At 38.9% G+C, this 144179-nt stretch overlaps 4 protein-coding genes across 4 annotated transcripts in view; 3 read left to right on the forward strand and 1 right to left on the reverse strand.

Annotated features, from left to right (window-relative positions):
* The first annotated feature begins 567 nt into the window (after window positions 1-567).
* LOC136674824 (unconventional myosin-XVIIIb-like) lies at window positions 568-72127 on the forward strand. The gene is made up of 43 exons (XM_066651080.1): window positions 568-712; window positions 3815-3955; window positions 5746-6174; window positions 6807-6867; window positions 10647-10759; window positions 10844-11011; window positions 12838-13045; window positions 18360-18502; window positions 19445-19545; window positions 21556-21619; window positions 22293-22437; window positions 22587-22757; window positions 22981-23071; window positions 24579-24771; window positions 25216-25296; window positions 25653-25773; window positions 26567-26714; window positions 27677-27860; window positions 28216-28366; window positions 28931-29040; window positions 29261-29326; window positions 29417-29545; window positions 30629-30772; window positions 31800-31889; window positions 33008-33127; window positions 34593-34698; window positions 35558-35682; window positions 37650-37804; window positions 37967-38090; window positions 43706-43906; window positions 45169-45279; window positions 48014-48118; window positions 50883-51044; window positions 54137-54250; window positions 54356-54472; window positions 54722-54805; window positions 54971-55108; window positions 57190-57375; window positions 61151-61284; window positions 62661-62702; window positions 70618-70788; window positions 70956-71891; window positions 71991-72127. Exons 1-42 carry the CDS (start codon window positions 668-670, stop codon window positions 71875-71877), a joined length of 6414 nt encoding a protein of 2137 aa, XP_066507177.1. The 5' UTR covers window positions 568-667; the 3' UTR covers window positions 71878-71891; window positions 71991-72127.
* Window positions 72128-74881: 2754 nt separating this feature from the next.
* On the reverse strand, window positions 74882-76739 carry npm2b (nucleophosmin/nucleoplasmin, 2b). The gene is made up of 9 exons (XM_066651533.1): window positions 76658-76739; window positions 76510-76576; window positions 76340-76422; window positions 75851-75970; window positions 75680-75773; window positions 75468-75586; window positions 75347-75381; window positions 75234-75270; window positions 74882-75155 (listed from the first exon to the last, which is right to left on the reverse strand). The coding sequence occupies exons 2-9, from the start codon at window positions 76544-76546 to the stop codon at window positions 75114-75116; spliced, it is 567 nt and encodes a 188-aa protein (XP_066507630.1). The 5' UTR covers window positions 76547-76576; window positions 76658-76739; the 3' UTR covers window positions 74882-75113.
* An 11980-nt stretch (window positions 76740-88719) lies between these two features.
* On the forward strand, window positions 88720-140509 carry LOC136674634 (seizure 6-like protein). Its single transcript, XM_066650733.1, has 17 exons — window positions 88720-88936; window positions 115586-116053; window positions 122778-122917; window positions 124451-124646; window positions 125004-125189; window positions 125563-125734; window positions 125865-126034; window positions 126763-126957; window positions 128720-128858; window positions 129024-129220; window positions 133107-133301; window positions 135070-135261; window positions 135484-135678; window positions 136429-136464; window positions 136700-136814; window positions 137858-137963; window positions 138980-140509. The coding sequence occupies exons 1-17, from the start codon at window positions 88864-88866 to the stop codon at window positions 139007-139009; spliced, it is 2805 nt and encodes a 934-aa protein (XP_066506830.1). The 5' UTR covers window positions 88720-88863; the 3' UTR covers window positions 139010-140509.
* Window positions 140510-140583: 74 nt separating this feature from the next.
* The window catches only part of tpst2 (tyrosylprotein sulfotransferase 2), a 7541-nt gene continuing 3945 nt past the window's right edge, over window positions 140584-144179 (forward strand). The window contains exons 1-3 of the mRNA XM_066650734.1: window positions 140584-140791; window positions 142501-143053; window positions 143460-143777. Of these exons, the coding sequence (XP_066506831.1) occupies window positions 142557-143053; window positions 143460-143777 (815 nt within the window). The 5' untranslated portion in view covers window positions 140584-140791; window positions 142501-142556. The remainder of the gene's footprint in view (window positions 140792-142500; window positions 143054-143459; window positions 143778-144179) is intronic.

Raw genomic sequence — 144179 nt, forward strand, 5'->3', positions numbered from 1 at the left:
AGAATCTCTGATAGAGTTTTATAACATGAAGCTTATTAATTGGAGATAATAAAAGCACTCTTTAAAAATTCCTACACATATATTTAAAACGAAATCTTGATTCTTGTTCATGGCTACTATTATTATTATTCTGTTAGCTCACATTCTGTTATTATTTTGAGCTTGAATGAATCTGTTCAGCCTGTACAGTGAAATGAGAAGTTGAACATTTTTACCTTAGCAGTCTTTGTACTCAATGGTAAATGGAGAAATATAAGTGTTGTGTTTGAGCCAGAATTGTCTAAGAATATGTGGAGAGTGACAAATTAATTTGAAACATTCTAAATGTCAATAAAATGTCTGTTTCAAAATGTGAATCACAGCTTTTGGAGACAATAACCGTTCTTTCAAATGATTCCAATATACAACTGATGAGTTTGATTATAACAATTTTATTTTCTTACATTTGTTCTATTTGCTGTTCTTCACTGCTGTTCCCTCTATCTGTTTGTGTGTGGGGGTGTTTGTGTGTGTGTGCATCTGTCTATTTTATTCTCTCTCCAATGGCAGGTCCATAGTGTCACTGTTTGCATTTTGTTACTCCTCTTCATTGTGGCACCAATCCAGCACACCTTGCCGACCTGTGTGTGTTTGTGTGCGGCCCTGCACCTCCGCCACCTTGACCACTATGGCGCTGTCTTCACGCTTAAAACTATGGGAACAAAAGGAAAGTGCTGGGCTGCTGCATGCTGCGTTGAGATTTTGCATGATGTCTGGAATATAAGTTTAACCTCTGTGAAAACATGAATAGAAACCACAGATTTTCTTCAAATTAGTGTTGTTACAACAACAGGTTTTCTGTGTTCCTGAAGACAGTTTCAAAATAGAGAAAGATTTTTAGTTATTTAAATTAAGAATGAGTAATATTGCTAAATTAGTATCCTTGAGGAAGACTTCAATAGCAGAAAGGGCTATTGTTTTTTTTTTATTACAACTTACATCACCAGCAGTGTTGTTTTTAGTTTTTATTAGCTCATGAACTGTCATTAGATGAGCCAGACCAATAAGAAGCAACAAAACAGAAACCATGACACCACATCCATAACTAATTTACAGAAACTATTCACAATGTAACCATTAGTTGCCGTCACCTCTATGGAATTTCAAGCACCTCTATATGATTCTAATAGCATGTTAGTGCTAAGCTAAACACCTGAAAATTGTGTTTACTGGTGATTTTGTAGCCCGTCTAGATTTAACATGTACTACCAAAGCAAATCCATTTTCTCTTTGAAGCTTGTAATAAACATATTAATGGACAATTTCTCTTGAATGTTGCAGCTTTACAATGCTTCCTTCAGTAAAAATCCCTGACACTGCTGCTTTCCATTTCTAACGTCTGACTAAACGCACTTGACAAAATACCATACATATTCTCACTCAGACACGTTCATAGGAGGTCCAGAAGGTCTAGACTGATGTTTATTTCTCTCAAAACAAGGCCCCGTCCTTTGCAAAACTATATGTATCTGCTTGATCATTCAGTCATTCGTTAATTATGTTGGAAAACCTTGTAAAATCCAAACTGAAAAGAGAACTCACATGAGTTACACATCCTGATTGAAATATTGATATTTTTTTCTTTCAAACTAAGCGTATGAAAAACTAGAAGACTTAGAGGAAAAAAAAAAATCTGTTCAAAAACAAAGTAACAAAACGAGAAAGGATGGCTGATATCAAGTACTAATTATTATGCTGTTACTATGCTTAACTGGCATAATTCGTCATGATAACTATAAAATATCCTCATTTTGTACTTAGTTTAAATCATTTATAAAATAAATAGATGAATATATAAGCTTTTATTTTAGAAGGACTATCAAGAACAAATACTTAAATAAAAGCATAATTAAAAATATTGAAAGAATATATGTTACCACAGATACATTCAGGAGTTACAACCTTGAAGTACACAGTTATAATCTATAAATGAACATATGAAATTTTGTATCAGTAGTTGCAAAACTACAAAATTATACCCTGCTTCTTAGGCTGGTGTTCATTTAGACATAGTCCTAATGTTGTCTATATCTCTATATACTTTGTTAACCGCATTTCACTTTGTTCTTCAATGGTTAAGACACCCACAGTACCATCAGAGTTATTTTCTGGATGGTGGATCATTCTCAGCGCTGCAGTGACACTGATGTCGTACTGTTATGCTAGTGTGTGTTGAGCTGGCACGAATGGATCAGACACAGCAGTGCTGCTGGAGTTTTTAAACACCATCCAACATTAATTAACATTAACCATCCAGACCTAACTAATGTTCTTGTAGCTGGAATGCCACTTCCAACCCTCATAGAAATGTTGGAAGAAGCGTAGAGGGAATAGAGGGCAAACAACCTATTCGCATCCTTAACTTCAAATAGATATTCAAACTACAGTTGTCCAGAGACATATTTATATCTCTGAATTTATGTCTGCATGATCACCTAATAATAAATAATGCATGGGATATCTATAAATGGCATTAATAATTCATGTCAGGTTGTAAAAGAGGCTATTATTTAGAACGGCTCAATTCAAGCTGTTAAAAGGAGTTTCAGTCGATATACACTGCTTGTTATGTTTTTTTTTATATACAAATAAGTTTTAAACATTTTTTTGTGCCATGTATAATTGTAATTCAAACATTCTCATGCTTTCTTTTGGTCATTTTATGGTAACTGTTGTGTGTATTACAAATGACAGATGCTTATTCATTCAACAAAATCTAACCTAAAATTTTCAGTAGTTTAAAAATGGCAAGTGTGAGAAGAATTTATTGGTCACTGCATTCATTATGAGTTCCATCTGTGGAAAAAGTATGTGTTTTGGACGATTTAAAGATGGTGATTTTGATGCTAGCAATCTTGAACATAGCACATTTACATTTAATTTGCGTTTTTTATTTTTAATAAAATGTCAAATGTAATTTTTAATACTACTCAACAGTTGCTATAAAATGCCCCAAGAGCATGAGAATGTTTGAATTTTGAATTACAATTTTACACAGATCAACCAGAACAGTATGACCACCTCCTTGTTTCTACACTCACTGCCCACTGTCTCAGCTCCACTATTTCTGTGGCGGTCTGTGGTGGTCCTGTGGGGGTCCTGACTATTGAAGAACAGGGTGGTAAGCCAGAGCAACAGACGGAGTACAGTCTATAATTATAGAACTGCAAAGTTTTCCTGTGGACAGTGGAGCTCAGAGAATGAACAGTAAGTGTAGAAACAAGGAGTTGGTAATAATGGAATGGTTGATCGGTGCACATTACACAACAGCGCTTTAAATTTGTACAACTAATTCTTCTGTGTAGCTGTTTGTAATTTCAGCACGTTTGCCCTGTGACATTTCTAAAAGGTTCTCAATTCTCTAGGTAATTTCTAGGTCAAGCCACAACAGCTAGATTGCACTGGCTCCTGTTCATGAGACAAACTTAGAGACCAATCTATTTTAAACCCTTTATCAGGCCTGCTGCCCTCCCTTCCCCGAAGGACATTCAATCACCTCTAATATTTAAACGATGACACATTATCAGAGGCCTTATATTATTTGACATGGCATTAATAGAACACAAAGGACCCCCAGTATCGTGTCATATGGTTACCAGTAGAGCACAGAATGGTTATTAGAAGCATGCGTAGTAATCCAGCACTGTTTTACATTCTGTGGCATGTTCAAGACCCACAGGGCCTTGTTTTCCTGCCCGTGATTGTCAATCAAGAGGGTTGTTTTGTGTATGACTTTCCTTTAACTGGAGCTCCTTTTGTTCCCGACCTCGTGCAGATCAAGGAGGAGAAGAAGCCAGCAGCTGTCACCCAGCCTCCCCCTCCCCCATCTGGGGTACCTGGAGGATTCCTAAAGCAGCTGGTGAGAGAGACCGAGAAGGAGACGCGTGAGAAAGAGCCTGAGCTCAAGGAAGAGAAAGTGGTGAGAAGCCCTGAAGAATATGACACAGTTTCATGATGGTGACACAATGTCATTTCAGTCAGGCACAAAGAAAGACATCTCATTACCTGCATTCTTTAGTTTTCAGGCATTAATCCTCCAATGGTTTTTGATAAGCAAATATTTTACAAATTCAAAAATATCAGAGGTCTTTCTTTACATTCGTTGTTCATTCATTGATGAACTCCACTGACAATACAGGTGCACTTTGTGTTTTAGGCCCCTTTTAACCATTTTTAGGGGTTTAAAATCTCTGGTCCACTCCTACCACCACAACACACACTAACACATTACCACCACATCAGTGTCACTGAAGTGCTGAGAATGATCCACCACCCAAATCATACCTGCTTTGTGGAGATCCTTTGTAAAGCCTCAGTATTTGATTACCTCGTGTGTTGTTAGGAGTGGTTGTCAGGGTCTGAATTATACAATGACAATTGTAAGGTCTTTCAATAATTACACAGTCTTGCTTGTTTACTGTAATGTCTGCAGTACATTAATGATAAATCCATTACACAAGCTAATGTGTCACATACCACACCACAACCTTAGTTGTCCCCAACAATATATTATAGAACAAAATCACACAATGCAATTGGTTACTACCAACAAAAATAATATAGGCCTGCTCTGACTAACGTTAAAGGCATAGACCACCCAATAATAAAAATCTGTTAGCAGTTTTCTTGCCCTGAAAATCAAATTCATATTATACAGAATCTCTTCCACAGGAAGCATGTGTTACTTAATTCTGAATAAATGCAAATAATGTCACTAAAAGTCACTGTGGGTTATTGAAAATTGATTGTAATATTTAACATTATACGTAAGAAGGGTATATACATATTTCAACTGACTGCTTTTACCCTCTACCACTGTGTGGGGGCAGAAAACCAGGGCAAACAATTGGTAGATGTAGTAAGTTTTAGCGGACACAAATGTGGATGTATAGCATTCTATCATGTAACTATGGATAGGAAAATATGATGTGCGTGAAAGTTTTTCCAAAATACCTGCATCCCTCAACCCACAAAAATCAACATCTTTATGTAAGTGGTAAATGCAGAAGTGCCATTGATCAATAATATAAAATAGATTTGTCTTAAATCATTGTGTAGAAATGTGATTGAAGAACGAGGCTTTGACGTTTGCTAAGCGTGGCATGGTCCACTTATGTGGGCTTGTGTAGGAAACATTCCAATGGCAGGTGGAAGAATGTCTTCCATGGTCTATCAGCAAATTGAAGTTCTGTTAAAAGCAACTAACATCTCCACTTATCCCACTGACACTCACATTCAGCTTGAAAGCCCCACCCCAAGAGTGGACAGGGCTGTTTAGGTAGATTTGGTATTTTTGCTTCTGGTATTCCCCTACAATTTCAAAGTGTAATACACTTTTACAGCACTATCCTGAAATCAAGGGGGAGGAAGGGGTGGTTTAATACCTTCCTACAAAGGTTACATAGTGCAGTTTCTGTTCTGCTGAACCAAGAGTATTCTGAAGTGGTTATTTTAAGGTAAAAATACTATCTAGAGTTCCTTTAATTCACCAAATAGAGACAGTGTTGGGAATATGTTTCATGTTTTCTAATGTTTAAAAAAGCACCACATAAATAGTAAAAGTTATCATTCGAAGGTTCTTTAAATCTGCTACTGAGCTAAAATATCACTATTTTTGCCTTTTGGAACATCAAGAGATTTACAAATCAACCTGTTTCCGAGTGTTTTGTTGTATCTGATGTTCTACTTTGTCCTGCCCCACCACAGCAACCAAGTAAACTGAGTGAAAAACTAGTACAACAGTTCCTGCTTCCAGACCAGACTCCCCCCATCCTGGAGGCAGAGATGGCTCTCCGAGCGGAGCAGTTGGTCAACGGGGAACGTGGCCGCCATGCATCAATGACCGAGATAAAAACCTCCTCCCCGAGGATGATTCTCACACCAGACACAAAAGGCCAGAAAGGTGACTCCCAAGACAGCAGTCTGAAGGTCAGCGGTCAGAAACAGGAGCCGCCCTCAGACACAGAGAGTGACTCCAACCTGGCCAATTCTCCAGAGGCACCTGCTGAGAAAGAGAAGCCAGAAGAGCAGTTGAGGACTCCACAGGAGGTTAAAGTAGTCAAGGAAAATGTAAGGCAAGAGCCAGAAGGACAGCTCACTGATAAGACAGTAACAGAAGAACAAAAAGAGCCTGTGGTAAGTTGTGTTGAGATCACAGACGTTGCCTGTGTTCAGTCTCAGAGTAAATTACTACCATAAACCACTCTCATAAACTACACTTTCAGAAAAAAAGGTACTTGAAAGGTACATTATTGTCCAGAAGGAGAGGGAATATTTGTAAGATTTCATTATAGAACTGTGTACAATTAAAGGATATTATATAAGTCCTGAAAATGAAATGAGGTGTATGAAATCAACACAATTTTAAAATCATAATAGAATAAGGTGCATGAATTATGTTCCCTAATTAAATGTACAGAATGTGTACCCTTGAGGGTACAACCACAGTGACAGTTTTTCTGACTATGGTCCGGGAGAACCCATTGTATGTAACCCAGTGCAAGTAAGTTATTTTAAGCAATTAAGTATAAGTGGGTTTGAACACAAATGTAGAGGCAGGGGTTCTTAAGAAGCAGGGTTCCCTGTGTGTATATTGCGAGACCATATAAATCTCTTGGACTCGCATGATTAGCATGATTAGCACACTGAGGCCAAACTACTCAAGCCTTGAGGTTATACTGTACGACTACTTTCCTTTTGGCAGATCAAGTATCTAATGTAATATCTTTTTTCTCCTTCTCTTAACCTTTCTCATATACACTCTATAGAGAGATGTCTGGTATGAAGCTGGAACTGTGTGGTACACTCATAAAAACGGCTACACCTTAGGTAAGTCCATATTGATTTAGCACGTTTTGGGAATCATGTAAGCTTAAAAGTATTAGGTGTAAAAATAAGTTTTAAAGCCTTGTTTTGTGTAATGTACAATTGTAATTCATAATTCAATTGTATTTCAAACATTCTTATGCTCTTTTATCACTCTTTTATAACAGTTGGAAAGTTTACAAATGAAAATTGCCATTTTATATAAAAAAAAGATTGTTTGAAAAAATGGCAAGCAAGAAATATTTTTGTTTATCACTGCATTCATTATGAGTTACTTCAAGGAAAAATTGCTGTAAATGCATGTGCATTGATTTATTCTTTTTACGGGATGATATTGTATTAAAAATACTTAAGAGTTTTGGTTTAGACATTTTAAAGCCAGTTATTTCTATGTTAGCTTTGTGACCGTTCATTCATTAATTCATTATCTGTAAGTGCTTATCCAGTTCAGGGTCGCGGTGGGTCCAGAGCCTACCTGGAATCATTGGGCGCAAGGGGGGAATACACCCTGGAGGGGGCGCCAGTCCTTCACAGGGCAACACAGACACACACACATTCACTCACACACTCACACCTATGGACACTTTTGAGTCACCAATTCACCTACCAATGTGTGTTTTTTGACTGTGGGAGGAAACCGGAGCACCCGGAGGAAAGTTGTCATGTTTAATTCTAGGCAACAGTTAATATAAAATTACAGTATAGTGGGCAATTTTATTTTTATCTTTATAATTTTATAATAATACGTTATACAAAAAAAAATTGTACAGCTAATTTCTGGATTGCAGTTGACTTGAACCAGCCAAAAATAGCAGCCTTAAAAGTTCTGGAACAAAGAAGAGAGAAAGTTTTTTAGCCACCACATACTGCAGCCAGGATGTACAGTACTGTGCATAAAAAGATCAACTTAAATGTATTTAATTTTCATTAGGAATGAGTTAATGCTCATACATTCATTTCTGTAACCTCTTCATAATTTTCAGGGTCCTTTCCCTGAGTCCTTGGGCATAAGCACAACCAATGCACATAATACAATAAACTTGTATTATATTAAACTTTGTATTATATTTGAATACAATAAAATAAAACAACATTATAAAATTGTTAAGAATAAAAAAGTCTGCATGGGTTTCCTCCAGGGTGTGTTTCTGCCTTGCACCCAATGATTCCGGGTAGGCTCCAGACCCACCGCGACCCTGAACTGGATAAGCGGTTACAGACAATGAATGAATAAGTAGAAAAATGTTATATGCACATATTTACAATACAAACGTAGAAGATGTAATTCAAGTGTACAATCAGTGTTAAATATTAGGCAGTATTTGATTGTATTTACGTATTTAGTATGTATAAGAATATAATGTAAGTATATTGTTTGTGAACCTGGAATTCACATGAATTATCCTATGCAATACCCGGCTATATTGTTAACATGAATGCAATGGCACTAACTGTAGAAAGTCACTTTTTTGTAAGTGGCAGCTGATATATGGATATATTATTTTTCTTAGTAAATATATGAGTATGGATGGACCTAATACATTTTCCTGATGGTAAGAGTAAAGTCAGGCAGTGACCAGGGTGGGATGTCTCAGTCATAATGCTGGGGGTCCACTGACAGTGGTTGGTGTACATTTCCTTCAGTGTTGATGGTTTGGGGACCAGGAGAAGTTCAGGAATTCCTTGGAAAACATCAGGGAATTTTAATCTGGCCAAACTCTCCACATTCACATTATTTATTTGGAGGGTCTAAAGCTATTTTTGGATTGATTTCCTGAAGTCTATGATTGTTACTGGGTCTTCTGTATGTTAAGTGTTAGATTGTTATGTGCACACCATCTGGTCAGGTTCAGATGTTAATTTTTGTAGGCCAAGGATAGTGGTGTCATCTGCAAATTTGATAGTGCTCTTTGTGTTGTGAGAGGTTGCATAATAATGACTGAATACTTCATTCATTCATTGTCTGTAACCACATATCCAGTTCAGGGTCACCAGTGACACAGGGTCACGTTGGGGCTGAAGCCTACCCAGAATCATTGGGTGCAAGGTTGGAATAGACCCTGGATGGGATAAGCAAACAGTGAATGCAGTAACGGTCCAAGTAAAGTGTTTAAAGGAGGTGTAAATACTCAAACTGACATGCTGGTGTCTGTGTGTTCAAAATTCTGTCGCAGACGGGGGTGCTAAAGCCATGAGTAAGAGTTCTGGTGACCAGATTAGTAGGAAATGTATTAAATGCAGAGCTAAATTCCACAAACAACATTTGGCATGTGTGTTCTCCTTCACAAAATGGGTAATAGCTGTATGAATGGCTAAAGAGATGGCATCACTGTAATGTAACTGGTCCAAGTCAGGTGGAGTGCTGATCTTGATTTACTCTAATACCAGGCTCTCAAAGTATTTTGAAATGATTAGAATGAGGGCAAAATGGTGGTCATTGAGGGACATAATTGTGGGTGGGTAATTTTGCAATGGTACAGTTATAGTGGCTTTTCCAAATTATTCCAGTGACACTAAGATCCGGACTCTGAGTTGGCCAGTAGCTTACAAATCAGAAACATAACTAAAGAAATACAGCCTAAATCTGATTGAAAGTGTAAAAATAATCATGTGCATTCTAAAGCAGCCATAGCATCTGCACGACAGAATATGTAATTCCACTGAAGCGAAGTAAGTTTGGAATTGCCAACAACCTGAATGATAGACCTCCAAGGAAAAGCTTTTGTTTCTGCTGGAAGTGGCGTTGGTTAGGCAAACAGAGGCCATTTTCTCTGTGGTCTGTGTGTATCCCAGTGCTGAAGTGCAGTAATGGGAAGTCTAATGAACAAATGGAATCGACCTTTGAATGAAATGTCCAAGGTTGCTTGGAAAACATTAAAGCTCCCTGGACATTTCTTCCTCAAGTAGTAGTTGTATTAGAAGAAGAAGAAGAGTCACTTTATTGATCCCCTTAAGGAAATTGCTTCTCTGCATTTAACTTTACTGTGGTAGTGAACACAAAAACACTAGTGAACAATTCTTCACACATACTAGGGCCAGGGAACACACATGTAACACAAGCAGTGGGCTGCCAATCACTTTGGTGCCCAGGGAGCAGTTCTGAGGTTCAGATACTTGCTTAAGGGCATTTCAGCTATGGATGATTTTTTTCCTGATGGTTATAAGCACTGAATCAATCTCCCCCATGTCTTAGCTAAATCTACCACTGTGGCAATTTCTGGCCTCCTAATTACTACCTCCTTCCATTTAGAACATGATATTTGTCACATTTTAGACATTTAATGCATGTATTTAGCAATAAAAATGGTAATTAAAAAAAATAAGGAGAATGTATTAACTTAAGCTTAGGGAACACCACGTAAGATTTTGTATTTTTGCTCCTCTGCACCCCCTACAGTGTCAGAGTGTAATTCACTTTTACAGCACTATCCTAAAAAGCAAGAAGGTGGGAATGGGGGCGGGGGTCCTACCCTCCTCCAAAAGTTACATAGTGCAGTTTCTGCTGTGCTGATTCAACAATACTAACAACAGAAGACCTGTTCTTCTTATTTCAGCTTACAAATTCTTATTGTACATAAATATGTATTGTTCCTTTAATTATTCCCTTTAGTCTTAACTAAGCAGCTGCTGTGTGGTAAGTGTACTGGTGTGGATGCTGCAAATTGATGGATTGATAATAATGTTTTAAAGAATGCAAAATGCTTTAAGTGTCTAGAAAAGTAATATGTAAGTGTAAATGTCATACATTCATTTATTCATTCGTTTAATATCCTACCACTCAGCCACTCAGCTAAAGCCAGATGAAGGCACCCCAGAGCTCCCTGATGGGACAGTTAGGGTACGACTGCACTCAGATGGCTCTGTCCATGACGTCACACAGTTTGAGATTGAAAAGGTGAGCGTGTTCAACAATTCAGCATAGTTAACCTGCTCTACACCCTCCAAATTGTTAATGCTGATATCTGCTGTCTGTCTCCAGTTGAACCCCTCAGAGTTAGACATGTGTGAGGATTTGGGCGAGATGGTGAGTGTAAACGAGTCAAGTGTCCTGCACACCCTGACGACACGAGCCAAAGCCCACCTGCCCTTCACACATGCTGGACCCAACTTACTGGCCCTCTGGCCTCCATTACCACAGCATGGCAAGGTATGATATTTGTACCCAGAGTGGATTCATTTTACTTGATACATGTGACTAGATGTTCTTACTTAAGACTGTGATATGATGCAATATGATTATTAATCTGATTATTAAAAACAATTATAATAATTAACACATGTAGATAGTAAAGTTAATTAGATTGCAATGGACAATTATTGGATAGACTGTAACCATGGAAACATGAATGACTATTTAATTTAATCATTGTTGTTACTGGTTTTATTCTTTTTATTAATCTCTGAATACTATCATAAGACCATATTTTCAAAATATATATTTCTTTAAATTTTGTTATGAATAATTTCTTCCACCAACAAACAACTGCATAAAATTATAGTTCAGATTTATTCAGTCTTTATTGCTAGTCTAAGCCAGTGGTCACCCTTCTTCGTCCCGGAGAGTAACTGTATATGTTTTAACATTTGTGGACACTCACTCAGCATTTATTTTAAATACATGACATTAATAGGCAGTTAGACAACCTCTAACGTCCTACAGAACCAACCTCTACCCTCATGGGAGTGCTGTATATTAGATGTCATAATATTGCTAAGACAGGTTGATGGCATTCAGCCGCAATAACATTAGTGAGGTCAAATACTGATGTTGGATGTTTAGTTTTGAACCACAAACATGAATACAGTTCAAACTATCCAGAGAATGCAGTCCTAGTCCTGGACAGCCTAATGCTGGGGGTTGGGTTTATACCCCTCTAGCCCGTTGCTGACCCAACATCCAAGTGGAGCTGCTCTAAAGTGTTATATTTTATTTCATACTTTTCTGTGGAGGTTATATAAGATGTACAAATTTATTTTTAAAAATAATTTAAAACATTTTTGTGCAACATATAATTACAATCCATAGTTCAAACACTCTCTTGTATTTTTGTCATTTTATAGTAACTGTTGCATAGTAGTAGCATCACACATCTCCAGGGACCTGGAGGTTGTGGGTTCAAGTCCCGCTCCAGGTGACTGTCTGTAAGGAGTGTTATGTGTTTTCCCTGTTTCCACGTGGGTTGCCTCCTGGTGCTCCGGTTTCCTCCCTCGGTCCAAAAAAAACACGTTAGTAGCTGGATTGGCGACTCGAAAAGTGTCCATAGGTGTGTGTGTGTGTGTGTGTCGCCCTGTGAAGGATGGGCGCCCACTCCAGGGTGTGTTCCCGCCTTGCGCCCAGTGATACCAGGTAGGCTCTGGATCAACCACAACCTTGAACTGGATAAGCATTTACAGACAATGAATGAATGAATGAATGTTGCTTAGTATTAAAAACTACTTTTATTAAAAAAAAAAAAAAAAACCTAATAATGTTAGGTTCACGATCGCTAACATCAAAATCACCATCATTAAATTGTCTAAACCAAAACTCACATGTATTTTTGGATTCAATATTATCTAATATAGAATATTAGAACAGAACAGATCGATGCACATGCTTTTGCAAAACTTTGTCCTTGATGGATCAAATGCAGTGACAAAGAAACAGCTTTCAACTGTTTCTAAATATCTAAATATCTAACTAACTAAATATCTGTGTCCACAATATGTCTAAATTAATGTAGCTGAACTCACTCAAAATAAGCAGTGACATCAAAAGTCTTGTATTAACTATAATCTGCCTCACCTGCAGGTTTGAACTAAGCTCTGCAAGAAAGTACATCTCCAAAAAAAGGCAAAGCCAAGGCAACATTGTGCAAATCTAGAAATTCTATTGATGCTTTCAACACATTGGATACATTTCTTTAACTAAAACTAGCCACTGATGTCTACTTCAGGTTACACGTGTCTTCCTCTCCTCTCTCTTTTTATCAGGGACTGCGGAATCGTCGCTGGGACACCTGGGAGGCTCCTGCCCCTCTGCAGGCACTGGTGCGGAGAGTTTATCTGACTATGGTGGCCCAGAGGAAAGACCAGAGTGTGGTGGCTGTGGGTCGCAGTGGCTCGGGGAAGACAGCGTCCTGCCAGGCCTTTGCCCAGGAACTTCTGAAACAAGCTGGCACAGCAGGAGAGAGCCTCACCTGTGAGTTTATACTTCCAGCATCTGACCCTCCTATAGCTATCCTTCCTAAATAAATTATGCTTAATTATCACTGGATTAGGAACATCTACCTTGTGTCTACACTCACTGTCCATTTTCTCATCTCTGCTGATCATACAGGATCGCTTTGTAGGCCCGCAATTACAGACAGTAGTCTACCTGTTTCTCTGCATACTTTCTTATCCCCATTTTACCCTGCTATTCAATGGTCAGGACCTTCACAATTCCACCACAAAGCAGGTGTGATTTGGGTTCAATCTCAGCGCTGCAGTGACACTGACATGGTGGTGGTATGTTAGTGTGTGTTGCACTGGTACGAGTGGGTCAGATACAGAAGTGCCGCAGGAGTTTTTAAACACTGTGTCCACTCAGTGTGCACTCTGTTAGACACCTACCTTATTGGTCCACCTTGTACATGTAACGTCAGAGACAGTAGCTCATCTGTTGTTGCACAGTTGGTCGTCATCTAGACTTTCATCGGTGGACACAGGACACCACCCACAGGGCGCTGCTGGCTGGATATTTTTGGTTGGTGGACTATTCTCACTCCAATTATACCTGTTCTGTGGAGGTCATAGTCATTGAAGAGCATGGTGAAATGGGGATAATAAAGTATGTAGAGAAACAGGTGGACTACAGTCTGTAATTGTAGAACTGCACAGTGCTTCTGTACGGTCAGAGGAGCTGATAAAAAATGGGCAATGAATGCAGATAGGTGTTCCTAATCCAATCAGTGTATATTTAATTGGGCACCATAGGTAAACGCTGATGCGGTTTAAGGAATGTTGAATGAACGTGGAATACAGATAAAAAGCAATTATATTATAAACTCAAGTCTACATCTGAACAGTTCGCACTCTGATATATATATATATATATATATATATATATTTATATATATTATTACCTCATATCTCACACCAAACAGATCAGATTACACCAGAAGCTCTTAGCATGTTTAGGGCTGATGTGTTACTTAAAACAATTTCTTCAGAGCGTTTTTCACAGCTTTAAACTATAGACTACATTAATTCTGTGGCATCAACCCAGCTCTGATTCTTATGGTTTCTTTTATAAAATAATTCAGTGCAGTAAAATAACTGTAGTTTTTATGGTTTTTGAAATGTGTTCATTGCACAGCTCTTAAAATATAAATCTCCCAGTCAAGCGTGCATTTAAAAGATGTTAATGAAGATGAATTTTTCAGTAGTTTCTAAATGAGTCTTGCACTGCAGCATTTTTTATCAGTTACAGAATGTCTTGTTGATAAAAGCATTCGTCTGTAAATATGACGGTTGGAAGGGTGGCACATTAGGTGGTAATTTATGTAGTGATGTGAAGATTTTCTTATTTGTTTGTCCAGCCCTAATAAAGCACATCATTGGATATGGAAGGAATCTTGTGTGAGCGAAAGGAAATTAGATGCCCTGGAGAAGCAGCATGTGAGCTTAAGATCACCGTGCTCAATAATAGGCTAGATGAGTATAAGCCAGGAAGGGTTGAGGAGCAGGGGAGCTGCATTATGTAGCCTGATTCAGCTTCATCCAACACATTTGGACTGGTATTTGTGATCCAGAACTAATCTTTCAGTATCATTATCCGACCTCACTAATGCTGAGTGCAGTCAGTTAGATCACAGCAGTATTCCAACATCTGCTCTAAAGTTTTCATAGAAGAATAGAAGCTGCAGCAATGTGAACAGATTTCTATTAATACACTTACTTTCAGAAGGGCAGGTGTCCACAAACATTATTGTTTATATAATATTTACATTCATTCATTAATTGAATTTACATTCATTCATTCTAAAACCGCTTATCCAATTCAGGATTGTGATGGGTCCGGAGCCTACCCGGAATCACTGGGCGCAAGGCGGGAACACACCCTGGAGGGGACGCCACTCCTTCAGAGGACAACGCACACACACACACACACACACATTCACTTACACACTTACACCTATGGACACTTTTGAGTCGCCAATCCACCTACCAACATGTGTTTCTGGACCATGGGAGGAAACCGGAGCACCCGGAGGGAACCCTCGCAGACACAGGGAGAACAAACCAAACTCCTCACAGTCCCAGAGCGGGACTCAAACCCACTACCTGCTGTGCCACCGTGCCACCTATAATATTTACAGTAGGATGTTATTTATTTATTTATTTTTGGGTCAAGCACACAAGTAAATGTAGTTAAATACACAGTCCAGTCATAGTATTATGACCACCTCCTTGTTGTCCATTCTCTCAGCTCCACTGACCATACCGTAGTAATTGTATTTCTACAATTACAACCTAAAGTCCATCTGTTTCTCTGCATACTTTACTCTCCCCATTTCACCCTTCTCCCCAATGATCACTACCCATCACAGGACCAAAAGAGAGCAGGTATGATTTTCATTCTGGATTATTCTCAGAGCTGCATTGACCCTGACGTGGTGTTGTTGCATTGGTATGAGTCGATTAGACACAGCAGTTGCTGCTCTTAGTGTCACTGCTGGATTGAGAATAGTCTACAAACCATAAATATCCAGCCAACAGCATCCTTTGTCTAGTCCTGATGAAGGACTATAGAACGACCAACAGAAACTGTGCAGTGATGAGGTAGGTGTGTCTGACAAAGTGGACAGTGAGTGGACACTGTTTAAAAACTCAAGCAGCACTGCTGTGTCTGATCCAGTGCAAGATCAATGTGACAATTGGAGCACAAGGTGAAATGGGGATAAAGTATGCAGAGAAACAGGTGAACTACCTGCAATTCTAGAAATACACATTGGTATGTTGAGTTGAGAGTGTACAGGAGGACTGTGCATTTTGACAAAGAACATATGCTACAGCTTTAGCCAGAGTGACCTATGAATTTGCTCAAGTTAAAAATAAATTTAAAGCCAATTTAAGATGATGGATAAGTAAACACCTGTGACGGATTTAGAACTTACAGTCAGCAATGCATGGTCATGAATACATGAATACAAAAATAATGTTTACAGCCAGCTTGCTTGCTCATTAGGCCAGTTTCAAGAAGGGTTCCTATTAGCTTAAAAAGTGCTGATGATACAGACAATAGTAATGAGCGTCTTTTAATGGTAGTGTAAAGCACTGAAGTAAGAAGTTTTCTTTTTAACTGAAAATGGAAATTAGTTTTCCGAGCTGCCATAATGGCCTGGCTGTGTAACGCTTGCCCTGTGGGCTGTGTTAGCGTGCTGTTATAATGTAGTAATTACAGCAACAGCTCCTTTCTTTCACAGTATGACATGTTTTGCTCGGCTGAACACAAGCCGCCAGCACAGTTCTCACCATGAATCCTGTCTTTCTGGATATGTTTGTGGCCATGTTTTTAGATTTTTGTGAGTGTAAATTGGAATATTTTGGTGCTGAGTGGATATTGGATGGTCCTCATGCAGCAAGATATTTTGTTTGATAAATCATAACAGTTATTCTGTTATCAAGGTTAAGTTTTGCGTTAATTTAAATTTAGATATAAACAGCTGCAAAATGAAAAATCTCTAAGAATTTTGTGGGTTTTTATTTGTTTGTTTTTCTGAATGCAGTGGCTGAAAGTACAAAAGTATCAAAGTATCTAAACACATTCACAGAGAAAGTGTATGTATGAGTTTAACATAAATAAATTTGTAGTATGGAGCTAAAATACACGAGTTAAATAAAATGTATGTAAATTGATTTAGGTATATAAATGTACTAGATTAGATTTTTACTTTAAAATTACAGATTTAAAATCATTCTGGTGCTTCACCAACCAATAATATGGAGAATAGAGCCTTTTGTCGGATCTACACTGGGCTAAACACTGCAGAAACTGTTACTTTAGGAGGATGTTAGGAAGCCTCTTTTCCCTCACCCCTTGATTTCAGGACAGTGCTGTAAAATTGAATTACACTCTGCAACTGTGTATGTGTGTGTGTTTGTATGTTGGGGTAGTTGGGTGTTGGGACATTACCAAAAATAACAAACATTACTTAGTGTTTGTGTAAGTGTTCTAACAGATAAAATTATGCAAATGCATTATTTTTATCTTTTATTTTCGTCTGTATTTTTCATTGTTTTTGGGTGATTGTCTCTGAGGAGTTTGGTGCGTTTGGTCCGCGTGGGTTTTCTCAGAGTGCTCCGGTTTCCTCCCATGGTCCAAAAACACACGTTGCTAGGTGGATTGGCGACTCAAAAAAGTGTCCGTAGGTGTGAGTGTGTGAGTGAATCTGTGAGTGTGTGTGTTGCCCTGTGAAGGATTGGCGCCCCCTCTAGGATGTATTCCCGCGTTGAGCCCAATGATTCCAGGTAGGTTCTGGACCCACCGTGACCCTGAACTGGATAAGGGTTACAGATAATGAATGAATTTTTCTTTGGTAATTGCAAGCCTTATATATGTAAAATGTGCCAAATATTTTCAGAAAGAAAATGCAAGGATTCAAAAATGTTTTCATTTTTTCTGATTGAATTAAAAAGTATAATTTACAAAAAATATTCGATTTCAATAATAAAATACAGACTTTCAAAATAAGGCTTATTTATAGTAACAGAACTGTGGTATTTACTTAAATATATTAAATATATTTAAGTTTTCACTTTATACCTCCCATGTGTACAGAACTAGCTTGTTAACCTAATTGTTCTGTTTATAACCCAAATACTTGGGGAAAAAAAAAAACGTAATTGTAATTTTTTTAATATGTATGCCTTTGAAGAAGGTTCTTAGAACATACTGAAATGCTGGAAGAGTGCTATAATTTCCTTGTCATTTAAATGGGGCAACTATCAGTCATAAATTAGTGGTATTGTATAAAAGCGTCATAGCAGTTAGCAGCTACACTGGGGCAGAGACCTGAAAAGCGAAGGAAGAATACCAATACCAACATAATAACACTATGTCTACTCATAGCCTCGGATATAGGTATGTCAGAAAGTATAGTGCAAAATATAACTTGATTCATTTCATTGTTTCATTTGATATCACCATTTTGCTGTGTGTTTTCAAGGCGTAGTCAGCCATTTTAACAGCAGAAAGTTGCAAATGTATATATACCTGAAAGTGATTATTTAGGTTAAGTAAATGTTACATACAAAAATGAAGAAATAAAGTGCACTGTTTCATTGAGATATTGATGTTATGTCCCATAGAGGCTTTGCCAAAGGGGTGCCATGTTTTAAAAGATATTATGCAGTGTCTAAAGGTGGTTTAATTAGAAACAGTAAGTTACTCTGTTGGCTAAAATCTTAATAAATAAAATACTAAAACAGTGATATGTTTTGTGTGTGTGTGTGTGTGTATGTGACCTAAGTGGATCGATTGCAGGCTGTATTCACTGTGTTGCGCTCTTTTGGCTGCGTGAGCTCTCCACAAAGTGAAGCCTCTACCCGTTTTGCGATGGTGCTTTCTTTGGATTTCAACCATAAAGGCCTAGCAGCAGCCGGACATCTTCAGGTACATCCTTATTAAAAGCATTTTTAATATTAAAATATAAATATCTATATAAATATTATATATATCTATATAAATATCTAAATCTATAAGTATTTTAAATATGTTTAAAATATCTACGTATTAAATATGTGTTAACTATATCAATATATTGAATATTGCATTTTGGAAAATACTGTTGAGCTTGCTGGATGTAGGGAGAGGCGCCAATGTCCAAAAATATATACTGTATATTGTGCTACATTATGATTTGGATTAACCTAAATAAATATAGAGTGGCAACATGATTGCACAGCATTTTTTTAACCCAGTTTACAAGTGCCTGCAGAGAGGTTACTCAAAGCACATATTAAAAAATTAAATACTTTCTTACATTTTTTAACCTTCCTCCTATGTTAGCTTTCTGTTACCATCTTTTGTGTTAATGGATGTATCTCTTATGTAACTGACTTGGCCTTACATGTCTGGACATGTCTGTTTTCCTTGTTTTGTGAAACAGGCAAAGATAGAAGCCCCTAACTGAAGCTCGAGTGGTTTTAGGAGGAGCCAGCTGTAGGCTGTTGGTGTATAGTGTGTTTATGATTCCAGATTTGGCACTTATTTTTGTTTTCTGATTTAAAATTATTCCTGGGTCGAAATTCACCCTAACAACAGAAAAGCCATAATTTTAACAAGAGTATTTTATAATTAGAAAAAAATATATAATTTTTTTTAAATAGACAATGTCAAAAATCTTGATGCAATAAACACATTTATGGAGTACTTGTGTGCGTTCAAAACCTAAAAATGGGTGGGTCAAGACCCTAACACAAGAGGAAGGTTAATATAAACATTGCAAAAGCCAGTATCACATAATGGTTATCAAACAACACATTGTGCAGTCCTGTTTCTTTCTCTCTACCTTTCATCCTCTGATGCTGAAGCTGATGTTTCTTTGTGTGGTAGACTATGTTGCTGGAGAGATGGCATGTGTGCCGCAAGCCAGAGGGAGAGAGCAACTTCTTGGTCTTTTCTCAAATGCTGGCAGGCCTCAATTTGGAGATGAGGTCAGATACTGTTGAACTTTATGAGCTGATTTATTGCACATGTACAAACCAGGGGGTCATTCTTCTTGGAATTATTTCAAGCAAAGTACACTTCCTAATAATTTTTTTTGGTGAAAGCACCATTTTGCTGTTTGTGGCAAGAAATAAAGGACTATAAAGGACTCTTTTTAAACAGCCCGTACAGAATCCTTTTTCCTGTGTAACATTTCAAGTGAACAGAGCTGTTTCTTCTGGTTGTGTGAGACACAAGACCTGCAGCCAGAGATTTTCAGAAGTTCAAAGACATAACATTTTTCAAATCTGTCAGACAATTAAACATAACAAATGACCACAGGCTAATGATTACTGTCACTTATACCAGTAATTAAATAATGTTCAGATTATTTGAAAGATTATTCAAGCAAAGAAAAATAAAATAACATCAAATCAGTTATATTTATAAAAAGACTTAAAGGAACACTATTTTTACCTTAAAATTATAGCATCAAAAGCATTGTGATTCTTCACTGACCTGTAATAGGGATCAGTGAATAAAGTTTCTGTCGGCAGCTCAGCACTGTGGAGACTGCACTATGTAACATTTGAAGGAGGGTAGGAAACCCCCCGAAATATACCAAACCTTACCTAATATACCTTTAAAATAGGAAAACTTTTGTGTGATAAAGCTCAGCATATTTTATGTATTTCTTTGATTTGACATTAATTCCACCCACTTGTTATTGTAATTAGTTTGTATTTTGCCAGTGTTCAGTGTATATATACTGTTCTCTTTTGTTCGCTGCCTGACATTGCTCTTCACTTGATGTTATTTGTCATTTTCCAGGCTGTAATTCCGTCATTGGTTTTCCAGCTTTGTTTTTTTCCTGTTTGGTTTTATTTTGCTTTTTTACATTTATATCTACTTCAGCTTCTATTTTTTTGTTCAGCTACAGTAAACACACACACACACACACACACACACACACACACACACACATTATATCTCCAATGGTTAGCACACATGCAATATTTTAAAGAATCCATAAAGCAGCGTTAATCCAATGAATCTTAACTAAATATTGCTTACTTAAGTTACTATTAAAACATTACTGAAGTTGAATTTTTGGTTTGTGGTGACAGAAATTACGAATAAACATTTTCTAAGATAAGCTTGAATAAGTGCATATGTTATAGTAGAATGCATATGTGAAAAAACGGGTAAAGCTGCTTTGGAGGAGACCACCTGCCTATATTTAAACACTATGGTGTAAATATTTGATGTCTGTGCCCATCGGGTTGTTTCCTGGTAGGACAGAGCAGCAGGAGAAATTTAACTATGCTTTATCATCCTAGTAATTGCAGTTCTGATTAATCAGAAAGAAACATATACCATTGATGATATTTTTATTGAAGTAAATCAAGCTGTCATAAGAAATGTATTTAGTATAGAGGCCTTAAGGATTTGCTGGTGTTTTCATTAAAGTGGCGCAGGCTCTTTAATTACTGTAATTTGGGTTCTACTTTTGCAAAAATGGAAAGTTTCTCACATATTTTTGTTCCTTTGGCACTCTTGAGTAACAGCCTATTTATCGGGGAATCTGTGACAAGGTAATGAGCATTCTTTGTGTACTAGTTTTAGTGTATCAGCGGTGATGTACAAGATATACACGTAAAGGAGGTCACAATGGCCAAGGCAGCAGCAATGGCTGTACCAGGTACTGAAAACAGACTCTGTTTATTTATATACAGTTTAGAGATCTATTCCTCCCTAGCGTGAAATGCACATTATGTTTGTCTTATAGTTAACACGACACACAGACAAACTTATTTGCCGGAGATCATTCTGTCCTTATTTTGTTGAGTGTTTGTTTGGGGGCTGGATGTCTTGAAGGTCGGATGCTGACTTGGCAGTGTGCCTGCACTTCTGAGAACTTTGATTTGAAACTAAATCCCCAGACAGTTTATTGGACAGATAAGTCTGCTGTCATTGCCATTTTTAACTTGTGTCTTTGTCCTGTTTGTTCATACTAGGACGGAGCTACAACTGCACCAGCTGCAGGAGAGCAACTCATTTGGCATCACTTGTCCTGTGAAGGTAAAATGAGAAGAACATTTTCAAAGACATATTTAAAAGACAAAATAATACATACTTTATCACAGTAATGTAGTCCCCAAAAACAGCTAGTGGTGTAACTTCTGGCACTGAAACAAGGGCAAAGGCATTGGGGCCCATAATGATGACTGCTATAGTGAAGTGTGTAACACATCTAGCAGATTTGGGTTCAGTTCCTACAAGAACACTTCCCTATGTGAAAAAGAGTCTTTGGGCTTCAGTATCCTACCTGTGTAATATGGCTGAAGTCATTTTGGACCAAAGCATCTGCCAGATGCCAGATAAATGTAAATATAATGAAGGGGATGAAGAATCTTGTGTAATGTGTTTTACTTTCTGATTAAGATGTCAATCAGAATTAGTTAGCGTTAGTTGTTATTTTATTTTGAAATTGGGGGAAAATACTTTTATATATGAAGCCTTCCTGGAACTGGCTCACAATTCATTCACACACGTTTACTGAGTTACTCACTCACTCACTTAGATATTCACTCACTCACTCACTCACTCACTCACTCACTCACTCAATCATTCACATTTTTAAAGATGCTCCACAAGGGGTGTTTTTGAGTGATTTGGATCAAATACACTGATGTTTTTTTAAAGGAAGTGTTGATTTTATCCTCATTTAGCTCTCATTTGATTATGTTCACAGGTAGATGAGAAACAGAGGGCTACAGTGGATTTTGGAAGACTCTTGGTGGCCATGAACACTCTTGGGTTCCTAGCTGATGAGCAGCGGGCTATTTGGCATGTTCTGGCTGGAATATATCATCTGGGTGTAGCGGGTGTGTGCAAAGGTGTGTATAAATTACTAAATTTACTCGTGTTTGCGCGTTTTTTTAATATATACATATGTCTTTTTTTAATTATCATGGTCATCTACATATAAGACTTTTTATTTTATTTTACTTATTTTATTCTGTCTTCATCTGGTGTGCTGCTCCAGTTGGGCGAAAACAGTTCATGAGTTTTGACAGTGCACAGACTGCCAGTGCTGTTTTGGGCTGTGAAGGAGAGGAGCTCAACACAGCCGTCTTCAAACATCACCTGCGGCAGTTACTACAGAGAGCCACTGGTGGCGCTAGAGAGCGTCACATGGCTGAGGAACAAGTGGAAGGTAAGCCACTGGCCAGATTTGCATGAGTCATTTTACTATTTTCATAACTTATAATTTTCAAAATATGTGTTCAATGTTATTTATTGTAATAATTAATCTGAATTGTAATCATAAATAATAATTAACATTAATTGCACACGTGCAATATGTAGACAGACTTTCTTCGGTGTAGCCATGATATTCTCATTAAATGTCTTATTTAAATTGTAAATGTATGTTTTAGGCCCTAAACTGAGTGCAACCCAGTGTGTAGAGGGCATGGCTGCTGGACTTTATGAAGATCTGTTCACTGCTATTGTATCTCTAATTAACAGGTAGACATATACACATATAAATATTTTTTTTTTGTAAAATCAATACATAGTTTTATTTAAATCCTCTCAGAGATATTAACATTTTTCCTTGTAATTGCTTTAAAGAGAATCTGTCAGTGAATTAGCCTAGTACAGAAAGTCTCTTGATTACAAATTGTTGATGATTCCTCTAGGACTTCCAATAGAGTGACAATCCGATTACAGCTGTGGAGAGACTAGGGATACAATTTAGTCTGAATAGCACAGTGTGGTTTGTGAGAGGGGCATTGCAACTACCGTGAGCAAACATATTTGAGGAATATAAATATGCTATGGCAGGTTGTGAAATAATGATGTTATAAATGGATATAAATGGAAGAAAGTAAAATTTAGCCAAGAGAGCATTGGAGCTGTTGTATTGTTTTTCTTCTATCTGAATTGTGTCATTTCTCCTTGCATTTGGACTTATAGAGATCACACATTTAAGAGAACTTACCTCATCTGATAAGCTCAGTCTGTTAGATAAGCACAGCTGTTAACTTTACGACCAGGGACCAGGAACTCAGATGATGTTTATGGCCTAGGTTGTTTACGACAGTGATGTGTTACGACAGTTCCTGGTGCTTTCAGATCCTGTTTAGTTAATGATCCATCCATGTGTAAGGTTGTAAAATGGGGTATAAAGATGTGTGCCTCTTACAGACCATCAGATCAGTCTGAGGTTCAACCAGAGCGCTCAATAAACAGCATTATTATCCAGACTGGTCTCCTCCCTTCACTTTGAAACCATCAGACGACATGTTTACAACAGAGCACAGGGATGTGGTAGGGCAGGTGCAAAGTAGGAGAGTCAGGTGATTTATGGAAACATTTCAGAAATCCACGTTCTGAAAGAGAAATATTACTGATTGTATTCGAAAGCAGGAACCGCAAGTATGGTGTGCAACAGCAGCCTCTCAAAGAAAACAGGGACAGTGGGAGAGTATAGAAAGGATTTGGCATGGGTTATGGCCACATATATAGAGAGTTACATGGATGCCCATATTTTCCTGACATAGGCAGCCCACCTGGGTCCTACTAATAGCCCATGCCCATTTTAAACATAGTGGGGCCCTTGTTCAACACACATGGGCCCAATTGTTTGTGCTGGCTTGGTTAGTTTTATTCCTAACCAATGGGAGAACATACTTGGTGGTATCTACCTTTAGATACCATGGAAAGATTTACCCTTTCATTTAAAATTACAATATCATTTTTCATTTTCATTTTCTGTTTCATTTTCAATTTTCCTCAGAAATTTCTTCTGTATGTCTTCTGTATGTGGTATCTGACACTGTGTAACATACTGTTATCTGTAAGACTGAGCAAAGCTCACATAACTATAACCTTTAAGAATGTCTGTCCTTCCCTCCATACTTATAGGTACCCATATATGAAAAATTAATCTAAAAGATCATGAGCTTTAAGTGTTTCTTCTAAGACCTGTTGGGGTGTCTGAAGCTTAGATTTTCTTGGTATGTCTCTGCAGAGCTCTGAGATCTCAGCAACTAACGCTTGGCTCAGTAATTGTTGTGGACACTCCAGGACTGCGTAACCCCAGACACAGAGGAGAGGACAGAGCAGCTGGCTTCTCTGAACTCTGCCACAACTACCTTCAGGAGAGACTGCTGGAGCACTGTTTCACACACAGCTTCACCAACACCCTCAACAGATACACACGGGTACAAAGACCCTGCACAGTACAAACACTGCCTACCTTGCCGAAAGTCTGTCAGGTTTTCTTAGATCTGAACATTCAGTCTTCTGCAAATACGTCCTTTACAATACAAAACATGATGGTACAATGGCAATGCATGTAGTGTTGCTGCCAGACAGCTTCAGCATCTCGGGGTCATCTCAGTGTGTGTGTGTGTGGGTGTTTTGGCCTATAATGAAATTCTATTCTTTTTTTGTATTTAATATCTGTTTTCATTCTATTTTATTGGATAATATTTCTTAAAATACTGTTAAACTACTTCCTGTCTGTGAAGGGCTTCCAAAATGAAAAGCGCTTTAATTTATTTATGATATTTTTTGTTGGTTATTATTATTTTTATTATTATTATTATTATTGTATTGAGGGCTGATTGGAAAGGATCATTTATGCTCTTGCTCTCTGTCTATAGGAGCATGTGTCTGTGAATTTTGAGGCACCGGAGAGCAGCCCTAGAGAAGTAGTGAATGCTATAGACCAACCTGGACTTCAGGTAACCCTTTAACTCCTTCATTTCCAGTGTCCTGTACTATTTAAGGCTACACTAATAGTTCTCAGTCCTGGTCCTGGTGGGCTAATGCCTTGCAGGTCATAGTTTATCCTTGCTCCATAACACCCACATAACATCCAACTTTGAAAGGAGATATTAATTAGCTCATTAGTTGAATCAGGTGTGTTAGGAGCAGAGGAATCTCTAAAATGTGCAAGGAAGTGGCCCATCAGGACCAGGATTGAGAAGCACTGAGCTAATTAAAGGTTTTATTATTTTTAAGAATCATTGAAAGAAATGTGTGTGTGTGTGTGTGTGTGTGTGTGTGTGTGTGTGTGTGTGTGTTGGTCTGTTTTCAGGTGCGAGGCTCAGAAGGTGACCCTCGAGGGCTGCTCTGGGTATTAGATGAAGAAATGGTCACTCCCAGTTCCACAGAGAACACTGTTTTGGAGAGAATATGTCAATATTTTAATGATACAGGTATTTTAGAGCAAACAGAAGAGGGTACTGATCTTTACCGTAAAATGTAAGGAATCATAAGGTGTCAATACCATGAACTCATCTCATATTTACCCTAAACTCTCATATTATTTGTTTCAAAATTAGACCCATTAATTTGTTGCCGTCTCATGAAAACATTAACTTTTTCCTGCCATTAAATGGACAATGAACACAGAGCAATAACATGGAAATGGCATCCGTTGTATGTAAGGGTGGCACTCTAGCGCAGCAGATAGTGTTACTGTGATACAGCTCCAGGGGCCCTGGGTTGTGGGTTCAAACTCTGCCTTGGGTCACTGTCTGTGAGGAGTTTGGTATGTTCTCTCTGGGTCAGCATAGGTTTCCTCTAGGTTCACCAGTGTCTTCCCACAGTCCAATAACACATGCTTGTAGGTGGACTGGTTATTTGTTAAAAGTATCCATAGCTGTGAGTGTGTGAGTGAATGTGTGGTGCCTTGTGATAGACTGGCCAGAAAAATGGGGCAGCAACAATACAATAGATAGTAAAATAGACACCAGAGTTGGGTGATTTTTCCTTCTCTCGTCGAGTTGCAATTTAACTGTTTTTAAAATAATGGGAGAATATTTAAGTATAAATTTAATATATAACATAATGCATATAACATAATGCATATAACATAATGCGAAAATGGAATGACACGGAATGTATATAAAACAGTACTACAGGAAATATATAAATAGTTATGAATTATACAAAAACAACTTTTAGTACACTGCCAATACGACATTGCAGTATTTTCTCTACTTTTAGTGCGTCAGTGTGAACAGCCACTGCAGTGTGAGATTGCTCATCTAATGGGCTCCGACCCAGTCCGTTATGACCTGTCTGGCTGGTTTGGTCTGGTCCAAAACAACCCCTCTGCCCTCAACGCTATCTCCATACTGCAGAACTCCTCCATGTAAGCCAGAAGCATAACTCTGTCCTGTCACAAAACCATGTGGATGATTGGATGATGTATATCTTTTACTCCTGCTGTGTCTGTCCGTTTTTCTCTCTCTTTTGCTTTGACTAGTTGAGTTTTATAAATGCAATTGAGTAAATATTAAGTTCAACTCCTTGTTTCCTTGTTTTCACACTCACTGTCCATTATCTCAGTTCCACTGACCATACAGGAGCACTTTGTATTTCTGCAAGAGTAGTCCATCTCTTTCTGTGCATACATTGTTATCCTCCTTTTACCTTGTGTTTCAATGGTCAGGAGCCCAGGGCCCCCAGAGAGCAGGTGTGAATTGGGTGATGGCTCATTCTCAGTGACACTGATATGGTTGTGGTAGGTTAGTGTGTGTGGCACTGGTAAGAGTATTTTTAAATTTTTTTTCTTTTTGTAGTTTTTATTTTATTTATTTATTTTTTTACTTTCATGACTCATTTCTTTATGTATGTGTGGTTGGTTCAGATACAGCAGTACTTCTGGAGTTTATCTAGTTTGTGTTGGTTGTCCTCTTTTCTGTCATCAGTGGACACAGGATGCTGTTGCCTGTATGTTTTTTGTTGAACTTTTCTCAGTCCAACCGTGGCACTGAGGGCTTTAAAAACTCCAGCAGCACTGCTGTGTCTGACCCACTCATACCTGCAAAACACACAGAAAACACACCATCACCACATCAGTGTCACTGCAGTGCTGAGAATGATCCATCACCCAAATCATACCTGCTCTCTGCTGATCCTGTGGGGGTTCTGACCATTGAAGAACAGGGTGAAATGGAAATAATACAACGGTGGACTACAGTCTGTAAGGCTTCTGTATTGTCAGTAGAGCTGAAAGAATGGATAGTGAGTGTAGAGGTTTATAATGTTTTGCTTACAAACACTTACAACTCTCTCTCTCTCTATCTCTCTCGCTCTCTCTCTCACTTTTAGTGGTGTGGTAAAGGCTCTGTTTGCTCCACGAGCCTCAGTCCCCCCTCTGTGTCAGGGTCTGGGGGGTGTGGAGGGGGGCTCTCAGCGCTCTCTGGAGCGGAGTGGCACAGTGAGGAAGACCCTCAGCGGAGGAATGGCTGCTCTCAGGAGACACTCTCACTGCATTGGTGTTAAACTGCAGGCTGTGAGGACCACTCTGTGACATTCCCACCTTTACACCAAATGACATCTCTATTTAGCTCATCGCCAATGCAGCAGAGAAAATGGCCATCTGTTGTTTATCCGTTTTAGAGGCTACATTATTCTCTCTCTCTCCCGCTCTCGTCCACTGGGTCACTTTCTCGTTTTCTCTTTCTTTATCTCTGCTCCCTCTGTTTCTTACTCTTTCACTCTGCCACATTGTCTTGCTATCTCAATTATTTCTCTCACTCTTCTGTTACTCATGCCCTCTGTCTCTATCTTTCTTTTCTCATTCTCTCTTTTCTACCCTTTCTCCCCTCATTGTCTCTTTCTCTGTGCTCCCCCTCTTTTCTCTGTAGGATGCTCTGGTGAATCTGATTCGTCGAGCTCAGCCTATTTTCCTGCAGTGTCTTAGTTTGAAAGCAGATGGCAGTGGCTTTGATGTTCCTGCGCTGCGCATCCAGCTGCACTGTACCCACCTGCTGCCCGCTCTGCAGCTGTACCGTACAGGTCTCACTCTCTCATACACACACACACACACACACACAGACATACACTATATTATATATAATGGAAGGAACAGGAACACCCAGAGGAAACATGGGGAGAGCACACCATCTTTTCATAATTTCAATCAATATGTTCAGAGTTTCATTCCATATTTTCATATATACACAGATCAACCATAACATTATGACCACCTTATTTCTACACTCACTGTCTGTTCTCTGAGGACCATAGAGGGGCGCTTGTAGTATTTTAATTTAAGTGTACAGTCTATTTGTTGCTCTGTATACTTTATTCTCCCCCTTCCACCCTGTTCTTCAATGGCCAGGACCACCACACAGCAGGTATGATTTGGGTGGTGGATTATTCTCAGCGCTGCACTGACACTTATGTCCTTCACATTATGTGAAATTATTGACATTTTATACTGAATTCTGCTGAAATTTATATTAATTTTCTTAGAGAAAATGACATAAGTGGACCATATATGGACTAACTAGAGTAGTAATTTGTCGAAATGTGATGTTTATTTCTGGCTACCGTTCTCTGTTTTCATGTCTTTCCTAGGCTACCCGGAGCAAATGGCTCTGAGCGATTTCCGCTGCCGGTACCAGGCATTGTCTCCTTCTGTGATGAAGCGCTACGGCTCCGTATTTATCACCCCAGATGAGAGAAAGGTCCTGACTGAAAGCTCACACGCGCACACACAGTCACACACACATCAACCTTCCATCTGTCAGTGGCATTTAATGAAATGTCGAAAAAGAGATGTTACTTAAGTTGCTGATGTCAACCTGTGTTCTGAAACAAGTTATTGATTTGCCCTTATTGATGTGAAAGTTACCAGCACAAAAGAGCACTCAGTTCAATAGGCCTCTGATTATCTCTTGCTTTCAGGCAGTGGAGGAATTATTGATTGAACTGGATTTGGACAAGAAGAGCATTGTTTTGGGTGCCAGCAGGGTGAGAATCCACATTAACACAAAAGGACATTGACAGCGTGAGTTTGACCATACGTTGATGTGAGTGGTCATATTTGTATGTTTGGGTTAGGTGTTTATGAAACGTGGTGTTTTGAAATCCTTGGACATGCAGAGGGACGGACTGGTCAGTGGTTGGCTGGTGCACATTCAAGCTGCGTGCTTGGGACACTTGGCCCGTCAGACGTATCGCCGCATGAAGGTGAAGCCCACATCCACAAATAATGCTGCAATGTATGCTATGACAGTATAAGAATTGCATAGGTTTGTGTTTAGAATAAAGCAACCAAGCTTAATACCCCTTATGCTGTATGATATGTTTTAATTCTTTAGGTCCAGAGTAAATGATTGTCTAAGTGATTGTATAATTGATTCTTTATATAAATTAATAATACAAATTAAAGGAATACTATGTAATATTGTACCTTAAAATTCGAGGTTTCATATTCTTTGTGAGGCTCCACTGTCCTGTAATATGGAGAATATAGTTTCTGTCATTGCTACTCTAGGCTCAGCACTGCAGAAATTGTACTATGTAGCTTCTGGAGGAGGGTAGGAAATCACCACTTTTCCTCCCCCTTTATTTTAGCACAGTGCTGTAAAAATGAAAGACACCTTGCAGCTCTAGGTGAAGACCCAGAAGCAAAAATACCTAATCTTACAGCGTTCCTTTGAATCAGACACACACACCCAAACACACACACACACACTGGGATCAGTGGCAAATAAATACAAAGGAAGCTGCAATTTTCAAAAAAAACCCTTTAGCAAATGGCCTACATTGCATTTACCATGCATTTTCTTACCAATGTCATATGTTTTGATGCATCAAAGCATTCACATGATTTAGTAAGTATTATTTTACTTAAAATAAGGCTGGTCAGGTGTTGTGAAGATGTTGTGAAAGGTTAACCAACGTGTTTTTGTATTCGGTAGGGTCTATCACAATTGCAGGATGCAGCAGTGTAATTACAATAAAATACTTAGCTCATGGTGATTTAAGACTGATTATTACTTTTGCATAACATGAATTAAAAAAAATACTGATTTATAGCAACTGTTTCCTGAATAGGGCTGTGCCCTTGATTAGGCCACTTCATGCCAGCTCTCTTAGCCCACTAGGCCAGTGCTTGAGGTTGTCAATATGTAACTCTCATTTATAATACTTATTTGTCATGATAAGGCAAAAGGCACAGTTAGGAATGTTGATTTAAGATAGGTCTACATGTGCTCTGTGCTTGCTATATTTGGCCTGAATAGCTGTGTGTGACTGTTCTGAGAACAGGTGCAGCAGATGGCTGTGAACTGTATTCAGAGAAACCTGCGTGCTCTGAACGCAGTGGCTGGCTGGAACTGGTGGAAGCTGCTGTGTAAAGTGCGTCCCCTACTGGACATCAACAGGGACAACCACAGGCTCCGGGCCAAAGAGGTACTCTGGTGTTTCCAGATTGTTTATTTGTTCAACCATTTATTAAAATGATAATCCATAATAGGTTTTTATTGAAAGGTGAAATTGAAACACATCCATGGGTCTTACGGGTCTTGAAGCCTGGGCCTTGGCATGGCTGATCTTTTGTACTCAGAATGTCAGCAGCTACTTCATTTGATTTGTAAATTTGCTTCCTATTTTTTATGTACTTTTTTCCACTTTTAACCGCTACACATGCTTGCAGATCCATAGAGTTCTGATATCTGCTGTTCACGATGGGCCGATATAAATATAAATATATATATATATATATATATATATATATATATATATATATATATATATATATATATATATATATATTTGTTTTATAATATTAATTTTGCATTAATTATTGCATTAATATTATTTTTTTGTAAGTTCATGTTCATTTAGTATATACATACCACTTTAAGACTATGTTTATAAATGGTTCAAGTATGTTTATTCATTTTTATTAATTATGTTGTTAATACATTACTAGTCACGAATAATCCCTTATAACACATAGATAGAAAGGGCAACAGTGACCTGTTGTTGCCAAATAGAGAACCCTTATCCATCTACACTGTTAAACCTCAGATCTTACCAGATGCTTACCTCACTTTGTCTTCTCCATCAGTTGACACCCTGACAGCCTCAGCATATATTAGTTAATAAATTTAACCACTGAATGAATTAATCACCAAACAGAGTGTCTTTTTATACATTAATGATAATGTGGTGCACCTATTTTCACTCAGTTATCTGACACTTTCAGTATTCAACAAAATAGGTCACTGTCACACGTCCTATCTTCCTATTTCTAGTCCACACTTCCTCCTCCTGTGTTACAAATGATTATTAATGACTTTCATGGTATTTACAACCTAATTAATTACCATGTAATGAATAGGTATTTAAACCATTTATAAACCTTTATAAATTTGGTCAAAATTAAAGTGATACAGGCATATAACCTTTAATAAGAGAGTGAATATGCTTTCAGGATGAGATCACTGCCCTCAGGAGAAGACTGGAGAAGTCTGAGAAAGAGCGGAATGAACTAAGGCAGAGTGTGGACAACCTGGAGACGAAGGTGCTTATCATATATATATATATATATATATATATATATATGATTGTAAGCTCCCCAGACAAAAATGTAGTCACCTTGCGTGTTTAAAGTGGTAGTAATTTCAGGCTCTTGTAAATGGTGTTACACAAGGATGATTGGCTACAAACACCTGTGGCGTATGTGAGATTGAGAAAAGGTGGTACGGTGCAGTGAATGTCTCATTCAGTGTGTGGAAAATGGGTCAAAATGCAGATGTTAATGATTGCCAAATAGGAGTCATTTTCTGTTTGAAGGAAATTCTTATCAGACTTGTGGCTAAAAGACAAAACTGACAGACAGGAACTGCCATTTTGTTTCATTTCACAATGAAAATCACTTTGCTTCCAGGCAAGAATTCCTTCTTGAAGTCAGTGCATATCCTTCACTACCAATTTCGCTATGTGATAATCTGCAGAAATTGTTCCTTTGGTTGAGGTAACATTAAATGTGAATAACAATGCCTTTTGCTCATCATCTTTCCAAGAAACATATAATTTATATCCCTATATTCCAAAATTCTCGCATTTACAGGGCTGCAAATGTGACTGATTGGATGATGACCATTCAGGGGCATTCACACATCTTGACTGGCCTGCAAAATCCTTGCTTTTTTAAATGCCAGGGAAGCCATCCATGAAATACGGCAAAACTGCACAATTCTTAGAGGCAAGATGAACATTGGCTGAACATTGATGCTGTCCATGCCAAATTGAATCAACCATTATTCATGCTCTTGGAGGTATTAAACCCAGTAGTCACAGGTGACAGTTTTTTTGCCCAGTGAGCTTATTTGTCTATGTTTGTGGCAGTGTCATTGTGCCAAAACCTCCTGACCTTTAATTGACAAATCTGCATCATCTATCTGACCTCCTTCCTGTGCTGGACCTCTGTGTGTGACATGACTGATGAAATCCACTTAGATGAATCTCATCAAAAAAAGCCGCATTAACATAAGCTCAGATAAACTCATAACACTTTAATCCTGCTTATATCAGTGGAGATGATGAATGAACAGTGCTCATGTTGAGACAGTGATGAATTGCAGTAATGGCAAGGCTAATGCATTGTGTGTGTGTATGTGTGTGTCTGTCTGTCTACAGGTAACGGCTGTGGTGTCTGAGTTGAGTGATGAGAGATTTCGTGGGGAGGCTATGAGCCAGGCTTTAGACACAGAGAGAACTGAGAGACTTCGCCTCACCAAGGAAAACAAGGAGCTACAGGTGCCCCCATCTAAACACGTATTCTATTAACGTATTCTATCTAGCTACTTTATGTTGTTTTTATCAACATCTTCAGGCTCCTTAAAATAAACAGGCCTGTAAACCAACATGGCTGTCATAAACAAAAGCTAGCTGGAACCATTTAGTATATATCTTATTTGCATAATGTGGTCTGCACCTTTCGGCTGTTATTTTAAATAGAAAGCCAATGGAAAAAATTATGCTTGTCCCTTCAAATTTCCGTGCATTGTTTTATATTGCAACACTATGCAAATGTAATAATGTATATTTATATTTAATGAATTATGTCATGAATTTCAAGAAGTAGTGACAAAGGCATCGAAAAGAGACAATTTGTCCTTCCAAAACAAGACAATTATGATTACACTTATAATGGTTTATAAATGGTTTGAAATCAGATTTTGTACATGATTAATAACCATTTTTAAAAGATAGAAAAGGTGACAGTGACATATATATTTATGTCACCTTTTCTATCTTTTAAAAATGGTTATTAATCGTGTAAAAAATCTGAACTCACTGAAAATCTCATGGTATAGAATAAGCTTTATGTGAATGTAGTTATTTTATAGGTTAAGGTGCAACACATAAAAAAAGACTACTGGTTAAATGGTTAATTCATTAAATGCTTAAATGTATTAACTGATATTGATGAAGCCAACAGGCATAATTCTGAGTGATGGAGAAGACAAAAATAAAGTCAGTATCTGGCAAGATCTGAGGTTTAACAGTGTAGATGAACGTGGGTTCATTATTTGTCAAATAACTGGTCATTGTTGCCCTTTCTTTCTATCTATGTGTTGTAACAGATTATTAGGGATTTGTAATGTATAATCTCAGAAATAAAAGATACGGTGCAGGTTCAGTATTGTTCCTAACGGTACAAACAGTGTACATTTACCATTAAAGGTGCAGTTGCGTTCCATAAAGGTCCATTACATTCTCTTCACCAAAAGGAGAGGGGTATTTTTGTAAAATTTCATTATAGAACTGTGTGAAATAAAATAACATAATAGAGTTTAAATGGGGAGATGATGGAGATGAAATGGGGTGTGTGAAATCAACACAATGTAAAAATCTACAAATACTACACAATATGGTACAACTATATATCCTAACTAAAAGTACTGAACATTAACCCTTGAGAGTACCACCACAGTGACAATGTTTCTGACAGTGTTAATTAATAAATATATATTATATCATGTATAAACCTTTATAAGTGTAGTCTTATTTTAAAGTGGTAACCATTAGTTTAATCATTAAACAGTCAAAAATGTGGTATGATTTATATTCAACTTCAATGAAATGTTTAAATGGTCCATTCATTAATGTAATGTCAAACTCTTTGATTAGATTTGAATAGATGTTTCAACAAGTTTTGCTCCATGAGGTACATAGCCATACGATGACTGTAATCAAGCTTTTGTGGTATTGGACACAGGTGCGGTTGGATCAGAGTAAGGTCAGTCTAGAAGCCCTAGAAAAGCAGCTGGAAGAAGAGAAGCAGAGAGCAAAGAGCAAAGAGGCTTTGGGTGGAGTGGCCACAGGTAAAATTAGTTTGCATTAGTGTGACCAAATATAATAACTCCAGCTTTTGTCAGTTATGTCTTATTAGCTTTATCTTGTGAAAACTGAGCTTTCAAAGAAAACCATGAACATAACTGATATATTTGACTCTGAGTGCACATTACTGTTTACATTAACATGGAAACATGCCCAACGATAAGCCATATATATGAATTATATTCTAAAAAATTAGTTTAGTTGTATTTAGGTACTTCATACACGTGCATGTTGTTTACCCTGGTCCTTAATAAATGTCGTATCTGATAAAGGAACAGATTAATGACCATCAGAGATCTGACTATGTTTCTTGTCAAGAATTTAATGGAGGCCAGTGTTAAGTGGAAATGGGGTCAATTGATTGCTTTTGTAATTTGTGTACAGCTACAGAGTTAATGCGAAGTTACACCACTTAAACAGTGTTGTATTTTCTCAGACAGTGAACTGAATTGCATTTTTGGCACCTTTCTCTTTGCAAAATTGCCATTAAAACAAAAGTGTTAATTGCTTTTCAAGAAATGTGAATATTATATTTAAAATAAAAAATTGAGTAAATTAAAACTTTCAAGAAACTCTTATTAACAAAAGAAAGTTCTGGTGTTTTCAGAAAAAATGGACTTTCCATCCCAAGCCCAAACCTGATTGTCGCTGAGATTTTTTTTATAATATATATATAATCTTATGTTATGAGTGCTTTTAAATATATCTTGTCTTCCTTGTACTTGGAAGGTCATTTTGGCTGTAAATTTAAAAACAGGTAAAGGCCTCTGATTTCTTGCACAGGGCCACACGCTAAACCAAATAAAAGTGTATTGTTGTTTATCTCTAATCATGTGTGTTCAGAAAGTGAACTGCAACTGCAGCTGGAGTGTGCACAGACTGAGGTAGAGTTTCTGCGCAGACGTCTGCGTCAGACCGAGGAGAGGCTGGAGGCTGAGAAAGAGGCACGAGAACTTTTAGACACCAAGGTATAAAGAGCCCACACTCTTATTCTTTATACAATACAATACTGCTACTCCTTAACCATATCAGCCACATCTGGGAGTTTACTGAGTGCAACAAGGATAAAACAAGAACTCGTATCTTATTTCTTCATTTAACATAGTTTGAAATGATCTTTGTCAGGATTTCATGATGAGTGAACGACTCAAAATGAAGATAGAATTATATACATTTACTAGGTTTGGATTATCCACTGCTTGGAAATACTTAACTTTTCATTAATTTACAATTGGGCAGCATGGTGGCGCATCAGGTAGTGTCGCAGTCACACAGCTCTAGGGACCTGGAGGTTGTGGGTTCGTTTCCCGCTCCGGGTGACTGTCTGTGGGGAGTTAGTGCGTTCTCCCCGTGTCCGCGTGGGTTTCCTCTGGGTGCTCTGGTTTCCTCCCACAGCCCAAAAACACACGTTGGTAGGTGGATTGGCGACTCAAAATTATCCGTAGGTGTGAATGTGTGTGTCTGTGTTGCCCTGTGAAGGACTGGCGCCCCCTCCAGGGTGTATTCCCGCCTTGCGCCCAATGAGTCAGCCATCTGTATTGTTCTATCCAAATAAGGTAAGGCCAGTTTATCTGTTTGAAGTTTTCCACTTTATTTAAACACAGGTGGCAGAAGTAAAAAGTAAAAGTAAAAACACTCTCCAGGATTTTATGTCAAATTCCTGGCTTCTTTGTTCATTTCAAATCAGCCTCAAAGGTTTCACAGCAGTAAAAACAAAATTCTGGGAATGTTTTTTTTACATTCTGACCCTGAATTTTCAAGGTGGCATTTACATTGTCCGAAACAGTAGCAATGAAACAAAGAAAGAAATGAGTTACCTTATCTTTGTACATTTGCATACATCAGAATTAAAGCATATTAATTCATTATTTTTTATAGCTACCATTAATATATATATATATGTGTGTGTGTGTGTGTGTGTGTGTGTGTGTTTCATAATGGTAGCTATACAAAAGAATTAAATAACATGCTTTAAATTCACATTTGATGCATGCAAATGTACAAAAAAAGGGCTGTGCAGAAATCTTAGGCACCTATAATAATTATATATATATATATATATATATATATATATATATATATATATATATATATATATATATATTTAAACGAATGCCTTCTTCGTAAGCGTGGTGCTTGTATAAAATTATATATAATCACAGTAAATACAAATAAAACAAATAAGAAATATACAATCATTTTTTCTATAAAGTAGTAGGTATGAGTGAGTTTGAAGAACAATGTTTTGTTCAGATTCTCCTTGATTGTTTGCAAATCTCTGATCTGATTGATCTTTTAGCAAATGCTTTTTTCTGGATAGTAACAGTTTGGAACACTTTATATCACTTGGCAGTTTGCATAGCAAATTGTCTGGTTTAGAGTGTCTGCTAAATGAATAAATGCAAATGTAATTAACACTCTTCTGTCTGCCGCATATAGTCACAGGATTTGGAAAACATTAAAATGCTTTGAACAGGGAAGCTCTTCAGTCAGGATTTGGAAATGCTGATAAAATCAGTGAGGTCATGTGTCACCAGCAGTTTTTCCTGTGTGATATCAGCCTTATCAGTCAAATCTAAGCATGACTTGCCCTTTAATATATTCACCATACTACCTCAAGAACCTTAACTGTGGGATGTATTTGTTGTCAGTTCTACTCTATTCAATAGGGTAATTTATTTTATTCTAGAAAATAATTATTAATATCCTACTAGAAAACTGGCATCTGCTGAAACATATGCAAAATACCTTCAGTTATTCAATTGTAAAGAATTTGGTCTGCCATCATTCTTGAATGTTATTTAGGAATATTACAACACCTTTGCATTTGTATAATCTCCCATCTTTATTTGCTGCTACCTGTGGGTGGCGCCATAACACTGTACTGCCCTTTGCTACTTTTCTTTTTGCGCATGTTACTCTTAACTTACTGCAGGTCCTTGAGCTGCAGGCCCAGCTTGAGCAGTCCAAGCGCACTGTGGCAGAGCTGAAGCGTCGTTGCAGGCGTGTAACCTCTGACCTGCAGGATGCCCGTGTGGTGACCGACAGCCTGCAGGCCCGTGCTCATGATTTGGAGAGGAAGCAGAGGAGGTCTGTCGCTTCTCCTTTACTGAAATGTCACATTAGCATAGAGGTGATTACCATTCATTATGACACTCCTCTAATATACATACGTCCCTTTCTCCTTCCCTTGTGTGTGGTTTTGTGTGTGTGTGTGTGTTTGTGTTTATGCATGTATGCGTGTTTGTGTAGATTTGACAGCGAGCTGACCCGTGCTTTAGAGGAGGCAGAAAGTGAGAGAGAGCAGAAGGACAAGGCCATCCAAGAGAACATAGCTCTGGGGGGCGAGGTTTTCTGTCTACGCCGAGATCTGAAGGTGACAGCTCAGGGTCACACCTCAGCCATATGTGATAACTCCTGTGTACTTCCTGTGTCCTTTGTTTACAAAATGCACCCAGAAGCACAAATGTTTGTTTCGGCATTCAAGATTTCAGCATTACAATGAGAGGAAGTGTGTTATTTTGAATAGCATCATGGCTGTTACTGGTACAAGTGAAAGGGCAGTTTCTGACCCAGACATTTTGAAGGGCAAGCATTTCACTGAAAATGAAAAGGGACATTTTGAAATTAGTTTTTTTATTATTATTTTCTTCCAGAATATGGTAAAATGCTGCTGCCTAAAAAATATTTTTGTCACTCTAAGAGGACAAAAACATTCTTAACTTAAAGGATTTTTATATTTTTATATTTAATACTAACAGCAAGTGTTTATTATTTGTACTGTACCCCCCTTCCCCAGATGCAAAGGGTTGCCAGGTTAAGGAAACCTGAATTTATATGAATGAACACAAGATTAATTTAAGAACTTTGGACCTTCATAGCTAATAAGGATATGCCATAATCAACTTACTTACACAGAAACATATACACCATTTCATTAAATACATCTATCTATGCCAGTGAAAGGCAAAAAGTGAGCAAGTCACTACTGTTTTTTTTAACAAGTTTCATGTTTGCCTTTCCATTTCAACATTAAATGTTTTATTAGATGAGGCTTACTGATGTTTTCCTTCCAGCAAAAAGACATTTTAGGAGGCAGATGTAGGAAGATTTAGTTCCACATTAAATGAGTCATTTTACTAGGCTAATATTGGCGTTATTCACCTGCTTCTTGAAATTTTAAAACACACAAATCAGAGTTTACAAATTTAATCCATATGTGTCTGCACAATTTAATTTTTCTCATATTACTTGCTTACCTGTTCAGGAGCAAATTAGCCAACCCACCCTCTGCCTTGTAGTCTTGCTGGGTTCTAAATTGTCTCTGTCTTCCAAATACATCAGCAATTTTAATTCACGATTTACACATGGTCATGGTAATTTGTTAAGTCCAGTAGTATCTAATATTATTTTTGTTTGCTTGCTTGCTTCCATGGCTGCAGGATGTCTACTACTGTGTGTCCTGGCAACACGAAGTGTGTAAACAGTACTGGGGATTGGGCAGAGGGCGGGTTCACAGGCCAAAACATAAACACAAACAGTGTTTGTTGGCTGTAGCAATGTTGTCAGAGATGCCAGTGCTTCAGATTAGCATGTTTCCTTAATCTCTGATGACACATCCTGGTCATTTTATGATTTAGTACAGTAAATATATTACATATTGCTCCTTTAATGCAAGATAATTTCAAGACTATCTGTTTTCCAATGGTTTTGCAGGGAAAAGTAACCCTTCAAATATATGTTTTTAATTAACAAAAACTACCGAAAAATTTGTCCCAAAAACAAGTGACATGTCAAAGCTGCCACTTTTGATTCTTAGCCAGCAGTAGTCAGTAAAGTCATACAGGGGTTATGTAGGTAAAACATGTCATAATACAAGCAGACTCAAATTATGCTTCTGCATTGAACCTACACTGTAGGCAATGCATAGACTGTGGGTCAGTATTCAGAAAGACATTGTTTAAGTTGAACCAAAGAAGTGCAGAAACATGAACTCCACACTACAGAGAAAGCTGACAGCAGCAAATTCATGGTGGCAGATTTTTCTCATGGTTTGGGCATCATGGATGAATAAAAATGTTGAACATAGGACAAATATTGACATCTTAAAAAAAAAAAGCAGGAATATGCAGGAAAACGTGCCGGTTTTATATTTATTCCTTTACTAGCAATTAATGTAAACTGCTCTGTCACAAACAGCAACCTACTAAATTAGTGCACTGAAGATTATAATACTAGTACTTCTACAGCACTACATTGTGTACTACATAGTTTGGAGGAAGATGTTTGAGATTTAGCCCTAGTACTGCAGTGTTATTGCAGACCGACGCAGACCCCTACCAATTAGCCCTACCCCTCCATTTTGCCTAGGGTTAGGGGTGTCTCAGTTCTTGTTGGGAAGAGCGATAGGGCTTAGGGTGTACGCTATATACCACTTCAAATTGAGATTTTTCTTGTGAATCACTAGCAAGATGGTGGCGCCTGTGACCAACAATTCCACAAATGTCAATATTTTCATTGTAAACATTGTATTTTTTAGTTTAATGTAGTTTCAATCCATTATGTCTGTTGACTTTGTAACAATCATAAAACATCACTGGTAGTTTGCAGATGTCTCTGAATTTCCATTTCCACTTTAAATTACATTATACTGCTGCAGCATTTAAGGTGGAACTGGAAGTTTCTAACAAAAAAAACAAAATAAACAGCTGAATTCAGCTTCATATCACAGAGAGTTAGGAGTTGGTGAAAAATAAGTTTGTGGAATGCTTTTGAAGACATGATGCCCTAAATTTAACTACATTAAAGCCCGGAAACTCTGATATTGTTGCTGACTGGCAGCAGAGCACTGCTGTAGAGCTGCTCTTTTTGTGTTCTGATGATGTATAAGGCTCTGAAAGTTTTGTTTTGGAGGGGAAAATTTTAAACAATACACTCTGTAACTCAGTTCCAAGGGGCAAGATAAAAATAGAAAATGAGGGGTAGGAGTAAAAAGAAGAAATGGGATTCACCATTGGTCCAAAACCAGATTTAAGGCACAAAGATGGACAACTGGCGGTATAGTGGCACAAAAGGTAGTGTCACTGTCACTCTGGGGTCCTGGGTTTTTGGTTTCGAGCCCCACTCCCCATTTCCATGTGGGTTTCCTCCAGGTGCTTCGGTTTTTCCTCCCACGGTCCAAAAACACATGTTGATAGGTGGATTGCCTCTCCATAGGTGTGAGTGAATGTGTTAGTGTGTGTTGCCCTGTGAAGGACTGGCGCCCCCTCCAGGGTGTGTTCCCACTTTGCTCCCAGTTACTCCAGGTAGGCTCTGGACCCACTGCAACCCTGAACTGGATAAGGGTTACAGACAATGAATAAATGAATTACTGAATTTGGACAGCAGTGTCCTAAGATTAAGAGGCTTTGGACCAAACGACTTGGGACCAAAAGGTCACCAAAAAAAAAAAAAAAAAAAAAAAAGTGAAGGGACAGCAATAAGTGAGTCACCGACCCTCCAACTGTTGCCTGTGTGGTGGCTGTGTGTGTTCACTACCCTTAATCACGAGTGTGTGTTCACCTCTGTGGATGGGTTAAAGGCAGAATCAAAATTACATTTTACTACTGTGCAATGAGTATAAAAGCACATTTCCCATTTCATGTTTCTCATTTCTTTTTAAATTTGGTTTGCCCTGCAGTGTGACCAAAGCCATAGATTTCTAGGTCATTCATCATTGGATTTCTCTAGGTTACAGTGGGTACGCAGACAATCTCAGTCAATTTCAGTGGTTCCTAACACTGGAGTACACCGGCCCAGCATATTTTTGGGTCTTCCATGCTCTAACACACTCATTTTATTCATCTAAAAGTGAAGGCTTCCACGGAATAAATGAGACATTGCTAGCGTTGATTTACAAAGCTGTTCCTCATCTGAGTCTTAGTAGGCTGTACAAATATATCATGGCTTACCAATATATAGTAAGCAGTGACTGTTCAATATCTTACATTTAAAATATAGCTTTTATGTTAACAGTGCATGACATTTTTCAAATTGTTTTGCTCTGCATATGAAACCTTGCACGTGACTGAATATGTGGGTATAAGGATATAATAGTTCCTACCATATTTTACTGTAGGTATGATGTTCTTTTTCTGAAATGCAGTATTACTTTCACACCAGATGTAATGGGACACACGCCATCCAAAAAGTTCTGCTTTTGTCTCGTCAGTCCACAGAGTATTCCCTAAAGTCTTGGGGATCATCAAGACGTTTTTGAGCAAAATTGAGATGAGTCTTGATGTTCTTTTTGCTCAGCAGTGGTTTTTGTCTTGGCACTCTGCCATGCAGGCCATTTTTGCCCAGTCTCTTTCTTACGATGGAGTCATGGACGCTGACCTTAACTGAGGCAAGTGAGGCCTGCAGTTCTTTGGATCTTGTTGTGGGGTCTTTTGTGACTTAGATGAGTCGTTGCTGTGCTCTTGGGGTAATTTTGGTCGGCCGGCCAGCCACTCCCGGGAAGGTTCACCACTGTTCCAAGTTTTCGCCATTTGTAGATAATGGCTCTCACTGTGGTTCGCTGGAGTTCCAAAATTTTAGAAATGGCTTTTATAAGCTTTTCCAGACTGACAGATCTCAATTAATTTATTTCTCATTTGTTCCTGAATTTCTTTTTATCTTGGCATGATGTCTAGCTTTTGAGGATCTTTTGGTCCACTTCACTTTGTCAGGCAGGTCCTATTTAAGTGATTTCTTGATTGAGAACAGGTGTGGCTGTGATCAGGCCTGGGTGTGGCTAGAGAAATTGAACTCAGGTATGATAAACAACAGTTAAGTTATGTTTTAATTGGGGGGGGGCAAACACTTTTTCACATAGGGCCATGTAGGTTTGGATTTTTTTTCTCCTTTAATAACAAAAGCATTTATTTAAAAATTGCATTTTGTGTTTACTTGTGTTATCTTTGACTAATATTTAAATTTGTTTGATGATCTGAAACATTTAAGAGTGACAAGAAATAAGAAACACTTTTTCACGCCACTGTACATATATATTTTTTAATAAATTGTGCAATACCGAAATTGAATCAATAATCATAACCCAAAACTTATTTTCGCACACACATTGAAGCATGTGCGTAAGTTCACATTTAAAAGAAGTTGCTTTTTTGTCTCTTTTGTTTCTTGTCTCTTTTCATGGGTGTAATTCATGTTTACGGTACTGTCATAAAAACAAGTCTCACAAACACCTCTCTCTCTTTCTCTCTCTCTCTCTCTCTCTCTCTCTCTCTCTCTCCTCTCACAGAAACACACACACACACACACACACACACAGACCTTCTGAGCTGAGGAATATTCAGATCGGTCATGAATGGCTCTTGGGTCTTCAACTGATAAACAAACTACCTCAGTTTTGACTGAACATTCACAGAAAACACTGTGATGTGGGGTCTAGTACAAGGCCCAGGAGGTGTGCTAAAGGCAGTATTCTCTGTATTATAGGAAAGATGAGCCTCTCATTTTTAAGCTGTCATTTTTAGGTATAAATACTACATAGTGTTCCTTTAATTTTCCTTGCACTAGACCCAACATCCCCCTCCGCTGGGGCCATTTAAAGTGGAAAGGAAATTTTGAATAAGAAGCTGGCTCTAAGTAGACCAAATGCAAATGGAAATTACATTCATCTCAAATAGATCTCAACTCCCTATATACTGCATTACATTGGCCATAACACCATAAGTCACAGCATGTTTGACAGAAAGGAATCTATATTCAGTCAAACTGTCTGTATGACATTTGGTGCACTGTTTATTTGTAGAGGCTACAGCATGACCTCTGATGTGCACTATATTTGGAGACATGTTGAATCCTTTTTGTTCCAGCCAAAGGTTCTGATATTTTGTGTTAGTAGAAAACAAAAAAGAAGCAAGAAAATGTGGTTAGAGGGCTTATGAAATTAGCAATTTAGCATTAGCATAGTGTGAAGCATGAACTTGTGTGTGTTTGTGCATACAGGAATGTCAAGCAGAGGTACTTCACTTGCAGCAACAGAAGGATGAGCTATGTGCTCAGATTCGGGACCTCAGTGTTCCCTTGAACCTCAGCTCTGACTCTATCCCTGAGCTGAAGAAGCAACTGCGCGAACTGGAGAGCAGGGAGAAGGAACGGACCGAGGAGACTGTTAAAATGACTACAAGAATCCAGCAGCAGGAGCAGGTACAACTGCTAAATTTAAGCATAGAACAGGAGCCACTGTTGGGTGAACTGATCTGACAAAAGATTTACGCCTAAATACTTAATAAACTATGTATATTCAGTTATAAATGACATTATTTAAGGCTCAAGTAATGTTATATAACCGTATATAAACTAATGGTGGCGCTACTGCGAGGATAACTGCAGGAAAAGAAATTTGCGTGAACAGACAAATATTAATAATAATATAATAATTATAATAATGAAAATGGTGCATGTGTAATCAAAACATTTGCATAAATAATGCTTCTGGTTGGAAATTTGTCAAGTGGCCAGGCAATTATTCAAATTATTTCTAAATTTGTGAAAGACTAGCCTATTTAAAACCACCTCTCTTGTTATAATATACCATTATCATTTCAAATTTCTGTTGTCTAATAAAAACTAGGTCACGTAGGAAAAATTGGAAAATCTTACAACCCTTGACCAACCCTTTGTATTAATACTTTGATGTTGCAAGAAACAGAAATGGGGTATAATTTTACACAAAAAATTTGAAGACATTTTATCAGTTTAAGTCATTTAACTGATACTATGTTTGTGTTGAGAATTATATATGTATATACTTGTGTATGATGTTAATTTATTGTTTGCTTGTTGAAAGAAAAATGATACATTTTTGAACATTTGCCATATTTTATTTTTTGTATTTTTTTTTAAATTTCAACACAAAACAAATGAATTTGAATGTGCAGGCTTGAATTTTGAAAATTTTATTAACTACACAACTAACTACACTGTGGTTGTATCATTCCATAATTACATTTAAAATCTAATACAAAATGAAATATTTGATTTTTCTATAACTTTATTGACTTCTAATTATCCTCAGCGGTTCAGAGAGTTAGAAATATACTTGACATCTTCTTCTTTCTTGAAAGTAATGGGAATTTCTCCCAAATCGGCCTTTATGATGAAGAATGGCTGACTGCATTAATAAGACACTCTGGAATATTTCAAGCAAGCTCTATAGCATCCAGCAGTGCGAGTCTGATAACAAATCTAAAAACAGCAACAATAAATAGAGCTTTATGCTGTGCTTTGACACTTAATTGCGTTACTAAGCTAAAAAGCTTTAGAGATGGGAGTAAGCCGGCAGCCATGATGAGCTGCCTGCTGGGGTTTATGAGGTCGCTCCCTTCAGCAGACACAAACAGGATGACTCAGTGCTCCACTCTCTCTCTCTTTTTCTCTTACTTTTTCTCTCTGTCTGTTTCCCCAAGATGCATCTGCGCTTTGAGATGGAGATGGAGAGAATGAAGCAGATCCATCTGAAGGAGCTTGAGGACAAGGATGAGGAGCTGGAGGATGTTCAGAAGTCTTCACAGAGACGGGTGAGCAGTTAGGGAGGAGAGAGTTGGACATAAGAATTAAGTGTAGGGGAAAAGAGTTAACATACATTGTCCTGTGTAGCGCAGCAGGTAGTGTTGCAGTCACACAGCTCCAGGGTCCTGGAGGTTGTGGGTTCGAGTCCCGCTCCGGGTGACTGTCTGTGAAGAGTTGGTGTGTTCTCCCTGGGTCCGCGTGGGTTTCCTCCGGGTGCTCCGGTTTCTGCCCACAGTCCAAAAACACACGTTAGCAGGTGGATTGGCGACTCAAAAAGCATAGGTGTGTGTGTATTCCTGCCTTGCGCCCAATGATTCCAGGTCGGCTCTGGACCCACCGTGACCCTGAACTGGATAAGCGATTACAGATAATGAATGAATGTCCTGTGTAAGATATTGGGCATTTCATTCCCAGTCAAAATGGCCATTAACGTTAAGAACTAAAAACAATATAACATTTTCCGTTATTTAGTTTGTCCAACATTAGGGTTAGGGTTAGCTTTTATTACAGTTTAAATTCTTCTCAGCAGGCTTGCTATAACATTTTTTAAGAAATCAAGCGAGACATTGGTGGTGACCGAAATGGCTCCCTTAAACAGCAGTATTGTGCTGTTTAGTGAGGCACTATTTAATTATATATGCAGTGTTTAGAAACACAAGTGAATTTGGATAATTTAACTGTCTGATGGTTAGTAATAAACAAACTTGCAACGCATCCTGGTCCACATTCAGCTCAAGCAGTGGTAGTAATGATGTTTATTTTAAATTATTTGTGCACTGCCTTCACAATCATGCTTAAATTACACTTTAGGATTCACCCACTCATAGAAAAATGGTGACACATTCAATAGTGCCAAAACATGAATAGGGAGTCATTAACCATATAAAGCCAAACATATCAATATGATATGATACTTTAGATACTTTAGAGGTGGCTCTTTCATTATCTAATGAAGAGAAATACCAAAACAAGCTTCCATCCTTTTGGGGCGAGTGTTCTGAATTCTCTACTGAACTGTGACTGAAGTGGAAGCATTTCCATACATTTAGCAAAAAATTACAAAATTGTTGCTATCATCATGAAAACACAGGAGAAAATCTCAAGGCTACTTTTTTGCCGAACTGAATCTCCAGGTATGATTTGTATGATGTTACTTGTAGTAAAACTAAGCATTTTTATTCCATTGTATTCCTGTGTATTCTACCTGTCACATGCTCATTAATAATGATAAATATTCAGAAAATTCAATCTGTTCTTTACAGCAGCAAAAAACACATTTAGACAATTTTTCAAAGTATTTTTATGAAACAAAAATGTATTTTTAGCTTTCCAAAAGCCTTTGTGTGCAATGTGTGGGCTCAGTTGTGAGACAGATTCAGAAGAAGAATAAGATGATGATAAAGGTGAATGTGGGAGGTCTGTTGAATGACCTCATACCTCAAGCCAAGGTTCAGACTGTAACAGAAACAACTGTAGTTCTTCTAAATATGGAAACACGGTTGTGCAGATCAACAAAAAAGAGGCTTTGTGGTTTTGGTGTTTTATTACCACCAGTATATGAAATGTAAAAAGGTCAGAATGAACAACAGAGTACTCAGAGGTCAAGGACCTCTGGATCAATGTTTCTCATCGGTTTAATGTTGTTTTCCTGAAAAGTTCTGAAGAACAGAGGCAATCACTTGATATTGATTGTTTAATTTAAATTGATGAAAATTAAGAAAAAATGGTAAAAAAAAAAAAAAAGTCTGAAGAACTGTTATAATTGATGCAGATGCAAATGAAAGACCAATTAAAGAAAAGAAATACTGGTAAATGCCTATATATGATGCATTCGTCCATAGGTGTGAGTGAATGTGTGAGCATGTGTGTGTGTGTTGCCCTGTGAAGGACTGGCGCCCCCTGCAGGGTGTATTCCTGCCTTGCACCCAATGATTCTGGGTAGGCTCCGGTCCCACCGCAACCCTGAACTGGATAAGTGGTTATAGATAATGAATGAATGATGCATTCACTAATTATATGATCCAGAATGTATAAATGAACAACATTTAGATTTTTAGTTAAAGAGCCACATATTGTGTGATTTATTTTAATGTGTAGTTTTATTGTATTATTATTTTGTATGTCAGGCTTTAAAGGGTTAAAGCCATTCTTTTCATGCGTTCTTCCATCTCAAATTCAGTTTTTAGGGTTTCCCACAATCCAACATATCCCACTTTATAAATTAGGCTCCTCAGTCCAACAAAACCGCACACCATATTTTGGAGGTTGATGTCCAGGTTGGGTTCAAGTACAAATATTTTCAATTTTCTAGTTATTTTATTCTGTCAGAAATGGTTTTGTAAAAGCTAAACATCCATTTTCAGCCTTTTTGTTGTTTTTAGGATTATGAAGTATGCAAGAACTAAAACAGCGCTACTCTGCACAAAATAAACTGTGTAAATTTACATTCTGATATGATTTGACACCATAATTAATTTTGGTGGCTTTTTCATCATTTATTGTTACATTTTTCTTGCTTTTTCATTTGCTAACACTGAATATGGAATAATTTAATGGTTGTTTTGGCTTGAAATGGCAATATAATTTTATCCAATGCTGAGGGACCAGCCATTAAAAAAGCCCATTGATTAATAATAAAAAAAATAAACATAAATATCAGAAGCACATATTTTTGTTAACTGCACAATGTGCCTGACCTCATGTCTTATAGAGCTATAAAAGCAAGTGTGTGTTTGTGTTCAGCTCAGGCAGTTGGAAATGCAGCTGGAACAAGAATATGAAGAAAAGCAGATGGTGGTGCATGAGAAGCATGACTTGGAGGGATTGATTGCTACACTGTGTGAACAGGTAATGCAGCATAGATACACACACACACACACACAGGGGCATTGCACCAATGCCTGGACCCTTAGCTAATGCAATCTCTCTTGGCCCTATTCCCATCTATTTAAAACGTTTGAAAATAATTACAGCAGCTTTGTCTGAAAATGATTTCTCAGCTTATTTATTTTGACAATATTTAATTTAACTTGACACTAATTGCTTAGAAATGTAAATTTGGAGACTAGAGGGAAATTCTTAGTCCAGGCCCCTTGAAAGTTCCCACAATCCAGCTAAGCTTTATGTGGGATGTCAGTGGCACATATATTAACACACACACACACACACACACACACACACACACACACACACACAGACACACCATCTTTGCCATCCACCTAGGCTTAGCAAGCCTTAGTTATTAAAAACCAGACAAGGGTCATTTACTTTAAACTGCTGTGCAATCAAACACAGAGTTATGGCCAGTGTGGTGCTTATCTGTGTGTTAACCTGTCATTGCTCTGCTCCCTCCCATAACTGAGCCAGTTATAGATTGTGGCTGACCAGACCCTTCCCTTAAGCTTGTTTCTGCACCAATCACAATGCAATGCAAATCTTTATTACTCTGTTATTTTCCTCCGGCCGACCACAGTCCATTACTCCCCTGCCACTTTATTGCCCTGCATTTTATCATTGCCAGTCTGTCCAATGTATTCTGGAAACATTATCTAGGGACTTGCTCTCTCATCTAAGATTGAAATAAAGTGCACAGGCCCCAGTGAGCAAAATATTAAAGTTTGCACTGTGGAAGAATGCCCATGAAGTCTAAAATATTTAACTATGGATTCATACCAGTTGTCAATGCTTATTTAAAATTGTCCCCAATTTTTTTTAAAGAGGAAAAAAATGGCACATTTAATCCTCCACGGGCACTTCAAATCATGCCACACCATGATCAGAGCAGCATCCAGTCGTGCACACCAGGATTCACTGACCTTCATGTGTTTTTAAAGGATGTAGATAATGGAAAGTGACATGGCTGGCCTTCCTCTGGCCGGTCCACTTGAAGGTGAAGCGTCTGTGTGTGACAGAGAGGGCACTGCTATAGATTTGTGTCCCAGAACAAATGTACGCTGCAACGAAAGCAGACAGTCAGCTTTCGATAAAGCATGTAATACAAAGCAAAACCAATCCAGAACCCAAAACCAATTCCTCACAAATCAGTTCATTCCTGGAGCTGTGACAGCTCGCCAGGCATTGAGGATTCATGCTGTTTAGTACAGGCAGGGCAATGTTTATGATATCTCATGTCCTTGTATCTATTACTATTAGTTGCCCAAGGCTGTGTTTTCTAAGGCCTGGGAGAGTGTCATTTTTCTGTACTGCTCTGATGAGCCTTCAAAGAGGGAATGAAGTGACATTAAGACTCTCTGATAGTATATCAGACTGATAAGTAGACCATGAAGCCCAGACCAGGCTTGGATGATAAACAATATTATCATTACAGGGTTAACAGTTTTGAGCATATGTTTTTGACTTTATCATTTAATTTCTATTGCAAGTTTAACAGACGAAGACGAAGATATTTCTTTTAATTAAGTTAATGATGAAATATGCTAGGCAGCATGTTGGTGCAGCAGGTAGTGTCACAGTCACACAGCTCCAGGGACCTGCTCTGGGTCACTGTCTGTGAGGAATTTGGTGTGTTTTCCCTATGTCCGCGTGGGTTTCCTCCATGTGCTCCGGTTTCCTCCATGTGCTCCGGTTTCCTCCCATGGACCAAAAACACACATTGGCAGGTGGATTGGTGACTCAAAACGTGTCTGTAGGTGTGAGTGAATGTGTGAGTGTCTGTCGCCGTGTGAAGGACTGGCTCCCGCTCCAGGGTGTGGTCCCACCTTGCACTCGGTGATTCTGGGTAGGCTCCTGACCCATCGCGACCCTGAATTGGATAAGCGGTTACAGACAATGAATGAATGAATGAAATATGCTTGTTTACTTGTTTTTGCTAGGTCTCAAACTAATTGTTGCTGTACTGTAGCCTAAAGTTTAAGATACATTAGAATTTATAATAGTCACCCATTATCCATAGGTGTAAAATAATGTTAAGTCCTAATTTTTCAAAGGTTATTAATAATATTGGCCACTTTGGCTTAACAGATATGAATATTTGGTGACCAATACACATAGCAAAAATTTCCGGGTAGCACTCCATACGTTTTAGTTCATTATTAATAATAATGAATGTTTACACTAGTGGTACTTAATAAATTGAATGGACCTTAAGTGCAAATATTTACTTACCAACAAACAAATACACACACAATCAATTAGTCAAATTTTTTCCAATTATTCTCGATTTCACATATCACAGACTCCCTTTAATACTACCAGCTTTGGGAGGGCGGGAATCTGTCTAAATATCATGTGGTCTCTTTTCGGTTCTTGCAGTCCAATCACAGAATGTGTAAAACATTTTCCATGACAACAGTAAAAAATGTATAAAGGCTTAACTCTAACAATACACAATTTTTTTCTAGGGACATTTTAGTCCCAGAGGTAGATGCAATAATATAGTAACCCACAAAGGCATGATCTTGAATGTCCAGGGGAAAGGTGCACATCTAACTTTTTAAAGTAGAAAAATAATAATCCATAAAAATAAAGTAAAATAAAATTCCAGGAGTTGGTTCCAGGAACAGTTGGTGAGTGTACCAAACCTGTTAAAATAAAACTGGTAACTTATTTATGTTCATTTTTTCTCTCTCTCTCTTTCTACATGGTGTCTCAGGTGGGCCACAGAGACTTTGACGTGGAAAAGCGACTCCGGCGAGACCTGAAGCGTACTCATGCGTTACTCAGCGATGCGCAGCTGCTGCTGTCCACTGTCGAACAGCCAGGGCAAGGCCAGGCTCAGGGCAGCAAAGAGCAGCTGGAGAAACTGCACTGCCAGGTAGCCTCCAGTCAGCCTTCTCTGCACCACCAGCATCACTGATGGAGCTACCACTGCTCTCTATAGTACAGTCTCACAGCACTAATGTGTAGAGCCTCTGGTCAGTCAGAAAATAACATAGCTGCGCGGGTTTGGCGAGCTCTGTGTTTTTACATTCATGCCATGTGAAGATAACTGCCCTGTGGCCATCTCTGACAGCACATTAGACAAATTCAAAAGTCTCTAAAATCATTTTTCTGTCAGATTGTGTTTGTGCTGGTGTGAATGTTCAAATTCTCTATTCGAAAACTACATATGCAACAGTAACACAGTGGCAGTGCTAGAACCTGAATGGAACTGCTGCAGGAATGAAGAATTGAAGGAGCCAAATTAGCAGCGCCAGTTTATCTTAATTATATTAATTAACCTACGCAATTTAAAGGGATTTTGGCAGCAAGGCATGTCTATTTATTAACATATTTCTATGTATAACTATATTTCCATCACAAATAAGCATGAATCTTTTATTTATTATTCCATGTTTTGGGGCTTACAGCAGAGCTAAGAATGAATAGTGGCATTAGGATGGCTTATACGGTTAAATACTGTTTTGTTATATATAATTTATTGTGATTTTCCCCTTTATACAGCATTAAAATTGTTTCAATAGAAACCACTAATGAATATTAATAAAAACGCTGCAATGTGCAGATATGTTACAGGCACTACTAGATTCTACTAGAATAATCAAAGCAGTGTGACTGTAAGCATCAAAATGATATATCAAACATTGCTTTAGAGGAGATTTCAAAATATTGACACACACTGTTTCTCTGCATATTTTCCTTTCCCCATTTCACCCTGCTCTTCAATGGTCAGCCCCGTTATTATTTAAAATTCAATTTATGTAATATGTGTTATTTACTGTTTGATTTATGTGACATGGACCACATTCCTTGTTTCTAGCCACTCATGACCCAGAGACAACGCCAGAAGTGTCTTACATGGGCCAAGGAAAAAAAGTCTAGACTGTTGCTCAGTGTCCAAAGTCTTGTTTTCAGATGAAAATAAATTTTGCATTTCATTTGGAAATCAAAGTCCCAGAGTCTGGAGGAAGTGTGGAGAGGCACACAGTCCAAGCTGCTTGAGTCTAGTGTAAAGTTTCCACAATCAGCGATGCTTTGGGGAGTCATGTCATCTGCTGGTGTTGGTCCACTGTGTTATATCAAGGACTTGGCACCTGTCCACACTGCCAAAAGTACTAATACCTGGTTTAATAACCACAGTATCACTGTGCTTGATTGACCAGCAAACTCGCCTGACCCAAACTCCATAGAGAATCTATGGGATATTGTGAAGAGGAAGATGAGAGACACCAGACCCAACAATGCAGACAAGCTAAAGGCCACTATCAAAGAATCCTGGGCTTCCATAACACCCCAGCAGTGCCGCAGGCTGATTGTCTCCTTGAAGCAGTAATTCAAGCATTCGTACTTTTCAGTAGGCCAACATTTCTGTATTAATTTTTATTTTTAAAATTGTTCTTATAATATTAAAAAAAACCCAATTCCAATGAAGTTGGGACGTTGTGTAAAACATAAATAAAACAGAATACGATGATTTGCAAATCCTTTTCAACCTATATTCAATTGAATACACTACAAAGACAAGATATTTAATGTTCAAATGGATAAACTTTGTTGTTTTTTACAAATATTCACTCATTTTGAATTTGAGGCCTGCAACATGTTCCAAAAGGGTTGGGACAGGGGCATGTTTACCACTGTGTTACATCACCTTTCCTTTTAACAACACTCAATAAGCGTTTGAGAACTGAGGACACTAATTGTTGAAGCTTTGTTGGTGGAATACTTTCCCATTCTTGCTTGATGTACTTCAAATGTCCGGAGTCTCTGTTGTTGTATTTTGCGCTTCATAATGGGCCAGACATTTTCAATGGGAGACAGGTCTGGACTGTATTCTAATTTTATGAGATAATGACTTTTGGGGTTTCAAATAAATTAACTTTATAATGACATATATGTACATGGTGTATTGTGATATAGCCTAAAATATTCTAATATTATTTTATAGCACATTGCCAGCCCAAGCATAAATACATAAATTCATCCACAGTGAAACTCTCTCAAGCCAGGGTGATATGTAATGGCACAGTTAGTGGCACAATTAGTGTGGCATGACAGCATCAACACTAGACTTGCTGCATGCATGGGCAATAAAAACTCTGGCCAAGGTTAACTCTAGTAATAACTCTAGGCATAGTGAGGTTTAATTGCTCCATGGGTCTTGCATTGTAGTGAAGATAATCACTGTGAATCTTGCAAAATCTTCACAAATCTTGCATTGTAGTGTGTAGGTTATACAACAATCAGCCATAACATTATGACCACCTCCTTGTCTCTACACTCACTCAATTCTCATAGCTCCACTGACCACACAGGAGCACTTAAGTTCTACAATTACAAACTGTAGTCTATCTGTTGCTCTGCATACTTGGTTTGCCCCCTTTCTCTCTGTAACACTAAGGGGTTAAAAAACTCCAGCAGCACTGCTGCGTCTGATCCACTCTTATCAGTGAAACACACACTAACTGAACTACAGTTGGTAATTTCAGAACTACAAAGTGCTCCTGTGTCATCAGTGGAGCTGAGCGAATTGACAGTGAGTGTAGAAACAAGGTGGTCATAATGTTATGGTTGATCAGTGTATCTCAGTTGCAGCTACTCCAGACCATCTCACAATGTTATATAAGTTTTCTTGTTTTTCTTTTATTTTGTATTTACATTATAGAAGCTGTGTTTGCAAAGCTGAACAAGTATATCGACAACGTGTTTAGTTTCATGTATCAGAAATTGCTCATTTGAAAAGGTGTGTGCAGAATTTCTGACATATAGTGCATAAGGCATAGTAAATGGTGGGCTGAATTATTGGAGATAATCAAAAGTACCCAAATTTCTAGTAGTCTGTAGATCACAAATGAGTACTAGAGGCTCACATTTGCCACACTGTTATCACTGATGCTGTTACTGCTGTTGTTGTAGAGTTGTTTTTGATTCTATGAACATGTGTGTGTGTATGTGTGTGTGCACTAGCTGGAGGACAGTGAGGCACGGCGCCTGGAGGCTGAGAGCATTCAGAAGACTCTGACCATGGAGCTGGAGAATGCTCAAATGGAGCTGGAGAGCATCTGCAAAAACAAAAGCCTGGTAAGGTGTCAGTATGCCACTTATATCCAGGGACTGCAACAACACAGAGAAAGAAAGCCCAGAAAAGGTGTTGCCTTTCACTTACATCTTTCTCTCATCTCTCAGGTGGATGAGCAGTTGGCTCATCTGCAGTATGAGAAGACTGATCTGCTGAAGAGGCTGGAGGAGGACCAGGAGGACCTCAATGAACTCATGAAGAAACACAAAGCCCTTATTGCTCAGGTGAATGCCTAAAAACTTACAAACAAACTAAACTTAAGCCACGTACAAACAACAGTCATTATTTTTCCTCAAACATCCTATTCCACCTTAAAAGACTTTGAGCCTCTGTTCGAAAACAAACCAGAGAGAATGCATAATGCACATGCAGTGTATTTCATACCGGGGGTTATTCTGAAGCTGTGTATCTGAAGATCCAACAGCTTATGTAGGGTTTTAGTATTATTTATTTATTTATTTATTTATTTGCAGTCGTCCAGTGACATTACTCAGATTCGGGAGCTGCAGAGTGAGCTGGAAGAAGTGAAGAAGGAACGACATAGCCTTCAAGAACAGGTGGGGAGATCAGATGAATGTGAGACGTGAGTGCACTGAGATACTGAACAGCTTCAGCATTACAGTAAAAGTAAACATCATTAGATATACACCTGTGTGTCCAGGATACTAATGTATTCTTGGGAATCTAGATGTTGATGCCTCCCTCTGCTTGGCTCTCTTCAGCTGCAGACAAGTACAGCACGTGTACAGTTCTTGGAGTCGTCCACGGTGGCGCGCAGCATTGTGAGCAAGCAGGAGGCACGTGTCTGTGACCTGGAAAACAAGCTGGAGTTCCAGAGAGGACAGGTCAAGAGGTTTGAGGTTAGTTTGGACATGAGTAAAAACCCCTCTCTCACTTTGCTTTAGATATATTTACACCAAGTGTGACTCATTAGACCCTGAGATATATCTACACTTTGTAGATTTACTATATCTCACTTGCTGTGAGATGTGTGTAGTATCCTCTACCATACACTGAACAATCACTGGATTAGGAACACCTACCTTGTATACTCACTGTCCTTTTTATCAGCTCCACTGACCATACCGGAGCACCTAGTAGTTCTACAATTAGAGCTAGTGGACGTACCACACAAACTATAGAGAAACAGATGAGCTACTGTCTCTGATTTTACATCTACGAGGTGGACCAACGAGGGAACTTGACAGCAGACATGGGGACTCGAGTTTTAGACTCAGACTTGAGTCGCGCCTAAGTTGCTCAAACTGACTTCAAACTCAACTTGAGACTCGTCTTCAAATGACTCAGACTCGACATGGACTCGAGATTTGGGACTCGTGAACAATCTTTGTGTAATATAATTAAGGGCTTGAGCACAAAGTGATTCAAACCCTATTTTCAGTTTATTATTTATTATTATCATTTTTCTTTTTCTGCCTTAAAACGCATCGCACAGCCCAAACTGTAAGGCCTAAAGACTTGGTCAATAGGTAGTAGTCGGTCTCGCTACTCAGGCACAAAATATCAGCCCGATTGGCCTCAAGGGGGCGCTACAGCGAAGGAAGAAGCTTTCATTAAAAGATTTTCCACCCCTTGTGTCATAGAGACGAAAATTTGCGCATGCGCACAGCCACAGATATCAGCGCTGACCACTGCGGCGAGTTCACCCGCTGTAGCTGAGCCTTTTGTGGTTAAATTTGGTTATGAAATATACTTCTTTATTAATAATTATTGTTTCAGTTTTACTGGATTTTATTTATAGTAGTACATGGACTAAGCCTGTAGGCTGCTTATTTGTTTGTAATTATCTGATTAATTCAGCAGACTACTGTTTATTTTACTGTGCTGTCTGCAGAAAAGCACAACCCACCTAATTAAAGGTACTATATTCTTATACTTGCTTGTACTTTTTATTAAAAATAAACAACAAATAATGTCCACTCGCAGTGGCGTAGCCCAAACTAGTGAAACTCAATACTTGAGACTCGGACTTGAAAAAATGACTCGTGAACATCTCTGGTTGACAGTGAATGGATACAGTGTTTAAAAACTTGAACGGGACTGCTGTGTCTGATCCATTCACTCCAGTGGAACACACACTAACACACCACTACCTCGTCAGTGTCACCGCAGTGCTGAGAATGATCTGCCACCCACTGCTGAATCACTGCTCTTTTTTGGGGTTCTGATGATGTATCATGCTCTTGAAGGGTCATCCTGTTTTGCAAGGGAAGATTTTAAACACTATTCCCTGTAACTCGGTTCCAAGGATGATACTTGGAAACAAGGGGTAGCCGTGAAAATAAGAAATGGGCTTCATATATAAAATTAGACCAGCAACATAAACCTTGCACAAGGGGGTGTTTGTGCACATATTCATTTTATGTTTATGTGCCTGTTCAAATTCAGGTTAGGCTGGCCATAAGTAGGTAGGTCATAGATAAACACACAAGCTTATCTAGAATGAAGTCTCAGGACCCATCATTTCAGGGTGAAACCCCTAGAGAAAAACAAAAACACTACAAAAAGCAATCTAAGATTAAATAAATACATTGAGTTCCTTGAAATCACTGATGATTTTTAGGTTGTTTAATGCAAGTTATGGATCAGGGAAAATACTATTTGGAAACAGTAACAGTTCACAGTCACTGCGTCAAAACAGAATTTTAACGCAGTACTTACTGAGTTTTCCTGAAAGACCTGTTTAGCTGAAGATTAAGCAGGGGGGTCTTAATCAACGAGGCTGTAGATGTCTAGGCTAAAATTTCCTTTGCTTTTCTTAGATTTAAAGGCTTTGTTTTTTTTCTTTTTTTGTCGTGAGGTAAATCAGGCTTGTGCTGTAGAAATACACCACAGTTGGGGTTGGGTAACACACACACATCATGTTCACAGCAGATTATTTTCATCCTGATGCACTGGCTGTGTGTTTTTGTGTATGTAGGTCTTGGTTCTGCGTCTGAGGGATAGCGTGGTAAGGCTAGGTGAAGAGCTGGAGCAGTCGGCTCAGGCTGAAGCCAGAGAGAGGGAGAATGCCCGCTATTACCAGCAGAGACTCGCAGACATGAAGCTGGAGATGGAGGATCTGAGTCTCAGACAGCAGGAGAACAGCCGTCGTCGTATAGAGCTGGTAACCAACCCACAAGCACAAATACATTGTCATGATAACAGATAAAAATGAGCTATTAACAAGTGTTCTAAATATTTACATGTTAACACACGGAATTAAATGCATCACAAACACAAACACGGAGCTTCTGTTTCGTCTTCTACCTCACTTAATCCCTCCTGGTTTGAGCCACAAGCTGCTATGTATGTGTTAATTTTCTCTTTTAAAGCTTCTGTGTCTGATGCTAAAGACAAATTTTTACTCAGCAAATTAAGAGATTCTAATTCAAAAATGACAAAGCTACACCGAAATATTATAATATATATATATACATTTTTATAGACTGACAGCCCTAATATTATCATAATGTTATATACCAGAAACATAGACATGCATTTATTTGACCGTGTACAACATACAACAAAATGTGTCTTTGTCATTCATTTAACCAATCTGTCGTAGTAAACACACACACACACACTATGTAAGTGTACTATGCAAACACACACCTAGAGCACAGCCATCCCAGCCCCAGAGAAGCACTTGGGGGGCTTAGGTCCTTTGCTCAAGGGCACCTCAACTGTGGACTGGGGGAGGAGACAGCATTGTTCCTTCACTTAAAGTCCCAAGCCCACTTTTCTAAAACAGTAGTCCATAGCTGCCCTCAAAAACAATTTGGAGGAAAATTTGATTGCTCAAATGATGCTCTTTAATGGTTCAGGAGAATAAAATGCCTGAGGGGAAATAGCAATAGACCAAAAGGTAACTTTTGTGGCAAAGGTGTGTGAGGTTCATCCGTGTGTTATTTGACTGAAATCTCTACTAAAACTTAAGATAAATCATGTGTGCTGTTCCTGGGGTTTTTGCTCAGGAGAAATATCTGAGCAGCAGGAGACAGAAGCTAAAAGTATTCTTTGTATTTCCATGGGAGAAACTCTAGGAGAAACTACAGAGATACATAGGGTATCTTTGATTTTGGGAAAATGGCATTTTCTATGGGTATAACACAAAAAATAAAACAATACACCGATTATTGAAATTGAGTGATATTTTTTTCTGATAGACTGATATTTTCCTGTCTTGCAGCCAGTGATTGAAGCTAGATTCCAGACCCTTCATGACCCTGACCTGGATAAAAATATTACAGTTTCAGTAACATACGTGAAGGTCACACATTCAACAAAATCTCAAACAAGAAGCATCACTGTGCATGAAGGAATATATATATATATATATACACATTTATAACTGCAATATAAAACTAAAAAATGTGTTCCGTATTTCAAAGAGAACAAACTTCTGTGCATTCAAGACAAATTAGAAACTTGATTCACATACAGGAAACATTTTTTTTTCAATTTAAAATAAATAATTAACTAATTTATTCATTCGTTCGTTCATTCATTATTTCTTTCGTTCATTTCTGTAACTATTCATCCAGTTCAGGTTTGCAGTGGCCATGGTGCCTACCTGGAATCACTATGTGCAAGGCAGGAACACACAATGAAAGAAGTGGCAGTTCTTCACAGGGCTTCAGACACTCATACATTTTGACACTTTGAATTAAGAATAAAATTAACAACGTGTGTTTGGACTGTGGGGGGAAACTCATGTAGACACAGAGAAGCACAGCACTCCTCAAAGACAGTCAAAGCAGGGTTTTAAACCACAGCATTTATTTATATAAATAGAAATTTAGAGTTCTAAATCTTTTATCACACTGAAGAAAACAAAGGTTTCATTATATTTTTCAACACACACACACACACAGATTTGTGCTTCAATGCTCAGCTGCTCTGTTATACCGCAGTGCTTCACTATAGAACACCAGGACCGCAAAGGATTGCAATTGTCAAAGGGCATGAAATGTTTAAGTGGAAATAGCTGTCTACTGGAAATGGAGGCGACAATTGAATGAATCCAAATGTAATGTCTATAGTGCTATCCATAAACGTTAGCCTGAGAAATCAAATATGACTTTGTTTAGGAAGTCAAATTTTTAATTTTAATTTGCTTTATATTTCTGTGATTATTCACCTAATTTTGGGTGAACATAAAGTTGATGCTAATGACCTTAATAAAAAAATAAAACACTTTTATATTTTTTTTATAAAATTCTGAGGAAAATTCTCACCATTTGCTAGCTTTAGAGTCTATTTGTGTGCTAAAAATGGATCTAATGGATTTCCAAAGCCCCAGTGTCAGTAAAAAATAAAAACAACCTGCCTCAGTCCGGTATGCTAGGCAGCCTTACTCACTTTGACTTAACTATACAATATATACTTTGCAATTAATTGTATTTTTTAAAATAAATTATGATTATAATACAGTATAATTATGAAATATATTCATTAATATATATTTACAAACAAGGGACAGCACATTGGAGCAATGGATAGTGTTGTTGTCACACAGCCGCATGGTCCTGGTGTTGTGGGTTTTAATCCTACTTTGGGCGACTGTCTTTGAGGAATGGGTGTGTTCTCCTTGTATCTGAGTGGGTTTCCTCCAGGTTGCTGCCCTCCTATGTACATGCAAAGATTGAACATTTTGTGAGAGCTCCTTAAAACATTTAGAGCCTTGCCTGCTTGAAAAGGGGTGCTTTGAATCTAGGCTAAACAAGAAAGTCAGACAAATAAAAAGTCTTTAGTTTTTTTCCTCTTTAAAAATAACTGAAAAAAATAAGTTTTTGCATTGTGATTTGCACTGCAGCTCTGGATGTAAGACTTTCACTCATTGGTGTGTTCAAATGCTTCCTTTACTTTGAACTGTCAGGCACTAGTGCCCTTAAGACAAATGTATGCATATCCTCATGTCACTTGGTACACTTCACCTTACCTGGCATACTTGAGAGTGGGGCATATTATTGCAGGGAAGAAAATATTGAAAGCCCTGAGATAAACTGTAAATATTCATAATTTAACATGAGGAAGGAGGCTCTCAGACACCTGCCTGCGTGTAATATAATTTGACCTCAGTGCCTACAGTGGAAGGAGATTCAATATTACGAATATTAGCTACACAAGTATTGATGCTTACTGCATGCATAAACAGCAGGACGCATTTCTTCCAAGTGCTAACATACTGAGACTGTTTTTACATACGTGCACATACACAGAGACACACACACACACGTTCTGAAGCACTCCAGGTTATTGGTTGTGAAAGTGGGGGCACTGGAGATGCGGTTGTCATGGAGATGAGAGGAGTGGAATGGGATTTGTTGTATCAATAACCTTGAGGAGACAATAGGAATTAATCATAGGCAGACAGTGGCTGGCCAATACAGGAGAACCAGGCCTGGAGATTGAACAAAGAAAATGGCAAGATGAATTATTAAATCAATCATTGCCTGCTCTCTTCCTGTGTAATTACAGTGATCAAGAATAGCCATGAGCGAGGCTTAGTTAATGAACTAATACACAAGCTATTTATATGTTAAACTGAAACATAATAATATTTTCATACCATTAAGTGACAGAACAGAAAACCAGGGTAATCTTGATAATGAAAAGACGATTTAACCTTGTCATGACTTAATGTCGAGCTAAAAAAAGTACTAATGCCAAAATATTTATTGCAGATTTCTCTGATATCTGTCAAGTCTGCTAAAATGCTTTGCTCTTAAACAGAATATCATTAAATTGTCATGCATTTGTCTTTCATTTAAAAAAAAACAAAAAAATCTTTCAGTATTTGTTTTATTTTTCTTTGCTTGAGCCCTGGCTCACTTCGTATTTGTGTATGGGATGTCACTTGCTGTCTGGAGATTTGATCTGTTCTTATCCTTGCCCAGGAAATGCAAGTGGAGGAGCTTAGTGCAGTGAGACAGACTCTACAAGCTGATCTGGAGACATCAATCCGACGTATTGCTGATCTACAGGCTGCCCTGGAGGAGGTGGATTCCAGTGATGAAAGTGACACTGAAAGGTATGACCTTTCTAAAAAGTAGCAGCAGGAAAATGCATTGAAAGAACTGAGCTGATGTATGTTTTTTTTTTGTCTTTTATTATTAGAAAATGCTAATTAATTAAAGAGAATAGGGAAGTATGTTTTTTTTTCCACAGTCAACCCCAGCCACATCCTTTAGCTTGAAAAACACAGGCTCAGGTTGGACTGTTTCTTCGCCTGAGGTCTGAAGTTTTTACTTGGTTGAACCAAAGCCATTTTCAGTTGTTCCAATTCCACTTCACTTGTGAAGAAATTTTCCACCCTCTAAATATCTAGGCACAGTTGTCACAGTGGTTTTGTAACAGCAAATCCTCAGTCCTCCTTTTAGCATTAGTGAGAACCTCTGCAGTCCCAAGCAGTTGCAGAATTCTTATGAGCTCCTGTGCAATAGAAATGAACATCACCACCACAGAACAAAATAACAATGAAAGGAAAATTATTTTCTTCCCTTAGTTTCAAATAAAAGAGTTTTTCATTATAAACTACTTTGAAAAGTGTGCCTTTCGATCCACAATCTGTATGACCTATCCATACAAACCAAGCTGCAAACCAAGCTATTCTAATTTTACTAGTTTGCATTTTCACTTATTGAAGACTGCTATTTGAATATACATAAAACATAGCAGCCACACAGATGACTCAGGTCATCTCATATCATCACTGTCTGAGCAAAACTTACCCTTTTCCAAAATGGCCACTTATTGTCTATTCCATGGGTTGTACGCTACTTTTTGCAATGGATTGTGGGGTTATTGAGTGCACTGAAAAATGTCCGCCATGTTTTTGAACACTACTACAAAATGGTGGAAGCTAAATATTATATATTATTATATAATATTTATATATTATATAATAATATATTGTGAATAGTGTACATTTTCAAAAATTTTAAGACATTTTGTGGGATTTTTTGTGCATTCATCATGAAATGGCAGCATATTCATACAACAAAAAATAAAGCTGAAGGATGCAGGCTATTAAAAAAAGAATGGCAATGTGATTAGCTTGTTTAAAAAGCCATTGCTGTATGATATTACAGGATAACCACTGAATTATGTTGTAGATTCTCTTGAGCGGTGGGTATGAAACTGAATACGTAACAGTGTAAGGGGTCTAATAAAAACTTTTTATTATTAAATATTGGACTTCTTACAATGTGGGGTACAGTGCAACTTCCCTGCATTCCTGATAATTATTGGTTTCACACACTTTTGATTTCTTCTTTTGGTAACAACAATATGAAAGTTCTCTTCTTTTACCATACTTCTCTTCAGAGTTCCCTGACTCTCACAGTCCCCCCAAACCCCCCCCCCCCCCCTCGCCTTGCTCACTGTCTCTTGTTTCTTGTTACACAGTGTACAGACGGCTGTGGAGTCCTTCACTAGAAAGAGAGATATGTAAGCACTTCTGCCCTTGCCCTCTCTGCTGCCCTCCTGTCAACCTGCTCTGCTTTTTCTGTGTGTCTGTGTGTGTGTATGCATCCCCCCCTTCAGTGTTCTGTGTGTGGCAATGATGGTGTGAATGTGGGCTCAGATATACCAGCTCTGGTTGCGTAACATAGATTAACTTCACCTGAAAGTCAGTGCTCGGCTGAAAGTGCACTATATCCGACAGCAGCATACAGGCTGTCTCCACGGATATGAGTGTGCAGTGTTCGTAAGGAAGACTTAATGAGGGGAAACTTTTTTTTACTGCCACTTGACAGAATGACAGTAAGGGGTGTCACTATACGCATGTTATCATTTGGAAATTTCAATACATGTGGTGGGATGATATGAGTTATGAACTAAATATCATTATAACACAGTCAGTTTTAGATAAATTAGCTTTGGATGATCAAATATACAAGCTGTATTGCTAATAAGGGTGGGCGATATTGTCCTAAAATAATATCATGATATTTCAGGGTATATTTGCGATAATGATATTCTGGTGATATGAGAAATTTCTTAAATATACTTTATATTTAATTTTTTTTTTATCTCAAGAAAACACTATTGCATTTTTAACAAAACAAATGTGAAAGTTTTATTTTAGAATAATGGAATAGATTCAAGCATTAAGTAGAATAAAATTTTAAAAAATCATATTGCATATGTAACACATATATCTACCACACAACTAACGTGCAGAAAATTTAGTGCACACATATAAACAGCTAACAATTCTACGACCAATATTTCTAAGTCTAGAGATATACCTGCTGTTAACTGTGTGTTCGCATACGCATGATTGCTGCCTCATTTATCCTGCGTCTGTTTGGTGTGTTGGTTTTACATGTCTTCAGAAAATAAATGCTAAGTGCAAGTGACCAACAGCATGACAATGGCAGAAAGTTTTGAAGAAGCGTCAGAGTCAAGTCCGTAATTTCCCCTATCTTTCTCTGATCTGCCCTCTAGTGGAACCCTCCAGTTACAAACGTAGCACATAGGCAAGTATGTGAACAGTTATGTTCATGACACAGCCAATTGTCTACATTAAATTATGGCCAAAGAGAAAGTATATCTCTAGCCTTAAAGCTTCACAGTAAAAAAAAAAGAACAAATAAAAAAACAGATGCTCTGCTGAGTCATTGTAGTCTGTCTGCTTGGGTTAGAGCTCATTGACTCTTGGCATTCTTGACTTTCCTTGTACTCAACTGGGTTGTTCTGCTTGATGTGGTGAAACAGATTAGTTGTTTTCTGCCTTTTGTTGTTACAGGTTTCTTGCATATCTTACATATTGGTGCTTCTGATATTTTGTAACAAAACCACATCCACAAGACTTGAGTCACACCCTTGTTTGGAACACACTCCTCTGCCTCAGAGCAACTTTCTGCCATATTGTTGATGCGCTTAAATGACTCATATTCTTCATTAACTGCATGATGTCATTACATAACCAAGTCAGAAGTTTGTCATTATCAGGATATGGATATTTTTATCTTTTAAAAAATATCAGTAATATCACGAATGAAGCAGAGAGAGCAAGTCTTAGCTGGAACATTTGTCTGTGCATTTGTGTTAAACCAATTTTGTCTTAATACCTTACTTTAATACCTTAAAATTGCAAGCTTGTCTATTAGCAGTGAGAGGAGAACAGCAATTTAGTATCAAACTAATTACCGAATACGAATGAAAGAAACTTCATAGGGATATTTAAGGCTGTCCTTGGTCGTAGAGAATCCTGAGCTTGGTTGTAGAGAATGTGGCATGTTTTCCAAAGCACTAGAGTGTTAAGATGAACAAATTAGCATATACTCAGGGCTGCCAACTCTCCCGCTTGGCCATGAGACCCAGCCAAACTTTGGCATTTTGTCCTGTGAATATTGAAATTCTATCCAACATTAAGCTCATTGCTGAATCCCAGTATCTGAAAATTGAGCAATTTGCTGATTGGTTGGTATCAGGCAGTTGTAATTTCTGATTGGAGAGAGGTTCTGCTCATTGTACATTGCTGAAATGTCTTACCCATAACTCTACTAAGTTAAAACATTGATTAATGTTTTATTTCATTTTTGGATCAACAAACATTTCTTTAGTGATTACAGTCTCCATTTATTACAAAAAATATGTAAGCCTCTGTATATTCCATGAACAATTGTGAGTGGTATTACTGAAACTTGGAAGTGTTTACAACAATATAGCAACAAAATGGAGGAACATGTAATGCCACAATGCAAAGTCACTTAGTGCTGAGGCACACAGTGAGTAAAAGTCACGAATGCTCTGCTAACTCAATAACTGCAGAGTTCCAAACCTGCTGTTATCGCTGCAAAAGGAGGACCTGCGAATTTAGAAGGGGATGTCATAAAAGCTCCTCTAAGTGTAATGTGTAGCTATATTTCTCAACATTTTTGTCTATATAGTGTACATTAGGGATGGGCAGTATCCTCATTTTTCAAACCTTCATACCCTCTCAAAAATATTAATACAGTATATTGTATAGGGAGACCAGATCATCTGAGATGGTGAAAAGGGGGGAGGGGGGGAGGTTGATGAGCTCTTGCCCCTCGCTGCCGTTGTATGCTTAGCTGAACCGATGTGTGCTTTTAGGTCCTTTACACCTTTATTTGCTACACAAAACATGGGAATTTCTTTTTTAATTCATCCGAGAACTTACATTTACGTTTCGGCATAGCTGCTCGAGATGAGGGTAGATACATGAGCTTTGCCTGAGGTAAACAAGGACTACTGACGTGCAGACTGACCAATTAAATGTTTACAGAGAAGGTTATCGACCAATAACGGTAGCTCTACAGTCAGACCGTCCAATCAGAAGATTTTATGTTACTTTACCACGCCCCCTTCTCACTCAAGCGAACCAATCGGAGTAGGGGAGGGCAGGACTTTGTGAACGAAACGCTTCTCAAAATTCTATGTAAGCTCTAGAAAAACAAAATCCCAGACGTTTGTGAAATTCCAAGTCTAAAAAAGAGGACATGTCCGGGTAAAAGAGGACGTCTGGTCACCCTAATATTGTATTAATATGGGGTCGGAGTGGGGGGTACACTGTTGTGCTGCGTAGGCCTCATATCTGTGAGTGTGGGTCAAGTGAAATGTTTTTGACGCTCATTTCGAAAAGTTTCAGCTCAGCACAGCCTGACAGTGCACACAGATACATATGCTGATAAAAAAAAAACAGTTTCAGAGAGAGCATATTTCAGCGACTGCTGTTGGAAGAACAGAAAATAAGCTAAATAAGACAGGCTCTACACCAGAGACGATTGCTCTAAAATAAGTGATCAAATATATACTGTTGTGCGTACATGTCATTGATTAAATATGCACTACAACGCGCTCAACTTTTGTTCAGAATCAGCTTCTTATCACTGGTAAAGACGCGGCTTTCCTCTCAATCATTCCCGGAGCTTCAGTGCTTTAAACAGTGTGGATGCTGAGCGTCCACAGAGTTCAATAGCAAAGCAGCGAAGTGCAACGAAGCCATTGGATAAATGCTGGGCTTTGTCCCGCCCATCGGACGCTCAGCGTCTCTGGGGGTCTATGGGGCAGTGGGCTGGCCTCGGCTGGCCCGGGCGCTCAGCTTCTGCATGATGATTGGATGATCTGTCTGAGGCTGAATCCCTTTTTAATTGACAGCGATCCTTTGGTGTAAAGATCTGTGGGAGCATTAAAATTTCATTCTGTTCTGAGTTGAACCAGAGACTTTCCAAAACCTCTTAGCTGCATTTTCTTTGTTAAAAACGACTAGCGTCAAATCGAGCTTCTATTTCTGGTGGTTATTTTGTAGCTGCTTGTGTTTGGAGACTGACTTCTATCACTCTTTCTGACTTCTATCGCAGTTTCTGTCCAGCGGGTGCTGCTGAGCCCCTCCATCGTCGCAAAGCACTCACAGGCGGACACACTTCACATGGGCCAAGGCCGTTTAAGCAGCCTAGCACTGCTGGCCTTTGAGAGGACACTAGTCAAGTCCCTGGAAAATATGCCTTGTTGGTACAACAGGGTCACAGATCATTTTCTTGAAAAGGAACGGAGGGTAGAATTTACGTATAAATAAACCGACACATTTTATGATGTAGGTCGAAATTGAGCTTCCCCTCCTTGAAAGACCAGCATCCGCCACTGCTCTACACTGTTTAGAAGCATAGCTGGTCAGCTAACAGGCACTTGGTTTAGCACATCACAGCAGATGATTTTCCAACGAACTGAGGCTCAAAACACACATATTTAGAGGATAAAGCCTCATACCTTGTGAGAATTGTTTTCTGAGTATTTTAACTGCTTTCAGCTTCCTTAATCTCTCTTTTAACCCAAACTCAGTGCTGAACTCAACTCTGGTGGGCTACTCGTTTTGTTTTGTTTTTGTTTTCAGAAAGTGACATCACTAGTCAGTGAGCTCCTATAGCGCCCCCTCCCTGTGGCTCTCTTAAATGCACAAAACTTTTAGGTCTTATACGGATCAGAAACTGGACACACCACACACGTTATATTTTTTAAATACCACCCTCATTTGAGATACTGTCCACATTTTTAAATAATATCCTTAAAAATACAAATACAATGTAAGTACAAAAACCAGCTTGCTACTTTTTTAGTGTTCATGCCTAACTGGCTCAACTGTGCGTCACTTCAAAACTCCCTCCAACAAATTCCTCAAACTTGGCAACCCTAATATATTTTTTCATCATTTACAGGAACATACAGATATAAACAGTCCTGTTTCATATCTTATTCACTTTAAGTACTGCCAGAGCAATAACTGAGATGAAATTATTGTGGCAGGAACCACAGTGCACAAAGAAGAGTGCACTGTCCTTAAATCAGTTATGGCCAACAGTTTGTGAACCCTAGGGAATTATCCAGGTTTATGCATGGTTAGCTATGTACCATCTAAGTAATAATAAATTAGTGGAACATTCTGTGCTGGCAATAACTTCAGCTGAGCATATTTTTGGACGTCTTGCACAAATGACCTTCTTCATCTCGCTGTATCATTTCATTGAAATTGAAAACTGTTTGCATGCTGCAATGTAGTCTAATGTGTTTACGAAACCCCACTGTCAGTAAATGAGTATTGTAACAAACTTGTTTGCCTGGCTAGGCTTTCTTTCTCACTCTGCTCAAGGCAGAAGCATTTGGATTTTTTTAAACAACTCCAAATGTTGAAAAGCACAAACAGAGAAAAGGATACTGCTCTATCCCTGCTTCATCTGTGGGTAATACTGACTTATTTTTGCTGTTTCAAGTCTCTTAATGGTGGAAATGTCTCCAAATTCAGGAGACTGTTAACTGCATTACCAAAAATGCTACAAAACTAAACAACTCGAGAAACAAATGAGATTCTATGGTAATTCAAACAGTGAATAAAAGCTTGAAGACAAGTACAGCCACATACAAACAGTCGTTTTTTCCCCTCAAACATACCACCTTAAAAACGCAGTCCTTCTGAACATAAACAAACCAGAGAGAACTGAGTTTCCCAGCAATAATTGACTTTTTACTAGTTCCCTTTAATAGTAAAACAGATTTTCAAGACTGTGCCATCCTCCTTATTGAGGGGAGCTATAGAAGCTCAGTGTGAGAAACATTGTTGCTGTTTTCTACTTCAGAGTGAAAAGGAGCAAGATAATTGACCAACTCACTATACTGCCACCCAGTGACCAGGCCAGTGCTGTAATGCTTGTGAGTTAAAAAAAATAAATAAAACAGCAAGTCTCTATTTTGAAAGCAAAACAGGCTAAAATACACAGTCAGGTTATCATAACACTATAACAGTGTCTTTACTTTTTTTAGGGACCCCTTACAGTTGATTGTGTAGCTCTCAGGGGGGTCAAGTGGTTAATTAGGGGGTCCTGGACCAGCTTGCACCTCCATATTTTGCACCATATTGCAGGCAGGTAACCAAAACATTGGTTAGAGCACCGCATTCCAAAGACTCAACCTTAAGCTGGTCACTGACTTGGAGGTTTCCATATTTTTATCCCTCAGTGACAATAATGTGTTTTAACCAAAGGCTTTCTAAGTATTTTGGTTACTGTTATAATAGTTAATATTTAATATAGATATTTAGATTAGATTAGAATTTCATCCACGAAATTTCACATTCTCTCTGTTATGTGTACGCCAAACCCAACCACCACTATACAGTACTATAATTATGATCCTTGTTCAACATTGCTTTTGGAAAATTGCATCCATGTTGAATAAATGAATAAATACCATGGATGCATACCAAAGACATGTTTCTATAATTGCATTATCTGAAGGGTAATGCTTTCAGATGTTTGCCAGTGTTGTTTTTCATTGTCTTGTTTCTCATCCAGGAGCTTTCCCCGTGAATGTATACAATCAAACAGACACTAGAAGCTACAAAGGCCCCACACACAGCCACAGACACACAGTCCTTCTCCACATACACCCTGTTAAATACAAGAAGCTTTTCTCTGTATGGGACTACCTTTAAAAGTTCACCAGCTGTGATATGCTTTTTCTCCTGAATAATGCATGTGTATTAGCCAAGACCCCTAGTGCCATTCCCCCTGCTCTCTCTCTCTCTCTCTCTCTCTCTCTCTCTCGCTTTCTTTCTTTCTTTTTCCTCAGTTATCTGTTGGTAGTGAAAGCTTTAAGAAAGTGATCAGCCTTTGTGCGAGACAGCTGCACTTCACCTTAGCCCTTACAAGCTAACGTGGATGTAGAAAGCCCAATTACTGGAGCACTGTAGAATAGCCAAGCTGGCAGAGCATTTCCATATCAGAAAAATTGAGTACTGTTCTAATGTTCCTGTCCACTTAACTGTGAATAGCCAGGATTTGGTAGTGTGCATGTGGATTTAACAAGCCTTGGCGCTGTGTTGTACACCTTTAAGCCTGTAAACAGGTCTTGGAACGGAGGTGCATGCAGGGAGAGATCTGATAATGACAGCACACCCGAGATAGGGTGTCTGGACTAATGAGCTCATAGTTGACTGAGCATGCATCCCCAACTGAGTATCGATGAGGATATTAGAAGCAATATCAACAGCTATGCCTGGTATCAATGGAATTTTAAATTTGCTCTATGCATGCTGATGTGTATTTGGCTCATAGTGCGCATATTGATACTGGCATGTATTAAGAGTTAAAGCAACACCCGATTAGATTTGCTAATTTTGTTCCTGGGCAGCGTGTTGTTCACTTTTATAGCACTGTCCTTAAGTCAATGGAAAGGGGTGGAGTGGTTTCCTGCCTACTTCCAAAAGAGCCCTTTTCCACCAAAAGATTACTGGTTTTTGAATTGGTTCAGTTCAGAATTCAGGGAACCTTGGCCAACCAAGAAAACATCATCGGCAGGGGCTGTTGAGGGGTTGCACCTCCTGAGTTCCGAGCCATCCTACACACAGAAACCCCAGAAAACACACAAACAGAGAATGATTCTGTTCTTTACCGCTTATTTATTTATAAAACACACTGCAAATGATCCCTTTATTTGAGGCTCTGTGCTCTTTCGGGAGCATTTTAGCTAAACATATGCCATGTCAGTTCACATCAAAGAACCCACTCTTCTTTGTTTCCAGCTAGGAATTAAATTTCCTGGTTTTAAAACCAATACAGGTTGGTGGAAACGCACCAAAAATCCACATAAGGTTTTGTACCTGTTCCACATTTATCGTACCGGTTCCACATTAGTGGGAAAGGGCTAAAAGTTGCATAGTGCAGTTTCAGCAGTGAAGTGTAGCAAAGACAGAGAATCTATTCTTCCTATTACAGGTCAGTGAAGCAGGTAAAAATACTAGTGTTGCTTCAACAGTTGTTGGCCATCCCTTAAAGCATTGTCTTCAGAGGCATGACAGTGGAGTGGCATTACTACTCATTGAATGACTGTATTTTTGTGACAGGGACAGTGTGTCCAATGTGGGGTCCAGCATCGGCACAGAGGACGTGGGAGAGGGTATTCGACATTGGCTGGGCGTTCCGCGTGGGGGTCGTGGAGGTGGAGGGTCTCCATATAGTGAAAGCAGTTGTGGGCGCCAGTCAGTCACTGACACAATGAGCACCTACAGCTTCAGGTACTTTGCTACAAAGCAACCTCTAATTATAATCACCTCACATGGCCAAGACAACATCAAAGAGGTCTGAAATTTGTTACTATGGTAATATGCTTTCTTTTGATGTCTTTATTAACGAATAATCAGAACAGATTGTGATTTACATGACTCTATGTGTACATTGCCAGGTCTTGTTCTCAGGACTTGGAAGACGATACAACTGAAAGCTCTGGGGGACTTGGCAGGGCATCCTCCTCCACAGCCCTGTCTGAACTTCTGGAAGGGTTGAGGAAAAAGAGGGCTGGAGCTGGGTGGGACAGAGGTTCAGAGGTAGGTGAGGGTAGCACGGTGTCACTACCCATCTACCAGACAACGGGGGCCTCCACACTACGCCGCAGATCTTCTGCCCTTTCCTTAGGGCCTGAAGAGAACCTGGAGGAAACAACACGGCTGGGCATCCTTAAACCCCCCAGCCCTCTCTTGCCTCGTGCCACAAGCCTTCGTTCTGTGTCAGAATCTGTGCCACCTGCCCCCTCAAACACATCTACTGTAGGGAAGCTAAACCGTTTCAGTTCCTGTGACTCTATCACCTCCACGTTATCCTCTACGGGCCCCCGTCGTCACCTTGCTGACATTTCTATCCCAGAAGAAGGGGAAGAAGTACCCAGCATAAGAACCTCATCTTCCTTAGGCACATACCAGCCCATTCGTCGTAGACTGCTTGGGGGTCTAGTAGCAGAAGGTGGAGAAGCCCAGCTCGGGACAGAGCCTCTTGTGTTTCAGAGTCGTCGACTTCTTGGTAATCTAGACACAGACAAAGATATGGGAGACACCAACTCAGATATTGTCCCAGCCATTCGTAGAGCACAATCTACCAGCAGCCTAGCAAGCAGCAGCTCTAGGGGAGGCCAGCGGCGTGCCCTCAGTGTGCACTTTGGGGAGCTGCCCCCCTCCAGAGCTTCACGCAGAGACTCAGACTCAGACTCTTCTGGCTCTGGAGGCTCTCAGCAGAGGTGCAGGCACCGAGGGGAAAGGCTGGAAGCTGAAGGCAGCGAAGGAGATGTTAATTCTGTGATGAAAAAGTATTTGAGGAAAGCTGAGGTTGACTGAACAGATGATATTAGGTGAGACTTCACTCAGTACTTATGTTGAGTACATATTGTTTAATACATCTTTTATACACACTCTGAATGTGACTTTGCTTTATTCTTCCTTGTATCCAGGGTATCATGGACAAAGGCACAAGGAGTATGATCCCTACCAAGAGTACACTGACTCACAGTTGAGGAAATGGGAGTATATGCTGCAGATTGATTTTGAACACTGTTTGTACACATAAATAAAGGTTTGAATGGAAGAGAACTCTGAGTTTTTCATATAGTCAAGAGAACAGCAATAGATATCATGGATGCCAGTGCAGTTTGTCTAACAAACACAAAGAAAAACCATTTTGACAACTCATAGGACTAGTTTTCTATTATTGGATGTTGGTGCAGGTTTAGTGGAAATAGATACTGAAAAGAACTGTCTTCTGGAATCTTTGTTTTTTGATGCTGACCTTTCCAAATGGCAGGGCAGATGAAAACAGATTAAGTCTTAATCAGAAGTACAAGACTGTTGCAACATGACATTGGACTTTTTTTATGCACATACTGCTGTAGAGTGTGAGACACAAAAGCCAAATCTTCTTCTTTGGCATGAGCATTGTCCTTGTATAAAACTGTAAATCACACTTGGGACAGGAAGGCCTTTACTTAAAAGGGGAACATGTACCTGTTCCATAGGATCACAGTTCCCTGGGGTTTTAATGAAAACTGTGACATGTTTTGATCAAAATACTAGAAGGAACAATCTTTTCCTACCCAAACAACCCATTTGAGAATAACCTGTTTCAGCTCCTATTTCTGTAATGCCACACAGCTCATAGTGTGAGGCCACAGAAGTGAGAAGCAGAATTTATATATACTGCTCAAAAAAATAAAGAGAACACTAAAATAACACATCCTAGATCTCAATGAATGAAATATTCCAGTTGAAAATCTTTATTCAGTACATAGTGGAATGCGTTGAGACCAAAATAACAAAAATGATGAATGTAAATCTAAATAATTATCCCAAGGAGGTCTGGATTTGGAATCAAACTCAAATTAAAAGTGAAAAATCAAATTACAGGCTGATCCAACTTCAGTGGAAATCCTCAAGACAAGTTAAAATGAGTCTCAGCAGTGTGTGTGGCCTCCATGTGCCGTATCATCTCCCTACAACTCCTGGGCATGCTCCAGATGAGGCAGCGGGTGTTCTCCTGAGGGATCTCCTCCCAGATCTGGATTAAAGCATCTGTCAACTCCTGGACGGTCTCTGGTGCAACATGGCGTTGGTGTCTCAGATGTGCTCGATAGGATTCAGGTCTTGTGACATGAGGTCTAGCATTATCATGCATCCAAAGGAACCCAGGGCCCACTGCACCAGCTTATGGTCTCTCAATGTGTCTGAGGATCTCATCCCGGTACCTAATGGCAGTCGGAGTACCTCTGGCTAGCACATGGAGGGCTGTGTCCCTCCAAAAAAATGCCTCCCCACACTGTTACTGACTCACTGCCAAATCAGTCATGCTGGAGGATGTTGCAGGCAGCAGAACGTTCTCCACAGCGTCTCCAGACTCCATCACATGGGCTCAGTGTGAACCTACTCTTATCTGTGAAAAGCACGGGGAGACGATGTTGAATCAGCCAGTCTTGGTGTTCTCTGGCAAATGCCTATTGCCTTGCACTGTGTTGGGCCGTAAGCACAAGCTCCACTTGTGGACGTCGTTCCCTCATACCACCCTCGAAGTCTGTTTATGACCGTTTGCACAGAAACATGGATATTAGTGACAAGCGGTAGATCATTTTGCAGGAATCCGGCACTGCTCCTCATATTTCTCCTTGAACAAAGGAGGCGGTAGCAGTCTTTCTGCTGGGTTGTTGCCCTCCTACAGCCCCCTCCACGTCTCCTGGTATCTCCTCTATGCTCTGGACACTGTGCTGATAGATACAGCAAACCTACTTGCCACAGCTCGCATTGATGTGCCATCTTGGATGAGCCGCACTGAGCAAATTCTGTGGGTTGTAGACACTGCCTCATGCGACCTCTAGGAGTGAGAGCACTGACAAAATGCAAAAGTGACCAAAACATCAGCCAGAAAGGATGAGAACAGAGAAATGGTCTGTGGTCACCACCTGCAGAACCACACTTTTTATAATGGTTATCTTGCTAATTCCCTCTCATTTCTACCTGTTAAGTGTTTCCTTTAATTTTATGAGCAACATTTTTTTTAAACACTTTGATCTTGTTCTATTAATACTCCACTCTTATTTTCACTATATTTAGTCCAAACTTTCCACATTCATTTTTGTTTCACTTTATTTAACCTCATCTTTTGTCCAGCACCAATCAAGAACTCTAAATATAAAACTGTAAAGTCTCTACTGTCTATGTAGGAATCAGCACATTCTGAACTATTTCATACTATGTTTGATTTAGGTAATCTGACAAGGCATTTAACTCAGTTTGTGGTCACCAACTGATGTTCAAAAATATTGACTTGCTCAAAATTATGTGCTTGACCTTTGATACCAAAAAGCCACCAAAAGGGTGTTTAAAAGTTTGGACTACACGTGTCATCACCATTAAGGGAAGGGCAGAATAAAAATAAACACCCCTGATTGCCACCAAACCGCATGTAGAACAAGACTTATGTTTCAAGTATTAGACATTCAAATACGCTGCCCTGCTCATCACTGCAATGTTACTATAGAATAACAGCAAATTACAAATGTCATTAGTCAAAATGAGAAAGCAAGTATGTCACTATGTATGGGAGTTACATCAAGGAAAAAGCCAGATGTATAACAGCAGCACATGAATTTTAGATTAAAGGTGGTGATTAGTTGTAATAAACCTAGGATATTACTTTTAGTGAACAATCATTTTTACTAGTTACAATAACGTGACAAGAGCAGGAGAATTACATCAATTTTATTTTATATATTTATATATAACAGTTGTATACTAATACATTGTGCTTCAGTATTTAATGCTAGTCCAAAGCGATTTAACTCACAAAAAAAGCACATTTGTAGTGATTTAACTGATTTTAATAGGGTCCATTCATGAGTCTGAAAATGCAAATATTTCAGGCCTATTTATTAATAAAAGCCTGAATGGCTGCAATGCAAGACAAATCACAATAAGCATCAGTATTCAAAGCCTATACACCTCTCCACACCTACAGTACACATTTTGCAGGCTGCTTTGCATGGAAGTCCTTCAAGTGTTACATTAGTGAACATTTTGCTCTTGCTTGGTTAAACCTTTGCAGTAAGTGGTTTTCTCCCCCTTCCTTTTCCCTAAGGAAGGAGAAAAGATATTAAAGTTATCACATTAAAGCTCAAACGTTAATAAACTATAAAAGGTTTTAATCTTACCTTCTTAGGGGGGTTATTTTCACCCTCTGATGCCTCACTACATTTAGAAGTCAATAAGTTAGATTGCGTGAGACAGCAATAAATTTAACAATACAGAAGAGTTTTAAACTTACCCCTCATCATCATCACCCTTCTCTGGCTTCTTTCTCTTAAGAAAAAAAAAAAATATATATATATATATATATTCAGAGCCTTGGATTATTTTTTCTAGCAATAGACTGAATTTCGTCTTACTTTGCCAGCATTATTTTTCTTGATTTTCTTCACTGGTGACTCTTCAATGTCTTCCTCTTCTTCCTCCACTTCTTCATCCATCTCTTCATCTTCCAGCTCTTCGTCCGAATACTCTTCCACTGCAAATTGAGGTTTTTGTTTGTTTTTTTTAAATAAAGTCTTTCGTCATTTTCTCGAATTAACATTGAAACAACAAACAAATGATTACTTACAGGCTACGTGCTCAGCTCCAACGAACACCGGCCCAGAGCCGTACTTCAGGCGGAAAGTCACTGGGGGGTGCAAGTCTAAACCCGACAAATTGACCTGCCAAACAGTGACGAGGACAGTCGATTCAAAGCTGTTATGAAGGAAAGACTAAAAGTGAGGCCAAGAGCACTTACTGTGGGCATCGACTTAGCGTGTAACGTCACTATTGGCACACCTTTGGCGCAGTCACCCCCCTCGCCATTCACAAGCTCCACAATGTTGAACTCGTCTTTGGCCGTGTGACCCAAACACATCTGCGGTTAAAGAGAAACGCTAGAAGAGTCACTTGTAAATGTCCGAGGGAACTCGCATTTAAAATTAAGGCTAGCCCACCCATCTCTGCCCCTCCATCTTAAAAGTAGAATTTGAAGTTGAGTGCAACAGGTTTAACTTAAGCTTAGGATAAGCAAGAGCACAAAGGCAGCTAAATTCTAAACCTATGATTGTCAGCCATTTTATAGCATGCTAACAAGATAAACATTTTTGGAATTAGCGCAGACATGGAAGGGCAAAAACGTAAATGCCTAAAGTTTTGCCTAGGACCAAAGTACCTATTACTGCTCTATTTTAAACACTTATCTACACAAAGATAACAAAATGCCACTCTAATGGTGAAAGTCTACCGTTCTCAAGGCGAGCTGGTGTTGATGGTTTGTATCATCCGTCTTAAATGTCTCTTCTTTATTCGACTCATTTAGTTCACAGCCTAAAAAGAAGTTCAATTTATCACACTTGACAGTAAATACTGAGGAGTTGTGTGGTATTTTTCTTTAAATCATAAAACCTAACCTACCCCAGAGAGTTGACAGAGGTTTTTCTGCTTTATTCATTTTTCTTGATGGACACTATCCTGGCTGACCCTGAAAATGTCAAACAGAGCATTGTGTCAAATCACTTTAAGCTAACTGATTCAACCTTAAGAGAGAGGGTTATTGTCTCACCAGAAACAGAACTTTATTCTTCAGACAACAGAAAACAAGCCCACCAACTTTGCCCTCCGCGTCTTTTAAAGAGGAGTTTAAATGCAAAGCAGGTGAGAGTAATTAAAGCAGGATCACTTGCAGTCGCCTAAGGTTAATCATGGTCATGGCCACCTATATCAAGAGTCAGGAAGCACATTTATTTTAAACCCTTTGGCGAGGGTTTCATAATTAATCGATCTCGTAATTATACATAAGAGGCTTTTATGCCAGGGGGTTGAGTCTCAACTCCTGAAAGGCCACATTATGTCCAACAGTAAATGCCTACAGTCTATTGACAGATACCTGTGGTTTGACACAAGTTTTGCCATTCACAAATATGCTAATTTAAATCTCTTATTCAGAAAATTTGCATGTTTAAATATAATGCGAATTATGAGCCAAAATACATGGTTGACTTTTATTTCTGAGTATTTCTATATATTCAAACTTTGGTGTTTAAAGACAAATTCACTATTTCAGGGATCTTCTGCCTAATGTTGGACGTTTTACTGTAAATTAAAAGGATGAGCTAGAATGCTCCACTGGCTCACGTTCAACATGGCATACTATATATATATATATATATATATATATATACCTACATACATTGAACAATCACTGAATTAGAAACACCTAACTGCATGTTTTCATATCTGCATTTCACTTTGCTCTTCAGCGGCCAGGAACCCCACAAAGCAGGAATGATTTTGGTGGCGGATCATTCTCAGCGCTGGAGTGACACTGGTGTATTATTGTGTGTTGCACTGACATAACTGGATAAGACACAGCAGGGCTTCTAGAGTTTTGTAAAGCCTTCAGCATCACTGCTGGACTGAGATCAGTCCATCTACAAAAATATCCAGCCAGCGGCATCCTGTGGGCATAGTGAGTGGACACAGTGTTTAAAAAGTTGCGCAGCACTGCTGCGTCTGATCTATTTGTACCAATGCAACATACACTAACACACCACCAATGTCAGAGACACTGCAGTGCACTGAGATTATAACACCACGCAAATCATACTTGCTTTGTAGTATTTCTCAGAATTGAAGAGCAAGGTGTAAAGAGGTTAACAAAGTATGCAGAGAAACTGATACACACACACACACACTCATGTTGTTTCCTCCGGATGCTGTTTTCCTCCCACGTCCCCAAAAACATATGTTGGTAGGTGGATTGGTTATTCGAAAGTGTCCGTAGGTGTGAATTTGTGTGTGCGTGTGTGTGTGTGTCACCCTGCAATGGACTGGTGCCTCCTCCAAAGTGTGATTCTGGGAAATCTCCTTACACCCTGCGGTCCTAAAACTCATAAGCGTTTATAGACCATGAATGAATGAAAGAATAATTCCCTATTCAGGTTTACAGGTGCTTGAGTATTTTGGGTGGGAAGTTTGATGCATTTTTTGCACAGATTCAATCCTCACAATGGATAGATCTGCACTACCACCAGCTGGATAACATCTTTAGAGCACTATTAGGCCATATTATTGCTGGGAATCAAAAAGGTGGTTATAGTGAGGGAAGGGTGTTTAACTAAACGATACCATTGAAAGCTGTTAAGGAAAGAATTCCAAGTTATTTTAACACATTTTGGAGCTTATTTTAACATGATCTATGAAATTAAGTAAATTGTAAACATTTTTAAAATGGTAATTCACTTTACATTGTAATGCATAACTCACTTTAATGGATACTGATTTTAAGCATTTAAACTCATACTAATCAGAAGGTCAGACTAAGACTAATGATATATGGGACTGCAAGTACAGTTTACACTTTCAGGAAACCTGAAAATGAAGAATATATTACATAAATCACACTTCATTACTACTGGTCTTGGTTGTTGTATTGCACTTCTGCCAGGTGTTTGCCAAAAGCTTTGAATGTCTGGTTCTATATGCATTGTCCCTGATTCTGTTTATCTATATGGGAATATGACTAGAACAAACTGAGCTTAAACACACACTCCCACTATCCGATGTGTGTACACGTTCATGCTCATATTCTAGATGGTTGTATGATGTATTATTAATGTGGCCCCGTGGGCACAGATCGCTCAGCCGCTGGATTACGGAGAGGAGAGAACACGAGCTAAGAGTGTGACCGCAGCTCCCTTGGGTCTCTGTCATCAAAGACTACGAGCTGCAGGATGAAAAGATGAGGAAAGGTGGGGATAGGAAGACCAATGGGCCTCTCAGTGGGGAAAGAGAAAGAGCATGATACAAAGAGAAATGTGATACAAAGAGAGTTCAGCCAGTATCAGGTAGATTTTTTAAAATGCTGACTTGGAGAGAGTTGTAAGCCTACAATTGTCATTTCGTAGCTGGCAACTTTCCCACGTTTTTGTGTATAAGCAAAATAAATAGTGTTTTTGAAAATCTGAAAAGCAAATGGTCCAAATCTGACGTTATGGATAGACTCCCCCTCCAAATGTCACAGAACACATTATCTATTGCTATTTACAATATACAACGAACCTACCACGTCTGTATATTTCATATATATATATATATTTCCTTTTTTCTGGGGCATTTTCCACATATTGTGAATGTAAAGTACCAGTCAAAAGTTTGGACACCTGCTCATTTAATGTTTTTTCTTTGTGTTTTATTATTTTCTACATTTAAATGAATATAGAAGATGTTAAAACTAAGAAGAAACACATACAGAATTATGTAGTAAACAAAAAAGTGTTAAACAAACCAGAAAATTTTATATACTTTAGATTCTTCAAAGTAGACACATTTTGCTTTGATGACAGCTTTGCGCACACTGGGTGTTCTCTCAATCAGCTTCATGAGGTCGTCACCTGGAATGGTTTTCAGTGAACAGCTGTGGCCTTGTCAAGTGTTAATTTGTAGAACCGCTTGTTGCCTTAATGTGTTTGAGACCATAACTGTGTCCAAATTTTTGATGGGTGCTGTATATATATATATATATATATATATATATATATATATATATATATATGCAAGTTGGAAGAAGTTATTGATGAAATGCATATATATATATATATATATATATATATATATATATATATGCATTTCTTCAATAACTTCTTTGTATATTTTATTATTCGTGAATTAATATGGATTATACAAATGTTTTAATCTTTGTTTTAGTAGGTAACATGCCTTTAGGCAGCTATCACAGCTTGGAATTTGACACATTTTATTATTATTGGATTTTTTATTCACTTCCCTGCAGAACACTTAGGTTTGGTATGTTTTGGCAATAATACAATATAATACCCACAGATTTTCAATTAAGATCAAGACAGGGGACTGTGAGATCAACTTTCATTACTTGAAGTAGTTTACGGTGAATATTGAGGTATAGGCTTGGTACATGGTTCTTTTGTAGAAACCATCCACTTTTAGCCCTCATGTTCATTCACAAATGCTTTCAGAAGTTGCTAATATTTAGAGGAACACATACAGTACCCATCAAAAGTTTGGACACCTTCTCATTATTCATTGGTGGAATAGGACTATTCACTATATAGAATTGTGTACCAGCCCCTACCTCTGCACAACCCAAGTCATGGTCTCAAACACATTAAGAAGGCGAGCGGTTCTACAAATGAACTCTTGACGAGGGCACAACTGTTCATTGAAAACCGTTCCAGGTGACGACCTCATGAAGCTGATTGAGAGGATGGCAAGGATCCAAGCTGTCATCAAAGCAAAAGGTGGCTACTTTGAAGAATCTAAAATATAAAATATATTCTGGTTTGGTTAACCTTTTTTGTTTACTACATAATTCCGTATGTGTTCCTTCATAATAAAAAACTAAGAACAAAAAACAATTGAATGAGAATATGTCCACAATTTTGATTGGTACTGTACATTCACAATATGTGGAAAGTGGCCAAAACAAAGGAAACCCTCCCTGAGTTGATGTGTCCAAACGTTGATGGGTATTGTACTTTCATATACCCAAAAATGTGTTTCTTTTTCCAGTTTCTTTTCTTTTACCACACAAACATAGTTTGCAAAGTTTTGTGTTCCAATGTTTAGTGATTATGGCTTAGTGATTATAAGTTCTACTTTTATTTAATCAGTTCAGACCTGTGATGAAGTACTCTCTGGATATCTTAATTCCAGAGGAATTACTTAAAGGAATCTTTGACTGTTGAGTGTAAGCACAAGGCTTGAAAATTTTTTTGAAAGATTTTTGAACTGTTTGAGAACCAAACCACTGGACACATCTAGACCTACCAATTGTAATGAAGCAACTATGGCTGAACAGTATTCAGTCAATACTGAAACGAAATTAGGTTTATTAGCAAAAAGCATGTAGTATTTTATTATTATATTTCACAGGTTTTTGCTATGTTAAAATGCTAAACAAACAAGAAAAAATTTAACACTAAATGCCACTTGTAATGACTACTGCAGTCTCAGAATTATTCAGAACCTTTTGCTCTCATTGATGTTGAAGAGGGTGACACTATAAAGAAGCAGTATTATGAATAACTTTTGACTAATTTTGAGAGATGAAAATTTATTTATAAATACTGCAGCCTTAGTTTTGGGCCCATGAGCACTATAGAAAAAAATACCAGTACATTAACTGACATGAATCTGGATAGAAATGAGCAGAACGGTGTATAGCAATATTCCAACTCTAATTCATTTCAGATGACAGGGATGTTCAGATAACAACTTTCTTTATTCTGTGCAGGATTGCGGTGGATCCAGAGCCTACCTGAAATTATTGGGCTCAATGCAGGACCACAACTCCGGACAGGGTGCAAGCCTATCATAGGGCATCACACACTCACATCTATGGAAACTTTTGAATAGCCAATCCACATACTTTGAATTGTGGGAGGACACCCACACAGACATGGGGAAAATACATCAAATTCCTGAAAGACAGTGAGCAAAGTAGGGTTCAAACCCTGAATTCTGGAGCTGTGTGACAGCAACTTGTTGCACAACTACCTGTTGCGCCAATGTGCAACCTGGGGAAAAATTTCCACTGTTAAAGCCCAGTGTTGGTGGTTTTAATACCTCTGGAAGATGCTTGATTTTGAACATGGTGAATTTAAGCTCATGTTCAGCTGTTCCAGTGTCTTTACAAACTGTGCAAACTGAATATCTGAGTCCACAGTGGGTTGCATCTTAGCCAAAGGTCATTAGGCCGTTACCTAGAGATGTACTAAATGTACAACGTTGTTTGATTTATGGGATTATTTTTAAAAAATGGCTATTAATTTTCCTCATAGACAAAGGTCCCAGGGGTTTTCTTGATGCTAACAGCAAAGTACAAAATGATGACACATCCTCAGTGGTCTATGTAATGTAGGGAGTGCTAGCTCACAATGGACAAAAAAAAAAGCTTGCAATGTTTGCAAAGTGTATGGGCTCTCTGCTCTCCACGCATAACTTCCAGTCGCTCCGAAGCCCAGACGTAGCAAGTGTAGGTTTGAAGTGATTCCACAGTGAATGTGTAGGCCCTGAGTTTCTCTCCCTACTCAAACACGCAGTCCAGGTTTGTTTGCAAGTTAAACTTATTTGTATTTTAGCCCGCATTGGTGAAGACTGTCGAGCTATATCACATAGGACCTAACAGTGTAAGCCCAAGAGACTTATAGGGGCTGGGGCTGAAATGCTGCAATAGTGTTGCAAGAATGAAAGTTCCTTGTCACAGATACCAACTAGCTGAGGTTCATTCATTCAGTGTGGCATTATCTGTGCAAACCATACACTGTCTGCACTGTACTAGGCTCAGCTAGAATAAACAGACTGTATGTAAGTGCTTACTTTCTTTGATTAACCTTGTAAATAACAACTCTATGACAGAAATTGTGAGAGAGAATGTTGGAATGATGATAGTAAATCAAAAGCATTGAGAAATTGGAGTTTTTATACTCGCAATCTGATTAGGAATTCTTCTTTGCAGTGGGTGGATTAGGGGACTTCATTTTTAGCTGAGGGGTTGATACAATTTAGAACATTGCATTCCTTTGACTTGTGCCTTATCTGTTTATGAGAGTAATTAACTAGACAGAGAATAAGATTTTGCTTCATTACTGAGAAAAAAGCAGCTGTAAACTTGCTCTGTTTTCTTGTGTGTTTTATGGCTTCATGAAATATGCATGCAACATGCAACAGGAAAGAAAATGAAATGGGACATTAAATAATGTGCTGGAGCAAGATAGAGTGTGTTCAGTGCTTATTCAAAATATGCAAAGCTGTAGAAAATGTGGGTGGCACGGTGGCGCAGCAGGTAGTGTTTCAGGGACCTGGAAGTTGTGGGTTCAAGTCCCGAATGAATGAATAATAAAATAAAGACAATATGGGTGAACACAAAATGCAGGTTTTACATGATCTTTCCAATTATATAAAAAATGTAACTAAAAATTATATCATCCATGTGTCCTGAAGAGAGAGGGCATAGGGCAGGACTGTGATGCAACAGTTAGTGTCGCTGTCACACAGCATCAAGGTCCTTATTAGTGCTGGGCGATATGAGCAGAAATCAATATCATGATTAATTGTACATTTTACCACATGAACAATTATTATTTGTTTTTTGTATTTTTGCCCCTCATGCTTCAGTGACGAGGCGTGTACTGTAAACATGGTCCAGTATTAAAGCTGGGATATTTTCTCTAATGTTGCTGGGAGCTTGTTCCTCTCTTGTTTTTTTTAGCACTATTTATATTTGTTGTGTGATTGTGCTTTGGTCGCTAAAAAAGTTTTTTTTGTTTGGTGTCGTCTTAATTATAGTCAAAACACAGCACGTCCAAACCTCAGACGCTGGGTTTTTCTTTGGTACGAGCTGCTCGAGTCACTCAGTCGGCCTCTGCGTTTAGGTTGCTTCCATGTGGCAGATAGGGGCAGAATCATGTGACTACAGCTTGGTAGCGTGGTTTTAAAGGGACAGTACATGAACACACATGGGGACATAATAACTGATATCATCGATATAGACAAGATTATGTCAATTAGAAGTTCTCAATGTTGATTAGTTTTCGATTAATTGCCCAGCCCTAGTCTTTATGTTGTGGTTTAGATGTTTTGTAGGAGTTTGACCCATGTCTGCATGGATTTCCTCTGGGTGCTTTGGCATCCTCTGCCAGTCCATAAACACATGATGGTTGGTGGAATCACTGCGCAAATGTGTTCATAAAATTGTGTTTGTGTGTGTGTGTGTGTGTGTGTGAGAGAGAGAGAGAGAGAGAGAGAGAGAGAGAGAGAGAGAGAAAGAGAGAGAACTTGAGTGCATGTGTGAATGTAAGAATTCTTTTGATGGACAGGCACCCTGTCCAGAGTGTTTTCCTGCCTTGCATCCAAAGAAAGCACCCTGAACTGGATAGAGTGGTTACAGAAAATGAATGATGAAGGAATACACTGAAGGGTTTTCAAGCATGAACTGCCTGTTTAAGGTCTTGCCACAGCGTCTGAATGGCCACTCAAAATCTTAATATGTTTCTTTTGAGCCATTCAGAGGAGCAAATCTCCCATGGATGCCATTTAACCTAGTATATATTCTTATTGTGGAACACGTACATTGGCCTTAGCTGAAGCAAAAGAGGCCTGCGGTTCTTTTAATTGTCATTTGGGTTCTTCTTTTGTGACATACTGGATGTGTTGTTGTGATCTGGGAGAAATTTTGTGGGCTGGCCACCACTGTTCCTAGTTTTACCTATTCGTAGATAATGGCTCGAAACTGTGGTTCACTGGAGCCCAAGAACCTTAGCACTGGCTTTGTAACCCTTTCCAGACTTTATGATTTTATGATTTGTTTCTCACCTGTGTTATCTACTTTAGTACATGGCTTCACCTACTGTATTTTGATCCCTGCCTCACACTGCCAGACAGGTTCTGCTAAAGTGATTAAAATTCAATGGGTATGGCAGTAATTATGCCTAGTGTGGCTAGTGGTACATTTGTTTGGGAGTACGAGAGGAGCACTTCCACTTTCACAGAACCAGGTAAGGCATTAGTGATTTTACCTAGCATTTTAAACACAGCATTGCTACTGATGAGTTCTGAAGGGAGATTGCGTTTTATTTATGCTTAATCTGATTAAATAACGTAACTAAGTCTCACTCTTACATTCTTTCTCTTTCGCTCAAACACACACACACACACACACACAGACACACACACACACACACACACAGCTCCTGTTTCTTCTACTACCTTGCTTATTTTTGAGCCAAAAGCTGCAATACAGCGTTAATTTTCTCTTTTAAATCTTCTGTGTCCGATGCTAAAACTCTCACTCCACAGCTTTAACTCAGCAAATTAAGTGATTTAAACTAAAAAATTATAAAAAATACACTGGGGTATTATAATAAAGTAAAGAAAAATGGTTTCCTCCATCCAGTTTGTCATGCATATCACTCGTTTATCTCCCTCCCAGAAAATGCAAGAATGTACTAACAATAAGATAAAAATTGTGATATTTTTATCATAGACAGTAATAATATAAATATCATTTCACTGAGTTGATATTACATAGATTACATAGTGTTCTCCCTGTGTCCATGTGGGTTTCCTCCGGGTGCTCTGGTTTCCTCCCACAGTCCAAAAACACTGGTAGGTAGATTGGCGACTCAAACATGTCCATAGGTGTGAGTGTGTGTAGGACTGGCACCCCCTTCAGAGTGTGTTCCTGCCTTGCAGCCATGGTGATTCCGTGTAGGCTCCGGATCCACCGCGACCCTGAACTGGACAAGCGGGTACAGACAATGAATGAATGAATGAATATTTCAATTTTCAATTCAATATTTGTTGCGATAAATCATGATTTTGCAAAATTGTCCGATTAACAGCCCTCATTAAAAATAACTTTTTAAATATATAATGATCTGAATACTTTTTCACTGCACTGTATATTTGCCAATATTGTCTGTTACGGACATGCTGGGAGGAAGGCACTTTGAACCGCTACATGAGGGAGAATGAGTACAATATCAGGTTATGAATCACCAGAGGCTCCATGAGGCTAAAAACAGAATCTATGTCCCTTATATTTCTAAACCAGTGTTTGCTAACTCAGAGATTTGGCAGTTAAAATAAGGCTTATTTTAACCACTATGGCATGTATGAAAAGATGTTTCTTATGTAAGATTTACTTTGCAAACCTATGTACTGGAGAATGAGACATCTACAAGGTGTAGTCTTCAATAAGAATGAACCACAGATTTCATGTAAATCAAATTTATATAATTCAGACACGACCTTAAGGGCCTCAATTCTGCCCATACTTGAAAAGTTGTTCTAGTGTCCTGTGCCAGACGAACTTCACCACCTGCCAGCAGAGTGATCAGAAAATAACAGTCTCAGAGGGTATGTATTGATTTTCACCATCTATATTATAACAGTAGTCAGGAATCGTTTTTTAAACTCTGTTTCATCACTGTGGACAGTTAACAGCTATGTCTGGAAAAGACATGGTTCTACTCAGCATCATCCTTCATCTAATTTTTGGGCACTTTTTGTGTGGATTCCCTTGGACACTTTAATAGTAACTGCGGTGGAAAATGATTCAGCGAACAGGCCTCAGTGCCAGCCAAACATTCATGAGCAAAGAAAAACATTCTGAACACAAAAGATCTTTCAAAAATCCTGGGCCTCTTTATGAGCTGCCTGGCCACCGTTTCCCACAGATTGACTTCTCACTCAGTGAAACACACAGTGGGGCACAACTCATTGGTGTGGTGCCAGTTCAGGCCATGGCAGCGTTCTTTCATTGTTCGGCCTCTCGCTGTTCTGCACTTGCCATGCATAACAAGAGCTGTTTCACAGGGTGAGAGAGTGAGAATGAAGCATATGCAAGTTTTGACTTGACTTCCCATGATTGGTCAAAATGTTCTTCCTAGGACTGGCTATTGTACAAAGGCTCTGATTACTACAAAATATGCTAGGCTTTTGGTTACTAACCAAGTTTGAAATGGCACTGAAATAATAAATCTTCAACTTTTAACGTTCTCCAGTGTGAATAACTTCACAAATCACTGTATATTTGATCTCTTTCACTCTTGTGGCATTGTTTTTCTCTCTTACCTTCCAGCTTGAGATAAAACTATTGAACAACAAATTAATTTTAGCAAGACTGTTTGTATTTCTGGATGTTGCCATTTGATTTAGTTGGAATATTTTATACAATAGCCTGATTGGTTGGTGGTAGTCTAGTTAGGATGCTGTTTTTCTTTTTTTCAAAAAGGCATTTGCTTTTTTATCCTGAATGACTGATTTAACTTATTAAAACTCGTCTAAGGAGGGAATTTGGGCAGCAGCTCACATGGTGTGCAAAGGCATATAAACTACTTATCACACTAGAGTAGCTCCTGGAATTTTCATAATGAGTTTTAATCATACCAGGGTAGCTCAAGGACCACAAATTATGCTGTGTTTGGACATTAAATCCATGAAAAATGAGACAGACACCCACCCACTCACTGGCACAGAAAATGGCAGGTGGTAGTAAAGTGTGGTGAATACCCTTTACCAATTTACCACATAATATTTATAACTTTGTTGAATATGAAACTTTTGACTAACATATGTTTGACTGGATATTGCAATATGACAAAAGCTTAAAATTTTAGATGTACAGTTAATAACCGTAATACATTTTAATAATTTGTTGATTTGAACGTGTGGAAGCAGTACAGAAATCTGTTGCTTTTTGACAGATGGTTTTAGAATACTCAACACTAGTAAAATTCACGAACAAACTGGTTATAGAAATAAGGGCGACACGGTGGTGCAGCAGGTTAGTGTCGCAGTCACACAACTCCGGGGACCTGGAGGTTGTGGGTTCGAGTCCTGCTCTGGGTGACTGTCTGTGAGGAGTTTGGTGTGTTCTCCCTGTGTCCGTGTGGGTTTCCTCCCATGGTCCAAAAACACACGTTAGTGGGTGGATTGGTGACTCAAAGTGTGTGTGTGTGTCACTCTGTGAAGGACTGGCGCCCCCTCCAGGGTGTGTTCCTGGCTTGCTCCTGATCGTCACAACCCAAAACTGGATAAGTGGTTACAGATAATGGATGAATAATTTAAATCCGTAGTCTACATTCTCAGGCAGATCCTTGTGTTCTTTATTAGGAAAGGTCACATGAACTGTTGCATGAATCGTTATATTTGTCATATTTTATACCATTTTTGAAAAGTTATACCATTTAAGAAATTATGCATATTATATACATATTACACATACAAGGACTTCTGTTCAGAAACATGTATAGTTTGGACCCACATGTAAAACCTCCTAGCAAAAAACAGCTTGACTGATCTGGTTAAATTACAGAAACACTAAAGTGATTAGCACCTGTTATTGTATCTATAGTAGCTCAGAAAATCCCTGTGATTGTAATAAGGTTGACATATTTAAAAAGACATAACATTCTCTGATCTTTCTTATGCTTTCAGCCTCAGATCAAATTGATGAAACTCAAATCTGTTTTTTCCACATCTCAAATTTACCAAGGGGGTGTGATATCCGAGCCTTAGCCGGAGTGTTTATGCAGTGTGGTCAAACACTGTGGGGGTTGCCTGTTTCAGAAGTTATATTTTTATTCTCTTTTTAAAGTACAAGGGCCAAAATCTGCTGACCACTATTAATTATCCCTAATGGCTTGTGGTTCTAATAATCACTCAAAACAGATTTTTGATCATGTTTTAAAGGCAATATGTTCTAAGTCTTATTTCTCTAACATTTCCAGTTTGAAATCAAATAGATCTTAATCAAAGGTCCAAGTAATTCTGGAGGGTACTATATTCAGGAAAAAAATCTGCAGCATGATCAAACATTGTGCGGGTTGCCTGATGGGTGAGTGGTAGCCTAGTTGAGATTTTTTTTATTTTATTTTAATCTTTTAAAGTTTTAGAGCCAAAAAAAAGTGCTCAGCAGTCATTATCATATCTAATGGAATGCAGCTGAAGGCAACACAACAGAGGAAATCAGCAACTTTAGTAGGGGTGGGGGGGCAGTAGACTATGAGAGACTGCGGAGTTCAGACGAGGAGAGAAATAGAGGGAGAGAGAGAGTGAGAATGACTCGCTAGAGGCAGAGCGGATACAGCGAAACACAAAGCAGCGAAACGCGAGGCTCCTCCTTGGTTAACCTCCACATACGGGCTTACACGCTACCAGACTTCAGTTTTCTCGCGGGTGGGCTCTGTTTTTAGGGGGTTTTGCTTTTGTTGCTGGTTTGCCGTCACCATGCGGGCTCCACGCTCAGCCCTCAGCTCCGTCTTCTGCCTGGGGATACTGTGGAGAGTCGTCTCGAGTCAAGGTAACGTCTTCCGTTCGGTCCATCCATTCACATACGTTGGAAGGATGTTGTGTGGTGATGCCCTCAAGACACAGTCACCTTCCCGTTGCTGGTGCACTGCGCGCCGTACACGCGTCCCACTTTGGAAACTTGGCGATACCCTCCCGTTCGTGGCGTTCTGCGACGAAACGTGAAATGTACGTGTAGTTTTGGGGATTGGTGTAGGTTTAGAGAGAACAAACGAAGTGTTTGTGTGTTGTGCCTTGTCTTCCGGCGCGTCCAGTGCTGCTCGCCTAGTTTCAGGCATCGCTGCTGTTGAAACGTGAGGAATGATGCCCGTTGATTTGGCGTGTGCTGCAGCAGGAAGAAAGAGAGCACTGCAGAAACCCAGGCAATCTCAGCGTGTTACGAACTGAACACATGCAGCCTCAATCAGTTCTAAATCAGGCCACTGGGTCAAGCAAGGGCAGGTTGATGTGTTGTTATTGTCATTATGACGTATATTGATACTGGTTATCTGCTGAAGACTCTGCCTTTCATCTAACGTGCTTGAGGTATTGGATGCAGCATCCCGTGAATGTTGCTTTTTGTGTTTGTTTCAGTCATTGTGGACGCTTATTTCAATGCTTCCTAAATTATTCAGCCTGAATTGTTTACTTATGTGTCTCCCAGACACCCCACTAACATTCCCTTACTTGTAACAGACCTCCTTTACATTATTCATTTAATCATGTAAACTCCTTTTCTCATGCCTAAGCCTGAAGCAGGTCATTAACTTCCCGGTCGAGGGAATTGCATGTGAAGCAGTAGTTGTGTCTTGGAAGTGGTGTTTCAGCAAGAAAATGTCCTGGACTTGCAGCAGTAAAACGACCCCACCATCTGCTCCAGATTATGAAGATAGAGTAGTACACGCAGTCCAAGTGATGGATATGAAGTAATTGCTCAGGCTGGCACAAGACAATTGGGAAAAGAAACAGAACCTAGCTAGAAAATGTAACTAGGCAGACGGTGCAATTACACACGGGCTACTGATATTGGCTCTGTCCCTTAATTAATATTTCTCATTATCCAGGCATAGCACATCTAGTATGATCTGCAGGCGGAAAAGCTTGTCTCACTCTGTCATTATTCTGCTGTGGACAAGGCAGCACACCTGTTGGCCGTGTGGAGATGCTTCCTCTTCTGTAACATCGTGCCTTTTAAGGAGAAGACTCACTTCTGCTCCTACACCAAGCTGCTGATTGCTTTGGTGCAACTTAATTTTGTCTTACAAGAGGAAAAAACAAAAAGAAATGGGTACAACTGCGTGACGCATGCGTGTGACTGCACTAACGACCATTGAATTGTATGTTTTCACTCGGCTGTCACTGTCGGTTTGGCAGGGTCGGCCTCTGCTCTTGTGACAGACTGTCTGTTGTGCGCTCTGCAGAACTCGCTCAGCTAGAATTTGTCCTTCTCCTTTCATCACATCACTTCTCCGTGGCTTTCCGGAGCACCCCTTGTTTCTGATCCTCTGTGCTAAATTAGAAGAGAAAAGGCGAGAATATCCTGCAAGGAAATAGAAGAACTGTCTGAAGAGCAAGCTGAGAGCTTGTTTCAGACACAATCGAGAGGAGCAGTCAGGCAATCTCAGGGTTTTCAAAAGCTATATAAAGGAACACTAAGTAATATTTTTACCTTAGAGCATCAAATATATTACAGCTTCAAAATAATTGTGACGTTTCACTGATTTATAATAGGGAAAACACAGTCTCTGTCATTGCTATTCTGGGCTCAGCGGTGCATAAACTGCGCTGTGTAACTTTTGGAGGAGGGTAGGAAACCCCACCTACACCCCCTGCCGTGATTTCAGGACATTGCTGTTAAAATGAATTACACTCTGAAACACTAGGGGGAGTCCAGGAGCAAAAAAAAAAGCTTACTCTTACCTAGTGTTCCTTTTAACTAAAACATTACAGTAGTTGCATAGAAGTGGGGGTTGTAGATGGGGTCTAATAGCTTGTTAGTTCTGGGTCAAATATAGTTTTTTAAAAGTGTTTGTTTATGCATTTATTCATCCATTCATTGTCTGTAACCGCTTATCTGATTCAGGGTCACGGTGGGTCCGGAGCCTACACGGAATCATTGAGCGCAAGGCGTGAACACACCCTGGAGGGGGTGCCAGTCCTTCACAGGGTGTTTAATTATAGTATTCCTAATTACTAATAACAACAAATGCCAGATGATTTTAAACTATTAGTGAACAGGCTGTGACCCTACTAACATATTTCTGGACTATATGGCATAATAAGCTTCTCCTGTTATGCTTGTCTGTTTAGAATAAAAATAAACTTGCAAGCCATTTCGTAAGATTTCGCACTGGATGATTTGGGCTGGCTCCAATTGGTAGCTTCTCACAGTGGCTTGCTACAGTCTGTGTGCCTTTAGAAATTCTTGGAAAGTGCTTTCTGTTGTTCTGCCTTCAAATGCATGCAGCTTGTGTTTGATGCCCTGGGGCTTTGCCGGAGGGAAAAGGCTCTGACAGGTCCTTCACGATGTCCAGAGCCTGTGTTTGCAATTCAAGACCCCCTCCCCCCACTATCCCCTGAGCTCTATTTCTCAAAGTTTCAACCCAGCTCATGATGGCTGGAACAGTTCCCGTAGTCACTGTGAAGATTTGAGAAATCCTTAAGTCTCCTGATATAACAAGAATATAAGGAGAGGTGTTCATTAGTTAAAGGGACAATGGGTAGTATTCTTACCTTAAAATTACAGCATTTACAACACTGTGATGCTTCACAGACCCTGTAATAGGGAGAATGGAGCTTCTGTTGTTGCTACTCGGGGTTTGGCGCTGCATAAACTGCACTGTGTAACTTCTGAAGGAGGTACGAATTTTATTAAATGAGAGAAAAGAGAATGGAATTCCAAAGAACCAATTAGTTGGGGGGCATGGTGCCAATTTGACCCACTCCGGTTGGTTAGGTCACCTCAAGCATGAAGAGAAAAATGTGCTAATTTGTCAGCTCTAGTAGGGTTGAGGAGTGTCAGAACTCTCATACTTAACTAAGGTCTGCTATGATGTGAGGTATTACTGGCTGCACTGGCGAGTCCTGGCTGTGCTAAGCTGAAGTGAATACAGCAGATGATTGTGTGATGATGCATTGAAATGTCATGTTGACAGGCAGCATACACTGATATCCACAAATTGCTTGTCACTCAGATACTACTGTGTGTACATTTTCTCCATAGCAACTACTAATCAGGTTGGACAAGCTTTACATTTTCCAATAAAACCTAGATATATTTAGCATATATTGTATATGATGATTTATTGAGATTCCAGCTTTCAAAATTCTCCATTACAAAAATGCATTATGCAGTTGTTGTGGATCTAGACAGCCTGGACAAACAGTGACAAATTTTCAAGGATGCTAATCTTTCTACACAATCCAAACATAAAAACATATATACAAATACATATTGTTAATTTTATAAATACTTTTTAAAGATTTTTTTTGTGTAATGTATAATTGTAATTCAAAATTTTACATGTTCTCCACCTACCTGCTTTTGTCATTTTATGGAAACTTGCTTAGTATTTAAATGGCAATATTATTCATTCATTGTCTGTAACCGCTTATCCAGTTCAGGGGGGGGGTGGGTCTGGAGCCTACCTGGGTCTGGAGCGCAAGGTGGGAACACGCACTGGAGGGGGTGCCAGTCTTTCATAGAGCGACACACACACCCCTATGGACACTTTTTGAGTCGCCAATCCACCTACCAACGTGTGTTTTTGGACCGTGGGAGGAACCAGAGGAAACCACCGTGGACACTGGGAGAACACAGTCACAGACAGTCACCTGGAGCAGGACTCGAACCCACCACCTTCAGGTCCCCGGAGCTGTGTGACTGTGACACTACCTGCTGCGCCACCGTGTCGCCCTTATTTTTATAATCAGTGTGAGTAATTAATGCAAGTATTAGGTTCAAAAGAAAAGTTTTTTCATGAATTTTATTAGTGTTAATATTCCAAAATCATCTTTTTTACTTCAAGGCTTGACTACTGTAACGCACTACTGTCAGGATGCACCAGCAGAAATTTAAGAAAACTCAACTAGTTCAAAATGCTGCAGCTAGGGTCCTCACTAAAACTAGAAAATTTGAACATATAAGTTCAGTTCTATCATCACTTCATTGGCTGCCTGTAAAATTCCGCATCGACAACAAAATCCTGTTATTATCATATAAAGCTCTACATAGGCTCGCTCCTGAATACCTTCAAGATACTATTTCCTATTATGAGCTTCCACGTTTATTCAGATCACAGAATACTGTTTTTTTAATTGTTCCCAGAATTCAGAAGGCCTCAGCTGGGGGAAGAGCCTTTTCTTATGAAGCCCCCCAACTCTGGAATGATCTTCCAGAAAATGTTCAGGACCCAGTCGCAATCTTCAAATCTAGGCTAAAAACACATTTGTTTAGTTTATCTTTTGGTAATTAATGTTCCCTCATAGATAAAGGCGGCAGATCCGGGGGGTCCATGGACACAGGGAATTATAGTAAACTGAGACACCGGTGCTGTCGTCCTGCCGCTTCACGCGATCACTCAGGTTTGTCGACTTGTGGAGCAGAGGGATGCCAGTGTTTCAGGATGCTCCCGTGTCTGTGTGTCCTTCTGGTTCTCTCCTTTTAGTTAAAGCTGTCATATCTGTCAGATCTGGCGGAGTCATTAGCCACACTCTGTAAATGTTCACATTTTCTGCTTTACAAACACCAAACAGTTCAAAACTAATTCCATCCCTTTACCTTTTTCCGAGTAAACGACCGCCGTCCTGTCCGTCTGGACACTGATGGATGACTGTCGAGATCTTGCTCCACGCTTCAGACCAGCTGCCCACACTCCAGCAACCACCAAGTGCCTTGAAGCTGCCCCTACACTGAAGTTCTCACGGACTACTAACTATTATTACCAGTAGACTAACCAGAGGAGGATAGGTGACCCCTTGTGAGCCTTGGTTCCTCCCAAGGTTTCTTCCTCAGCTGAGGGAGTTTTTCCTTACCACTGTTACCCCTGGCTTGCTCACCTGGGTTTTTTTTTTTACATTTCATGTCAAATCTTTCTTACTGGAATTCTGTGAAGCTGCTTTGTGACAACATCAGTTATAAAAAGTGCTACACAAATAAATTTGATTTGAATTTGATTTGATCTGCCAAAAAGGCAACAGTTTTCTGTACTGCTTCCCTTACATTCATATCGACAAATTGTTAAAATGTATTACAGTTATTAAAATTTACATCTAAAATTTTAAACTTTTGTCATATTGCAATATCCAGTCAAACATATGTTAGTCAAAAGTTTCATGTTCAACAAAGCTATAAATATTGTGTGGTAAACTGGTAAAGGGTATTCACCACACTTTACTACCACCTGCCATTTTCTGCGCCAGTGAGTGGGTGGGCGTCTGTCTCATTTTTCATGGATTTCATGTCCAAACACAGCATAATTTAGGTGGTCATTGAGCTACACTGGTATGATTAAAACTCATTATGAAAACTCCAGGTCCCTGGAGCTGTATGACTGCAACACTACCTGCTGATGGCAATATTCATCATTTTATTATTTTTTATTAATATAAAGGGCTGGTGCTGCAGGTGACCCACAGTGACCCTGAATTGGTTAAGCGGTTACAGACAATGAAAGAATGAATGACAGTTAATATAATTCAAAATCATCCCCAAGAACCAAATAAATAATGCATATGCTTTTGCAGCGCTTTTTCTTAGTTTTCTTAATGGAACACATAACAAATGCATGACAAATCAATTCTTATCACTTGCCATTTTCAAACTATTTAACTGTTACTTTTATTTTTTTTTTTATTATTTAAATAAAAATGTGACAATATAATGAATATAGTGACAATTTTAATACTACGCAACAGTTACCATAGAATGACAAATAGTGGGAGAATGTTTGAATGTGAATTGCGAAACCTCTGTTCACACTAGCTCGCTTACGTCACTCCAAGAGTGTCTCTTGTGGGTGTGTTTGAGGTCGGTTGTGTGTGGGCGCATACAAGTTCCAAGCTTCAAGGTTCACCTTGAAGACACAAACAAAATCTTCTTTCTTCCATGCTTAATTTTATTAAAAATTGTTCCTGTGCAAAGATGCATCATATAAAATGGGGAATGTAGAAACAGCATTTATGAGCCTCTCCTCCATGTCTACCACCACAGTTTTGAGAATAGGAACAAAAAGTTCAGAGAGGAGATGCTGGGGACTTTGGATGGCCGCATCTGTGATTAGGCTTAGACATTTTTTGGAGCTAATCCTTAAAAATGTCGCTACATCGTGCCATAATTAATTAATTAGCATTTAGAAGAAGTTTAGAAAATCTGAACTCGATTTATCATTTGTCGATGAATTGTGGCTTCAAATCACATTTGCCCATAGATAATGACTGGTCTGTTGTTACTCTATTGCATGCTAGTGTGAACACACGGTCATATTTCATAATAATAATAATGTACATAAAATATTGTGCCCCACAAGCTCTTCTTACACTGAATGTGTTTTTTTGCTTTAGTCCTGTAGAGCTTGTCCAGCCCAGCAGTGATTGTTACAAAAGAGTACATTTGTATTCAGAGCACAGCTTGTTCAGTTAAGTCCCAAAGATGCTCCATGGACAGTAGTTCATCCAAGGTAATTTTCCTGAAGTCCTTTTCACGTACCCCAGCTCAGTACTTTGACAAGTCGGACACTGGGAGGTCAAAAACTGTGTGTGAGAGTGATGAAAGATGACTTTGATTTGAGGTGGAGGGGTTGTTTCTGCAAAGAATGGGATATATTTCTGTTGCAGTACTTAAAACAGCCTGCAGATTTACATGCAAGTAAGTAGCATAAGGAATAATGCAAGTAAACTCCATATCTCTCCCACAAACTAATGAAATCCAATATGGGATATAAGATTTAAACTGCACAGATATGTCATGGTGGTTGGCTCTTATACAACAATGTCATCTGAGGTGGAGGTGCAAAGCATGTACAATCTGTCAGGCCTCTGACACCTCAATGTCGTTGGAGCATTTTACGCGCTTAATATTTCAGTTCCTTTTCGCTTCAAAGCAGGGCCTGGCAGCTTGTATGTCTTCAAATGTCCCAACATGTTGCCTTCATTTGAGAATCCCATTGAAGTGACTGGTGTTTGCACCTGCGCCAAAGCCCTGCGATAAACTCAAATGAATAAGTTAAGGCATCCGCGTCAGCTCTCCTGTCTTTCTAGTTTAAGAGGAGAGAGATTTGTTTTACCAGCTGTAGCCCTGTATGTTCTGTACATCTTTGGAATTGTTAAATAGCATACTTATAAATAAATAGCAGACTTATATTTATGATATCTTTATTCAAAAGTCTGCAAAGTATTAAAAAAGATACTCAAAAAATTAATATAATCAAGACATTCATGGTTTTAGTCAAATGCACTTTTTATAAAACTTAGAGAATGCTTCCTCACCGCTTGCTGTATCACTGGTCGGCAGTCGCGGATCGGTAGCTAGCTCATGCTGAGGAACGGCATCTGGAGGAGTTTGGACTGTGGAGAGACCTCCGAACATTGAATAGCATGATAAGAGTTGAGGACGTCTCTGTTTATTCTTCATAGATGGGTAGTATTGATTTATTTTTGCTGTTTTACCTGCATTACTTAATTTGAAACTGATGCTAAATTTGGGAGGCCACTAACTTTGCATTAAATTAAACACATACTGAATGTGCTACAAAAAACTAAACGGCTTGAGTTACAAATGAGTTTTGTGGTAATTCAAACAGTGCATAAAAATGTACAAGTTTAAATTAAACTATGTACAAGCTACTGTACATTTACTCAAATTCTGTACAACCTTAAATACAGAGCTTCTGATTGAAAACAATTGGGAGGGGGAGTTTGGTAACAGTAGTTATCCAGAATAGTCTACATTGTGTTTAATTCTGCAGAAATTTAGAAGGATCAGTCCAGTTAGCTTTTTAAGGAGTGATTCTGTCAAAAATACTTATATATAATAATAATATAATAATATAATGTGCACCATTTTTTCATTTTCAGTTCAAACTCGCCATACGTATTTGGAACATATATTTATTTATGTTCAAACTGCAGATTTTGTTTCAACAGGATTCTGAATGATAGTAAGAAAGTCTAACTAGAAAGCAATGAGAGCTCCAAACACTGAAGGATGAATGTGTGTGTGCAGAGACTGGCCTTTCTCAGGTCTGTGTTCTCCTAGGAATTTGAGTGAATGATTGGCGGAGTGTGGAGGCCTCTTGGCAAGGCAGCTAGGGCAGTGTGCACTGGTCATTGAAACACTGCTCACACACGCCAACCTACTCCATATCTAGGCAAGGAAGTAAGCACCAGGGACAAGATGGAGGGTTAAGAGGAGGAGAGGAGAAAGCTCTGTCTCTTTGATGGCCCTGCTGTCACATTTCGGTGTGGTTATGAAAGCACCGTATGATTAAGGCATCTAAGAGACAAAACCTTTTTTTGTGCAGAAGACATTGAAGTATTTATCACAGAGCCTGAAGAAACTACAAAAATACTCCAAAGCTATACAGTAGGGATACTTGGGATTTTATTTCAGAGCTGGGCAAAGTCATAAATAAATCAGTTGGTAAATGTTTTAGAGGCTGCATTAATTGTGAATGGTGAGTACTTTTGAGATGGGTTGTCATGGTGATACAAGAATCAACATAGGGAATCCTTCCAGAGAGACTGAGTGAGAGAGTTGGGTACACCGATCACAGCACTGATCTTTTTGATCGTCTTGTGCGTGCTGTAAGTTAAATGAGCCCAGGAGGGAGATGAACGGCAAGGATATTGCCTTTTGATCTGTCATCGCCTTTGTTTGGGACAGAAGTGGTTAATGAGACGCTTTGAGTGTTATTCACTGAATCACGGGCAGCATTATTCATTATGTGTCGCCTTTGAGGACGATGCAGTCAGAAAAACGGGATTCGGGGAGGAGAAGCAGGGGTCAGCATGTTGGGTGAGAAGCAAGGAGATGAAAGACAGCGGGAGAGAGCAAGAGAAATAGAGAAATGCACAGCTGCCCGAGCAGACGGCTCACACCTGTGAAGCTGTAGTGAAGAGGCTGAGTGAGGAGCAGACAGCACAGGCCATCTGCTTCACCACCACCCGTGCCAGTGCCACCCTGCAGAGCACGACAGCAGCCGGAAACCGAACACTCCGGGTTTAGCCCCAGAGGCACACATCATGCCTTTTTCTCTTTTTCCAAGCAAAAATTACACAGTTTACATCTTACACCCAATGTAGTCAGTCAGCCAAGACCCATGTTTGTTTCTTTGGATTTGCACTGGAGCTGTCTCTAATGTATTAGGTTTACAAATACATATTCAAGCGTGTTTTTTGTGTAAATCAAAATTCAAACATTCTCTGGCTCAATTGTCATTTTATAGCAACTGCTGCATAGTATTAAATTGTAATTATGTATTTAATTAAAAATGAATTAGTTTGAAACTGGTATATGATAATAATATATTTTTCACTGCATTCCTTATGAGTTTCTTCAAGGAAAAATATGTATGTGCTAGTGTTGGTTTGGACATTTGGTTTGGTTAGCATTTTAATATTTGGTGTTTAGGTTGTTTGTTTATTTGTTTTTTTTTAATACTATGCCATATTTGTGTGTGTGTGTGTGTGTAATTCTATAAAATTTAGAATTACAATTATATTTTGCACAAAATTGCTTTATGCAAAACACATGACTAAGCCACACATTTGATTCAAACCACACGGATATTAAATGGGACATATTATGAAGAAAAAAAGTCCCATTTGAGTACCTGGAGTACCTACCAACTCAAACTGTGAAACAAGACAACGCTGTCAGGATATTTTTTTTGGGTTTTGTTTTTGTCTCGACATTCTATGTCAAGTTCTGAGACTTTACAATTGCACTGCCCCCACAGATAAGGTTAAATTGTGTTTAACAGACACAGCTGTCATGGAGAAATAAGACCACTGAGCAAAAACATCCAAAAAGTGAATAAAGAGAAGGCTTCTCACTGCTGTGTATTTGGGTTGGAGTGAACAGTGGATCTTTATAATTTAAAGGACCTGGCACTGAATTCTGAACAGGGCTGTTTAGACAGTGTGGTTATAGAAATGTGATGCTTGACCCTTGTGGTATTTTGACAAAAGCATGTCACAGACTATTCATTGAAACCCCCTGGTGTTAATTTGGGGATATGTCCCATTTAAGTTAGATTTTTGGAAAGCAATAAGAAAACTTTACTTCACTTTAAGGCTTATTCATGCTTCTGCATTGAAACCATGCAGGTCCTACACCGTAGGCTATGCAAGAGCCCAACGCCATCGTGAGCGTTTATTATTTGTGTGTTGGTGTCTGGGTCGCTGTTTAATTACATGCCTTACTGCTAGGGCTGAATCTCAAACATCTTCCTCAAACCTATGTAGTGCACAATGTAGTGGTGTAGTAGTATCAGTATCAGAAATCTTTAAAGTGCACTATTTAGTGAGTTGTTTTTTGACAGAGCATATTTTACATGATGGGCCAAGAAAGCATGGTCCTGCTTTTCTTGGAGACATCCATATTTTCCCTTTTGTTCAAATTTTTAAATGTATACCTGAAGTCCAAACCATGTCTGAGGAAATCTCTTCCCATGAATTTGCTGCAGTCTGCAGTATGTGGAGAGGCAGAGTTCATGTTTTTGTACTTCTTCGGTTCAACTTAAACAATGTCCATCTGACTATTGACCAATCAGTCGTTGCAGTCTGCATTGACACGATGCATAGTAAAATTTCTCCAGAAGTGCATTTCAGGCTATGCTGTAGGGTTCATGTTTATGCATTTCCTATGCCATAGGTTTGATACCGAAGCATGGATTGGCCTTTAGGCTGAAGCTTGACCTGTCTACTATGGTTCACCAATCAATGCAGGAGCCTGTAATTTCCAGCTTCTAGGGTTGGATATTTTTGTTGTACCCCCAATTACTGCCTTACATTGATTGGGCCTGAGAGGCTGCATAAGCTGTTGGAAGCCAACGCCGTCTGTCTCATTGGACCAAGATTGACAGATAATGTTTTGCACGCCCACGTGCCCTTGAATTACAGCAGCCACTGAAGGAATTGAATATACATACCTACAGAATGCATCTAACAGGGTATGTTTATAATATTATAGACACTGTTGATTTCATCCCTACTCACAATGGCACAGGAGGCATTGACTCTATGATAACAACAATACAGAGTAGGCGAGAGCATTTTAGTTTAAAATGCATTGTGCTGAGGCCAGCGTTGTATAAATCGATGGATGCTCCATTTTATTGTGGATCCTTCAGCTGACCCAGTGGGGACATGCAGGCAGTGTCCTACAGCATCGATCCAGTGCTTGTGCCCGTGTCCTGCTCATTAGCCTTCACTGGAAATCATTAAACATACTCATCTCATCTCTCTCTCTCTCTCTCTCTCTCTCTCTCTCTCTCTCCCCCTCTCTCTCAACACTGATAACCACTATCACTGTCACTGTGCTTTGGGCACCCTGCACACATTTTTACCTAATGAGAAAAATGTAGAAATTAGCATTCCTGGGTAAGACACCTTGGGGAAGTGATCTCTGTCATGGAAATATTTGAATAGAATATTTTTTTTCATTAGGAAACAGCAAGGTATGGAAAGTGCAGATGTGCTTGTAATGGGGAGATATTATTGCAAGGAAATCTTTGTGTTCAGTAGCATAATGGGCCCAACATGGATGTTACCTCATCTGAACAATACATGACAATGTAATTAGATTATTTCTTCACTGTTTTTGGGTCTCAACCAAACTGGTGATTTAATGAAGAGAAATTGTTGAACTATATTAAGATATTTCAGAACTCCTGAGTCTTGTGAGAGGGGTATGAAATTGCATAACAATATAAGTGGTTTAATAAATTTATAGGGGGCATGGTCACATTATTTCATGCGCTATGAGTCCCAGTGTTCGTTATGCCACTGATTATGGTGTGGAGCATGGTGTATCTGTTTGTGTGAATGCTTTAAATTTTTTTTAGCTTTTGTTATGCAACTGGAAACTAACTGTGTTTAACTGTAACTAAACACGTTTAATTGAACTGAGAATTGATTTAAAAATTGTTTGCACTGTCAGGTAGTTTGACTCTCAGACACTCATTTGGATGAAGAAATCAGATGCAGCAATCAAATACACTCCTACCATAGACATAAATCAACACTGTGTTACATAAATAGAAATTCAGAGGTATTTTTTTTTATTTTCATAATATTTTTAGTGGGCGGCACGGTGGCGCAGCAGGTAGTGTCGCGGTGACACAGCTCCAGGGGCCTGGAGGTTGTGGGTTCGATTCCCATTCTGGGTGACTGTGTGTGAGGAGTTGGTGTGTTCTCCCCGTGTCTGCATGGGTTTCCTCCGGGTGCTCCGGTTTCTTCCCACAGTCCAAAAAAACACACGTTGGTAGGTGGATTGGCGACTCAAAAGTGTCCGTAGGTGTGAGTGAATGTGTGTGTGTCAGTGTTGCCCTGTGAAGGACTGGCGCCCTCTCCAGGGTGTATTCCCGCCTTGCGCCCAATGATTCCAGGTAGGCTCTGGACCCACTGTGACCCTGAATTGTATAAGCGGTTACAGATAATGAATGAATGAATATTTTTTGTCCAAATCCCATTACAGTTAATCATCAGAAATAGAGCTCCATTTTGTTTTTTTTCCACATATTTAGCTTTCAGTCTTGGAAGTTTAGAAGCAGGTTTGGCTTTTCACTATCCAGGTAATCCCAAACATATTTCATCATATTGAGGTCTGGGCTCTAGGGCAGCTCCAGAGTCCCGGGGTAGTGGGTTTAAACCCTGCCTCGTGTCACTGTCTGTAAGGAGTTTGGTATGTTCTCAACTCTGTGCCTGTGTGGATGCTCTGTGGATGCTCCTGGCTATAGGTGTGAGTGTGTGATGCCCTGTGATGGACTGATGCCTTATCCAGGTTGTGTTCCTTCCTCGTGTCCAGTGATTATAGTGATTATAGGTAGGCTGTGTACACACCAAGACCCTGAACAGCATGAGGCAGTGACAGAAAATGCAGTGCAAGTCTTTTTTTCAACCCAAAAAAATCCAACCCAAAAACCCCACCTCATACTTGCAGCTCTCAATCTAAAGGCATGCAAATGGTAGATAAGTCACACACAGAGCGAGCATTTGACAGATGTGTGCAGCAAATCTTTTTTTCAACAATATCCATCTACCTCATGTCTCATTCACATGTAAGAAAACACCTCCTCACAAGTAGATGGAGAGTCTGATACTTTCATTGCACAAACCTGGCCTGTAAGGATTCTCCCAGTTGCATTCTGATTGGCTCTCTGTAAATCTGTGTGTACAAACTTTCCCGTGTATTGTTTTGCACTTTACTGGTGTGACATGAATCGCCTCCTTCTACATGTCGTACTAAAATAGCAGACTTGTGATTGTTCCTTTTGTGTGCCAGTCAGATTTCATATCCTGAAGTTGTAGGTTGTTCTTGTTCATGTTAAGTGGCAAAAGACACTAGAAAACACCTAACTGTACCGTCCCCTGCCATTCTTCCAGCCTACAGTGGCACGCATGGAGTCTCTGTGCACGTGCAAATGAATACACTACAAGCACAGTTTGCATGCATGTGGACAAGGTAGTGTTAATAGGTTGACCATCTAGACAATTGGCACTGTACAAACTTGACAATGTTATCTAATGTTGAAGAGTTTTATTTCTGTGGTCACCTCATGTAGAAATACCACCAGTAACCAGTAGATTCATAAAGCTTTTTTTATCTACATACTGTGCAGTATTTGTGGAGAGCTTTATCCAGGAGTTCATTATAAAGTTACTTTGCCTCTACAGCAAATCAACAATCAACTGTAGTCATAAACAAATAAAGTGCCATTAAGTCACCCTCACAGATATTTTGAAGAAAGACCAGCTTTATCGCTACTTATATAAAATTCTATATAAATTCTATTTTTCTCTCTTCAGTCATCAGATATTTTATTTTATGTGCAGGAGCTTTAGAATGAAGAGTATTGTGAAGTTTACAGAAGTGGTACTGACCAGCACGCTAGTTCTCTCTCTACACGGCTCTGGCTGCTCCGGATATCCATACAGGTTTCTGCCCAAAATTAATCAGTGCCCTACACACTGTATACTTCACTGCATAGTGAGCAATGTAAGGAATAGAGTAGGGGGCCATTTGGAACACACCTCACCTTATATATGACAAAAGTACGTTGGGGTGAGCCCTCCTGGAATCCACTGAGAATGCACTGAAGGCTCTGCAGCTTGAAAAAAAGAGTCTTAACATAAGAGTTTATGAGAGATTCATTAGTCTGTCAGAGGGAAAACTTTAGTCAAATTTACATTAATCTCCCTCAGTGTTAGTTACCTCCTTGTTTCTAAACTCATTTTCAGCTCCAATTTCCATGAATTTTCACATTATAGTTCAACGTGTTTACAGTGTGTTCCTGTCCATCTGTTCTTCTGCATGCTTTGATAGCCTTCTCTGGGGGTCCTGTCTACTGAGGCACAGGATAAAGGATGGCTACAAATGGACTCCAGTCTGTAATTGTACATCTACAAAGGCGTAGTGGAGCTGATAACATGGACAATTAATTTAGGCTCAGAAAGGTCATTTTAATATTTTGGTTTTAATTATTATCATTCTCAGAGATTACCTCTTAGATCAGATGTGAGCCTCTGACTGTTTTCATTTATTCATTATATATGACCAAAGCTTAGAGATTTTATTTTTTTTATTCTTATAATATTTTGTTAATTGTGAGTGTTTCTCAGCATTTCATCAGCGGCACGGTGTATTATTATTTCCATTTTAGATTGTATTCCTTATCCTTACTCATACTCTCACACTGCCTACACCCTGCCCTCTGTCCCCTTCCCCTTCTCACACACACATACATACACACACCCTCACACCAACACACTCCACTCATGTGGTTGGATCATTGGCACCGTTAATGTGTCAGCGCACAGTCACAGCGCTAAACTGTGATAATGAAATGCTCTCAGGGAAAAGGGGAAAAGAAAAGAGCGGGGCTCGTGAGAGAGAGGGAAAAGTGCAGCTTGTTTATCAAACCAATAGAACGAAGCTGTTCATTCCATTTTGTACTTCTGCTGGCTTTTAGTCATTAAACATGTGCCTGTTTTGTCAGGGTGTAAATAGGCTGGCGTTTGTTCAAGACCAAAGAAGCGTCTCTCCATGACAAAACAAGCCTGTTACAACGATACAATGTGACAATTATTTCCACACAATGCCTCCCTGATGATCTTGTCATATTCTTTTCAGACAGCTTTGGGAATTGATCCATGCTGGACAAAAGGGACCGGGAGAGTAGTAGACAGGGATTTGAAGACACTTGACAGGATCCTGGTGTGCATGCTGATACAGATTTGTTGGATTCTTCCTCTTGTCAGCTTCAAGTAGGGAGAGGAATTTTTTGGGGACAGAAATGGACCTATCCATGCTCTGCAAGTGTGTTGTTTCATAGAAACTGTTGCTAGGTTGATCAAGCTTTCCAGACAACTGGCAAAAATATTCCCTTATTCAAACATTTGTAATGTCTGGAAGTATACCATAAGTCAGGGGGGGAAAAACAGCCAGCTTTAGCTCATTTTACACTCTGTGTATGTTTATTGGAAATAGACAAGAGGTTTCAATTATGAAAGGTGCTATATAAAGCCCCTTGTGAAGCTTTCATTAAACATCAGTATGTGACTCCATTTGTGAAGTTACAGTCTTCACAAGCTTGCTTTGTTGTGACAAACAACATGACAGGGCAGTTGTAAAACAGGCAGTTAGTGAATATGTCTTTTTATCAATTACATGGTGACCTTGGTGAAAATTTCAGTTGTGTCTGTGCTTAATCCATTCATTTATCCACCCACTGACCATACCCGCTTACCCAGTTCAGGGTTGCGGTGGGTCTGGAGCCGATTTGGAATCACTGGGTGCAAGCCAGGAACACAGGGCATCTCACACTCATTCATTCACTCACACACTCATACCTATGGACACTTTTGAGTAGCCAATCCACCTACCAATGTGTGTTTTTGAACTCTGGGATGTTACCCATGCAGACAAACAAGCCTGTAAGAAAAGACACTACCTAAAGCACTACTGTTCTATAAATTTATTATATTTTAATTCAAGTCTTGTAAATATGTAGTCGTTCGCAAAAATATATTTACCTGCCATATGAAGTATCATGTTGGATAAGGAGCTACAATTCATACTGCATAGCATAGCATTTTAAATAGGACCATAAATCCAGTTCTGATTTCAACCTCACATTTTTTTCATCCATTTAAGCTTTAGAGAATATTGGATCTTGAATTAATCAAAAGTTTTGAAAAATTGGGCATGCCAGTGAAAAGCCAATGTGAGGATAGAGTATATGGAAAGTTTTATTGTTCAGTTCAAGCTAGTTTAACATGATGGCAAATTCCATTTCTGCTGTTTCCATTTCAAGTTGTTAGTGGCTGCAGCATAGTCCAGCACACCAACTGTCTCGCTAAAGAGGATGTCTTTGATTGTGGGGAATCGCTGTTCTCTGGCTTGTTTATGTTCAGAAGCTTAGCATCTTCTAATGTAGAATGGTATGTCTGAGAGAGAAAATGACTGTCGTTTGTACATGATTGAAGTTTCACTTGTTTGTTTTTATTCACTCTTGGAATTACCAGAGAAACTCATTTGTAACTAAAGTTGTATAGTTTGGTAGCACTTTCGGTAATACAGTTAGCCATCTCACAAACTTGGTGACATTTCACCTTTATAAGTAAATATTACCCACCTATTTAGCAGGAATAGAACAATATCCTTATCCTGGTTTGCACTTTTCAACGTGTGGAGTTCTCTTTGTTGTCTAAAAACACCAGATGCCTTTGCTCTTCTATGAGAAAGTGAGAAAGCCTAGCATACCGGTGTTCTGAGGAGTTGTGCTACCTTGTCGAATTGTGCTGTCATAGTGTATTTTTATACGTACCGCTGCTTAAATAAAAGGATAGGTAAGATACTCTGATATGCTAAATGTAGTGTATCAGAAAATGCTGCCTACAGAATTATAAGCTGGAGGATATACACCGCCTAAATACCCTTAGCCTTTAATCATAATTATAATTAGGGTGATAAGAAATTGTTTAATAGGGTTTTTTTTTTTTTTACATTTAATATGCCGTGTTTAGTTTTAGTTTTGGAATACTCAAGCAAATAATAAGAGTATACTAAGGTTGTGTAATGCACTGAAGAAAACATATTTATTTTACATAAATCATATGAAAATATTAAACATTTTGGGGCTGATCATGCGCAGAACTGTAAAGTAGCACATTCCGACAAGCTAGCACAACTCGTCAGAACTCCAGCACGTATCAATTGCACGTATCAAGTCAAAAAATTTTATTTTTTTTTTTCCCCATTTACTGACACGGGGGCTTTGTAAACACATTAGACCACATACAAGCAAACAGACTGGAGAGCAGCAGATTTTAAGGGAAATATCCTCAGAATTTTATAAAAAGTGATTTTTGATTAAAATTGTGAACGTTGCCTGTAAGTTTTTAAACATGGTGCACTCACTGTCCACTCTGTTAGACACACCTGTGAGAACCTGCCATAGAAATAACGATTACTGTAGCTAGAAATTAAATTTGATATGGCATGCTTTTTGGGAAACATATGGATAGTTCAGTTGGACATGTGGGGATAAAAGAGAGTTGAATAGCACTTATTAAGTGTAAGAAGCCTTCAATCTGTATCCAGTTGACTAATGAGGAACTCTTAGGCCTCCTGTCATCTTAACTGTGTGTAGACTTCTGCTTTGTGCTGAGTAGACATGAAGTGTAAAATCTGCAGACTTTTCCTGTTTCTGAACAGTTAAATGGAATCCATGTCATATTCTCAAAGCTCTGCGATTCACACAGCTTGAGCTGATTCCAGGATTAGTTATTTGCATCGACTTAGCTACTGTCATGTTATTTTTTTCTTCCTCTACCTCCTCCTATGTTCTCAGTGTTGGCCACTTACCGAAAAAGCGATTGTACTGTTTTCGCCTCCGCTGAAGGGAAAACTGTCTGAGTCATAATCCGACAGTAAGCGAGGATGCGGGGGAAGCAGGAATGGAGAGAAACAAAATCGGGGGAAACAAGATAAAGAGAGAGACGGTGTGTGTGTGTGTGTGTGTGTGTGTGTGTGTGTGTGTGAGGATGAGGGATAAGGGGAGTGGGGTAAGCGAGAGTGTCTGCGAAAAAGAGGTTTAAGTTGATGACAGGCAGAGGATTAATTTCTCAATCAGCACTTTGCCTCGCACAGCATTGGGTCGTGTATTTGCCGGGGCTGTAAGACTCTGCCCTGGGTAATTGCTGTGCAGTTTGGGGCTTTTGCTGCTGGATGTTGCAAGCTCTCATTATCTTGTGGTTTTGGATGAACGCATGGCCTCTCTGCCGTTACTCTGGCTGACTCAGTCATGCAGAATGGGCCCTGCTTGAACCGAGCAATTTTCAGATGGATGGAACAGTTCATTTGTCATTCAAAGTAGAGGAGGATATTAGCCATAGTGATTTCCACGACTGCTTATTGAGGGTTTTGTCAGGAGGGCCAGGACCCAGAATAAATCATCTTGACACCAAAGCAGGAACATGGCTATGCATGGATTGTTTAGACAATTTACATGAGTCTTCATTCTGCTAGGTTTTATGCTTGATACTGAAAGCATCCTTTCCTCCACCAAGTACCTCCAATCTTGTCTCTTTTTAGGTCTCCCTCTCTCATTCCTTTGGGATCCTAAAAAGGTGTGAATAACGATTCAAATCCTAAGTAATCACAGCCTCCCCCAGTGCGAGAAGCACTGGAGTTTCAAGTCAGATGGTGTTGGCTTTGTCTGACCCACTTGCTAAAAATAAGTAGCAACCAGTGTAAAACAGAAATACAGACAGTTGGGGAGCACAGGGAAAACGATCTGGAGAAAAATAGCTGTGAATTGCTCTGCACTAGTCAAATCAAAAGAAGAACAGATGACAGAAAGAAAATATTTCACAGCGTTGTTTATACATCAAGGTGTACCTTTTAGAAGGTATTGGCCCTTTATGTAGATAACAACTCCTAAAAATAGCAGTTTCAGGATCATTTGTCTAAAGCTGCAAGCTAAGCACAACATCTAAGCTATAAATGGGCCCAACAGAAATTAATTTGATGTTAAATTTTCAAGAAAATGCATATACTCTCAACGAGTCCTAAATTTTCCAGAGGATTTTTATCCTAGCCAATCTACTCTCTGCACTCTTTCTGGTGGCTTCCTTCTCAGTTTGAATGCATTTCCGATGAATATCTACATGCAAATTTCTTTCAATGAAGCATGTTGCACCTCAGTAGAAGGGTGTATAACAGGTGTGTATAACAGGCAGAAAAAAAATAATAATATGGAACATACTCAGTCTCAGGAACATACATTAAACATTTTTATTTAGCTTGACCTTCAGGGCTTCCGTATTAAATACAGCGACATGCAGTATTATTGTTATCCCACCCTACCATACTTTGTGATGTTAGATATTTTAGGAATATGTTTGCACAGCCAGGAATTCAGACATGTGAACATCCAAACATGTGAACCTACTTTGATGGTGTAGTTTCCAAGTTGCCATTCTCCTTCCATAGCGATATTAAACAACATTTATCTTTTTTTAATATATATATGAAACCAGTGGAACATATTTTCAGTTTTCACACATAACTGCAACAGAACTCTTTTGTACTCAGTGTAAGACTCCCACTGATGTATTAGTCAGGTCAGGATGAGAACAGAGTGAGCAGATGGTTGTTGAGGATGTTTCTTGAAATTTGCAGAACCATCAAAAACTATATGTATTTTTCCTGGTTTTCCAAAGATAATCTTAGTGATGTGGAATGTTCCTAGCTGAAGTTGTCCTTTTATTTCTCAGGGATTTTTCCTGCTTTGCCACATGAAATTATGCCATCCAACAGTTTATATAGTCTTTATATAGTCTTTGCGCTTTCTCTAGGCTCCTTTTTAAGTTGATTTCTATTTCTGTTTTGCACATTTTTAGGCTATTTTGTTTTTTCATTCTTGAATGGATTTATCCTGTTGTGTCATGTTTTCTCTCAACTTCAACAGGAACTTAAAATCTTGAAACACAGGGTTATCTTTTCTAGCTCTTTCTGAGAAAGCTGATGTGAGGACGTAATGTCTAAGGGAATAAAAACCTTTCACTTTGTTTCAGTTCACATAGTGTACTTCAGTTTTGAGATTGACAGAAGAATCACAACTGGTTTTATTTCTTTCACTACTCAAAATTTTCTTTGCCAGACACACCTTCCCTTAGAAGTAGGGCCTGTGAAGAGTTGTATCCAATGAGAAGACCTACTTCACAGTCCTGCAGAGTTGTGATCTCTTCTTGAAGTTGCAGTTTCATGTGTTAATATATGAATCGTCTTGGCTGGCATAAATTCATTTGTGTATACTGGTGGTATGGAGCTCAGAGCATACGGCAACGACTTCTAGGTTGTCTACTCTTTGAGATCTTAACAAAGCACTGATTTGTTTTTGTTAGCTTTCAAAGCTTCTGCTGCTTCATTTAGAATAAAGTTTGTATCTGTTAGAAAATTGAACAAAGCATATACAAGGAGTTCTGTTTGCATGTTAGCTTACTCTGTTTTTGAAAGAGCTGCTGTAGTTGTTTCTTTTTTGTTGTGTTGACTGAGCTCTTTCTTCGTAGTTTTTCTTGACTTGTAATTGTTTTTTTTTCAGTCTGTTTTTTCTGGGTTTGTGTTTGTCATCTAGGCTCACTTCATGTACAGACAGGTAGGATGCCACTTGAGGCATGTCACATACACCCCTGTTGTTGTTGCCACAATTTAAGTAGTGGCCAGACTTAAGAATTTTAGCTTGAATTAATCTACAAATATTTGATGTTTGTGGCAATTTATTTTTTTAGCCTTACATTATTTTAGGTGCAGCACGGTGGCGCAGCGGGTAGTGTTGCAGTCACTCCAGGGACCTGGAGGTTCTGGGTTAGATTCCCGCTCCGGGTGACTCTCTGTGAGGAGTGTGGTGTGTTCGCCCCGTGTCCGTGTGGGTTTCCTCCAGGTGCTCCGGTTTCCTCCCACAGTCCAAAAACACATGTTGGTAGGTGGATTGGCGACTCAAAAGTGTCTGTGGGTGAGTGAATGTGTGAGTGTTGCCCTGTGAAGGACTGGCGGCCCCTGCAGGGTGTATTCCTGCCTTGTGCCCAATGATTCCAGGTAGGCTCTGGACCCACCATGACAAGTGGTCACAGATAATGAATGAATGAAGTGATGTAACATGGTTGCAGGCAATTTTTGAATCTTTTCAACATCGACACATCAACAACATCGACACTAATTCAATCTTGCTGTTAGCCAATCTAGAAAATTTGAAAAAAAAAAAAAAAAAAAAAAAAAGAATCCTGTTTTCTTAAGAGTTTTTCTTTCTAAATTTCCAAAGCCTTGGTATGGACTGTAGGGAAAATGTACATATTCTTAGACCTTATAGCTGTCCTGCAATACCATCTTGGGCACTGTTTGGGACTTAAGTTAAGTTTAGTATATCTTCTCACTGTCTTGAATGTTCTCTGGTTGATCAAAGGAGAGTTTCCAAATATTTTATTCTCAGTGGATACCCACTAAATACTGAGGGTCTGGGACTGGGTTTCTGTGGGCACTTCACACACCTTAAGTTCTGCAGTATTTTCAAGCCTTCTACAGGAGACATACACAAGGACAGAGTATTTGTGGGAGCAGGAATCTCATGTTCTGCTATGTCCTTCTATTCTTCTATTGTCTTCACATGCTCATACACCAGCAATCCTGTTCATGCTGTATTGAGACATTTCAATGCTTCCAAATTCTGTATCTGTGTTTTTCCTCCAGAGCCTTTGAAGAGCTACATCCAAATCTTCTGAGTTTTAAATCAGCTGAGTTTTAATATTAGCTTCTCTCTCTCTCTCTCTCTCTCTCTCTCTCTCTCTCTCTCTCTCTCTCTCTCTCTCTCTCTCTCTCTCTCTCTCCATCCCTCTAATCTTTGTTTCACTCTTCTCATTCTAAATGGCACCTTACAGCTATTGCCCCTTGATCAGCAATTGTCTTTATAGCTTCTGCCTCTAGACGCTGTATATCCATTTGTTCTCTTTATAGTTCTTTGTCATTTTACAGAAAACCTGTTTGAATGTTCGGAGGGAACTTTGATAGCAGTCACAGAACCAGATTTAAAGGTGCTTAAATTGAAGTTAGAGCCAGCTTCCAGCCAATCTTCTCTCATCTTTGTAGAATCCTTCATGTCATGTTTAGCACTGTGTTTCATCATCACTTCTTTTCTTACAAACGTTCATTTAGTGTTTGGAAACTGAGGAGCCCAGTTGCTGTAATTTTTAACATGAACTGTTTTCCAGTTGTTGATTGTTATAGGATTTCAGTTGCTAAACAGATCGACATTTCTATTGTAGTCTTTTTTCGCTTCATAATCCACAAGTTGTTTTTAATGTGTGACAGGTCTGGGCTATGGACTATCTTACTACACTCTTAAAAATAAAGGTGTTAGAAAAGGTTCTTTGAGCAATGCCATAGAGGATCCATATTTGTTTCATAAAGAACCATTTTTGCTTATAATATTTAAACGAGTAAAGAAGCTTAACGTTGATCGAAGGATTTTTAAACCTTTAAATAGTCCTTCAGTCATACATCAGTTGTCTGGATGGCAGCATGTTGCTCCAAAACCTGTATATATCCTTTAGCATTAACGGTACCTTCACAGATGTGCTAGTTGCCCATGCCATGTACTCTAATACCCCGTCATTCCATCATGGATGCTGGCTTTTGAAATGTACGCTTATAATAAGCCAGATGGTACCTCTCCTCTTTAACCCAGAGGGCACATCATTTATGATTTCCAAAAAAGTTCAAATTTTGATTTGGCAGAACACAAGACACTTTCCCACTTAACCTCAATCCATCTCAAATGAGCTCTGGCCCAGAGAAGGCAGCGGTGTTCCTGTATCCTGTGTTTTTTTTTTTTTAGCATTTTTGAGATTTAACTTGTGTTCACAGTAGTTTTGGAAGTGTTACTGAGCCCATGACTTGATTTCCACTATAGGATCATGTTTTTAATTCAGCGCCGTCTGAGGACAACAGAGATCTAATTCTGGTTTTGGGCCTTGTCTCTTGCATACAGAGATTTCACCAGATTCTCTGAAACCATTAATAATATTATATGCTGTACACGATGCAATTCACAAGGTTTTTATTATTTTAAGTTGAGAAATGTTGAGAAGTTGAGAAAAGTTGAGAAATAATCTTTAACTATTTCCCTGTTTTCCCTGCAGAATTTCACAGAGTGGTGAACCCCTCCCCATCTTTATTTCAGAAAGAGTCTGCCTCTCTGAGATGCTCTTTTTAAACCAAATCATGTGATTGACTTATTGCCAGTTAACCTTATTTGTTTGTTTGTTTGTTTGTTTGTTAGAATTAGACAACATTACCAGTATTTTTGTTCCCCATTACAACATTTTTTGGAACATGTTGCTTACATTCAATTCAAAATGGGCAAATATTTTTCATACAATGTATAAATAAATATATAAATAAGAATCATTATTTATCATCCCAGTTTCAGAATTTAAAATACTGTATTTGCTCTATATTCAATTAAATATAAGGTTTAAATTACTTGCACATCAGTGCATTCTGTTTTTTATTACATTTTGCTCAGCATCCTAGCTTCTCTGGAAATAGTGTAGTAAACAGTACAAAAGAAGACTTTTATTCTTAAATGACACATAAATCACTCTGTGCATAAGAATGAGACATAAAACATTATTTTTATTATTTTCAACAGACTTAAATTTGAAATGGTTGATTCATCACCCATTTGTTTTTAATTGATCCTTGTCTTTCTGCTCATTTGTATTTTAGTTTATGTATTTTTATATTCTAACTTGAAAAGTAACCTAGTTTCTATAATGACATTGCTAAAGTTAACACTATATTAATAGACTCCAGTAATTATGATGTGAACATGTACAATATATTAATAGACCATCCAGTAATTATTATTTTTAATATCACAGTGCAAACCTTAAACACACCATTTTAGACTGGTCCAGATTCAACTTGTGTCTGGCTGCTGGAAGATATCCCCAGACAGCACTCTATCACATCTCAGACTAATTGCTTTTTCTTCCAATGTAATTTAATTGATGAGCCTCTTCTTTTTTTCCCACCTTGGGCTATGCCAGCTATCAATCCTAAACAGCCACTGAGGCACAGGAGTGCTATTTGACCACATTTAGTTAATTATGGAAATGCTAATATGTTGACGTAGTTTAAAATATATGTATTTTTGAGTGTCTGTGTCTCTGGGATTGCTCCATATCTTTAATCAACCGTTTGCAGTGGGAGGATGTATGTACGAGATCCAGTTCTTGTTATATAACTCTACAGTTATATCATTCCCTTTCATGCGAGGGCATTGCCTATAGATATGTGTCTGCATTGATATCATCCAGAAGAGGTAAGGGGGACTACAATTGTAGCTTTGAGCCTCCATTCCTTTGTATTTGAGTATGAAGGATAATGACGGTTTCATTCACACGTTATCGGGGGGGCATTTTGGACTTTTTCCACAGGAGTTAGGCTGTGGGTTGATGCACAGGAAGCCGAGGATGAAATATTAGCATGCGTGGGAACCTGCGTGTCTGTGCATTTCTCTCGCTCTCTGTCACTTCTCCGACACGCTTCATTTGTGCTCCATCCCATACTCCTCTGAAAGGTTGTGGGTACTCCTGAATCAGAGAGAGGGAGAGAGCAGTAATAACTGGTTTGGCCAGGCTGAGCTGGACAGAGCTTAAATAGTGCTGAGAAAGCCTAGATGCCCTCTGGATTTCCCAGCCCTCGCAAAACTTCAATCTCTTTCAGCTTCTGCTGTCTAACTCTTCGCCCGACCCACAGTGCTGGGCCAACTTGCTGCAGAACAGCATTTCCCTTTTAAATTACTGCAGCTCCTTTCTGCACAAGATCACTTTTTGATGTGATTGTCCTTGCAGCTTGGAAGTTATCTATGAAATGATCTAGGAGGGTTAATAATAGTAGTAATAGGTTTCATTTTGAGCTTTTAAAGCTCAAAATGCAAACTTAATAAACAAAGAGCACTGGAAACACATATAGCAAACTGTGATATATTTATGGACAGGAAACATAGCAATCAGTAGCAAGCAACACTGTAAATAAGCATGAGCAACTGAAGTCATAAAGTGTTAGGGCCTAGGACAGCATTGTGCCTGTCCTATACTCATTTATTGGTATTCCAATGATAGATTACTGATTACCTGTTGAAAATGTAATTTTTTTAGGCTAAACATTGTAATCTAATCACTTTCTATTATGTTTTGATTACTTAACCTTTTAAAGTTACAATTCAAATAATCACAACAGGAAAGACATTTATAGTAGCATCATTTTAAACTAATGTGCAGAATCAAGTATAGATGACAAACACTACAAGACCAAACCTTGGTGGACACCCACTCATCCTGTTTCTTCTGAATCCAAGAATATTAATAGGGAGTTTTGTGCGGTAATAACCTTTATTCTTGTCTGTTTGGGACATTTCTGCATGGACTTGCTGCCATTTGGCTACAAGGATAAAACTGATGCTAGATACTGATATTAGATTATTAGTTCTGGATCATAAATGCCACTCCAAATTATCTCAGAAGTAATAGATGATACTCCTTCACCCCAGCGAACATAGTTCCAATGCTCCACAGGCCAGTGGAGCCACTTGGTATTGGGCATTTTCAAATCAAAATCTGATCCAATCACATCACTGTTTATTTGTCACATACATAGTCATAGACAGTACAATTAACAGTGAAATGCTTTGATGACTTTTCACACATGAAAACATAAAGTCTTTCATTCATTCATTGTCTGTAACCGCTTATCCAGTTCAGGGATGTGATGGGTCCAGGGCCTACCCGGAATCATTGGGCGCAAGGCGGGAATACAGCCTGGAGTGGGCGCTAGTCCTTCACAGGGCAACACACACACTCACACATTCATTCACTTTTGAGTCACCAATCCACCTACCAACGTGTATTTTTGGGCTGTGTCTGTGAAGAGTTGCTCCGGTTTCCTCCCAGTCTCCCAGAGCAGGGCTCGAACCCACGACCCCAGGACCCTGCAGCTGTGTGACAGTGACACTACCTGCTGCACCATTATGCTGTCCCTACATTTGCATTATAACTGTTTTTTTGTTTGTTTTTCTGCCTGCTTTTTGTGTTGTTTGATTTCACAAGTCATGTGTTTTATTTGCATTTTTCTATTACTTCCTAGTGTCAGAACAATTTGAGAAGTTTACCTTAAGGGCTTCAGATAACTAGCTCATTTTACAGAATTATTATTATTATTTTTTTTAAGGACAATTTTGGACAGCATTATAACACTTATCATTTATTAATTTCAAAGTTTCACAAGAAAAGACTGCTGAAGAAATATTCAAGGATTCATTGTAGGTTGTTATTGTTAATATTACTATGTTTAATTGCCTGACTCATTTTCCCTCTCTAGATGAATCTGGGCCAACCCCTCCGGCTTCTTCGCCTCCAGTCCTCCAGGGCGCAGCTCCCAGAGAAAGCCGTGGAGGGGCTGCCTCAGTGGGACAAGACCTCCTGGAATCTGTCCTGGCTCATAAAGACCAGCTGCTGGCTCAGAAGGGTGTGGAACTCCCCACCGCGCTGCCCGCTGAGCTGCTACCCGTGCTGCGAAAGGGACTGGGCAGTGGTCCCAGTGCTGGAGCTCTGTCCCCTGAGCAGCAGCTCTTGAGGAAGATGTTACCCGCCCACAGTGAAGCTCAGCACCCCACTTTGCTTCCTGCAGCTGAGCTTCTCACAGAGGAACATAAACCTCCCCCAACTCCTAGCAGTGATGCTCCAGCTATGACAACACAATCTGCTGGTGAAAATGGGCCTTCCAACACCACCTTAGTCACTGCTATGACTCTGGACAAAGAGGCAGAGCCAGATGTCCTCCCCTCAGGTAAGCTCAAACGTTTAGAGCGTATTATAATGAGATTAGTGCTGGATGATATATTGTCAGCTGGTCTGCCAGTACTGGTGTAAAACAACAATATTGATTTTTAGCTTTAGCAGTACTGATAAATAACATAGGTCCAGGTTTGTGGACATATATTAAACCAGCTCATGGACAAAATTGCAATGTCAGTCGTGTTTCACCATTAAAAGCTCCATTTAGTTTTGGCATATGCTTAATCTGGGTCTGGGAACCCTGCCCAAAGCTTACTTAACTGTTCAAAATACACAGCAAAGAATGTACATGCTTATTTTCTAGAAATCTGGGTTCTGTCTGCTTAAAATTTACTTAAAGTCAGCTTAGTATAATTTTCTACGAAGCCAGAGACCAGAGCCCCCCCACCAAAAAAAAAAAAAAACTAAAAGAGAGAGATTAAAAAGACACATTTCTAAGGTTAGAGTTGCAACATGAGACATAATTAAAATTAAATAATATCAAATATATTGATACTGTCATATACACTGAAGGATTAGGAACACTTACCTTGTCCATTTTATCAGCTCCACTGACCTTACAGGAGCATTTTGTAGTTCTACAATTACACACTGTAGTCCACTTGCTTCTCTGCATACTTTATCACTACTACACCCTGTTCTTTAATAGTCAGGACCACCAAAGAGAAGGTATGATTTGGGTGGCGGATCACTCTCAGTGCTGCAGTGACACTGATGTGGTGGTGGTGGTGGTGTCCACTCACTGTCCACTCTGTTAGACATACCTAACTCATTGGTGCACATTGGTGCACATTGGTAGATGTAATGTCAGGGACAGTAGCTCATCCATTCCTGCACAGTTTGTTTTCCCCAAATCCATGGACACCGGATGCTGCCCACAGCATGCTGTTGGCTGAATATTTTTGGTTGGTGGACTGTAGGGCTGTTCCATATTGTATTGTTTGCCATAATATCGCCTTAATTTTTGAAACTATGTATAAAAAAAAATCAATATTGTGATAACCGTGATATTCTGACTTACAGAATTGATAACCTACATAATGACTCAGCACAGCAACTATTGTGTTTGTTTTGTTATTTACTGTAAAGTTTTAAGGTTACTTTTTGTACAATTGTTTACGTTTGCTGTTTATATGCACACAGTTTTCTGAACTTGTGCAAATATGCTACATTATTATTTTATACAAAATCAATCTTGGTAAGTTACAGTTTACAAAATAATCAGATGTTTACAGATATTTTTTAATGTTTGTTACATTTGTAGTAAAATAAATCTTTTTAATGAATATAACCATGTAATACTGTTGATTAGAGCTGGCCCCGAATATTCGTATATTCATTCGTTGGGTTGGTATTTGTTTTTTTGGATAAATGTGGCGATAAATGCAACCCTCCACTCCACATGTATTCAGCCTTGTCAGCATAAAAGTCTTGAACAAAGCCTAATTATAGAACTACAAAAAGCTCCTTTATGGTCAGTGGAGCTGATAAAATAGACAGTGGATGTAGATACAAGGTAGTTGTTCCTAATCCAGTGATTGGTCAGTGTATAGTAAAAGTGCTACTGAATTGCATAAATATTGCAGGAACTAAACAAGCTGGATTCTGCAGAAGCTGATATTGTATCAGTGTCCCACATTTCTAAACTAAATGTATTTCCAAAATACACAATTAATTTTGAATGTTGTAGCTACTCTGACATACAAAATATATCTAAAAAATATACGAATGAAAGTATAACAGTGAAAGATTCACATAACCAGCTTGTATAATCTCCATAGAAAAGCATTGGGATGAGACACCCTGGAGCAGATGCACATGAAGCTGAGCTCACAATGCACAGTGTCAAGCAGGGGCCAGAGTGGTCTAAATCCCCCTAGTATTAAGCTCTGTGATGGAGTATGATCCACTACCTCTGGAATTAGTCAGAATGGAATTTGTGATCCAGAACAAATCGTCCAGCGTTAGAACTTGACTTCACTGACTGAATGTAATCAAATTCTCAGCAACGTTCCAATATCTAGTGTAAAGCCATAGCCACAGGAGAGGCATTTACTTCAGACGATGCGAGGGGGAAAATGTCATATTAATACTGTGGATTCGGCCATGTACTATATTATATTGCATTTGCCATACCACAAACCTGGTGGTTCACAGCACTTCGACACCAGTGTTGTGCCTCATTAAACACACCTATTTCAACTCATCAGCAAATTAGTAAGGAGTTCATTAACTGAAAAATGCTAATCTCTGCAGATTTGTGGCCTGGAAAAGCCCTGAATTTTAATATATTTTTTTATCTAATCTCATTTTCAGACCTTTTTAATACTGATAACTTTACAAAAGAGAATCATGTGATTTAATAAAAATCAAATCTAAAATATCTCCTACTTTTTGTGTAGTGCACATTATATTGCATGAAACTGAGGCTTCTATAAACAAATATGCATTATGTATTATGTCCAGGGTCTGTGTACACATGACTGAAGCTCAAGCTTAGAATTCCACAGTAGTTGGGCGCAGATGCCATTATTTTCAGGCACTAAACAGTAGAGGGCCATCTGAGATTCCATCTAGGGGAATGAACAGGCACATAGCAAGTGAAGAATCAGGTGTATACTATTGGTAGGGAGCTATACTAAGACAGATATTAATAAACATATTGCTGTCTGCTGTCCCTTGAGAAAAACCATGGATAGAACATGAATGAATGTGGTGCGATATTTTGGGCACAGAATTGCATATTTTAAAGTTCTCCTGATTTTCTTGGCTCCCATTGTACATATCTTTACATTGTTTTGTCATAGCTAGCTCTTTTATATTCTCATTACATACATTATTAATAGTCTCTGTAGCCTTGGGACAGTATACAGTATTAATGAGATCGTTTTAAAAAGTGGCAATATTGAATACATTATTTTTAATTTGTTCAGTTTTACACTCCAGCCCAGTTTCTTTAATCCTTTGGTTTTATTTAGCCCCTCCCTTTAAGGATTCTTCAACTCTGGAAGGGTAGGAGGGCCATGCATCTGGTAACTGCTCCCTTTCGCTTAGAGAAAAGGGAGAGCATTTCTAGGGAGAGTTCAGAGAAGTGAGGAGAAGTGTTTATTTTGTGTTAATTCTCTGTTAAAGTAAGGCCTTAAAAGAATTCCTGCTCTTGAAATGCTTTCCTCCTACTCACCATCAGTGGTAGACAAAGTACACAAACCATGTACTTGAGTCAAATTACAGATACTCAATGTAAAATATCACTCCAGTAAAAGCAGAAGTCCTCGATTTCAATCTCCACTTGAGCAAAAAATTCAAAAGTATTTACCTTCAAATGTGTGATTCAAATGTGTATTAAAAGTAAAAGGACCATGATTGATTATGGTTCTAATGTCCTCTTATTATTTTTGTAACAAGTCTCATGCTTAATCAAAGTATTATAGATGAAAATACTCTAGTGTCACACTTGGTTCACTGGTATTTTAATAGAATTTCATTAATTAGTCTGACACTGATGAACACAACAGAAACCACACAAGTTTTTTTTAAATGAATGTTATATGCACCACATACACCAAAGTTTCTCCTGCAAACCAATAGAGGTCGCTGTCTCCTGAGTATTAAGCCCAATTTATGATTCTGTGTCGAACCTATGCTCTAGGGCACACATTGAACCAAACCCTATGCTGTAGCCTAACTTCTAGAAATATAACTAACTACGCATCGCATCGACGCAAACCGCAATGACTGTGAATGGTCCACAGTCAGACTGAGATGGATCAAGTTGAACTGAGGAAGTCCAAAAATATGAACTCCTCCACACCACAGAGACTGCAGACAGCAGCAAATTCACAGCCAAAGATTAACTCAGACATTGGTTTGGACGTCACAGAATGAATAAAAATGTTAAACAAAGAAAAATATACGGATGTCTCAGGAAAAAGAAAAAACGTTCAACAAGGAGCGCGAACACATGAGGAAAAATGTGCCTACCCCCCTCTAAAAGTGCAGTTCTCTTTTCTCCCTATTACAGCTCAGTGACGCATCACAATAATTTTGAAGCTGTAATTTTAAGGTAAAAAATATTACATAGAGTTCCTTTACGCTCTCTGTTTTGTCTCCATAGTTGCAATGAAGGCCTGTTGTTTGAGCTATTTATGCAATTCTGGGCCATCTCTTTCTTAAATAGATTTTCCCCCCAATTTTTTGCCTGATACATTTGTTGGATTTGCCTTTTGAACTTTTTCTGTTCTGTACTGATCTGTACAGTATCGCTGTACTGATTTTCAGGTTTTGGAATATTTCTGGTTTTGACCTCGCTTTAAGTATTGTGGTAATTTACACTGTAAATAGTTAAGCACTGTTCAAAAACGGTTCTAAGAACTGCAACAAGTTATTATTACAGTCTCAGATGGTCACAATGGTTAAAATACAAAGTCTGCCTTTCTTGTTACTTTTTTTAGGCTTTAGGTTTTAGGCAGAGAAACTTGGCAACAGTGATGCGCGTAGAGCTGTGTGGAGCAGGGTGATTTGTTCAGACACGTTACGGTTTTACCCACACATAAACCAAAAAGGAACAGCAGATATTCATGTAGTGGAGTAAAAAGTAAGATATTGGAATTTGAAGTGTAGTGGAGTAAAAAGTTGCCCGAAATGGAAATACTTTAATAAAGTACAGATGCCCAATAAAACTACTTAAGTATAGTAACGAATAAAATTTACTCCGTTACTGTGCATCACTGCTCATCATCAATGCAAAAATTGCTGCAATACAATAGACTACAAAAGACTGCACTTGATTATAGGTTATACAAACAGAATATTAGCATCTACATTTCTACACACGCACACCAAATTTAAACCATTATAAAAAATTATAATGTAGATTCTCAGTCTGGCAAAGAATTGTGGGAACTTGCAAATGAATTTTGGTAGAAAGTAAAAAAAAACAAGAATAAGTTTGGTAAGGTTCCAGTTTTTAATCACACAGTTAACTGCCATTTTTACATTGTTAACAGACAAAGCTACTAATATTTAATGTAGCCTCCTTTCTCTAAGGAATTACTTTATTAAAGCAAGTAATATATATATAATATATAAGTAATTATATTACAGTTAATATAATTTTATTTTTATTTTTAGCTTATGCTTCTCATTTTTACAATGCATGTCATGGTAGTGGGAGGCACGGTGGCACATCAGGTAGTGTCGCAGTCACACAGCTAAAGGGACTTGAAGATTGTGGGTTTGAGTCCCACTGTGACTGTGAGGAGTTTGTTGTGTTCTCCCCGTGTCCGCGTGGGTTTCCTCCCACAGTCAAAAAAAAAAAAAAACACGTTGGTAGATGGATTGGCGAGTCAAAAGTGTCTGTAGGTGTGAGTGAGTGTGTGTCACCCTGTGAAGGACTGGCGCCCCCTCCAGGGTGTGTTCCCGCCTTGCGGCCAGTGATTCTGGGTAGGCTCCGGACCCCCCGCGACCCTAAATTGGATAAGCGGTTACAGACAATGAATGAATGAATATTATGGTAGTTTATCTTAACTTATGAATGTAGGAATATACTGAAAATGTTGTGGCATTTTTAAAGAACCCATCCAGCATGATTTGAATTACAGGGAGTAGGGGTGGGGTCTGTCACTCCTATTCAAGGCATGGACGCCCAGGTTGTGGAAACATATTTCCTTCCTACATTTAATTGCATTTATTATGATAAATATCTCATTCAAGCCTGTAAGAATTTTGTAAGCGGTTTCCCTTAACGACCAGGAGAAAAAGTTGAAAGTATAGTGTCGCATAAAAAAAAAACAACAAAAAAAAACAGAGCCATCATACATACATACGTTGTCTGTAACCTCTTTCCAATTCAGGGTTATGGTGGGACTAGAGCTTACCTGGAATCACTGGGCGCAAGGTGTGGGTGGAGATAGAGGTGGGGACTAATTGCATATTCTGACATCCGTGAATATTGAATATATAAGGTATAAAGTATTTTAAAAATATATAAACTCAATTATTTTGATTAACCGTGATGGATTTTTTTGGGGTTTAATTGTTGGCCACAGGGGGACATAAATTGGCTAATCTGAATGTAGCCAATGGCTAAGAAAACTACCCTTGTACAAATCTGTAGCTTAAATCTGTGCTCAACTGATTTCCACACAAACCTTATTTGATCATTTACAAGCGGCTGTCAGTTATCACATTTGCTCTTAGTTCACTGTGATAGAGACATGTAATGACTACTTTCAGTTTTAAACTTGCTTCAGCAGGGCTAGACAGGTAGGTTTGTAGTTTGAAATTTGAGTGCATCTCAAAATAAATCTTCAAACACAACTGAATTCAAATTTTCTGCATGAAGAAACAAACGCTCCGGGTGACTGTCTGTGAGGAGTTGGTGTGTTCTCCCCGTGTCCGCGTGGGTTTCCTCCGGGTGCTCTGGTTTCCTCCCACAGTCCAAAAACACACGTTGCAGGTGGATTGGCGACTTGAAAGTGTCCGTAGGTGTGAGTGAATGTGTGTGTGTCTGTGTTGCCCTGTGAAGGACTGGCGTCCCCTCCGGGGTGTATTCCCGCCTTGCGCCCGATGATTCCAGGTAGGCTCTGGACCCCCCGCGACCCTAAAATTGGACAAGCGGTTACAGATAATGGATGGATGGATGAAGAAACAAACATATATTTTCTTAAGTAAATCACTGTCTTCCCCTACTGTTGAATGTCCTCCTCTGTTCCCAGGTTTGTCGAGCTGCATGATCAATTTCTCAGACCCAGAAGGTTACATCGATTCATCGGATGATCCACCACTTCCAGATGGAGCTTTCCTGCAGTGCACATACACAGTGATGGTGTACACTGGCTATGGAGTGGAGCTGCAGGTATCCTTTAACACATCTCCTATATTCAGCTGAGAATTTCATACACTTGACTGCTTGTTATAGGGCTGGTTTCCTAGACCTGGATTAAGCCTAGACTATGGTCTCCTTTTAATGGAAAATCACAATTCAAAATGCTATGTAGTCCAAGTCTAGGTTTAAACCGTTTCTGGGAAACAACCCCATTAATTTACATTTCTGAAGGTCATCACATTTGTTTACTCATGTGCATATGGAAGCATTTTGCATATGGTAATAAAATAAGCATGATTGAATCACTCTTCATTAATTTATTTGTCCCTTATTGACATTGAAATTTGAATTCCAATTACAATATGCAGCTCTGTTACGTAGTCCACTGGGCGTTTTGTCCTATTTAACTGCATTTGAATGTTCATTTACAATATGCAGCACTACATCACAGAGCCCACTGGGCAATTCAGAAGCTGGTTCCTATCACAGACTAATAAGCTTTTGATCTCCCCGCAATCACATTTCCCACACGTCTTCTTGGCCACAGGTTGCTGCACAACCTACTTCAGTGGGTTGGATGTGACCTCTAGTGTCTGTTGTTGGCAGTACACACCATGCCTTTCATGTCTGCTGACGTGCACTCAGCCGCACAGCAGTGTTCCCCGAGAGCCACTGCCACACAAACAGATGTTAATGAGAGGTATCCACATGGCGCCTGCCAACCTGCCATAATCCTGTGTCTGCACTCGCTCTCCCTGCGCCGATCCCTCACACCACAACATAATCTCCAATTACTGCTCTAATCCATAGCCCTGGTGGGAGGAATATGATGTGTGTGCGTATGTCTGTCACACTCCCACATGTGGGATTTATGATATTGGCAGTTATTGTATCATGACACACAAACCAGGCTCCTATGAGTGGATCACTACACAAAGCTCACCACTTTATATTAGGGCCTATCTGATATGAACTGACAGAATACTGATTTTAAAGAGCTACAGATTCTCAGAACTGATAAAGCAGTTAGTCATTAGGTCAAAAATTAAAACTATTAGTAGCAATAATATTATTCAAATGGAGCTTTACAGTCAAGTGCAAAAAGACTTGTCTGCTCAATTTCAGCTTATAAATTATAAATCTGTAGGTGTGTGTCCTCTGTACAGACGGTGAACTTTTACATAAAAAACACTTTATATTAACCATATATCCCAAGATTTTGCATTAAGTATATTTTGCATATGCAACTCAATATTTACAATCAATATATATTATTAATTTTTGTATGTTTTTTTTTATGGGCGGCACGGTGGCACAGCAGGTAGTGTCACAGTCACACAGCTCCAGGAAGGAGGTTGTGGGTTTGATTCACGCTCCGGGTGATTGTCTGTGAGGAGTGTGGTGTGTTCTCCCTGTGTCCGCGTGGGTTTCCTCCTGGTGCTCCAGTTTCCTCCCACAGTCCAAAAACACACGTTGTCCAATCCAGTGGCCCATCAAACTGATTGCACTCTTATTGCACTTTATTCAGTGAAATATATTCTTTTGTTTTCTCCATGACCGTAGGTCAAAAGTGTTAACTTGTCAGAAGGCGAGCAGCTGTCAATCAGAGGGATCGATGAGGGAGGGGCTTTGTTGGTACTCGCCAATCAGACGCTGCTGGTGGAGGGTCAAGTGATCCGCAGTCCCACCAATATGATCTCAGTGTTCTACCGTTCCTCACCCGAGGGGGGCATGGGAATGTTTCAGCTTCATTACCAGTGTGAGTCCACATTACACAGATAAGTAGCAGAGAGTTGTTAAACTTCCATTGCTTTCCAACTTTTTAATTGCATTATGTCCCAGTTGGTTAATTTGCTCAATTATTTGTCTGATAGGATCTGCCATGTCCATTAGCGGTGCAGTGTACTCTTAGATTCATTTGCGGGGTTAATTTCAAAGTCATTTCTCGTGCTGTCGTGTGCACCAGTTTGTTTTAATCAGAATCTTAAGAGAGTTATTCTCTTTTCTCACAACATATTTTGTTTGCGTCAGCCAGTCAGCCCAGCTGGTTAATATGAATAATTCATGTCTGCCCTGCCGTCACACAACATATAATATTCAAACATTCCCTGGCCAGTGTTCCGCCTGAGCTGTGCCCTGCCCAGACGACCTCACTTTGGAGATGTATCCGTGCTAGATCTGCATCCAGGAGGCACTGCACATTTCTCCTGCCACATGGGCTACCATCTGCAGGGGGCCGCCACACTCACCTGCCTCAATGCCTCCCTGCCAGTGTGGAGCCAGCGGGAGCCCAGCTGCAGAGGTAAGAAAGGGAATAGGAAAAGTGCCTTAGAATGCTATTTTTTTTTTCTTTGGTTATTTTTATTTTATGACTTTTGTCAAGTAAACAGGACCAGGTACAGTCATAAATAGCAAGGGTCAAATTACATGCTTTGTTGATTTTTCTTAATGCAGCCCTTGAAATTACTTCTGCACTTAAATATGTTTTAGCACACTTTGAATATGTATTTGTTTAGAAAAAATGAAAAAGAACATATATATGTTCCTTTCATTGCCTCTTTTAAATGAAAAATTTACAGAAACAGACGTTCAGAATAGGTGATGATATATTGCCTGTCTTTAGCCCAATCTGACACTGAAACCAAAATCTTATGGTTAATTATCTCCCTTTGCAGCTCTTTGTGGTGGTACAGTGAAGAATGCTACTGTGGGCAGAGTGTTGTCCCCTTCACCTCACCCGGGGCCTAATAGCACCCTAGACCGTAGCTGCTCCTGGTCCCTGGAGGCTCCTAGTGGGCAAAGACTGCACCTCCATCTGGAGAGAATGGTCCTGGGACCAACAGACAGGTCAGTGCAATGTTATGTCTTATGCATTTATCTTGGCAATGGTGTCCTTGTAGAGCCAAACATGACCAAGCATTTCTGTTTTTTCAGTTTTTTTTTTCAGACTATCTCTCTTCTATTTTTTGTAACACAGACTAGTCTTGTGGAGTGGTCTAGATGCTGGCTCTGTGGTTCTTTTTGACTCTGGTCAGCGTGGCCCCATCCCATTTGAAGGAGTCATAAGTGAGGGCCCAGCAGTCAGAGTCCAGTTCATAACAGACCAGCCAAACAATCACAACACTGGGTTCAACATCCGCTATGAAGGTAGTTTAAAGGCATAACAAGCAAGATACATTATATGTCCAAATGTTTGTGGACCCAACTTATAATTTGTGCATTCAGTCATCATGCTAAATGCTAAGTGTTGACTAGAGAAGTATAAGGGCATTGGGCTGTGGAGCAGAGGAACAGCATTCTCTGTATAAGTTGGCGTAAAGATAGAGTGATCCAGGAGTAATCATCCAATATAAATACCTAATTTTATTAAGGCATTTGTGACTGAATGGCATTAAATTGTCACATAATAACATATGACACATGCTACATATAACAAATGTTATATGTTCTAGTGTATGTTTTCAAAAAAGGGTGTAAAATCCCTATTAAAGCCCTTAATTCAAAAGAAATGTTGGATGTGCACTCTAAATCTAGTAAAGATACACCTGTGTGTCAAAGACCAAAGCAACTTCCTGTCCCTAGTAACAGCACACAAAACCACAAGTAGCATTGAGGTAGTTGTAATCTAGAGTCACAAACAGTAAATTACTGCTGAATTAATATTAAAGCCAGTAATTTAATGTGTGCTTTTAAAGCAGCTTCTGTGTTTTTCTTTTTAATTATTATTATTTATTAAATGTGATCACCTTTAGTAAAACACATAGATATGCTAGTTTTAAACAAGGTGTTCTTGTACAATGTGTTCTACCTTGTATCAGACACAGCATCACTAAAACATTTTTAAGTGCTAACTTGTGTCAATTCTCCTTGTGCAGCTTTTGAGAAAGGCCACTGTTATGAGCCCTACATTCAGAATGGTAACTTCAGCACCACTGACCCAACGTATGGCGTGGGAGCAGTAGTACAGTTCTCCTGTGACCCTGGACACTCCCTTGAACAGGGTCCCCCTGTCATTGAGTGCATCAACACACGAGACCCCTACTGGAATGACACTGAGCCTCTGTGTAAAGGTATATGCTATGCAGAAATCTGGGTCTTAGTGGGTGTAAACATATTAAATCCAGGCTATAAATCTGCTACCTATTCCTTTGAGAACATTTACCAGATATCTTGCCTTGTTTTTTGTCCGTGGGATTATGCAGCTAACATGCAAATATTTGTGCTTATTTTCTCGTCATGCTGGCAGGTCATTTTCTTCATTCAGGTGTTACTTTATTATAAACTGTATAATGTATATTAAGGCCTATTCAAAAATAATTAAATTGGAAGGCGAAATGTGGAGCCACTCATTGTTATGAACTAATCAATGCTAGGTTAATGGAGCTTTTTTGTGATGCCTTTGCAGCAGAATCTGACTTTTGTTACGTGAAATATAACCTCACTGTGGGGAAGGGGCCAGAGTTGGTAAGGGAGTTATCAGATATAATTGGACTCATCCTTTCTCTAGGCCATGGTCTCTGTCTCACTGAGGATTTGCAGAGAGTTAGATGCACCAGGCAGGTGTGGTGACCAACAGTTGGAGCTTGTTGAAGTAGACAAGATAGCTGCCTTAATGCGACAACAACAGAGTAGAGTATTCAGCTTTCTTGGAGAAAGCTGGATGTTTTTGTGGAGAGGGTTCTGTGTACTGGCTCAGTTGTTTTGCTTGAAGATTTCAATACTCATGTGGGTAGAGACTGGGAATGGAGTGATTAAGAGGAACTTGTCTGATGGGGTCTTGAATGGTAGTGTTATTGGACAACTATATTAGCAATGGTTTGACTATAACCAATGTAAGGTTCTGTTACAATGTTGCTCTTAAGTTCACGGATCACTTTGGGCCAAAGGTCAGTGAGAGAATTTGTGGTTGTGTCATTGTAGGTGTGGTTGTGACCTTATGTTTTTGGACACTCTGGTAAAGAGAAGGGCTGACATGTCAACTGATTACAATCTGGTGGTGAAGGATCAGGGGGCCTGGAAACCTGTCGGACACATTTAGGAGTCCCAGATAGGTATTTGGAGTCTGCCGGTGTAACCAGGCAAAAGACTCTGATATCAGCTTCAAGAGAGCTTTTCATACATTCCAGGGAAGGTAGGGAGCATGGAGTCTAAATGGACCCTGTTAAAGATTTTCATTTTGGAAGTGGCTGTACATAGCTGAGTCCAAACACTTGTCTGTGCCTATAATGGCGGCAACCCAACAACCTGGTGGTGGACAACAACATGGAGGCTGTCAGACAAAGGAAGAAGGCTTTTTGAGCTTGGGTGTTTCTGGTATTTCTAGATTCAGCTGAGGGTTACCAGCAGGCAAAAAGATTCTGGCCTTGGCAGTTGCAGAAGCAACATCTGGGCATTGGAAGACTTCAGAGAGGCAATGCAATGCCATATTATTCAGGCAGGTTGGTGAACCTCTCAACATGCATGAGAATGTCAAAGCTCTAGTCACTAACGTAGGCTGTAAGTTCTGCTATGGTAAGGAAACGAGGTGAAAGAGATTTGCACAGAATGGTTGAATGCCCTGGTTTCTGTTGGGTTGTCTTTTTCTGATATGCTTCTACAAAATAACATGAACCTCTGAGGCAGTTCCTCTGTTGGAATTATACCAAGCAGCGGCGATTGGGAAGAGGCCCTGAGTACATACTCAAGTGACAAGAGATTATATGACCCAGCTGGCCTTGGAACATCTGGTAATCCCCAAGAAAGAGCATAGAAGCAGCTTAGTATAAGAGACAAAGCAATGTGTTGCTAATTTAGAATACATAAACTGCCCGTCTTTTTGGTTTCTTTATTTAGCTCTGTGTGGTGGTGACCTGTCTGGACCAAGTGGGGTCATCCTCTCCCCTAACTGGCCTGAATGGTATGGTGAGGGTGAGGACTGCAGCTGGAGGATTCACGTTGGTGAGGACAAGCGTGTTCTTCTGGATGTACAACTGTAAGTACTCAAAGTCAGTAATTCTGTCTGTGAAACAATTGCTGAGATTCTGTTTTCAAAATGTACAGCTTTGTTACAGCTACTATAGCTTTATAGCCTGTTGAAGTTACCAAGCTGCAGAAATAACAGTCCACCTCTCGGTCACTTGCTTTAATTTTCCTGCAGTCTGAACCTTAGTGACAGCGATATGCTGACCATCTTGGATGGGGATGAGGTCACCACACGCATCCTAGGCCAGTATGTGGGAGGTACCAGCCCATTTAAACTGTCCTCCACCACCCCAGACCTCACCATCACTTTCCATTCTGACCCAGCTGGCTTAGTCTTTGGCAAGGGAGAAGGCTTCATCATCAACTACATGGGTAAGACCACAGTCATAGTCTGTTAGATGTTCTCCATTCTTTGTTTGCCCTATTTCATCTTATTCCTCAATGGTGAAAACCACTAAATAATACAGATACTATCTGGGTGGTGGATCATTCTCAGAGCTGCAGTGACATTGATGTGGTGGTGGTTTGTTAATGTCTGTTGCGCTGGTACAGATGGATCAGACACTGCAGTGCACACTTAACACACCACCTCTGCAGCAGTGTCACTATAAAATGTCACTACTCAAATAATACCTGCGCTGTAGAAATATAAGCAGCTGTGTGTATATAAAAAAATATTTTTAATTTAACCATGCATATCCTGTTTTTTGTTAACTGCGTGTTTTTAAAGTCAAATTGAATATAACCTCTAAACCTCTAAGGTATATGCAGTATGCCAAATTATAAGTGACATTTCTCCAACGGAAGCCACAACTTTTTTGTAATGTGTGACTTTCACAGCCAGCAGTGTTTTGGTATTTGCTTCTAACTCTCATTAAAAGTGTTAGACAGAAAATTAGGCAAAACCTGTTCTTAAGGTAGCTTGAGTGCCATTAAATATATTGCACCCAAAAATGAAGGAACTATCACATAAAATATAATTTTTACCTGTGATTGTTTTTAAAAATAATATGACATAGCATTACACACAGCATTAGGGTTTTTAAATGTTTTTTTTTTTTTTCTGGGAAATGATTGAGGCAATATTAGCTATACAACATGTATACAATCTAGCTCTATAAAAATGTAAATGGTACTCTTTTCTCGCCATGATAAAATATGTATTATGTTAATTATTTTGGTATTGTTTACAATTATTATTTCGTAACAGCTTGTCCAGTTCATGGTCGTGGTGTGTCCCGAGGTTACCAAGAATCAAGGCAGGAACACACCCAGGATGAGGCGGCAGTCTATTACAAGTCATCACACACTCACACTATGGACATGTTTGCAAAGCCAATCCATCTACCAGTATGGGTTTTGGACTGTGGAAGGAAACCACACATGCCTGTAGTGCTGGTCTTAGGAATTATTCCAGCGCTTGCACCGTGTCCATGCAAATAAAGCCTTATATGTGCAATATATGATAATATAATCAATGTGCACTTATTTTAGACACCGTTGTTTCTTCCATATAGCTTTTATAACATCCTAGAAAAGCATAAAATGATATGGGATGCTCTAGAGTTCAAGATGCCCAGTCTCAGGCATCAAATAGAAGGGTATAATCCCCCAAACCTTTGAGCAGGGGAGCAGTAGAACAGTATTTTTCACATAAATATCCCAACAAATTGCAAAAAGATATCCCTGAAAAGAAAAGGCTATTGCCACATTAAATAGAAACAAACTACACATTTATATCTTTAAAGCAAAACTATGACATGGCATTTTTAACTTAAAATTACAGCATTAAAATCATTGTGATTCTTGACAGATCTCTAATAGAGTAAACAGCCTCTGTTGTTGCTTCCCTGGGCCTGGTACTGCAGAAAATGCTCTATGTAACCTTAGTAACCTATGTGTGTGTGATATGTGTATGTTATAAGTATCCCTACTGCAATTCCCAAAATCCTCTAGTGCAGCCTTTGTCAACCGGGGTGTCAACCGCATCAGACTTTTCTGTCAAAAATATTCTGACGTTACTGGCATAAAAATAAAACCGATAGGTACAAAAGTTAAAATGAAAATGTCATACTTTGTCTCTCATGCCCTTTCCCTACCGTGATCAACATATGAGTATGTAAAGTTTGACGTAAATAGTGTGTGTGTGTGTGTGTGTGTATGTGGTCTCTCTCTCTCTCTCATTCTCATTACCAAGCGATGCTTTACGAGAGTTGCGTGAAGCACACAAACTAGCATGGAGTGTTTTGTGAAAAGAACGGCTCTGTAATCAGATAACTGACAAATTGTGTGGCTTCAGATCTAAGCTCACAGTCTGGCACTTATTTGCAGAACAGGATAGGTTTGAGATGTTTCCCTTGTGCAGTGAACTGTCAAACAGCATCTCACTTTCTGAGCTTATCTCTCAGCATCTGTAAATTCTCAACAAAAGATTTAACGAAGGTCTATTTTTAGTGGAGATCTATTTTCAATCTGAGTCATTTGCGCAGTTTGACTGGCTCCTTGACCATTGGAGTTCATGTGAGCTGGAAAGCTCAAAAGACTTGCCATTGCTGGTACAGGAGCAACTGGAAGAGATCAGGGAAGATCACACATTAAAAATCAAATTTCAAGACATGGCTTTGGATAGGTTTGGGATATCTTTGGAGAATGAGCACCCAGTAGTTTCAAGTTATGCCACTGAAATTCTGCAGCCCTAACCTACAACGTATTTGTGTAAGCTGAGCTTTTCGAGTCTAACTTACATCCAGAACAAGTACAGAGAGCGACTGAGAGCTGGGGACCAGGAGCTCCGTGTCTGCCTCTCATCCATTCCTGGCTTAATAGGGCGGTTGTGTGCATCGTTCCAAGTTCAGATTTCCCTTTGATTGTAAGTCACATTTACCCCCTTTCTGTCTTATGAAGTCAATAGTCACTTATGGTGTGTGTAGGCTCTCGGATGCAGAGTGTATGTTTCTAAGTACATTTTAGATTGGGTTGACTTTTACTTACTGGGTTTGCAAAGGCTTGGAAAAGACAGAAGAAAATTAAATCAAATCAAATTTATTTATATAGCGCTTTTCACAACTGATGTTGTCACAAAGCAGCTTCACAGAATTCCAGTAAGACAGAGATTTGACATGAAATGTAAAAAACAAAATGTAAAACCCTCAAGTGAGCAAGCCAGGGGCGACAGTGGCAAGGAAAAACTCCCCCAGTTGAGGAAGAAACCTTGGGAGGAACCAAGGCTCACAAGGGGTGACCCATCCTCCTCTGGTCAAAGTGGAGTAAACAAGGAAGAGGAATATAGTGTGAGAGACCACTGATGAAGGACTCCGTCTCAGGCTAGCAGCTTGTAACACTGCAGCTAGCAGCTGCTAATATCGACTGACTGACCCAATCTCATGCTAGAAGCCTGAATGTTGCTTAACCTTTGTTACACATTTTGTCACTGATGCAAGCAATGTATGGTTTACATAATTCCTATTTCTTCACTAAATAAGTTTCAGTTTCAGTTTTTTGGGTCTGTCAATAATCAGCAATAAATAATTTAAAAAAAAGCCTGCAGAGACAAATTTCCAACATGATACTACTGTAAAATAACTTCAACATCCTCCTCCTTACCTGTTTCTTATTTACGTGTGTTCTATTTTCACCCTGCCTATTTCTTATCTCTTCCTCTCTGTAAACACTCATCTGTGCCCTCATTCTCACACATTCAGTTTTGGTTTTAGTCCCACAGGACACCTACTCGATAACAACTTCATGCACATATTCATGTGCAAATACTCACAGGAAATGAGTCTAAGCTGGGGTACAGAATTGTTTAGCCTTGGGTGATGTTGCATTAAAAAATTAATATAAATACAAATGAAAAGTTAAAAATGATATTACAATATATTTCTTATTAAATAGAAATCCTTTTTTTTTTAATAATTTTATAATTCATATGAGTATATTTGGTCTCACACTTGGTCTGCACCTCGTTGAAGTAATTTGTCATTTAATTGCATGCAGACACATTACATTTCCCTGATTTCAAAGCACCAAGCCCTCACTCAATAAATGCTGTTTAGAAACACACTAGCACCATATCAATAACAAAGCTAATTCTCATTATATTAGGAATAATTTCATACTCCAAATGAAAATATGCAATTAATTGTTGACATAAAATTGGTACATTCCATTTCTGTTGTAGGAATAGCAGGCAGTAATTTATCAGTTTCTCTAGCAGTTCATCTTAAAATCAACCTATACCATATTTCTCTTTACTCAGAGGTTTCTCGTAATGACTCCTGCCCCGACCTGCCCGAGATTCAGAATGGCTGGAAGACCACCTCACACGCAGCGCTGATGCGGGGGGCTCGGATCACATACCAATGTGACCCAGGCTATGATTTGGTAGGAAGAGAGACTTTGACCTGTCAGCTAGACCTGAGCTGGAGCACTCAGCCACCCTTCTGCGAGAAGAGTAAGTCTAGTAATAATGAGTGGGTCTAATTATGGCTGCGACAGTAAAGGGTATGTCAAAGGGCCGTGTTCATTTTACCAACAAAAAAGTAGTAAATATTAATAAATTGTTTAATTTAAAAATAATAATAAATAAATAAATAGCAACTTTTGGAATGTGAATCAAAATGCTTTAGTCCTTGAAAGAAACGGTTTATGCTTGGTTTCACCACATGGGTCATCCATGTTAAAAATTTTAATACAGAATCTGACACATCCTGGTCAGTTGGTGTCAGTATATAGACTGTTGCATAACATGAAGTATCAGTGAAGAAAATGACTGTCTGCTCTTTTAAATCTATATAAAATAAACCATAGTTGTGAGCTGGAGAATCACTAGTTCAATTCCTGGTACAGGCAGGGGTGAAGAAACAACGCTTCCTTCCCCCTTTAATTGATTGCTGAAGTGATCTTGAGCAAGGCGCCTAAGCTTCAACTGGCTGCCTCCCACTGGTGTGTGGGTTCACTGTCCTTAATTATGTGTGAGTGTATGTACTGCCACAGATGGGTGAAATGTGCATGCCAAATGTAGAGTTGCTGCTTTGCAATGTCAATTAAAGCAGGTGTTGCTTCGTATTAGAACCCATCAGAGGGGGCCCTTATTAATTAAACAATTGGACTGTTACTGCTGTTGAATGAGAGAGTTAAAAAAAACATCAAAAATTGATCCTAAATATAGGCATTTATTTATTATTTCTAAATATGCACATTGGTCAAAGAGTGCAATAAAGTAAAAAATACAAAACTATTTTCTGAGAGCATTTAGCATAAGAGGCAAAGCACCACCACATGTCAAGAACAGAAAGGCCAGGTTACAGTTAGCTTAAAGTAAATAAACAGACTGTAGGGTTCATTGACTGCTGGAAATGTGGAGTAGTAAAGAAACAACCTCATCTAAATGGTTTGTAGAGGAACTAGTTCACTTATCTTGGGCCCAGGTCAATCCCCTGAGCATATATTTCCACTTCCCCAAGGCAAAAAGTCCCTGAAACAAATTGGAACATAAAATGGCTGCATTGCAGATCTGGCAGAGCTTGATTAAGGAAAAAGTGCAGTGCCTTGTAATGTCTGAAAGCTGAAAATATTAGCAAGTTAGAAATATTATACATGAAAGATTTCTTTTAAAATGTTTTGCTTATTTAGTTAATTACTAACGTACCAGTGACTCTAATTATTTATCTTCTCTCGGGAGGAATACAGATTTATAATAAGAAAAATAAGAAAAGGAAGAATATGAAGAAAAACATTTTAAATACCCAAGGTCACTGCTCAATCACAGAGGAAAAATATTTAAAATATATATTATATAATAAAAGGATAAGACAGCAACAATTATGAAAAAAATGTATGTGGTTTGAAGAAGCCTGCACATATTTAATTGCCATCTTCAGTGTGTCTCAAAAGAAATCCTGAAATATTTGTGCTATTGAATGGCAATCTATCTCTGATGCATCTTGATTATTTCGCAGTTTATTTTCTACCTTTTTCATAATCGGATCACTGATGAGTGAAGGTATACTGAAAACAGCTGTGGCGATGATACATATGTTTTTTTTTCTGTGTATGTTCCAAAGAGAGTAAAATAGTTCCGTTTAATTTGATTAAGGACAATGCAGTGTATAAAATTAAAATTAAAAAAGTTTATTGTTTGCGATGTGTCTTGTTTTGTGAAAATGTATTTCTTATGACACTTTGCCTCAGTTTTATCTTGTTTGTGTCTATTCTGGCAGTTATGTACTGTACCGACCCAGGGCATGTTGAGCACTCTGTACGAACACTATCTGACCCCAAACTTCTTGTGGGCACCACTATTCAGTACAGCTGCAACGCAGGCTATATACTGCAAGGTGGGGCCACTTTAACCTGCTATGGCAGAGAGCCTGGAACTCCAGTGTGGACTTCTCGCCTGCCCCGCTGTGTCTGTGAGTGTGGAAAGCATGAAGATTTTTTCCTTTATTCTTCATACTTAAAATCACCCCTTCTTCTCAGGTCTAAGTCATGCGTCCTTCCTATCTCTCGCAGTTTCCTTCCCAGCATGTCTCCTGATTTGTCTCTGTTGCCAGTCTCTCCAGTTCCTCTGCCCTCAGGTTTACTTTTCTTTCTCTTTCTATTTTATTTCATCATGCCCTCCCACTGCATTTCAGCGGAAGAGTCTGTGTCTTGTGAGAATCCTGGTCTTCCAGACAACGGCTATCAGATCTTGTCTAAGAGGCTGTACCTGCCTGGAGAGTCTCTGACCTTCATGTGCTACCAAGGCTATGAGCTTATTGGAGAAATTGCCATCAAGTGCATCGTGGGAAATCCCTCATTTTGGAGTGGACCGTTACCCATGTGTAGAGGTAAAGCCAGATGAATACGTTACATTATATGTGCAAAAGTAGTCACACCCGTAACAAACAAATGAGGTGCACTAGGGGCAATTAATCTAAAATTAATCAGTCATCATTCAGAACTTCTAATCTACATAATTTTGTCTATACAGATTATATTGATTATTGTTTATTCTGTTATGTCCACACTGTGTGTTCATGTACTGTCCCTTTAAAACCATATCTGCCACATGGAAGCAACCTAAACGCAGAGGCTGAACCAGCGACTTGAGCAGCTCGTACCAAATAAAAACACAGCGTCTGTGGTTTGGAGGTGTTGTGTTTTGACTATAATTAAGGCAACACTGAACAAAAAGACGTCACATGTTTCAGTGGCCAAAGCACAATCACACACCAAATATAAACAGTGCTCAAAAAAAACAACATTAGAAAAAATATCCCAGCGAGCAGATTTACTTTACAAGACTTATCACTGAAGCATGAGGGTCAAAAAAAAAACAAAAAAACAATATAATCGTTCATTAATCGTTATCATGGTAAAATGTACAATTAATCGTGATACCGATTTGTGCTCATATCGCCCCCATTTTGGACACTGTGTTTATCTTGTCCAAATCCTTCCTAGAAGAGTAGAGGCAGTTACTGCAGCAAGCAACCTTTCATTCCATAGCCTCTATTTCGGAAGAAACATTGGATGAACATTGCTTTATTATTACTCTAATACAGATTTCTGTTGTTTTATTTTTCCCCCTTTCGAAGCGAGTCATGAGTGCTCTGGTAACCATGCTTTAGAAGGTAAGTCTCATTCCTGTGATTAATTTGCAATCCATCTTTGCTAGTATTCATTATAGGACCATTTTTCAAACTAATAGATTCAACCGTATCAAACAATTGGCCAAATGATTTTTAATTAGGCACCTTCAAGGGCCAGAGCAGTGTTCCAGCTCAAAGAGGAAGTGCTTTATTTACTCTTTAACCTTTACTAATGTGTATTTTTAATTCCACATTTAATTGTTTTATGTTCCTCTAGTGGCAGAAGCTACAGCAGATTCATCCCTGGATGGAGGAAGCATGGCTCTGGCCATTTTCATATTAGTACTGCTACTGTGTGTCTTACTTGGTGGCACCTATATCTATCTCACAAGGTCAGTCTACTTTATACTGGGATTAATATGGATGCATTGTTAAGTCTTGTAGGTGTATGTTACCAGCTACAGCTGGATGCATTACGTTTACCCATGTCTTTTCTATACTTCTCCCATAGAAACTCAATCATAAGATTATGAACACCTCCTTGTTTTTACACTCGTCGTTCATTCTTTCCCTGCAGGAATACTTTGTTGTTCTACAATTACAAACTGAAGCCCATATGTTGCTCTGCATTGTTTACCCCATTTCACCAATCTATAATTGTCCCCACAAGACCAAGCATGATTTGGGTGGTGGACAATTTTTTTTGCACTGCAGTGTGTGTTGTGCTGTTACACAGCAGCGCTGCTGGAGTTTTTAAACACTGTGTCCACTCTAGTACAGGTGCAAAATCAGACAGTAGTGGATCTGTTGCTGCACAGTTTGTGTCGGTCCTCCTCTAATCCTTCATTAGTGGTCACTCAACGCTGCCCACAGGATGGACTATTCTCAGTACAGCAGTGACAATGAGGGGTTAAACTCCAGCAGCACTACTGTGTCTAATCCACGTTTACCGGCACATATTAACACACCACCAACACCTCAGTGTCACTGCAGTACTGAGAATTACCCACCATGAAAATCATACCTGCCCTGTGGTGTTCCTCATCATTGAAGAACAGGGTTAAAGGGGCTAATAATGTATGCAGAGAAACAGATGGACAACCATTTGTAATTGTAGAACTACAAAGTGCTCCTGTGTGGTCAGTGGAACTAAGAGAATGAACTGAATGTTGAAACCAGGAGGTGGTCATAATGTTATGGCTGATGGGTTTATTTGCGCTTATGTACGATGTATGTAATTTCTGGTGGAACAAAATTTTTAAAATAGTACATTTAAATGTTAAAGAATTAAGAAATATTTTGAATGCAACTTACAGTAACAAGAAAGGTTTCCAAGTAATTTGTGATTATTTCTCTTTATCTGTTCATTGTGACATTTTGACTCCTTGAAAAGGGAGTTTTTATGACTGTTGTTTCTATTTTTTTCCTAAACCAGGTGTCGATATCACTCCAACCTCCGCCTGCCTCTCATGTACCCTCACCCATACAGCCAGATCACTGTTGAGACAGAGTTTGATAACCCTCTTTATGAAACAGGAGGAGTGAGTATAATACAGAACCATTTTACTGGAATTAGACTATTTTCAGATGATTTTGATCATCAGATCAAAAGTAAGGATCATGATATTTAATGGTTAATCCTCATAATTTCTCATAAATTTTCTTGTTTGGTTCTGATATTAGTCCTTTTCTGTATTAGTCCATTAAGCATACAATGTATGAGCTAAAATAGCACAAGGTAACACCTAGCACATTTTTAGTAATGTCTCAGCCTAAGTTGCAATGTAAATAATATTATTTATTTCAAGAACATAAAAGTACGTAAAGATTAAAATGAGTTAAAACTAACATTTTATTTACTACTTTATGACATTATGAAACAGCTTAATCATAAGAGCTAGCTGATATGTAAAATAAATGTTTTGTAACAGAGATGTTGTCATTTCCAATGGCTTACCCATCTAGTTATATTTTATTTCCAAATGTAAATATATGCCTTTAACACTTTACCCCACGCCCTTCCTTTTACTGTGAAAACAAGCCACTGAGCAGCCTGTACCGTAGATAATGGAACATTACGATTTGTAGGATTTAATTAACTGAATGGTAAGTTCTGGATCACAAGTGCCTTTCCAGCTCATCCCAAAATTATTTCAGTAGTATGTCATTACTCCTGAGGAAACATTTTTCATGGATCAGCAGCCCCAAATAGGGCAGAAGTAGCAGAATTAAAAAGTACAATCACAAATCCTCTCAAGGATTGCATTTCAACTGCCTGGTTTCTCTAATCATCTGAAAGCAGCCTTAGAGAGGTCTGAAAAGTTCATGTAAAATTCTGGGTAGTATTTTCTGGACCTGAGCTTGCCACTATATATTTGTGTATGGTACAGCTTAGGCTCATTTGCATCTTTTCTATGGATATCTGTGTATACACCAGTGTCAGCAACGTGTAATATTTATTAGTGGATGTTAAAATGCTATCTGTACACAAAGTAATTCCCAAGGCCTGTGATTCTTAGTTTATTTTCCTTGTCTTGTTTTTCTTGTATTTCTGTAGGACACAAGAGAGTATGAAGTGTCAATATGAGGAGAGCTGTTACTGCGGATGGATTCAGATTCTCAGATGCAGTCCCTACATTACTCCAGCCCTGAGAGGAAGTGATGTAAATAGCTCCTGACTATCCACTGCTGACCCACCTCCCCAACCTCCCAAATCTGCAACATAATCAGGATCGAAAACAAAAGAGCAACAGAGGAAGAGAGAGAGAGAGAGAGATAAATGGTATAGGGAAGGGAGGTGGTGAGAGGATGGCTGTGAAACAGGGGTTGGAGAGGAGGTGAATCATGGAACAAGTGACTGTGGTTTTACCATGTGATTTGAACATTATGCACTTAGGGCAGGAGGTTCTTGTTTAACAAAATCTGTGTGTGCACGTGATGTGTGTGTGTGTGTGTGTGTACGTACATGTATGTAATGAAGTGCAGTACTGTGCAAAATTCTGAGATCATTCATTTTATTACTTTTCAGTCAAACTCTGAATTAAATACCAGTTACTCTTTTTAGAAGAGTATTTGGTGAAAAACGTTTAAAACATAGAATATGGGCTTCCAAATATTTTAATAGAAATGTATTGTCATTGTACATCAATGCATATAACCTATCTGGGGCACTGAGTGTAAATACACACAGCACCCGGGGAGTATTTGAGGGTAAGGTGCAAAGCGCACCTCAACTGTGGTTTAAGGTTGAAAACTGTATTTTCCCTTCACTCACCCACCCCCAATTTTCCTTCCTGTCAAGAGGACCACAAACCTTCTAGTCTTTAAGTACAACTCTACTCATGTTTTAGATCTGAGAAAACTCATAGGTTTCAAAGAAAGCAAGGTGTTTTAATAAAAGCAAAATATGGACTTACTAAATACTAGAATGCTAATATTTTCTATAAAACTTGTTTTCTATTTTTTCCCCTGTCAAATATTAATGTCTGATTTGACTGGAAATAATGTAAATGAGGGAGCCTCTGACACAGTACTGTAGAATTTTTATGGCTTCAGAAGTATGTAGAAGAATGCGAGAAAACTGTGAAAATACACATTGTTAGCATATGTCAGTAATACAGCATAGACAAGGATCTAACGCTGGAGTAAATGCTGTTCTCTGTTCATGTGCACACTCAGAGGTGTGTGTGTGTTTGTGTGTATGAGGAGGGTTGTGTGTGTGTGTGTGTGTGTGTGTGTGTGTGTGTCTGTGTCTGTGTCTGTGGCCTGACTTCCTGCCTGCTGTCATTTTTAAAGCTTTGTACTCAAACCGGTTTGTAGTGCAGGTTTTAAGGTAGTATTTTCCCATGCAAGTGACGTCATACAACAGCAGAGAAAAATGTATTTATTTTGTGTATATGTGAAAGGTTTTTTCTGATGATTTAATGTAAATTTGCTTTTGGAATTAAAGAGGACAATTTCCTTGGAGAGGTGTTGAAAATAAAAATGATGGTAGAGTCTTTCGTAACAAGATTGAGTTTATGAAGAGTGGTGTTGGCTTTTTTTTTTTTTTAAATACTAATTGTCAGCTTGTCAGACTGATAACGAAAGCTTTTTTCCCTAATGCTGTCATGCAGAGTGACTGCCTGCAGAAACACAAATGAAATGTGGCTCTTTTCCAACCCACACCTACCCGCCCACTTCCTGAGGCTGTTTGTACTTATCTGAGTCGGTTTTATATCTCGAAAAACATTTCCCCAGTACATCCGTGCTTTTTGCATCTATTGGAAAGCAACATGAAAAGCAAATACAATTGGCTGAGCATGGAGTGCTACGAAGACCAAGAACGTGGTTATAGCTGTTAGCACACACTGGCAGGTTTCTGCTTTGAGTAAGTTTCTCATCTCTTTGCATCTTTAAAAACCAGTGGTTGTAAATAGCTTCTCTTTGTTGTTTTGTGGTGTCATAACACACACGAGCACAGTATGAAACCCAGTTCTCAGATTGGCCATTTTATCTTTTATCAGAAATACAGATTAAAACGCAGATTAAGCAGGTTCAGGAAGTCTTGTAACCGATCAGTTCAAACAAAAACAAAAAAAAAGAAAAAAAAAAGAAAAAGAAAACTGCAATAACATCCTTTTTTAAGAAGGAATGTGGCTCTGCCAAGTCAAGAGCAAATCAGTCACACATTCCGGTGCCAGTTTCAGACTCGCATCGCTGGTTCACATTTATAATTTATGAGTTAAATGGGTAGTTTGCCCACAGTTCACATTGTTTGAGCTCTGTGCGTATTCAATGTCTTCTTCCCAGCTGAATTAACCAGCATGTGTAAACATCTTCAAAAATTGTCACCTTCAAATATTTCTTAAGGGAAAAATTCACGAGTTCATAACATAACATTCATCTTAACTCCAGTAGCATTAAACAGGAAGTAACATTAGTTCCCACTTTTTGATGCATTGTTTTGCTTTTCTCTTATGTAGAGTCACTTGTGTTATCATTTAAAATTTGGAAGCAGTATTTGTGAATAATGAGGTGGTTAGATTGCTGTAGATATGCAAAATGATTCTAATATGCTGCTAGAACTACATCTTCACTGCTGTCTGGAGTGATTTATGCCCCTCTAGCCGACACTTGGTATTGGGTATGGTGACCTTAAGCCAGAGGTATTCAACATTTTTCCTAGTTTTTGGGAAAAAACACAAAAAAGTTTCTAATGTCACAGTAATTTTGATAATTTATTGTTATAGAAATGAAATAAACAAACTTTACTAAATTAGATTGTGAAAAATAAGAGTATGAAAATAAAAATAATTTGAAAAAATATTGCTTCACAGTCTCACAGTAGCAGTTTGAAGACCTCTACCTAAACACATGTAGTTGCTCCAGAATTTTACTGTATTTAATACTTTTCTGGAAATATTATAAAAGCTGTGCATGAACTAGTATGCAATATCCAAATTAACGTATGTGTCCACAATGGATATACCCTAAAGTTGCTGAATTCACTAAATATTAGAGGTGTGCATATAGTATATATTAACATTGTAATATAGAATTAAAAATATAAGACACAAATATAAATTCTTATGACATGAAAAAAGTAATTAGGTTTTATGGATGACAAGGACATGTTTTGCATTACTTTTAAATCAACGTATGTAATTGTTTTTAAAGATAAGATTCAAGCAAGGTCTAATGTAACAATGTGAAATATGCTCAATTTGTTTCACAGCACTGCTGTTAACCACTCATTCTAATTCAACTCTAACGCAGCTCACAGAAAATTATAATTACTAATACATTGCCTGATATTATTTTTGTATAAATCATATAAATACATGTGCGGGCAAATGTTCCCTCAAAGAAATCTATTTTCAGATTTCCTATTATGTTATTATGGGCAATATTAATCTTTTATTACTAAAACTGCCAGTCCATCACAGTATGACGCATCTGTGATTTGTTTACTTAATATGAAGTTAAAAGTGCTGGGTATACAAACATCTAAGTGTGGTGAGTCCATCATTTTTATCAGACGTAGTATATATGTAGAACAAGCGATTCCAAAGTTTTGAACTGTAGTATGCTTCACAGGCTTTTGATTTCTATGGATCCGGATGAATACAGTGGCCATGTAAGCAAGCAATGCCATGCGGCTGTCAGTTCGAAAAGGAGCCACTCTGCTGCTGTGTGTTTTTGGACTGTATATTACTATGAAGACCCTGCATCAGGTGCTGATGTGCTGGGGCAGACAGTCCCGTGCCCGCAGAGCATCTATCGTGGTTAAGGGCAACAATCAAACTGAGTACCGCTACAACTACCTGTCACCTGTGGTGTTTGTGGGTGGGGTCCCTCGATCTGGGACGACTCTCATGCGTGCAATGCTGGATGCCCACCCACTCATTCGTTGCGGGGAAGAGACACGGGTTATCCCCCGGCTGCTGGGACAGCGGCAGAGCTGGAGGAGGTATAGTGAGGAGCGCGTGAACCTGGAAGACGGAGGGGTCACTCAGGAGATGCTGGACGCTGCCACCACAGCATTCCTCCTGGAGATTATCGCTCGCCATGGGGAACCAGCACCAGTGCTCTGCAATAAAGATCCATTCACTCTGAAGAGTTCTGTCTACCTCTCTAATATATTTCCCAAGTAAGAAGCTAAACTCCTGTATATTACAAGTTAAATAAGTTGCCTTTTTGGCATTTTCAGTGATATTGAGGTATGGGCTCTGGTTTTTCTTTTCCTTCATATAAACAGTGGCCTGTTCATTACTCTCTAATCCTAGTAGAATTACTTATTTCCAAACTACTCCCACAATGTAGTAAAACAATGATACAGTCCAGCTGATCTGTGCCCATAACCATGACCTAAGAACATTTCACTGTTTTCTGTAACCCGGTAGAGTCTGGATTTTTAGAACATGCTTTAAATCTTCATCTTGAGCCAATAAATATATAATCTAATTATCCCCATACTTTTCATGTTCAATTAACCACCATCCACAATAACATTCATAATCAGTCATAGCTCCCATTTTATGTAACTATGCTTTCAGTTCAAAATTCGTCCTCATGCTGAGGGATGGTCGGGCTTCGGTGCACTCCATGATCTCCAGAAAAGTGACCATTGGTGGCTTCGACCTCTCCAGCTACAGGGACTGCCTTTCCAAATGGAGCCATGCAATAGAAGCCATGCTGTTCCAATGCACAGTGGTAGGGCCTAGCCGCTGCCTGGCGGTTCGCTATGAAAATCTTGTCCTGCAGCCACGAACGACCATGGTGAAAGTCCTGAAGTTTCTGGATGTGCCGTGGCATGAGGGCGTGCTTCACCATGAGTTAGCCATTGGGCAGCCTGGAGGAGTCTCCCTATCTCGGTCAGTCACCATTTTACAAAAATTAAGATTATTAAGTATTGACGGACTTGTATGATATGTAAAATCCTTAATTAAAAATTTTTATTTTTAAAAATCTGGAAAAAAAATACTATGTATAGCCATATTCTAGGCATTAAGCATTTATCTGTTGAAAATACACAAAATCAGAATATATGCAAATAAAAGAGTTAAAATATATATTTCTGCATAGTTATATGTTTCCAATATGATTAACAATCAATAGATACAAAGTACACCCCCTAGCTGGGACATTCTGTAAAATAAGAATAATGTTAAAAAAACTGGGGAATCAGTCATTTTTTGATTCACATCAATTTTACTTAACTGACAGTTTCTAGTGTTTTCAATGACCAATGTAATTGTAAGGCAGCATGGTGGCAC

The sequence above is a fragment of the Hoplias malabaricus genome, chromosome 18, assembly GCF_029633855.1.
Source record: "Hoplias malabaricus isolate fHopMal1 chromosome 18, fHopMal1.hap1, whole genome shotgun sequence".
Classification (NCBI taxonomy): Eukaryota; Metazoa; Chordata; class Actinopteri; order Characiformes; family Erythrinidae; genus Hoplias; species Hoplias malabaricus.

Bases quoted from the DNA above. Each gene is read 5' to 3' on its own strand.
- npm2b (XM_066651533.1), bottom strand. From the start codon at position 76,546: ATGAATAAAGCAGAAAAACCTCTGTCAACTCTCTGGG. The intron at 75,971-76,339 runs GTAGACTTTCAC...CTTTAACCGCAG, and splicing joins ACCAGCTCGCCTTGAGAACG to ATGTGTTTGGGTCACACGGC. The intron at 75,382-75,467 runs GTAAGACGAAAT...TTTTTTCTTAAG, and splicing joins AGAAAAATAATGCTGGCAAA to AGAAAGAAGCCAGAGAAGGG.
- LOC136674634 (XM_066650733.1), top strand. From the start codon at position 88,864: ATGCGGGCTCCACGCTCAGCCCTCAGCTCCGTCTTCTGCCTGGGGATA. The intron at 88,937-115,585 runs GTAACGTCTTCC...TTCCCTCTCTAG, and splicing joins GAGAGTCGTCTCGAGTCAAG to ATGAATCTGGGCCAACCCCT. The intron at 128,859-129,023 runs GTAAGTACTCAA...ATTTTCCTGCAG, and splicing joins GTTCTTCTGGATGTACAACT to TCTGAACCTTAGTGACAGCG.
- LOC136674824 (XM_066651080.1), top strand. From the start codon at position 668: ATGGCGCTGTCTTCACGCTTAAAACTATGGGAACAAAAGGAAAGT. The intron at 3,956-5,745 runs GTGGTGAGAAGC...GCCCCACCACAG, and splicing joins CTGAGCTCAAGGAAGAGAAA to CAACCAAGTAAACTGAGTGA. The intron at 27,861-28,215 runs GTGAGGACCACT...TTTTCTCTGTAG, and splicing joins TTGGTGTTAAACTGCAGGCT to GATGCTCTGGTGAATCTGAT.